The 139,994-nt window shown below is 41.8% G+C and overlaps 15 protein-coding genes, 3 long non-coding RNA genes and 1 pseudogene across 24 annotated transcripts in view; 13 read left to right on the plus strand and 6 right to left on the minus strand.

Annotated features, from left to right (window-relative positions):
• Positions 1-841: 841 nt before the first annotated feature.
• LOC102701311 (chaperone protein dnaJ C76, chloroplastic) lies at positions 842-3,705 on the plus strand. Its single transcript, XM_006644596.3, has 9 exons — positions 842-1,215; positions 1,445-1,573; positions 1,826-1,955; positions 2,042-2,162; positions 2,314-2,395; positions 2,675-2,725; positions 2,974-3,012; positions 3,123-3,216; positions 3,300-3,705. The coding sequence occupies exons 1-9, from the start codon at positions 961-963 to the stop codon at positions 3,425-3,427; spliced, it is 1,029 nt and encodes a 342-aa protein (XP_006644659.1). The 5' UTR covers positions 842-960; the 3' UTR covers positions 3,428-3,705.
• A 73-nt stretch (positions 3,706-3,778) lies between these two features.
• LOC107304159 lies at positions 3,779-4,444 on the minus strand (annotated as a pseudogene).
• A 2,060-nt stretch (positions 4,445-6,504) lies between these two features.
• On the minus strand, positions 6,505-7,993 carry LOC102701591 (probable WRKY transcription factor 65). Its single transcript, XM_040530007.1, has 2 exons — positions 7,580-7,993; positions 6,505-7,444 (listed from the first exon to the last, which is right to left on the minus strand). The coding sequence occupies exons 1-2, from the start codon at positions 7,912-7,914 to the stop codon at positions 6,838-6,840; spliced, it is 942 nt and encodes a 313-aa protein (XP_040385941.1). The 5' UTR covers positions 7,915-7,993; the 3' UTR covers positions 6,505-6,837.
• Positions 7,994-10,279: 2,286 nt separating this feature from the next.
• Positions 10,280-12,233, plus strand: LOC102701323 (protein Mpv17). The gene is made up of 6 exons (XM_040526504.1): positions 10,280-10,685; positions 10,931-11,086; positions 11,182-11,314; positions 11,406-11,445; positions 11,595-11,702; positions 11,875-12,233. The coding sequence occupies exons 1-5, from the start codon at positions 10,386-10,388 to the stop codon at positions 11,680-11,682; spliced, it is 717 nt and encodes a 238-aa protein (XP_040382438.1). The 5' UTR covers positions 10,280-10,385; the 3' UTR covers positions 11,683-11,702; positions 11,875-12,233.
• A 257-nt stretch (positions 12,234-12,490) lies between these two features.
• On the minus strand, positions 12,491-18,844 carry LOC102701870 (protein STICHEL-like 4). Its single transcript, XM_006644597.3, has 6 exons — positions 16,906-18,844; positions 15,814-16,033; positions 15,192-15,653; positions 13,949-14,585; positions 13,653-13,713; positions 12,491-12,863 (listed from the first exon to the last, which is right to left on the minus strand). Exons 1-6 carry the CDS (start codon positions 18,619-18,621, stop codon positions 12,771-12,773), a joined length of 3,189 nt encoding a protein of 1,062 aa, XP_006644660.2. The 5' UTR covers positions 18,622-18,844; the 3' UTR covers positions 12,491-12,770.
• Positions 18,845-33,901: 15,057 nt separating this feature from the next.
• On the minus strand, positions 33,902-35,221 carry LOC102701604 (pathogen-related protein). The gene is made up of 3 exons (XM_040519859.1): positions 35,009-35,221; positions 34,464-34,895; positions 33,902-34,367 (listed from the first exon to the last, which is right to left on the minus strand). Exons 1-3 carry the CDS (start codon positions 35,147-35,149, stop codon positions 34,140-34,142), a joined length of 801 nt encoding a protein of 266 aa, XP_040375793.1. The 5' UTR covers positions 35,150-35,221; the 3' UTR covers positions 33,902-34,139.
• A 4,571-nt stretch (positions 35,222-39,792) lies between these two features.
• Positions 39,793-43,574, minus strand: LOC102701883. 3 transcript variants are annotated; one of them, XM_015841110.2, is made up of 3 exons: positions 43,256-43,574; positions 41,130-41,275; positions 39,793-40,186 (listed from the first exon to the last, which is right to left on the minus strand). In XM_015841110.2, the coding sequence occupies exons 1-3, from the start codon at positions 43,522-43,524 to the stop codon at positions 40,140-40,142; spliced, it is 462 nt and encodes a 153-aa protein (XP_015696596.2). In that variant the 5' UTR covers positions 43,525-43,574; the 3' UTR covers positions 39,793-40,139. The 3 variants fall into 3 exon arrangements, with proteins under 3 accessions (XP_015696596.2, XP_015696598.2, XP_006646292.2); XM_015841112.2 differs by lacking the exon at positions 41,130-41,275 and having other exon boundaries at positions 40,101-40,186; XM_006646229.3 differs by lacking the exon at positions 39,793-40,186 and having other exon boundaries at positions 40,868-41,275.
• A 3,656-nt stretch (positions 43,575-47,230) lies between these two features.
• Positions 47,231-55,389, plus strand: LOC102702331 (GTP-binding protein At2g22870). The gene is made up of 6 exons (XM_006644599.3): positions 47,231-47,578; positions 47,688-47,874; positions 49,675-50,490; positions 50,636-50,705; positions 51,305-51,467; positions 54,810-55,389. The coding sequence occupies exons 3-6, from the start codon at positions 50,013-50,015 to the stop codon at positions 55,026-55,028; spliced, it is 930 nt and encodes a 309-aa protein (XP_006644662.1). The 5' UTR covers positions 47,231-47,578; positions 47,688-47,874; positions 49,675-50,012; the 3' UTR covers positions 55,029-55,389.
• A 1,482-nt stretch (positions 55,390-56,871) lies between these two features.
• Positions 56,872-58,112, plus strand: LOC102702611 (transcription repressor OFP2-like). Its single transcript, XM_015839985.2, has one exon. It carries the CDS (start codon positions 57,009-57,011, stop codon positions 57,969-57,971), a length of 963 nt encoding a protein of 320 aa, XP_015695471.2. The 5' UTR covers positions 56,872-57,008; the 3' UTR covers positions 57,972-58,112.
• A 10,650-nt stretch (positions 58,113-68,762) lies between these two features.
• On the plus strand, positions 68,763-70,829 carry LOC107303472. The gene is made up of 3 exons (XR_001549447.2): positions 68,763-68,961; positions 69,096-69,203; positions 70,031-70,829. It is a non-coding gene; the product is annotated as an uncharacterized LOC107303472 (long non-coding RNA).
• Positions 70,830-70,839: 10 nt separating this feature from the next.
• On the plus strand, positions 70,840-74,365 carry LOC107303471. Its single transcript, XR_001549446.1, has 3 exons — positions 70,840-71,152; positions 72,650-72,711; positions 72,990-74,365. It is a non-coding gene; the product is annotated as an uncharacterized LOC107303471 (long non-coding RNA).
• A 986-nt stretch (positions 74,366-75,351) lies between these two features.
• On the plus strand, positions 75,352-78,629 carry LOC102702155 (indole-3-pyruvate monooxygenase YUCCA6-like). The gene is made up of 4 exons (XM_015832748.2): positions 75,352-76,422; positions 77,433-77,681; positions 77,814-77,936; positions 78,107-78,629. The coding sequence occupies exons 1-4, from the start codon at positions 75,664-75,666 to the stop codon at positions 78,302-78,304; spliced, it is 1,329 nt and encodes a 442-aa protein (XP_015688234.1). The 5' UTR covers positions 75,352-75,663; the 3' UTR covers positions 78,305-78,629.
• Positions 78,630-93,820: 15,191 nt separating this feature from the next.
• LOC102702893 (heat stress transcription factor C-1b) lies at positions 93,821-95,031 on the plus strand. Its single transcript, XM_015834331.2, has 2 exons — positions 93,821-94,230; positions 94,332-95,031. The coding sequence occupies exons 1-2, from the start codon at positions 93,976-93,978 to the stop codon at positions 94,821-94,823; spliced, it is 747 nt and encodes a 248-aa protein (XP_015689817.2). The 5' UTR covers positions 93,821-93,975; the 3' UTR covers positions 94,824-95,031.
• A 1,165-nt stretch (positions 95,032-96,196) lies between these two features.
• Positions 96,197-97,852, plus strand: LOC121056737 (disease resistance protein Pik-2-like). The gene is made up of 2 exons (XM_040530017.1): positions 96,197-96,543; positions 96,660-97,852. The coding sequence occupies exon 2, from the start codon at positions 96,812-96,814 to the stop codon at positions 97,187-97,189; it is 378 nt and encodes a 125-aa protein (XP_040385951.1). The 5' UTR covers positions 96,197-96,543; positions 96,660-96,811; the 3' UTR covers positions 97,190-97,852.
• Positions 97,853-100,193: 2,341 nt separating this feature from the next.
• LOC107303461 lies at positions 100,194-105,576 on the minus strand. 3 transcript variants are annotated; one of them, XR_001549434.2, is made up of 5 exons: positions 105,281-105,576; positions 104,951-105,053; positions 104,351-104,424; positions 100,627-100,795; positions 100,194-100,393 (listed from the first exon to the last, which is right to left on the minus strand). It is a non-coding gene; the product is annotated as an uncharacterized LOC107303461 (long non-coding RNA). The 3 variants fall into 3 exon arrangements; XR_001549433.2 differs by lacking the exon at positions 100,627-100,795 and having other exon boundaries at positions 100,195-100,393; XR_001549432.2 differs by lacking the exons at positions 100,194-100,393; positions 100,627-100,795 and having other exon boundaries at positions 104,248-104,424.
• LOC102703166 (BURP domain-containing protein 3) lies at positions 101,586-104,159 on the plus strand. 2 transcript variants are annotated; one of them, XM_015832614.2, is made up of 3 exons: positions 101,586-101,694; positions 102,399-102,510; positions 102,590-104,159. In XM_015832614.2, the coding sequence occupies exons 1-3, from the start codon at positions 101,656-101,658 to the stop codon at positions 103,861-103,863; spliced, it is 1,425 nt and encodes a 474-aa protein (XP_015688100.1). In that variant the 5' UTR covers positions 101,586-101,655; the 3' UTR covers positions 103,864-104,159. The 2 variants fall into 2 exon arrangements, with proteins under 2 accessions (XP_015688100.1, XP_040383853.1); XM_040527919.1 differs by lacking the exon at positions 101,586-101,694 and adding an exon at positions 101,715-101,818.
• A 4,064-nt stretch (positions 105,577-109,640) lies between the features above and the next one.
• On the plus strand, positions 109,641-113,868 carry LOC102702435 (probable WRKY transcription factor 56). The gene is made up of 2 exons (XM_006646231.2): positions 109,641-110,302; positions 113,468-113,868. The coding sequence occupies exons 1-2, from the start codon at positions 109,695-109,697 to the stop codon at positions 113,643-113,645; spliced, it is 786 nt and encodes a 261-aa protein (XP_006646294.2). The 5' UTR covers positions 109,641-109,694; the 3' UTR covers positions 113,646-113,868.
• A 712-nt stretch (positions 113,869-114,580) lies between these two features.
• Positions 114,581-116,232, plus strand: LOC102703439 (50S ribosomal protein L20-like). 2 transcript variants are annotated; one of them, XR_001550960.1, is made up of 2 exons: positions 114,581-114,663; positions 115,866-115,949. XR_001550960.1 is itself a non-coding variant. In XM_006644602.2 (2 exons), the coding sequence occupies exons 1-2, from the start codon at positions 115,524-115,526 to the stop codon at positions 116,046-116,048; spliced, it is 369 nt and encodes a 122-aa protein (XP_006644665.1). In that variant the 5' UTR covers positions 115,461-115,523; the 3' UTR covers positions 116,049-116,232. The 2 variants fall into 2 exon arrangements, 1 of the variants encoding a protein (XP_006644665.1); XM_006644602.2 differs by lacking the exon at positions 114,581-114,663 and adding an exon at positions 115,461-115,709 and having other exon boundaries at positions 115,866-116,232.
• A 12,852-nt stretch (positions 116,233-129,084) lies between these two features.
• Positions 129,085-139,994, plus strand: part of LOC102702715 (respiratory burst oxidase homolog protein A-like) — an 11,542-nt gene continuing 632 nt past the window's right edge. Inside the window, exons 1-14 of the mRNA XM_006646232.3 lie at positions 129,085-129,885; positions 129,971-130,130; positions 130,251-130,299; positions 131,175-131,288; positions 136,659-137,081; positions 137,507-137,890; positions 137,975-138,070; positions 138,146-138,261; positions 138,418-138,585; positions 138,668-138,827; positions 138,965-139,159; positions 139,273-139,401; positions 139,586-139,664; positions 139,983-139,994. The exon at positions 139,983-139,994 is cut by the window's right edge and continues 632 nt beyond it. Coding sequence (XP_006646295.3) covers positions 129,237-129,885; positions 129,971-130,130; positions 130,251-130,299; positions 131,175-131,288; positions 136,659-137,081; positions 137,507-137,890; positions 137,975-138,070; positions 138,146-138,261; positions 138,418-138,585; positions 138,668-138,827; positions 138,965-139,159; positions 139,273-139,401; positions 139,586-139,664; positions 139,983-139,994 — 2,734 coding nt within the window. The 5' untranslated portion in view covers positions 129,085-129,236. The remainder of the gene's footprint in view (positions 129,886-129,970; positions 130,131-130,250; positions 130,300-131,174; positions 131,289-136,658; positions 137,082-137,506; positions 137,891-137,974; positions 138,071-138,145; positions 138,262-138,417; positions 138,586-138,667; positions 138,828-138,964; positions 139,160-139,272; positions 139,402-139,585; positions 139,665-139,982) is intronic.

Genomic DNA, 139,994 nt, shown 5'->3' on the forward strand with positions numbered 1-139,994 from the left:
GACCATGTCTTGTCAATGCAGAATGATAGGGCATATAGGAGCATGTCTCCTCTACCCTAAAGGATGTGACCTACCTAGCCTCTAAGTCCTCTTGGACACCCCTTGATAAGGGCATACCACGTGTCTCCGGGGCACATCTAAAGAGTATTTCAAAGCTAGATGCACTATCACGCATCGACTACCAATCAACCCATATGGGTAGTCTCAGGCTGAGCGTGTTGTTGCTCGTCGTCTTCTTAGAACACCCCCATCAGCTTATCTAAATTTGGTCATCCATATTTTCACTTAAATGATCATCTAAAACAGTTTCATCCTTTATATCTTTTTTACTTTAGCAGATCATCCATATATGACATCCTCCATATCATTTTAGAGGATGGAGAGGGAACATCCAAATATAGAGTTTCTCTCCCCTAATATGGATAACATACAAAAATAGAGGATGAGATAGATGTTTTGCTGGAACTCAGTTTTTACCCTTTAATTTTAAGGATGAAGCATGGGATGAATGTATTGCTAGGGAAGTACCTCGAGTTAAGCACACTTTTAGTAGGTTTTTATGGTGGTATCGGGAAAGCATTGTACCCGTGATGCTAACACCCTTTAAATTGACTCAAACCGGCCTGAAACCCTTAAATTCCACAATTTTACCGAAATTGTAAAGCCTGATTGTTATGTGATGCCAAACTGAAGTTCAAGGCACGAGGAGAAAACACTCAAGGGCCTACATGTAAATACGAAATATTATAAAGTTCAAGTTGCAAAGAGGAACAAACGAGAAAAATCGGGGAAGAGGAGTGGCCCAGAAAAACCAAAATAATCAGAGTCCGCCAAGAAAACGCACCAAAAAAGCAGAGCAACCCGCATTACCCCACGGGATCCAACTGGATTCACCTCGTCCTGCTCCCCCTCTCTCCCTCGCCGGAGCCCGATCGAAGAAGGTACGCCGCTTCCCATCCGATGGCTCCTCTCCTTTCGCCACCGCTGCTCGCCGACTCGGTGGCGAAGTTCCATTGCCCCTCCACGCCCACCCCCTGCGCTGGCAGTGCCCGGCGATGGGCTATCACAAGGTTCTCCGGGGCCGGGAGGAGGAGAGACTGCCACTGGAGACGGCGGACGTCCGGGAGGAGAGTTCTGACTGTTTCTGCGGTGGCGGCGGAGTCCCCGAGCTCCGGAGGCGGCGTCGCCGAAGATTACTACGCCGTTCTTGGCGTTGTAAGTGTGAATTTCCATTATTATCTGAGAAAGAAAGTGTGGGTTTCCATTTTCTGTGCATTAAACCAATACTAACTAGGAGTATATGAAACTGTTCTCTATTTTATTTTCTATCCTATGGAATGGTTAAAAAAAAAGAAAAGGTAGATGGTACTCCATATCTTGCATTATTCAATATTCACAGAGCTGTAGAATACCGAGATTTGAATTTATCGTTTCATGCTTTCAGATGCCGGATGCAACACCCCAGCAGATCAAGAAAGCGTACTACAATTGCATGAAAGCATGCCATCCTGATCTCAGTGGGAATGACCCCGATGTGACGAATTTCTGCATGTTCATCAATGAAGTTTACACGGTAACCTGGGCTCTGGATAATGTTTATTTAGAGCAATTTTGCTATCCTTAAGAAGGTACTAGGAGGTACCATTATTTTTTACGTAAAATTTAATACCTCTTGGTATCTTAGATACTAGAAGGTATCAATTTTTACATAGAAAACAGTGGTATCTCATGGTACCTTCTCAAAAGGCAAAAATGCTCGTTTATTTATCATTCTGTTTGTTTTTCAAATATCTGTGATAAGTTAACATGAGCAAGGGGCGTGCAGGTGCTTACCGATCCCATCCAGCGAGCGGTGTATGATGAGATTCATGGATATGCCGCAACAGCAACCAACCCCTTCTTGGATGACAGTGCACCCAGGGATCATGTGTTTGTCGATGAGTTTAGCTGCATAGGTAGTAACGACTGTAACTGACAGATGCTTATCTTAGACCATATATTCTTAGGTAGTTATTGGCTTCTAATTCTGACATTTATACAGGATGTAAAAACTGTGCTAATGTCTGTTCTAAGGTCTTCGAAATTGAGGAAGATTATGGACGGGCAAGAGTTTACTGCCAATCAGGGAAGGTCGATCTAATTCAAGAAGCTATAGACACATGGTGAGATTGTCAAATTTCCAATTGCAACATCAGTTTACCCAATTTATTAGTTATCTACAAACTGAAAACATGTAAATTTTGAAACAAATTTATGTGCTATCCCAATTTATATACAAACTAATATTTATTGTTCTGGATTTCTGATATGCAGTCCAGTAGACTGCATCCATTGGACATCAGCTGCACAGCTTTCACTCCTCGAGGATGAAATGCGAAGAGTAGAGAGAGTGAACGTAAGGAAAACATCAGAGACACTTCAAATATTCTCGTGTCTATCAGACAGTAGTTCATCGATTTGTTATTTCGAAGGGCAAATTTACCATCCTTAAGGAAATACCTTTATAGATACCAAAATTTATACTTGAAATTTTGGTAACTCCAGATATAAAGTACTTAGGATTACCAAATTTTACAACCCAGTCATTTCTTAAGGATGGTAAATTGCTCTATTTCGAACTACCAAATTGTACTACCTTACAAAAAGTCTATTAAAATTCTTTCCATTTGAGCAGGTTGGTTTGATGCTTGCCGGGATGGGAAGTTCCGTTGATGTGTTTCGGATGGTAATTTCTTACTGGATGAGCCCATTTCTTGCAATATTTTGTTATTCCACATTTTCAGTTCGAAATATGATGCAAGTTCACCCCAAAAGCATGGTTCATAATTTTTAGTTGCACCCGGCACTAAAGTTTACACATGTAAATACAGTAGTAGTAGTAGTAGTAGTTCAATACAGGACGAGTTTTCTGAAGTTTGAGCCACCATTTTTCATAACTCCTTAATTAGGTCTGTTGGTTTTTCTGTTTGTCAGGCAAGTACACGATGGGAGAAAAGACAGGCAAAAGTCTTGGTATAATTTCTCTGTTCGATAGTCGATTCATTTTCTTCTGTCACACTTTCCAGTTTAAAGTTTTAGGACCATAAACTGCTTGGCTTTCTGAACCTGTGTATGTCTCGCAGGAAAAGGTCAGAAGACGTGTGAGCCAAGATGATTCTAGTAAGAAGAGCTCATGGAGTGATGTTTGGGGAGCACCAACAAGATATCGAAAGAATGGTAAATCTATCATACTCGTACCATTTGGATTCACATCCACGTACCCGTCTTAACGCTCCTGCCAACACATTAACAATGAGCAGAAGAGGAAGCAAGGGAGAGAGCAAAGCGAGCAGCGGCGGCAGCAAGGAGGTGGAGAGAATACTCGAGGAAAGGTGCAGACAAGCCTCCTACATTCAAACTTCCAGAGGCAGTGTCCAACAAGGAGTGAGAACACAGTCAAATGAAAATTTTTATCCAGCAGTACTACCTAACCCAAATTGAAATCATGTATAGTCTAATTATTTCCAGGGAGCTGTATAGCATTTGCTCTCTCACCCTCAATTCCACATGATGACCACATGCTATATCTTCAAATATTTTGTTAGAGATAATCGGTGTTGGTCACCCCATAGAATACATAATTGCAGATTACAGATGTAAAAGTAAAACAAGGGTAGATGATACTGTACTATTGCTACTCACACAGTTATGGTATGAAAGTTTAGAAACTTCGCTACACTGGTACTGGAATTGTGCAAACACAGGCTAAAAAGTCAGCAAATTTTTATCCAAACCAGAGATAAATCTTTTACTCATGGATAGAGTAAAAATGAAGAAATTGACTTACAACATTCCAACAAGATTCTTAACTAATCTTCCCTGGCAAAAAGAGATTCTGAACTAATATGGGGTTACGATGAGTCTTTCACTTGACCGAGCAACCAACAGCATGAGCCCATGACCTGACCTGATATGCACCTTCATGGCTGGGCCATCGCTTATTCGCTTGGGTGAGGCATCGGCAACGGCGAGCACCGCACTGATCCTGACACATGTCCATGAGCTCCTCGCAGCCACAGCTGCTCTCCTCCTGCCACTGCCACTGGTGCCGCCGCTCCCTCCTTGACGCGCATCCGGGATCTTTGTGGCCGCATGCAGTCACCGCTTGTCTTATGGATCGCCGTAGAATCCTTCTCCCTGGGCTGCAACTCTTCGGGTCTAGGAGGAGGGCGGTAGTTCATCTGCTTGGTTGGCATACCGTGCTGATTAGAAGGTAATTAACAGGCTAAAAGTCATTGAGGAGGGGCAATTTCTTCTTTAAGGTAGTTACTCGGTCTTCTCGATCTGGTCGTTTCGCACCCAGATGTTCAATCGATCTACGTCCACCGTGCGTCTTGCTCATCCGCACTATGCTGGTCTCTGTCTCGTTCATCCACCCCGCCGTCCCTTCCTCGCACGTCTTTGTTTTTTCTTGGCATGCTTTTAGTCTCAGCACATCTCAGGTAATATTTGATTTGGTAAGCTTGGATGTTACTATTAACAAACAATCTTAGTTGAGGGGCATTGTTACGAGACCTTCGAGAAGAAGAATACTAATATAGTAAAATTTAGATCTAACCATATACTTTTATAAGTATATTAAAAATTTTATTTGAAATTTTGATAAGATATATTTAGTAATTCATCTATTTTAATATAAAATAATATACAATTTGTTGTAATGTTATATATTTTAGTTTAAATTTTACCTCCATAAATTTTGCTACTAGGTAGTATAAAAAAAACAGATCCGATAGATCTAAAATAACGGATGACTCATAATTATGGAAGTGTATCTTAAAAAAAATCCTAGTTAAAACGGCAGCACCCAGCAAAGGAGGCCAATCAAACCATGTGTTATTCTAGAATACATCGTTGCTCTTGCGATCGAGTCCAAGAGGAGCGGCTGGACGCAGCGCGGCGGAGGAATCGCATGGTAGCGGTGCGTCACGGCGTCACGATTGGACGACCGGCCAACTCGCTCAAGGATAAAATTAACCTTTTTCAGTGATATTTAGAATATTGATTACTCCCCTTGTTTCAAAATGTAAGCAATTCAGGGATTTAAATCATATACTAAAATATAAGGATTTCTAACTTTATTTATATTAATACTTATCACCACCTACCTTTTCACCTCATCAATTCATCATTTATTAAGTGATATCACAGTCTTTTTAGCCTTAATCTATCCTAAAGAACAGATGAATCCTTATATTCGGAGACAGAGGTACTAATACATGCACTTCTCAACCGACTTCGGTATAAATAAGTATGATTGTCAAATTGTCTGCCTGGAAAGACTTGTGCGGACACTCAATATGTTGCTAGCATCTGCAGGGCCCAGCTGTTGGGAAAATCACCCCCAACAGAAACGATTTTTGCGTGAAATAGCTTCGTGACCGGGTGGTTTAAAATTTTCAGCATTCCGGAAATTTTAAAACCCTGGTTGCATGTGCATTGTTGTACTAATACACATACTTGCATCTCAATAATTGTTTGTAATAGCATATACTAAATGCTTGCAATTGATGCCTAATGTTTTTCACATTTTATCTGTGCTAAATACTTTTTTAGATAATGAAATCTTTCATGGAACTCAGCCTGCGCTAAATATGTATACCGAATTACCGATCCATGGTGCCAATTCAAAGGTTTGGGAAGACCCTCTTATTTTAGGGGTGATTGTTTGACTTTTTTAACAAAAAATACAAATGACATATTTATAAAAATGATTTATAGTAATATATTCTTAACGATCTAAAGTAAAAGCTGAGAAAAAATATAATAAAAAATTCTAAAACCTATTTTAAATTTAAGATAAAAAATTTAAATTTTAGCTTATAAGTATAACCCACTGGACCTTTAATTTCCGTGTCCTACGGATCGAAATCGGTCAGGAGTACGAATCTCACGGTCACAGTTGAGCGTCCTACGAACTGCAGTACTAGCATCAACCTGCCCTTGGGAAGAAAAATACCATTCGTACCACTTGGTCTGACAGTAGCTTGATTAGCTGTAGAGCGTTTACTTGGGATTGTTAATTCCCTCGTGCAAGTGGATCGTACTTCGCGATTTTCTTTCTGGTGAAGCAAATTAAATTAGCATGTGAGCACATTGGAAGAGGGGGTCAAACGATAAGTATACGCGATATGCTGTCAAGTGTTCGCTGCTGCAACAAGCCAAACCGCAAGAAAAGTTGAGGCAAAGGATATATATGAATGACCATTAGGAGTACAGATCAACAGAAGCATAATAAAACTACAGTATCTTCGATTCATTTGTCGCTGCAATTCATAACATGATATTCTGTCAGACTATGAACAGGACACCCTTTTTATTGCAGATGAAGGCATTGTTCAGAATTTGGGTCTGACACGAAATCGATAGGTGAATTAAACCTTTTTTTTTTCCTGCGGTCATGATTCATGAACAATTCAATGTTATCCATTTTCGCAACATGACAAAGACATCGGCAAAGTTTGTAGAGCAAAAGATGGAGTTCCAATTCTTATGTATTTTTTTCTCTGATATTTATTTATGTATGTATCCATTGATGGTGCCAAAGGAGAAAACAAAAATCTTCAACCAAACCATTGACAAGATGACTTGTCTCTCTCAATTCTTCCTCCAATCAACACTGTCCAATAGTACTCATACTATATCGAATATTTCTGTGTGCTATTGTAAAAAACAAAAACAAAACAAGGAGGGGAAAAAATACTAACCGACAATTGGCAAGTGAACAGGAGGCCAAAAACTACAAGAGCTTGTCTGGTCTTATTGGAGGCCGGACCGGGCCCACCTGTCTGTCAGGCATCATGTCATGGCAGTGCTCTCCGCCGGCTGCTCAACCTTAACCCCTCCTGCCATCGCCAGCCCATCGCCGGCGTGCCGCCGGAACACCATGGCGCACTCCGGCAGCTCGCCGAGCCCCTCGAACATCGCCTCCTCCTCGCCTAGCACCTCCCCGCCTAACCCGCCGACGGCGTCGCCAAACTCGTCGGGGAGGACCGCGGCCGTGTCGACGACAGCGCCGCCGAAGAACATCGGCTGATCGTATAGCTGCATATCGTCGGCCGCGTCGATGTCGGAGGGCGAGGTTGACGAGGTGACGGACACGACGTCGTAGAGCCACCGGAACTCATCGCGCACCTCGATGGCCGCCGGGCCACCGCCGGCAGCAGGTCCGGCGGGGATGCCGTGGTGCGTTTCCTCAGGTTCTAACACTGGCTCCGGCGGACGGCAGGTCGGCGCCTTGGGCTTCTGCGGCGCCGCGGCCTGTCGGTTCTGCGCCCTCGGCGCCATGGCGGAGTGGTTGTGCTCGAAGGAGTAGGTGACGATCACCGTTTCCGGGTCGGCCCGGCTCCTCTCCACCTGCTTCCTCGCCGGGCACCCCTTCGAGCTGCTGCACCGGTAGTAAGCCCTGCTCATCGACCACGAAGCCCAAGCCAAGATCAGCACGAAAACTCCTCCATGTCCATGCATGCCGAAACTCTCATCAATTACGCCGTGCTGGCTGCACAAGAATGGCACGACTCCAGGGGATCACGAGGATTACCTTGGGAAAGGTGAGCCTTTGATGGGCTTCTGCCCGTACTTCCGCCACGCCCACGAGTCGGTCGGCGTGTTGCCCTCCCCGACGCCCTTCGGCCGCGGCCCGCTCACGTCGGCCAGCGGCACGGTCACCACCCGCTTCTGCGCCGACCGCCTCGGCCTCCCACTAGGCGACGCCGCCGCCCCCGCCGCCGACCGTTGAGCGGCTGGTGACGGTGACACCGGCGACCCGGGGCAATCCACCGCAGCAACAACGACGCCCTCCCCGGCCTTCTGCACCCCGCCGCCGGACATCGTCGGCGACGACGTCACAGCCCCGTCGCTCCACTCACCGTCCATGTACACACAAGAACGACGCGACCGATCGACCGGTCGGCCGCCGGCGTGATCTGTCCGCCGTGAAGGGATCGAGCAGGCGGTTCTTGGGATGGATGTCGTCACCAGCGCCAGCTACGACAAACGAGGCGTACGCCACGGGATATAAAGAAACTGGAGATGAGGGGCGCGCGTGTCATGTGTGTCGTCGTGACGCTGTGGTAGCAGCGGTAGCGGGGTTCGGTTCGTGCGCGCGCGCGCGAATGCGAGATCGGACGTGGGTTTGTGGCCGCGCACGCTGCGTTTCGACGGGGAGATTAAAGAAAACGAGGCCGGGTTTGGGAGAGAATATTACGAGCGTGTGACGGCGACGCCTCCCCAACTATCCCATGCATGGCTGTGTGATCAACAGTGCGCAGTCTAATCTATCAAGCATCAGCCGCTTGATTATTGCTTCCTCTCGTAGGCAAGTAGTAGACGAGTAGTAGCACGTTTGTTTAATGTGGAGCAGAGAGTAGTGTTCATATTTGCGTTGGAGTGGTTGGCGAGGATCGACTACTATACTTGCTGTCCCTGCCGTTTCTAACAAGGATAATTGAAGAATCACGGTTCTTGATTCGCAGTTGATTTTTTCGCTAGACAGTCGAGATAGAATCGTACAGAACCAGTAATTAAATTTCTTGGTAATTCTGGGCAGGACTAAATGTTCATGGTTTCTTTTGCTTGGAGGAGAAACAAAGATATTTGATTGGATCTGTTAGGAATGGCAGATGTTATACACCCTATATACGTTTTTTTTTTAAAAAAAATAATGACTAATTCTTCTGACTTTTGATGTTATGGGCCATATCTCTTCATCTTAAACACTCAGGGCATTCCTAACCCATAACATTAGATATAGTTTCCATAAACTCCATATCATCAAAAAACCAGTACTAGACACTATTCTTCCAATGCAAACACCACTATTCCATACTTCAATTTAATGCTACTTATCTCACATGATATCTTAAATGTTGTGTAGAAACCATGTCTTATGCGAGACATGGTTTTATTCTCTTTCCTCATTTATTTACTTGTCACATCATATTTCATCCTAGATGATAACTTAATTAATGTTATGAATACCATCCTAGTCATTGGGTTGAAAATGCTTGAAGGCTGGATGTAACTCAGAGTGTCATGTCAGAGATATTCCAGGGGAGTTTCCTGATTGACAGTCCTAACCGCGTTCGTCCAATTGTGGTGTTCGACAAATAATAATTAAGTACAGAAAGCTGTACTGCTGCAAAAACTCTAAAAGGCTGGACTAGCTAGAGACAGATTGTGCATTTGATCGTCGTGCATATATTAAGCGACTACTATACATTATTATTATTCTATAGTTGATCAGTTCAGGTATCGCGTCACCATCGTTTTCAGTCTTACCTTTCTTTAATCCTCGGATGTTGTCATCATCTCATGGGTCTTGACTTGTTCCCACTGCGGTCTCAATTATGGGGCGCATCATCACGCCATCATGCAGCGCTCTGCCCTCCATATATGCACAAATTAAACTCGGTCGTTTTGACAAACTAAGAGCTCAACCAAACCGATTAAGTTATCTGGGAGATGTTGCTGCTGGCCCATCATGGCCAGCCTCGCTTGGATAACAACGTGGAAACAGCTGTTTAGTTCCATAGAAAACGAGACTGCAAGAGACGATATTGGGAGGTGGACAGGCTGCATGTCTGACAGCAGTTCACGCCGCAATCTGTGTGGCTGGTAGCTTGCTTAGATCCATACGTGATACGCCCTCACCTGATCTTGCCCTTTAGCCTGACACTTCAAAAACAGTGGCAGTATCAGGTGTTAGCCGGTTAATCCATTGTCAGCTGGTTTACATGGAATGAGATTATGGACTTGCTACTTGCTACATACACTGTCACATCTGTCCCCGAAGCTCCTACAGTGAGCTTGCTAGATGCAGCAGTTTAATAGTATTGCTGAATGTACTGCTCACAACAGCATGTACTGCTATGTACTGCTCACTAACAATAAAGAAGTCAGGATCTACTTTCGTAGTCAAGACGAAAGCTTTATGAACCCAGCAAGGCCCAAAAGTTTTTATAAACGGCCCAACGTGTTCAGAGGAGGCAATTCGAACTTCGAGAGCGTACTATTAAGTCTGACATCCGGGGATACTTTTAATAGCGAAAAAAAATAAGACTGAGATTTGGTTTTGAATAATTTGAATATTCGAAGGCGACAGTCGTGGCCATGGACGAACTGTCCAGAAATTCTCTTTTGGTTTGGTTACAATTTACGAAAAGGGTTTTTGGACATGTGGGCCCGAAGTGCAGCGACACGCGGCCCAGAGGATTCGGAGCCGCTCAAACTGTTGGAGCATCCCCTCCGCAAGCCCCGTATCTAACCACACCGTGCTGCTCGCCTCAGGAACTCCGCGCGCTTCCCCCACTCCTCCTCGCCGCCGCCGCGTTCGTCGCGGCGCGGAGATGAAGGCCATCGGGAGCGGCGGCGAGTGGTGGTGGAACCTCCCGTCCCTCCGCCGCAAACCAGACCCCCGCCGCCGCGGCCGCCGGAACCCGGACCCGCGCGGCCGTCGCCGCGGGCCCCCGCCGGAGCCGCTCTCGTCGTCGTCGGAGTCCATCGGACAAAGCCGTGGCTGGCCCATGGACTTCCCGTTCACGCAGGCCGTGACCGCCGCCTCGCTCACGCTTACAGGAGACACACTCGCGCAGGTCCACCGCCGAATCGTGGACCGCCGCCTCCGCGGCCCCGAACCCGACAGCAAGGTCTGTTCTAAACCCTAGCATATTTTTCTTGGAAACATAGATAAAAAATGAAATTATGCTGTTGTTTAAACCTAGGCACAGGCTTGCTAGTGGTGATAGTCTTGTATACATAGAAATCAACTGAAACCAGAAATAGTTGAGTACTTGAGTTGATGAAAGTCGACTTAAATGTTGAGTTCAACCGATTGTTTTGTTTCACATTGTGAAGTCTGTCATTCTGACATCTGTAGAGGTCCTCCTTTCAGGGTTTTCTGCCGGACATATTGATGAACCATGATTGGCTACGCGCCCTTCGTATGGCTTCGTATGGATTTATTCTTTATGGTCCGGGGTCACACGCATGGTACCAGTTCCTTGATCAGTGTATGCCCAAGCCAACGTTTGTTAATCTATCCACTAAGGTGAGCTTTGTTTCCTCCATGTAACATAATAACGCTTTTTAAGTATTTTGTCTCACAATAGACCAGTTCCCATTTTCGTTTTGCTGTTGTCGCAGGTCATATTGAACCAGATTGTGCTTGGTCCTTGTGTTATTGGTATAATTTTTGCCTGGAATAACTTATGGTCTGGGAAACTGTCAGAACTGCCATCTAAATATCAGAACGATGCCCTTCCTACACTTCTTTTCGGTAGGCATTCTGACTGAATACATTATTAAAGGAGCTTGTGCACAAAGATAACTGATATTATGGCATTTCTCACTTTGTTCTGAAATTGCAGGGTTTAGATTTTGGATTCCTGTTTCGATCATTAACTTCTGGTATAGTCCCTTCAAACTTTTTTCTTCATAGTTGGCTCATCGTTATTGTGCATTTCAATGTTTTATTGAATGGACAAATTTAATTGCTAATTTCTTTCCATCTCATCAAAGTAACTGATTCTGATCCTAGTATTTGATTCCTCTACCAGGATGGTTCCTTTGTCTGCTCGTGTTGCCTTCATGTCCTCTTGTTCTATTTTTTGGAACTTCTACCTGTCGTCCACTATGAGCAAATGAAACCTCTAGTATATCTTCAGGTTGGTCTGGGTACATTCTAAAGTTTGCTTTAACTTGTTGCACATAACTGTGAATTAAGTTTTTCTGCAAATTTGGGTGAACTTTTGTGTTGCCAGACTCACAGTATCTGATGCATAATTGCATTTGTTTTTTATAATTCTATGCTGAACAATCTAATATACTATGTCATAGGGCATGCGCAAGCTGTATTCTTCATGTTAGGTGACTCATTGCAAAAGTTTTACTTGGGTTATTGTGGGGATTCAGTCGGCTGCTGTGGAGGAGGGTTTGGAGCTATTTTTTGCTCTGGTGGTAAAGTAGATGGTAGACTCACCTCCTGCACGATTCTGGCGGCTGCCTCGTGATTGACTGAATTCTTGTCGTGGTCTCGAGGACAAGGTTGATGGAGAAATTGTCTGTCTAAACATGTATGAGAGGCGGGAAAGGTGCCTGTAATTTTCTTTTTATTTGTTCAATAAGCTACAGTTGAATGACAAGGACATACTGATACCTAGACTCTGAATAAATGCACGATATTCAGATGGGCGCAATTTTCACGTGTATTGTTTGGATTGTCATACCCTTTTCCCACTCTACTCAGCTGTGTAGAGTGGATACTCCTACACGGCAATTTTGATAACACCGCTGAGAAGTGGGAAACATGCACGTTGGGCGAATGCCACGGGCAAATACAAACGGCTCAGCCGATGGGTTCTCTGTTTCTTTTATTTATCTGGCGCAAGTCACGTCCGAAGCTGAACATTGAAGGCATCGAAATTCAAAATATTAGATTAAATAGAGCCTTGAAAAAAAACGAGACCTAATATACAATGAACTGTATATTGTAGACCAAATAAACTTTATTAACAATGCTTCCAAAATACAGATTTAGCATGCCTTTGAAAAACTACAAAGAATATTTGACAGAAAAGAATTGCTATGCCATTCCTATCATTCTTAAAGATGCCGAACAATATACAGACTAGCGAACAACCTACGAACTGACACAGTTATGGCCTAAAGGTACAGAGTGAATAAATTATGGAGGCTGAAGTAACTGCTTATAACATCTATCACTTCTAATGTTTCTATCTCGGAGATCTTGTGGAGATGCATCTTCCACATAAGATAAGCCTTGATACAGCTCTTGACCTTCCACTCCTGACCCTCAACGAAGATAGCTGCAGAGAAATGATTCCATGAGTAGCTGATAAGACAAACTACCATGCAGAAACATAACTGTAATTTAATCAGGATTCACAAACTCTTCCACCAATCCATCACACGCACACATGGTGAACACCATTTCTGTGCTCAACTATCCTATGTTCTCACCACTATGAAACAAGAGCACAGAATGTTCACTTCAAATCTACGGTCATATCAATCAGATGCCCCAAAAGAAAATCCCGCTTGTTAATTTGATTGTCTGTGGGAAGTCCATCGTGAATGCAAGAGGTCAACCTTTTAAATTCAGGACTCAGCTTGATTCCTTTTACTTTCCATTTTGAGTTCCAGTTAAGAAAGTATGCTCATCTAAAGAAAATAACACTTAAATTTGCCAAGCCGGCCGAAGGAGGCCAGCCAATTTCATTAAGATTGGGGAAGAACAGTTACGAGTTACAAAATCATCGACAATATAGTGCCAAAACAGGGCTCCAAGTGAACCAACATCACTTCCAACATGTGAAATGACATTATTGAACTCCACATGGTCAGTTCAAAAGGGCGTTTAGGGGCTTACTGATAGCTTTTGATGTATTCAGATTCTAGAAACCATCTATTGAAAACACAAACTGCCCATAGTACATCTCTATAATTCCACATGCACAAATGATTTTTACTCAAACCAATATATGCTAATGAATAGTCAGAAGGGAAATGCAATGTTCCATGTCATATTCAAGACCCAGTAGCATAAAATTTTGTGGGGACACAGATTACGACATAGCACAAACAGACATATTTACCTTCCGTCGAGTCCTTGAAGTTCTCCAACAAAGTATACTCCTTGATCTAGGTTCCAATCTCCTGTGCACAAATAAGCAAGCAAATTGGAAATATGTAACATAGTAATTTTGAATGGACAGATGCGTTCTCAAAAAGGCAGTGTCTTAATGGCTTAATGTTTGTGATAAAAATACTAACTGGATGCTGTGCCTAATACACTTGTGAATCAAGGTATAATATTGTAGATAGTTACTTGTGATGTTCTTTTCCTACAATGCATAGGTGTAAAGGTCTGTCATGAGATAACATTACTTACAAATTCTCTTGTTCGAGCTTTTCTGCAATTGACAAAGCTTTTTGTCTAGACCAGCCTCCTCGCTGAGAACAAGCTTCTGCCTTACCAATAACATGAGCAAGAGATACCTTTCCTTTGACTATACTGTTCTGTCGACGCTGTTTATTCCCATTTCTTCTTCCTTGATTAGACATGCTATTTGGTGATGTCAAAGATTCTTCTTCCCATGCATTGTCCTTTCTTCTTTGAGTTACATCACGCACATCATTGTTTGCTTCATCATGCCAATGCATGTGTGAAGGCCCAACCTCAATGATTTCTCCTTCTGTCAATATATGAGGATCAGATTGCATCCATCTGGTCTTACTAGAGTTTGCTCTGTCTTTTTTGAGCCTCCTACGTAGATTCTCACCTCCAGAAGAGATTGGACTATGTTTAGTGGAGGATCCCCTTAATGCCATGTTGGAATACACATTCTCCCCGTGAGATAATATAGGTGAAGCACGACTGGCTCTCACATCATTCTTTGATTCATATCGGATTTCAAGAATTATAGCAGAACGCAGAACAGACTCAAATGCCTGCAGAATTTGTCCTCGAAAGTTTTCAGCTTTGGACTTGTTGACACGTGAGCTGAATATTAGTTGCACTGTTGGTGCTGTAGGAATAAAGAATCTAATGTCAGGAAAAAAAAAGGGCAGTTCAAAAGAAAGCTTAACCCTAAGTATCCTAAGATATGAAGGTGTACACATATCTAGGTGTGGTCACGACTTACTAAATGAAAGTTCCACTGGCAAATGTGTGCTATATAAATAGGACTTCCACACTAAAACAACTAGAAGCTATAAATACTCTATAAATCACTAATTCCATTCATATACTTTGACTTATAAAAAGAGATGTGTGGACTATAAAATAAAATGATTTTATCAACCCAATAACTGAAGTTTTGAACTTTGTTGAGAGGAAATATTGAAGTTAATTACCATAGATGTGTTCTTTCCATGAGTATTGAAACTAACTTCAACAAACCGAAAAACATTACCTAAAAACCAATACTAAAACATAAACAGCTGGCTTACTTCCTGGTTACGAAATTTAACAGCATGCGTGACTCATGTGGCATGATAATTCTCTCTGTGTTTTGTAAGTGCTAAATCAATAGTATATATCTAGAGCAACAAGAGAACCAATCTCAGGTAGCAAACTTACTGCACGACGTACTCTTTAAAAACTTAATTTGAAGCCAGGTGGAGATTCTTACCTGTGCCTAGACTGACGGAGCTTAGCCTTCCCTCTTTAGCCATCATTTTTCTCAGTGTATCTGACTGAATACTCTCAAGTACAGCATGCCAAATCAGTTCATTCTCGATTTTACTATTTCTAGATTCTACATTTGCTCTGGGAGCAATGGTTGATAAGAAATGCCTATTTCCTGTATGTTCAACAGGTCTCCTTTCCCCATAAGAAGTGCTTGCCACATTACCATTATGCTCAAGAGCTGAGTGTTTTGCCATATCCCTATCGGGAAAGGAACCGGCTAACACACCATGGTTTAAACTTGTACTTGTTGATGAACTTGGCAGTACATACTGTTTGTCAGGAGCAAGCTGAAGCAGAGCAGCTGTAAGCCAGGTTGTCTTGTCATTAGAGACCCTCAACTGCTTTTCAGCTTCAGATAGTGTTTTCAAAGCCTGGCGTAGTTTTTCCATATCATCTTTGGACACTGAAATTAGTACACAAATACAATGACTATACGAATACAAAATCTCTATTGTAAGAGAACAAGGGCATAGCTAGATGCAATTTGACAATCATATGCACGATGAAAAAACTCAACAATATAGATGTTGAACTATCCACTGGTTAATGGAAATGTTGCTTACAGGTTGGACGTTTGAAGAACTTTCTTCGTAGTTTTTCCCGTGTAAATGTATAAGAACCAGCAAGGATGTCAGTAATTATTGTGGCAAGTTGAGACATTAGTGCCAAAGGCTCAACCCCAGTTTCTGTAATGTCACGTAGAGTCTTCACTGTATTTACAGTGTCAGCAGAAAGAGCCAAATCAAGCAAATCTACCAGTTTATCATCAGACACCAGACCAACCTGTTACAGTGACCGAGAAATTGACGGTTTATTGTTGTGAAAAATGTAATAGAAAATGAAAGCATGGCTTGATAACGACAGTAATTCTTTAGCTATGTTCCCTTCTTTAGAGGGAAAACTTAGATATATCCCTAGCAAGACTTGAAAACACATGTTCAGTGAAAAAGGAAGGAAAGTACTACGTTTATACTAACAGGATAAGGTTCAACGCATACCGATATTCTAACTACTCCCCTGTGGCTGTCCTTATCTACTATATGTGGCAGCCGAATTTGCATACAACACATCATATGCAACAACTATCAAACAAAAGTAGTTTCAAACTGTTTCAGAAAACTACACATTTAGTTGCATTCTCCTTAAAGTGTCAGTTTGTGAAACGTTTACCAACTGAAAGTGTTTTTCCTGTGAAACTACTTATAATTGCAGCTAATTGCATTTGTAGTTACACAAAGCTGCCAATGCACAGCCCCCGGCCAACATAATTACTCCCTCTGTTCTATATTGTAAGTCATTTTAGTTTTGTTCCAAATCAAACTTCTCAAACTTTGACCAAATTTATTAAAAAATACACCAACATATACAATAACAAAAAAATACACTATCAAGACATATTTCATGATAGATTTAATGAAACTAATTTGACATTATAGATAATGATGCATTTTTCCTATGAACTCAAGACAAAATTAGAGAATTTTAACTTAGGATAAAACTAACATGACTTGCAATATGGAACGGAGGGGGATAGCTGATATTTTCTATTCCTACCCAGATGGTACTGAGATAGACAGTAGATACAAACGTATAATTTGGTTTGCAAAAAAAAAAAAAAGCTATGGGAGCAATATTAAGCTCGAGAAATGTCTTACAAGTTCTTGGACAAGAGATAGGGAAATCCTCTGCCCCAGCAAACTCAGCTGATCAAGAGTCATCTCTGCATCCCTCAATGATCCATCTGAACGGGATGCAATTAACTTCATTGCATCCCTATCAACATCTAAACTTTCGCTGGTTGAAATCCATTGCAAAGTGTTAACAATGTCGCACTCCTTCAATTTGGGAAAGAAGAACTTCTGACATCTCGATAGTATTATATGAGGAAGGTCAAGGTTGGGAGTGACGAGGATGAACACCAGGCGGCGAGGCGCCCGGTCCACTACTTTCGAGATTACGCTCCAAGTGTCGGCTGGCAGTGTATCGCAGTCATCAAATATGAACACCCTGTAGTGCGATGGCGCCGGTGAAAGCATTACATTGTCGAGGACATCAACAATGCCGTCCATGTCGATGTTGCCGACGGGCCCAATCTCCATCACACTCCTGCTCTTGCCGAGATTTTGTGCGATGCACGAAGAGCACGAGTCACAGGGCCTTGGGTGCTCGGGGGAGTGGCAGTTGAGCGCCTTGGCGAAGACGCGCGCGCACGACGTCTTCCCTGTACCGTGCGGGCCGTAGAAGACGTATACCAGCCCAATCTTCCTCCTCAGGACGGCGTTCGACAGCGCCTGCACTACCAAACTCTGCCCGACCACGTCCTTGAAGGTCTTCGGTGCAAACTTCTGCGTCAGGCTCCGGTGCCGTCCGCGGCCGTGCTGCGAGCCACGAGACTTCTGCCCCGACCGCCCCTCCGACAGGAGGTCGGAGTCCATCTCGCTGGTCTGGTTGGAGAAAATTCCAAGCTCGCCGGAGTAGCTCCCACCGATGCCGCCATTACGCGTACCGGAAACGGCCGCCTCGACAAGCAGAGGCAACGCGTCGGAGTCCGAGCTAGTCGAGGAGGCCAGCCTCTCGGACTTAACAGGGAAAAGCGAGTGCGACCCGTTGAAGTGGCTACGCGAGGCGGCGGCGGCGGCTTCGGATTTGCGCCCCGCCGCTGACTTGGGATCGGATAGGCCGCACGCGAGGCTGCGGCCAGCCATGTCAAGAATAGACTTGCCGCGGTGGTGGAGGCGCGACCAGTTCCATGGAATGCCGCAGACGTTGCGCGAGTCCTGCGGCACATGCTGCTGCAGCTCCTCGTGGTCGTCCTCGCCGTCGCGGAAGAGGTATTTGTTGCCGCATACGGCCTCCTGGGAGCTGGAGTTGACGGAGAGCGCCGCGGCGGCGGCTGCCGAGCGATCTGGGACCTTACTCGCGGTGCCAGCGCGGCGGCCAGCACCACGTTTGAAGCGGCGCCGCGGGCGGCGAGCGAGCTTCGGTTGGGGGTTCTCAGCGAGCTGGTCGAGGAGCGTCTTGAGCGCCCCGGTCGTCGAAGCGCTGCGTCGGGACTTCGGGGGGAGATCGGCGTCGTCTTCTTCAGTGTCAGCGTCCGGGTCGGCCGCCACCTTGGAGGACTCGACGGAGCGGCGCGTGGACGGGTCACGGAGCGACCTCGAGCGCTGCAGCGCGAGGAGGTCGCGCATCAGCGCCGCCGACGCGACGGACGTGGGACTCCTCCTCCTCCCCGACGACGACGCCACTCCGCCTCCCCCTCCTCCCCCGTGCGCGTGGTGGTGCCGCAGGTGGATGCAGTTGGTGAGGTGCGCGTGGCCGCGTAGGTGCCCGCCACCCCGCGCCGTGGCACCGGCTCGGTCAGGCGTCGGCATTGCAGCTCGGCACGGAGCGCCACTGAGATGCGGGGAGGAGGAGGAGAAGAGCTCCGGCAAAACGCTACGCCATTCGGGGTCTCCTCCTGTGGCGTCGGTTTGGCCTGGTGCGTGTGCGTGCGAATTATGGCGGTATGGTTCGGAGATTTCGCCTTTTTGGTTGGATCCCTGGAGGATTTCACGGGAAGCGAGCGAGAGCCGCGAGAACCGAAGGGGGCGAGGAGGACTGGAGGAGGGTGGGTGGGCGAGTGGCCTCGCCTCGTGCCGGGTGTAGGAACGGGCGGTGCTTTCGGGGCTCGCGCCCGCGTCGCCGGGGCAGGAGAGGTAGGCGAGACCGCGAGAGTGCGGGGCACGGGGGAAGCGGATCCGGCTCGGCTCGGGGCGGCGGCGTCATCGCCTGACCGAGTCACTGGCCAGTGATCGGGTTTGGCACAAGCGCGCGGCCGCGGGGAGGGCGATTCACTGTGGCGCGCTCGCACAGTGGCCGTGGCGGCGGCTTGTTGGTGAACGCTGGCGCGATTGTCGTGTCATCCGCGTCAGCTGGTGTTAAACAGCAGCTCGAGATGATTGATGATAAGACGCGACGGCAGCCAGTACAGTGTGCTCCAATACAACAGCTCGGTTCTTACCACTGGTCACTTTATTTAAGGCAGCATCAAGGGGGTGTTTAGTCGGTGAAATGAAAATTTTTGTATGATATGTCAGACGTTTGATCGGATATCGGAAGGGATTTTCGGATACGAACAAAAAAACGAATTTACGGCTGGCGTGGAAACCGTGAAACGAATCTTTTGAGCCTAATTAATCCATTACTAGCGCATACGGGTTACTGTAGCACTTATAGCTAATCATGTACTAATTAGGCTCAAAAGATTCGTCTCACAATTTCTCACATAACTGTGTAATTAGTTTTTCGATTTATTTATGTTTAATACTTTATTTAGGTGTCTAAAGATTTGATGTGACGTTTTTGGGTGAAAATTTTTGGGAACTAAAGGGGCCTAAATATAGATGAAAAAAACTAATTGCACGGTTATGGAAGAAATCTTGAGACAAATCTTTTGAGCCTAATTAGTCTATGATTAGCTATAAGTGCTACAGTAACCAACATATGTTAATGACGGATTAATTAGGCTAAAAAGATTCGTCTCGCGGTTTCCAGGCTAATTGTGAAATTCGTTTTTTTATTCGTGTTCGAAAACCCCTTCCGACATCCGGTCAAACATTTGACGTAACAATTCTCCCAAAAAAATTTCAATCTAAGGCCTTATTTAGTTCTCAATTTTTTTCTAAAAACATCACATCGAATTTTTGGACACTTAAATAAAGCATTAAACATAGATGAACTAAAAAACTAATTGCACAGTTATGAAAGAAATCTTGAGACGAATCTTTTGAGCATAATTAGTCCATGATTAGCCATAAATACTACAGTAACCAATATGTACTAATGACAAATTAATTAGGCTTAAAAGATTCGTCTCGTGGTTTTTAGGCTAGCCATGAAATTGTTTTTTATTCGTGTCTAAAAATCTCTTCTGACATCCAGTCAAACATTTAACGTACACTTTTCCTATAAATTTTCTCAATCTAAACACCGCCTAACCCCCCCCCCCCCCCCCCCCCCACCCCCTAACAAAACCATCCCGTGGCCGTGGTAGCCTGTACGTCTTTCTAAAGCTGCCGTTGACGCGCGAGCGCGCGCTACACAGCGGCGGGGAACGTGATGTGGAGCAAATTTCGCGTGCACAAAGCAGCCATCCGCCCTGTAAAAACTGAAAAATCGCGTGATGGTGGTGCGCAGTGAGGGCAGCGCAGCGGCCAGCGGCGTACTCGTACAATCATAAGCTGCATTTCCTCCCTCCCTTACTGCAGGTGGGTGTAACCCTACTACTCTGTACTGTGTACCAGATCGGACGCTATGGGGGTGGGGTGATGGGTGACAAACAGTTTATTTGTAAAAAAATAGTTTGTTAATAAAACTTTTATATATAAATTCTTAGTAATCTAAAAGGTAACACTAAAAATTAGTATAAAAAAACTTTAAAATCAACTTAAAATTTATGATTAAAAATTTAAATTTTAGCTTTCAAACAACAGAGTAAAAACAACACGAGCGTATGTAAAGCTAAGCTGTACACTCTACCGGATCGGACGAGTTAACGTTGGCGTGTACTGACACGGTAGGCCCCAAGGGCGGTCGATCACAATGGCGGGTGGTGACCACCGGGGGTTTTGATTTGCGATTTGCCATCGCGCGCAATGATTTGGGGATCGGATGCCCTCGTCTCATCAATTCTCCCCGGCCGGATAGCGACAGGCACGGCTCGACTGACTAGTCGAGCGGCAGGACGCGTCGCACGTGGTTGGCTGTCTCGCCGGACGCTGGCCCATACGATCAGCCATGAGGCGCCGGAACTAGCGCTCCGCCCATTCTCCGCTCCGATGCACTCGCTCATGATATACACGGTGCACGCACGGCGACTGAAACCCTACCGGAGCACAGTAGGAGTGGCATCCTCACCGCCTCCGCGGCGCTATCACGGGCAACGCTTGTAGCTTAGAGCAAGTTCAACGGTATAGCCAACCACTGGCTTTAATTTATTTATAGTCAATCTAATAGTCAATTCATATAATAGTTATCTATAAAATATTAATACATGGTTCTACATGTCATATACATGCTCTGTCTTAAAATCCGCGTATAGCTCACTACAAATTAACGAATTAGTAATCCATCTTCCTTCTCTATTCTCTCATCTTTTTAAAATATACTTATAGCTGACTTGTTTATAAACAAGTATTGTACCTGCTCAAACAAAGCATCGTCAATCTGGAGAAATCGGACACCAGTAGGAGGAGACGTGCATTTTCGCCTCTTTGCCGGCTCCGCGCGCGGCAAAGGGGGCGCTGAAAGCGAGGAGGTCCCATTCCCCTTGCCTTCTGCGGCCAACCTGCCTGCCTGCGCTGCCGCCGTTCACCAACCAGTGTACCGCTTCCAAAATCGAAGGGAGAGAAGTTTGCAGCCACTACCAGCAGTCTACCACCGTTCTACGTACCGGTTGATAGCCATGAGGACCCAGCGTGGCAACACGAGAAATTAAATGCACACTGTGTGGAACAAATTTAAATTTTAGAAATACACTTAATATAAGACAAAATTAATACAGTACTACAGATCATGCAATGCACTGGATGGCGATGGGTAAATATCTATCGGTATTGGTACCCTAGATTCATACCCACCAGTAAATATTTGTACCATCAAAATACCTATACCCGTTACAGGCAGGAAAATTTCTCCAGACCTATACCCAATTGGGTAAACCTTACCCATCGGGTCACCCATATACCTGCAACAGTTTAAAACAATCTAAATTGTATAATTTACATATAGTATTTTACACTAGATAGTTAAGACATCACATATTCATATAGTGTATTGGAAAATATATAGATTGTTTAAATACTAGGGTTTTGGTTAATTGGACTAGGCTAATTTAATATTGGGTCATGACGTGCATTTAAACTTGCGGGTATTTATTACCCGTGAGTAAACGGATATGGGGATCATAAGAATATTTTTTGTACCCGCATATCCATCGGGTGAAGGCATTTGTCCGATTATATACCCACAAGTAATATATTTAGTTTATACACATGGAGTAAATACTCATTGAGTCTCGGGTTACGGGTCCCCGTTGTCATCTGTATGCACTACTGACTGTATACATGACTTCCGACAGCGCAATAGCTACACTGGTACCTTGAGATTCATCAATTTACTGTCACTGTACACTTAACTCGGCAGAAAATCGTCTGATATTATTATGTTGTCGGCCAAATAAATCGCTTACCACATCGGATGCAGGTACACCAGCAAAAGGTAAAGACGTAAAGAAGCAGTAGCGCATTGCCTAGCACTGGCAACGAGTCGCTTGAAGTCTTTCTGGTTACTCAAATCTATTGAGCGAGACATCTTCCATATGAAATCCTAACCACCACCCTAGCATAATCAAGTATGCAAAGAAGAGCCATTTTTCGCCAGCAAAAGTTGTTGGCAGAAACACACCCAAAGCTTATAGTACTGCTCCCTCCAAATTTTTTTATATGACGCCGTAGACTTTTAGGTCTACGCTTGACCATTCGTCTTATTTAAAAAAATTATATAATTATTAATTATTTTGTTATAATATGATTTATTATTATAGGAACTTTAATTATGCATTATAATTTTGCATATTTGGATATAATTTTGAATAAGACAAATGATCAAACGTGATTCTAAAAGTCAACGGTGTCATACATAAAAAATATAAAGGGAGTATATAGCAATGCTAAATCTTATAGACACTATGATTAGAGGTTAGGAGTTTGATAATATGGTCCAACATACTATGGATGAAGTTGTGGGCTATTGCAGTACTTAAAACTAGTAGTATAGAGCAGTTAGCTCTAGCAGCTGTAGGCAGAATCCTGCCTAATCTTCATCTCTGCATAAAACTACGCCACTTCAGCTGGGACTTGGGAACCAGCGCTCCAATCAGACGAGGCTTGATGCCCAGCTCTTCATCGTGCGTGCCGCAGAAGTAGAAGCTTTTGACATCTCCAATCTCCATGCACATGGCACCTCGATCGACCGAATAAAAGTAGCTTTGGAGCTCGTTTCCTCGCACTTCACTAAAACACTAGTAGTGCACTGAGCTCACTCATCAGCGGCCAGACTTTTTATTCCTCCTGCCTCAGCTTTTGCTTTCCTAGACTTGATTTTGTACTGTTTCCTGCAACTAGCCATAAAACTGACAGTTTGGTATAGGAGAAAGCGTGCACGGGCATCATATTTGAAGTGGTCTTTGTCTGTAGCTGTAGGCCACGCATTTTGGGTTACTGATATCATCATGTGTTTATAATGTGTGTCCTGGAATCTATTAGTACAACTGTTTAGGAAAACAAATAGAGTACTCGTTGGAATTGACGATACTATATCTTCCCTTGATGCAATAAGTCCAAGTTATTTTAAGTAAGATTCTTGCTCTAATGCTAGACTGTTCGGATTGTTCGGTAAGGAAAAAACGAGCTCACGAACACTACGGCCAAACGGGTCGGTTTTATCATGGCAATTGTCAAAGATACTACTGCAAGAAGCATCCTAGGCTCAAAGACTGGAGCGATGGTCCAACGAACTGCTTCTGCATCCTGATCCATTACACTACATGAGCCCAAAAGTTGAGATCATGTGATCCGTCACGATAAAACTCGAGCGCTATTCGGATCTCAGATCCGGCATACGAACACAAGGCATCCTATACAAATCATTCGTGAACAACGGCCCTACCTGCTGCTCTGAATTTCTTTTCTTAAGGATTACTGCGATTGATGTGATTATTCACCCTTCCAAATTAAGTTTCCTGTATGCTTCCTGTGGAAAATATTGAAAAGGAGAAATCATATGATCTGTTGTGATCTATTGTATTCTATTGTATATTATACTAATCCTCATGGGTGTATTTATAGGGTACATAGCAGATAGAAGCTTAGAGTACAAGATAAATATTATATCGTATCTCTCTAGGACTTTATCTTTATCTCTAGAATTTCTATTGGACTCTGTTATCTCTAACCGTATGTATCCATATCTCTAACATTCTCCCTCAGTCGTAACGGGAGCAAAACGAACGATTGCGACTGGATTTGAAATCTTATGTTTCACCATTTTTTCTTCTTTGTTTCTCTATCATCAATTGTATCTCTGATGGATAGTCCTCCACTTTGGTGACGGTGTCTCCTTCTGTGTCGTCTCGGTCCTCCACCTTGGTGACTGTGTCCCCTTCCGTGTCGTCCCTTCTCTCTCCTCTATTCCCTCCCGCAGTCATAGCGGGAGTGTCATGGACGATAGCGATGATGCAGACGCTTTTGGCTGGAGTTGTCGAGAATGATTTGTTGTAATTTCCATCGAGGTAGTCGATCATGTGGTAGCCGTGGTCGTCGTAGACATATAGCCGCATATAGCCGAAGGCCAAAAAAAATGGAGACGGAGCTGAGATCATAGATGAGGCACCTTGCAGATGTCAGAGGATGCCGTTGGAAGCGTCTTTGCATATGTCAGAGGATGCCCTTGGGTTATCTTGCAGATGTCAGAGAACGCTGTTGTCGTCGAGTCACCATTTTTCTTATACTCCGTACGTCGTGTAAGAGGTCACCACCGTGGTGATGCCAGGTTGATGCAGTCTTTGTCCGTCGTAGATGACGCGGTCGATGCCGTCATCGATGAAGCGTCTTACAGAGATTCTTGTCAGAGGACACAAGATGAATGTCCATCATTATGGATGTAGCGACGTCGTGTTCTTCCTATGTTAGCGTAGACCATCGGCGGTGTTACTTCAATTCATGTTGATGGTGGCCGTGGAGACTTGTTGAAGACGTCAGTTATTTGATGCAGTGTTTGCTTGCTGGTTGATTGATGTCGCCGCTACTCTGCTTCTGCCGCTAGAATTTAGAGGGTTTTTATAGTCAAAAGAAACTAATCTAATCTAATCTATAGATGATATATGATGGCTAAAAAGATATTGATCTAATACTAATTATTAGGGAAAATCTAATCTAGGAATAATCTTTAGAGTTGATTGACACTATTTGAAAATCGGCAATGCATGTCTGTCGTCCTCGTCATCTTGCCATTGAAAAATTGATGACGCGCGCTGCTGTCCTCGCCATCTTGCCGTTGAAAATCGACGATGCATGGCTGCGCGCTGTCCTTGCCATCTCGCTGTGGGCGGGAACGATCTTGCGGATGGGCTCGCCGGCGGCAAGGCAAGCTGCCGCCGCCGTGCCGACGTAACTTAAAATCGACGACTAACATTTAGGATCTAGGCTCTAATGCCATATAAAAAATATTGGAGAGGAGAAATCGTATGATCTGTTGTGATCTGTTGTATTCTATTGTATATTACATTAATCTTTATGGGTATATTTTAGATGCATAGCAGATAGAAACTTAGAGTACAAGATAAATATTATATCGTATCTCTCTAAGACTTTATCTTTATCTCTAAAATTTTTATTAAACTCTATCATCTCTAACCGTATGTATTCATATCTCTACCCATCACTTCCAGTAATGGGCGACGTATAACGTTTGGCTGACCATTCCGCATTTCTGCTGCCTGCGTGCCCAACCCACAGCTCACCTGTTTTTCTTTTCCCCAACTATAAAAGAAGAGGAAAATCGATGCCCGTGAGTCCCGCCATCATCATCATGCATTCTGCAGTGTGTACTCACTTTACAGACCTGAAAGAAACTTCTGTCAGAGATGTAGCCTGCGGATACGAGACTGTACTGCCAATAGCATGTACCCCATATATATATACACACACCCACAAAGAGGGGCACGTATTAACGTTGCTCCGCGTTAGGCTATCCTATAAGAGCAAGTTACTTTACTCCATCCGTGCTAAAATAAACTAATTTTTTACTTATTTTTACTCTTCATCTTATTAAAAAAAATTTTGATTGATATTTTTATTTTTATTAGATGATAAATCATGAATAGTATTTTACGTGTGACTAAATTTTTTTAATTTCCTAAAAAATTTTAAATAAGACGGATGGTCAAACGTTGGACACGGAAACCGGAAAATTTGTTTTTTTTGACAGAGAGAGTACTACTTTAATTTATCTATAGTCAATCGAATAGTCAACTCATACAATAGTTACCTACAAAACATCAATACATGGTCTCACATGTCATACATATATTTTGTCTTAGAACCTGTGTACACCTGGTTACAAATTAGTAGCTCACCTCTCTTCTCTCTCCCCTCTTATCTCTTTAAAATATGCTTATAGCTGGCTTATAGCCTGCTATTGTACCTGCTCTAAGTTAACTAAGTCTCCCTCGTTTTTCGTGCGCACGCTTTCCAAACTGTTAAACAGTATTTTTTAAAAAAATTTTCTATAGGAAAGTTGTTTTAAAAATCATATTAATCTATTTTATATTTTTTAACTAATTAATAATTAATTAATCATGTACTAATATATTATTACGTTTTCCGTGCCAGGGCATAAGTTAACTTATGCACATCCCGAATAGGGCCTATATCAAACCATTTAGATATATATATATATATATATATATATATTCTAAAATATAATATTTTTATATATCATCTGTCATCTACCCCACAGTCAAATCTCTTCTATTTTTTGAAAGCAAAATCAACCGAGACATATATATCAAACAATTTTCATTAACTCTATTTTAATAACATGCTAATGATATATTTTAATAAAATTATGTTAGAACGAACGAGTAATATACTATTTTTTTAAATGAATCCGAACTGTTATAAACACCGCAATGCTAAATCCATCGGGTGAAACCAACAGCATCAATTTATAAAAACGCAGGTGGCAGGTGAAAGTGTGCTGGACAAATCCTGCTTGTTGACAAGGAAAATTTACAAACATGTCATTATAATTTTGTAAAGTTAGAGATATACTATTGGTATCTCAATGACATATAGGACCCGTATGAGTCAATGACATATGACTAAGGATGACATATCTTTAATTTTATAAAATTATAATAATATTCGTGTAATTTTCTCCAATGGCAAACGGACCTGCACAACCACCAAAGGAAATAGTAGAGCATTTTAGCGTTCTACTATATCTTGCCACTAGGGCAGCCTTCGGCCTAAAAGTGGCAATAGGTAGATACCCAATGGATACCATGATCTCGTACCCACCTCCATGAAATGAAATTTCACACGCTGGATTATTCATTTATATTTATGGGTACAATTTTTTCTCATACCCATACCCACGTAAGTATTTTTTACCCACGAGTAATCCACACCCAATTATTACCCATAATACAATAAAAATAACAATACAAGATCAATATCAATTGTAGTCTTGTGTTATAATTTAGCAATAAACAATGAGTACTACAAAAGCAGTTGGCTAATAGTTTACCTCATAATTAGAATTTTTTATGTTGGACCGAATTTTTTGGGTAAATGATATAATTTATTTTTATTTATTTTTGGGTACCCATTAGGTGATAGGTATAGATACTACCTGCTCATACCCAAACCCAATTACCTATTGGGTATAAAATTTTCTCAGTAAGATATCCGTGGGTACAAAATCTAACTCATTTAGTCACCCTAATAGAGTAAATACCCGTCGGGTATCGGGTAATGGGTCCACATTGCCTCCTTTAGTTCGGCCGGCACCAATAAGAGCAAGTTCAATAGTATAGCCAATTGTTAGCTACAATTGTCTATAGCCAACTTAATAGCCAAACAATAGTCATATACTATATAATTAATATCTGACCCCACTTGTCATATCCACATGTATCTTAGAGTCCGTGCTGTAGCTGGCTACAAATCTGTACCTGCTCTAAGCCTCTAACCCACCTTCACCCTCCTACCGAAACCGAAACGCAGCCTAGGGAGTACCGATCAATCCTAACCGTTAAATTATTTAATTGTTTTATTTATTTTCACTTTCTAATTAATAACACCCTCATTTTGTTGCTTTTGCTTACCAAACTTTGAATTTTCAACCACTAAAAATTGTTATATCATCTATAGCAATATAATAACCGATATATGCAATTTAGTTAGCTACATATACATATTAAAACATTAATACACTGGCCCATCATATTTCTCACAAAATTTCTAGAAGTTCGTGTTGCAGCCTTCCTACAGATCTAGAGCCTGCTTCTTTTCTCCGCTCTCTCCTCCAACTCACCAGAAATATGAGGTAACAACTCTTATAGTCTGCTGCTCGGTTCTCCAACTCATAAAAAATATGAGATGACAACTCTTATAGTCTACTTACATCATACATGTTTTGAGCTAACTAACAGTAGCACTGAGGCCGCGTTCGGCCCTGGTTACAAGTTAACTTAACCCCATCCGGTTACAAGTTAACTTAACCCTATCGTTTTCCGCATGCATGCTTACCAAACTGCTAAACAGTGTATTTTTTAAAAAAATCTATAGAAAAATCATTTTAAAAAATCATATTAATTGATTTTATTTTTTTAATAATTAATCATGTACTAATCTATTACTACGTTTTTCGCGTAGGGTAAGTTAACTTATCTCCTCTACCGAACACAGCCTGAGTATGTCTTTTTTTCTAGGTTTCCTTGGCCTTCTCGATGCACGGGGGTGGAAAGACTTTCATCTTTTCACTATTGTAACCGGTTATAAACCAAAATTTTAAACTTGATTTTATTTATTTGACATGTTTTTAAGTTAATATTATGGACATATATAAATGTTTTACCTGTAAATTATTTTTTATTTGCAAAAACAGAGTTTTGCTTTTTGCAAAAAAAAAAGAAAGAAAACGATGGGAACCTGGGAGAATGGAGAGGGTTTAATGGAGGTGCGTTCACCGTTCACTGCGATCGTTCGGAGGCCGCAGCACCGATCTAGCGAGGATCACGCTTGAATCCTGTGTGAAGCGTCAATACTCTACGTGGGACAGATCGGATTGAGATCGTCAGCGGCCACCTTAGATGTTTACGTTGGAGAATACTCTTATGAGCAAATCAACGGATCGGGATTGAGGTTTTTAAGTTAGTTAACATGGTCAGTGACATATGATGATCATACTGGTGATGGATCACCATATTACCGGCATCACTGTGTTGGAGAATTAATTTCTAAATCACGTAGCTACAAAAGCAGTAAAAGTAAATCTTCATAAACTACTACTACTCCCCATGTAACGTGTGTTTCTAGATCTAAACAAACAAGCACGTCGATAAGGCTGTTCGTGTTAAGCGACGCAAAGGAGCACTAGAAAATTAGGGGTCTTAAATCGGAGAGGCCAAAACTATTATATTTAGTTAATTCTTTTTAAGTTAGTATATATTTTTATATTACTACTATATGATAAAATAATAAATTTATAAATTATACAGATGATTTAAATGAGATATAACTCATTAACGCTTGTGAGTCGAGTTAGCCAAGCCAGGCCTTTAGTTCATTAACGCCAACGTCTTAACAAGGGGAGTCAAACTAACTTGTTAAAATAATAAGCCTAAACTACCTCTAGTGCCGGCTCTGTACAGAGTACCAACCTTGTATCTCCATCTTTTATTTTTGCTTAATACTTATAAGCTAAAGTTTATATTTTCAGCCATAGCTTTAGATTAAGAATATATATATAAAAATTTTATTTATAAATTATTTTTTTTTTGTAAATATGATGTTGGACCTTTTTACGAAGAAGCCAAACAATCGCCCAAATCACTTATGACCGGTAATTATCCCTAGTGCCGGCTCTGTACAGACTACCAACCTTGTACCTCCATTTTTTATTTTTGCTTAATACTTATAAGCTAAAGTTTATATTTTCAGCCATAGCTTTAGATTAAGAATATGTATATAAAAGTTTTATTAATAAATTATTTTTTGTTTGTAAATATGACGTTGGACCTTTTTCACGAAGAAGCCAAACAATTGCCCAAATCACTTATGACCGGTAATTATCCGGGACCATGAATCTTGCGTATGTTTCGTTCTATAATTCTTTTTAGCTACCTGAACTTCAAAATACTATAAAGTAAATATTTCTCTTGGAATGAATTAATTTTTATCAGACCCGGTGTACTGTCAACGAATATCGACCGAGCCTGAGAACAGTAAAACCTACTTTTAGCTTTGTCTATCGATCCTATTGTACTGTTGCGATAGTAGCCGTAACAGTCTTGACTCCTGAGTTCGTCTCTGCAAGGTCGAAAATCAGGGCGATCATGGCGAGCTGGCGGCTGACGAACTGAGGCAGCGCATACACTGATAGTCTCGTGATACAAGTTGGATCTTGGATAGGCGGGTTCATCCTTCTGGGCTGGAAGCCGAACATAATGGCCAACATATAGGTCTAAAGTATATATGGGCCAAAAAAAATGGGCCTAAAAATTTGAACGGCGTAGGCCTTGAAGTTTTGAGACCAATTTCCTCCAATCCGTATCATAAGAATTTCTGTCATCATCTAAATTTATATATGTGCTAGTGAATATATATACACTAGTAATTGTGCATGCGTAATGCACGTTTTCTCCATAAAAATATTTAAATAGTTGTTAAAACAGAAGGAAACACTGCTTAAAAAAGGAATACATGCTCTAAATAATTCAATGGAAAAAAAAGGAATACATGCTCTAAATAATTGCTTCATAACCCATACAGTGAACAAATGCAGCATGCCAAAGTAACAAATTTAGGATTGAATAAAAACTTACCAGCATTTAGAGTTTCAGACAGACATACAACTGACCAAAGTTACAGATTCGATCAAAAAAGGATTGCCAATTAATTCCATAAATCAATTATAAACCATTTGTCGAGTACTTATAATTCACAGCTCAGACACAACAAAGTTTCAAGAAGAAGAACACAAAAAATAATGCATGCTCTAAATGACTACTTTATAACCCATACAGTGAATCATGTGTTATCTATACTAATTTGGAAGCCGTAGATGTTAAACTCAAAATAGGAGAAAATTGGTGTATATTTTTTACCTATAAATTTGTAATTGTAGACAGTTGAGGTATATAGCATCCTGTATTTCCTATTGAATTGAGTTGATTCGCAACAAAGGGTATCACCAAGGGGCAGAATCAGCAGGGGAAGATCAGTAGCAGCAGCAGATTGACATGGTTAGGCAGCGCCTTGGAGTGGACGTCCGAGGCTTGGAGTTGACTGACAACGCGGCCGCAGCAGACGATAGGCTACGGCATAGATGCGGCCGACACTGGTGTTGGAGCGACGGATCACAACTCTTGGAAGTGTGACTGACTATGGAGAAGAAGTGGCGGGGTGACAGAGGCGACCATCGGCAGAGGGCGGTTGTGGATGAGACCAGTGCTGGTTCTGCAACAATAGGCTGCGGCATGGCTGAGGCCAGTGGTGAGGAAGAAAGAGGGGGGTGATCAAGAAGATGACCGGCAGAGGGCACCAGCATGGATACGATCGGCAGTGAGACAACAACGGCTGGACGTGGTATGGACGGAAGAGCAGAGAGCAATTTTCGCGCATAGATTGCGCTCACTGTGGAGTGGTTTAGGGATGTGGCCTACGTAGGATTGCAAGAGAGGGACTGCTTAGAGTGTTTTAGGCCATTGGATAGACATATCTTATAGTTGACAATTGATGAAGACAATCTTGTGTATATTTTTTGAGGTGGTCATAGAGAAACTATAACTCCTTCTTTATATATAAATATAATATTGATACATGTATGAATCTACGATAATCTAGAAAATCTTATAATATGGAACGAAGAAGTATGGTTTTAGGTTGTCAAGGGGCACTTTTTGCTGGCTGCCCCTTTGCTGCGCTCCGTTAGAGTTCTTTAATCTTTATATAAAATAAATTTGTTGGTGTCGAATTATAATAGAAATGCTAACTATAAATGGTCTTTTTGTAAGTGCCTCCTATCAGTGTAAAAACACTTCAATAAAATTGACAATAAAATTGATTGCAAAATAACCAGTGTACGGTTCTTTCTCCTTCGCCACGACACACTCTTGTCATATGTCATATCTCTATCTTTACTGTTATAAAAATTGATATTGTTTTTGCCAAAATGTTTGATCATTTGTCTAATTTAAAAATAGTATATAACAATAATTTATTTTGCTATAATTTGTTTTATCATTGGAAGTACTTTAAGCAATAAGTATGCTTATACCAATGCATATTTGTACAAAATTTTGAAAAAGACAATGGACAAATGTATATGTCAATAGTGTCAAACCTTAAAATTAAATAATGAAATGTTTCTTTTTTTGCTTGTTGATTTACTTCACTATAAATTTATTTTTTTCGTTCACGATCGCTACATAATAAGAAACTTTGCTGCTCACAAGTAGCTAAATCAAATGTGAGCATATTTTCTTTGTAGCAATTAAGGCTTCGATTTGTTGATAGAAATTCTGATAGATTTATGGCCTTATGCTCTCTATATACGTACCACCGTCGTCGTTGTATTCGGCCGCTTATCAGATGGAGTGTACAAGTGTATTCATGTTCCTGATGCCTTAACCCGTAGCGACGCACGCATATTTTTTAGTTACATGAAACATTCATTTGAGAAGGTATTTTTTAATAGAAACTTCCGCAAAGAACTGGGTGTAAAAATGTAATGTTTTGGGATGAAAATATATACTTTTATAAATCTTAAACATGAATATATATAGAAGTAAAAGGTTTCCATAAAATAGATCCACACATGTCGGCGTGTCGCATATCCTATTAATTTTCCTTATCGGTGGAGACGGAACCAAATAGTGTGATAATGACACCCGAAACGTAAAAAAGCAGAGCAACAAACGCAAGCATATAGTAGTAGACAGCTTCCGTCGCACGGATGTAACCCCAAATGTCAAATCCAATTGTATCACCTTGGTGCGCCTTTTCTTTCCCACATGAGTGGATTAGATAAGTACTCCCTTTATTTTAAAAGATGATGCAACTCACAGATTTAGCCATTCGCTTTATTATAAAAAACAGAATAGGTAAGAATTAAGTTATAACTAAATATATTTGGTAATAATTTTAAAGTTAATAAAATAAATAATAACTATAAAAGTTTTTTAATAAGATAAACAATCAAACGTGTATAAAAAAAATAAATTACTTCATCTATGAGTGAAATACGGAGGAAGTAGTACGCAAGTACTCCCTCCTATATTTTTAATAGACTCCACTGTTGAATATTTAATTAGCGTATTTTTAACAATTTGTTTTATTAAAGAAACTTACATAATTACTATTTGTTGTAATTGTATTTAGTATTAAATGTATTTTGTATAAAATTTCTGAATAAAACAAATGATAGAACATTTGTCCAAAACGTAACAACTTCGTTTATTAAACTACTAGTACATAGTGCGTGCTATCCCACTAGGCAGATAAATTAAGTCCGGCGTTACGACTCCTTTACAATCCAACCAAATCGTACAAACATCGAACGCCACCTATAAGCCTGCGTTTAGTTCCCAAATTCTTTTTTGAAAAAAGTCACATTAACATATACGGTTATATATTTAGAGTATTAAACGTAGTCTAACAACAAAATAAATTTCAGATTTTAACTACGAAACCGCGAGACGAATTTTTTGAGTCTAATTAATCTGTCATTAGGACAGGTTAGTAAATGTAGCACTTATAATTAATCATGTACTAATTAGGCACAAAAGATTCGTCTATTTCTTTCATAACTGTGTAATTAGTTTTAATGTTTATACATATTTAATGTTTTATTTAGGTGTCAAAAGATTCGATACGATGTTTTTAGAAAAAGTTTTTGGACGGCTAGGGTCTAGTACACACGCTACACAGGGGCAAATAAACGTCTTGAGCCGGTGTCACCTCGATCATCAACGATGGCGAAACGCCGGGCGGTACAGTGCGACGAGACCCGGATGACAGGCACGTTTCACTATTCGGCACGACCATGTCGCACTCGCTCGATCTCACTTCTCCTCCCGCTTTCCGGAGGCGAGAAAGGGGCAGGCCTGCGACTTCGGGGCCGTGCCTGACGCCGACTGCACGGTAGCCGCCTCCGCGAGCCTCTCGGCGAGTTGGCGCGTGGCGCCCTCCTCCGCGGACGGCGCCAGCAGGGGCCCCTTGAGAAGGCCGCCAAGTAGCTCGCCTGGGTCGTAGTACACCTCCACGTCCTCCGCCCGCAGCTGCTCGTCCACCTGCGCGTGCAACCGATCCACGGAATCCTTGAGAAAGTTGCAGCTATGATCTATCTGATCATAGTGGTAAAGATTTGGGTAGAGTCGAGCGTGCACCTTGAGGACGGCGACGCCGTAGAACTCGACCTTGTCGCCGGTGGGGGCGTGGCCCTTGTAGGGGCCGTCCATGTGGCCCCAGTGCCGGAACTTGAACGTGATCACCGGCGGGCCGGAGTACACGCGGATCACCTCCCACGCGAACCCGCGCGGGAACGCGGCGCGGAACAGGTCGTGGGAGGACTCGAACGTCTCGGCCGCGGCGTCGTACGCGCCGGCGCCCGGCAGGATCGGGCTCGTGAGCAGCGCGTTGTAGCTGCCCACGGCCAGCGTCTCCTCGCCGGTGAGCGCCCTCCCGCCGTTCACGGACAGCCGGAACAGCCCGGGGCTCACCGACTTGAAGTCCTCGAGCCGGGCCTTGTGCGACAGCTCCATCTCCCACGTCTTGATCGCGTTCTGCACCGTCTCCTCCAGCGACCCCGCCGGCCACTCCTGCGCGCGCGTGCGTACGTACGTCGTCGAACACCACGCATGCATGCAAATCAGTACTGTACGCGCACGCTTGTGCATCGACATGATCTAAAGATACGAGAGTGCGAACGAACCTGCGTCCTCTCGGCCTCGAAGAGGCTGTTCACGGCTTCGAACGTGGGTGGTGCGCCGTGCCGCCACACCGTGTTCTTCTCGCCGTCGCCAGCCAGGTGAGACCTGTACTTGTCGCCGGCAGAGGTATCGGCACCTGCCATCTCCGATCTCTCAGTTCGCCGGTAATTAAGGGTATATATGTGGTAAGGACGATCGATCGACGATGTCAAATACTCCGGTCCTTGCTGTGGTTTGTCCAGTCGCCTATGTGCTATATATATGAGTTGCCAAGTTGAGTGGCCTATGGCGTTTAGAGCAAAGAGCTTTTTATTTACACCAACTTGTATCTCAATTTATGAGGTGATATAATTTAGTCATGCATCTTGTAATTTCGAAAGTGCAACGTAGGATGTAGCACGTGGTAGCTGGTCGCCAGCTACCATCAGTTGCCATTCACCTTCGTATAGCACCCGGCTTAACTGTCTACGAAGATCACCTTCGTTCGCCTCTAACGTAGTAACGTAATAATGTCTTATTCGATAAGATTATGGAAGACCCCAGAGTATAATATGGAATGGAGAAAGTATTTAGGAGTCATATTGTCGCAGAAAACATCGTTTCTTGGGACAAGATGAGCAAGTCCTCCGTTCATTTCACGATACAGATCATAGCACAAAAAATAGAGTGAAGTGCACCAGTGGTCCCTAAACTTATATGTATGTATCATCTAGGTCCCTGAACTCTCAAAATGTATTTTTGGGTCCCCGAACTTATCCGGGGGTGTCATATAGATCCAAACGAGCTCTAACCCGCTCCATCCGCTGACGTGGCATGCCACGGTGGCGCCTTTGTGTTAGTGGTGCCATGTGGGTCCCACATATCGGTTTCTCTCTCTCCTCCTTATTCTTTTCTCTCTCTTCTCGTAGGCGCCACCGTGACATGCCACGTCAACGGATGGAGCGGGTTAGAGCTCGTTTGGACCTATATGACACCCCCGGATAAGTTCGGGGACCCAAAAATACATTTTGAGAGTTCAGGGACCTAGATGACACATGCATACAAGTTTAGGGACCGCTGTTGCACTTCACTCTAAAAAATATATAAAAGATATTTGGTATGGAGAATTTTATGGTCCTTAAAAATATCTAGATGGATCAAATTTTTTGTAAAATATTACTAATATCTAAATATATCAAGTTTTTATACTAGAAAATGTGATATCTAAAGATGATATATGTTTTCTAAGAATAAAAAAAATGCTCATTTGATATTCATTCTGATTGTGTGTGAATCTTATTTGTTGTGTAATTTTGACACTGTTTAGGGGGTTTCAAATAGCTACGGTTATCCTAAAAATATATTACTTTCTGAATAGTCCACATTCTTACTCCAAATTATAATATTCAGTAGCACTATACTATATAGATAAAAACAAACTATAGTAGCCAGAATTTATTTAAATTCCCACAGCTACATACTATCTTCTATACACATGGACAAATCCTTGTGCAGGTGCATCGATCAAAAGAAAAGATAGAATTCTTACATGCATGGAATTCTAGTTACTTATTAAAAATTTAAAATCGCCCTTCCAAAACCAATTTTGCGCTTATTGAAAAGATTCACAGCTTGATTCAACTAGCAGATTCCGAAAAATTGAATACTGCGTTTTTGGGGAATGTGCAACCGTGCAATTGTTTCACGGTGCAAATTGTTCCAGTTTCTCTGTGCAACAGTGCAAATTGCACGCAGATCGTTGGCGACGTTACCGACGGTGTCCACTTGTTCCAACTTCCAAGACGATGACTCCGGGGGTGTCTTTTGCCACAGGCTGGACAGAAAGTTTCCATTTTCTGCACTAGCCAATAGTATAGTTTAGTATTCGGTCAGAAGAAACCCTTAATCCGGAGTTTTATACTTGTTCTTATTTGTGTTAGTTAAGCTGGATAGTTCAACTTGTATGTCCAAAGTCAATCTATCAAAAGTCTTCCTTATAGGCGCACCCAGCTGTAAGAGAGTAGAAGCAATCGGAGTAGATAAATCCCATAGTGAAATGAGCGTTAGATGTCAGAGCATCCCAACGGCTCATATATCTCATCCTCTATCATAAAAATATAGGAAGAAGACTATAGATTAAGCTCTAACAGAATGATTATCCTATCATCTATTTTTGGAATTTGGATGACATCCATATTAGGAGAGAATCTTCATATTTAGATGATCTCTCTATCCTTCAAAAAGATATAGAGGATACCATATATAGATAATCTGGTGGAGTACAAAGAGATATATATAAAGGATAAAACTGTTTTAGATGATTATTCAAATGAAGATATAGATAACTAAATTTAGATGAGCTATTGGGATACTCTTAATTAGACAAAACTAGCTAATACATGTAGCAGGGTAACTTTTCCTTTTTTCTCGGTTATGTGAAGTAGAAAACTCGCTATATTTTAATGCAAGCTGGTTGAGCTGAATGAGTTGTTAGAATGGCTCAACCCTCACTTAAAAAAAAGAGAGAGAGAATGGCTCAACCCAGGCAGCGCTAAACTTTTCTTTTCCAGGCAAATCTCACATCGGATATTTGATATTTATTATAAATATTAAACATAGACTATTTATAAAACAAATTATATAAATAAGAGCTAATTCATGAGACAAATGTTTTAAGCCTAATTATCTATAATTAGCGTATATTTACGGTAGCATCACAATGACTGTTTATGAATTAATTAGGCTTAATAAATTCATCTCGTGAATTTGTTCAAGACTATAGGTGTGTTTTAATAGTCTACGTTTAATATCAATAATAAATATTAAGTATCCGATGTGACGTGGGGCAAACTTTAGCCCCATCCAAATATCACCGGACTACTCCGCCGGGTTGGCCGTTTGCACGGTGCGCGCGAACAAGCCGAATAGTCATGTACAAATACTGACATCACATGCATGGGAGGCTTGGGCAGAGGCTTCAGATAAGATCAGAGATTCACAACTCACAATCATGAGAACCAAACATACATACATGAGAACAAAGCTACGTGTCACTCGCCAGTGAGTGTTTGCACAGAGGTGTTAAGAGTGAGGCCGATCTACGTGTTTGCAGGCCTTCCTTCCATTCCTTGAACAAACTAGAAAGGCAAAGTAAAGTTTAACTTGACATGGTAGTCATTAAACATAGTGACAATTAAAAAATAACTACTTACCATGATTGTAAATGTAGAATTCGTTTTAGCCTTGTCGACTCTTTACTAACGGGCTTTTCTACCATCCATAAGTGAAAAATATATTGGTATACCACAGCTTCTATTATAAAAACTTATAACTCAGGACATCAAAATTTTACATTAAAAAAGTATTTCTATATATTTTTGAAGATCGTAAAATTTCCCAACCTATATGTTATTTTAAAGTCCTTATGAATAGACAAAACCAGAGCTGCGTTCGGCGGGTGAGTTGTTAACTGGCGTGGAAAACACAATAATAGACTAGTAATGATTAATTAATTATTAGTTATAAAAAATTAGAAAAATAAATTAATCTGAAATTTTAATGAACTTTTCTCTAGAATTTTTTATAAAAATACACCGGTTAGCGTTGGGATGCATGCGCACCAAAAGGAGGGAATTTGGATTATTAGTACGGGTGAACGAACGGGCCAGGTGCTCTTAATTACTATTATAGAAGAAGGATAGGATGATTACTCTCCTTATTTGGTCGGCTATGAAAATAAAAGGTTTGCATGTACTCTCCCTGCATTATAACATGTCTCATCTCGCTCCTCCAAACCGAACACGGTAGTTTCTCATCATAAAGCTTTCCATGTAGAGTTTAAGATTATAGCACATAGTCTCTAACGCTATTGTCACTAACTCGAAGTGTCTCATTATGAGAATGACGATTCGCTAATGCTCGACTAAGTTGTCAAACCCTTGCGTTGACCGTTCACTTTCTCACCGTAGCCTACTTTCGGGAGCAAGTCACGTACAATTTTCCGGGGTTTCAGGCCTAGGATATGTGTACTTAGAGTTTACGGTTACATATCTTCTACCGCTACTTTTTTTTCAACTTTTAGATTATTCTATATTACTAGTTGCTGTCATGTTTGTCCACCAGGGTAGTATGTATGAGACCCCCACTAATGTCGTTATAAAGCTACCTTAGGAACAAGACGGCAACAGGAACAGTGGCGCGCACGGTGACGGCGGTGGCAATGGAAACGACAGTGAAGCAAATACCAGTGGAGGGTCTTTCTCGGGATATACCGCGCTCCCTCCTCTTCTGTTTACTGTTTTAGAGTGCATGTTAGCAATGTTTTCATTGCTACATGTATATGAAATGTATGTTTATGCTTATTACAGGTTAAGCATGCTACTAGATGTTCTATTCCTATGTTTTAGATTATTCTCGATAAATGTCATGCATACTATTCTACTATTTTGGATTAAAATATATCGAAATGTGACCATATTTTCAACAATTTGTAATTCCATTCTTCTTTTGAATGGATTTAACAGTACCCCTTTGGAAAAAAATGTGCACCCTGATTAAGGATGATCGGAATTCAGCCATTTTTTTCTTATTACATAAACTGATTCAACATCATAACTAACCCACGACACAAGAGTAATAATCAGGCGGTATTGAGGATAAAAGCATGTACCTGATGTATGCAGAGACGAGAAACGTGGAAACCTGGATCATCGTTTCACTAACCATAATAAGATTAAAAGAGCAACCCAAAAAGGGGTTAAACACAGTCAACAAGCTTACGCAAGACATAAAAGAAGTTACACGTCGTTCTCACAAAATATTTAATTACCAGAGTACCAATTTTTTGGCAAGTGAGTGCTCCTGCCATCAGTAACATCGCATCTCACCTTCACAACACGGATAATCTTCTTTGCTCATCTCAGCAATGGTTCTAGAACAAAGAGACCAGACCAATCCACTGAACTACTGAAGCAAAGCAAAGCATAAATCAAGAACATGTCACCTTCAACGATGATATCTTGTTAATAATAATATCAATACGAAGAACAAAAAGCTGTTTCTTCGGGGACAAGCATTGAATACTGCTTGCGATGATGTAGTATTACGGAAGTATAGGCCATTCCTGATGCCTTGAGCCCTTGACTACTTGTGCAGCTACCTGCAAATTTCTCCAAACTCATACATATATTTCTCGATGCAACCTACATGGTCATGCACCAAGAGAAAACACAATTAATCAATAAAAAAGCTCAAGTGCGAAACAACCCAGTTAAAACTTTCTGAATCTAAAAGATATTTGAAAAAATTAGTAGGTTCCATACTTTAAAATGGTCAAACAAGTCCTGTATTTGCAGAATTATTCATGTATGCTAGCAATCACTTCTGTACTCATTGACTATGCAAGTTCCTGCTCTCAATTGCCTCGTCCTAGTGGTCTCAGCTTCTAATTAATTAGTTGCTTTTAGTGAGCTGTTTCCGCCTTTTGAATTACCTAGATGCAGTTCGAAGCAATATTACATGAAACTCCAATCGTGCATTTGTGTTAACGTAATCACTTAAATGGCTAAGGGTTGGTCTTGCCAAATTGAGGAATGGGGGATCACATGGTTGCCTGATCAAACTTTATGCTAATAAATCTATATACATATATAAAACATGAGCAATTTTACCATCATTAAAAGATATCATGAGTTACCCCGATTTCTAGCATTAATTTTAGTGCATTCGACTACTTTATACCTCAAGTTATTATAATTTTAAGTACAAATTTTGGTATATGTATGTATTTTTTAAGGACATTAAAATACCCACAAAATGTATACATTCATTCATAGATGAATATAGCCCAAATAAATAAGTCTTATAAAATGAAATAGGTGAATATATAAAAGTGATTTAAGATTTCAGGTAAAAAAGGAGCATGAGATAGCCAAACGGGAATTTCGAAGTATATGCTTAAGGAGCTGTGTTGTGGCTTTGCCTATAAATTTGTACATAACTCTTCTCTTTTGATGGTAGCCAAGTAAACAAGTTGCAATTCTACGTGGCCCAACAATGGCATGAAAGTTAGAAATCAAAAGATATTTAGACGGAGAAACCAGGGAAGCATAAAAGCAATCAGTAAGCATGCCAGCAAGAAGTTACAAAAAGGTTGCGTTCTCCAACAAGTATGTTCCCTCTCCGTTGTAGTTCGTGTGTTTGCCACTCTTCGGCCATGCCATTCTTCCATGAATTTTTTCACTTCCAGCCCAATAATATTTTGGGCATCTGAACCACAAATCTCACAGCGCCTGCATATATAGTAACTGATGTATTTATATGTCACAAGTTAAGAGTTCCAGATCGCAAAATTGTTATGAGATAGCCAATGCACAAAAGTTTATAAACTATATAAATACGTAGAGGAAATTTATGGTTATTGAGAAAGTAACTTGACGTATCAAATTTTTAATCAAAAATTTTGATAGCTGTAGTTGCCTATTGCTGAAGGTATTATTTTTTATATAGTAAAAAAGTAACTTCAGAACAAAAGTATGTTGTGCTAATTGAACTAGACGCAATTTGTTGGTCTGTCACAGTATCCAAGTGTCTGTTGTCAAAAGGAAGCCACTCGCATGTCCCGAGTGATCTAGGATAAGACAATCACGGGTCACCAATAGCATAGGCCGAAAAGCATCATCAAAGTATCATCGTAAAGTCTTTAATTTATCCTAATGGTGGATATCTGCATAAATGTTTAACCCATCGATAGACTCTAAGATACGTGTTATATATACCTCATATATAGATCCTCTCTGTCTCAAGGTATTTGTCAACTTAATGAAAATACATTTCATATCTCAAGATAGATCAGATGGCTGGGAGACTATGGACTCGTTCGCGGCTGCTTGGGACAGCAAGTCTAATCGGCACGGGTACGAAGAAAATCATTAGCACATGATTAATTGAGTATTAGTTTTTACAAACTTAAAAAATGGATTAATCTAATTTTTAAATAACTTTCATATATTATTTTAAAAAATACGTCGTTTAACAATTCAGAAAGTGTGTGCGCAAAAAAGGGGAACTTTTGTCTCATGTCTCACTTGAGAGCGCACCCTATTAGCTTCATCTTTGGCTGTTTAGAAACATAAGTAAAACTGTTTATTAATAATTAAAAAAATATTTGTAGATAAAATCTTTATAGATATGTTCCTAGCATAAAAGTATAAGCTAAAAAATAAATGACAATTAGAAAACCATAAAATCAACTTAAAATTTAAATTTTAACATATAATCATAATCATAAGCATAAGCGAAAAGATAGACTTACACAGCCGTTAAGACCGAAGGATAAAAATGTGTCCCTCATCTACGTTTTTTTATTTTTTGATAATGCCTCATCTACGTTTTTACTTAAGAGATCTTGTTTTAATTGAAACCAATCTGTAAGGATGCTTTTGCTTTGCTTCGAAACTCCTGCACTACCAACATATACTTTCTCTGGTTTTTATTTGATGTATTTAACTTTTAAATATATTTGACTGTTCATCTTGCTCAAAATGTTTGTACGAAATATGTAAAATTACAAGTCATTTCCTTTAGTAATAAATCAAATTATAATGACTAATAATTATATAAATATTGTGAATAAGACAAATGATCAAACTTAGATCCAAAGTTAACGACGTGAAATAAAAAAACTAGAGAGATATTAGGCAATAACCCTTTACTATCCTTAAAAAAGCTTATCTATGGCATTGGACGGAACAAGGAATTTACCTAAATAATTTCATAATGTAATTTTCCGGTCAGGTGTGGGGCTCAAGCCTAAGCTGCCCCACGCCTAGCTCCACCTGCCATTAACCATCTCTCAGGAAAACCATTTGGTTCCTTGGTTCAGCTATGCCAATAACCATTTGTCAGAAACAAAGAATTGCCTCAGGTAGTTCGGTAATCACTTTGGTTATTAAAAAATGTGCGCTCAGGTCGACTCTAACGTCTAACCTGAATCGTTTCAAATAACCAAGGTGAAACTGTTGTAGGAATTGTGAATCGAAGAATGCATGCTCACGGCATTGCCAGACTTCAAGCCGTAGATGCAATGGCTGATGGGCAAGCGTTGTTCTCGTGCATACAGCATTCCTAGCAACCGAAAGAGCGCAGTCCTCATATCACTGGCAATATCAACACCATGGCAGTGCCATTCACTGAGTAATTACAACAAATACCTACCACGCAATCCTAAACACAAGGCACAGCGCACGGTTTCAGGATTCGAGCGAACGTACCTGTCGCCTTTGATCCTGAACCAGGCCTCGGCGCAGTGGTGGTGCGCGGCGCCGAGCTCGTCCTTGCAGCCGCAGCCGAGCCGGATCACCTCCGACCCCGGCCCGTCGTCCCTCTCCGGGACGAGGTGGCAGATCCGGCATGCAACACCGGCCGGGGCCGCCGGTGGTGCCTGGGGCTCCCGGCCCTCGACGTCAATGACCACCGCCTCGACCTTCCCCCGCGCCTCGGCTGCTACCGGCGGCGAGGCGGCGGCCGCGTCTCGCCGCATGGCCCAGGTCGAACGATCGGGGCGCCCCGTCGGTCGTGGCCGTATCAGGGCCAAAGTGTTCGGTGCATATTGGTAGAAGACGCGGGAAACGATATAAGAGTGTAGCGAGGGACTGGAATCGACGACGGACGAGGGCGGGCGCGCGGGCGAGGCCGGCAGCTCTACAGCAGGCCGAGCCGAGACGAGACGACGCGCTGCGGTGATTCGTTGGTGCGTAGGTCCATGGACGTGGGTGGGCGATTCGGACGGCTGCCGGCCGGACACAGATACAACGCGGGCACCGCCCGCATCCACCGGCTTGATTTGGACGTACTATGATTTGTGGTGCGTGCCGTGTCGGGGTATCATCAGCTGCCGGTGCAGCAGCTGCGTAGTGACTTGTCCGTTCGTTCTCGTTCGCAGGAGCGTTTTGCTTAAAAATGTAAGGGCAGCCTCAGTAAGGGTTTTAGGAAGGTTTTAATCGTATTAGATAACAGTAATATGGATAAAAATAGTAATGTGACGTAGAATTTACGATCAGATAGAAGTTAAGTTTTACGAGGATGAAACTTAGTCTATACACTTACCTTAAATAAACTATAAAACTGGATTGAAACCTCCATTGACAGTAATTTATTCCATCTTTACTTATTTAATCAACCTCTATTAGTCATCTGAATAAAATATTTAAGTAATATGTTAGCATATAAAACCATGAAATGAAATTTTATATTAAGAGCACTTGTTTCATTGATCCATTTAAATGTATTTAGATAGTGTGACACTAGTGGAAACCACACACTAAAATATTACACTGATAATGGCCTAATAAACTGGAGTAAGTGGCAAAGCCAGTAAAACAGTCGAAGCCGGGCAACTCGATTTCTGGTGATCAACCAATTTTTCCATGCATTAACAGCGGTCTACAGTGGAGGAGGCAGCGACAGAGTCCAGCCGGCCATGGGACCTGCCCGGGAGTTGGATCTGCCACCGACGGTAGGTAATTGTAGTCACTCAGATTCCTCGTATTGTTCTCTGGCAAAGGTGTAGTGCTATGGGTGTTCCATATTACTCTGTTGTTTTATATTATAAGTTACTTTTTAAGTTATATAGAAAACTACAGTAGTATTTTTCAACCCAAATAAATATACTTTAAAAATATATTCAATTGTGGATTAAATAAAACTAATTTGGTGTTGTGGATGTTAGCATATTTTTTTATAAATTTGATCAAACTTAAACATATTTAACATAGGACAAATCAAAAGTAGCTTGTAATATGAAAAGGAATGAGTACACAGCTAGATCCAACAAGAATTGTGCCAGACCTCTCTTTTTCTTTTCTAATACCTACCTCAGAGACATACGTTTTAAGCCAATTTCCACTAAAAATCAAATTCAGATAAACAAATCGCCCTATGAGACAACAGAATCGAGAAACCTGAAAAAACTTAAACTTTGTCCAACGATCGGCAAATTCCTGAAGATGTTGCAGTCATGATTAACAAAACTTTGAAATAGCTGCAAATACAAATAGTTACTACTATATCACGATTTTTTACAGGGAGAAACTTATGAGCGAACTCAAGGCTCACCATGGCATACAATGATCTGCACACAGCACACATCACCCTTCAGATAAAATTGATGAAGATCAATATTTTATAGTCAATGGGTCGATCACTCAATAGGCATGTGCTCGAGCAATAATGCATGCCCAAAAGTATAATTTGCAAGCACAATTTTACCCTTGGAACCAACAAATCCAGTGGTGAACAGTCTTTAGATGATGGCACAGCGTGCCAAGGACTTGAAGGAGGATTGCCACTAATTTCCAGACTTAGAAGCCTGTTGGCTCTCAGGTCATATGTGTAATACAAAAGAACATAGACAAATGTAGTGTAAGACCTGACTATGAAAGAAGAAATGAATGGTAACCATTGTAAGCCTCCTATTATCATAAGCAAGCAAGAATAATGTAGGCAACAAAAATTGTTCATCCAATTGATGAAGAGAACAAAGAAAGAACAGGAACCATCTCCAGAAGAGAAACCAACTGAAGGATTTCACGTGACTTTTGTGGACCTGGGACATACACTATGCAGTTCACATATCTTGAGAAAAATAAACTTGACATAGCTTACCACAAACAGACCATCTGTAAAGTTGCTGGGGGCGATAAGAATATTAAGGGGCTCGCCATGCTTGCTGAAAATATGAAATGGAAAGACTAAAGTCTCAGAGAAGTATCCAGTAGGTGCTGGGGTTGGACAAGCATTTGTGTGTAAAAGCATCCATGTATAAATCATCCAGGAATGGGGATGCTTTAGAGAGCCCATTGCAATGCTATCATGACATGACCCAACCTGATGTTTGCCATTTTAAGCTTTAGAAATTTAACTCAGATATCATAGCACGTAGTGTATTCCCCTTGTTTTCAACATTTCAAATACTACAAGAACTGTGGCGTGTAACTCTATTGATTGAAATTATGACAGTGATTAGATGTGCCATGCAGGTTGTTTTCCTGAGTAGCAACAGAGGATGCATGACCACTCAATACCAAAAAAATATGAAATCATCCCAGTATATTCCATGGTATTCCCAACAGAAGAGCGAGCTTCATGAAGCCTCAAAACTTAAGGCGAATTCAAAATAAACACAAGCAACTGAGATAGAATAAAGTTCTCTTGGGAAAAGAGAAAACTGGAAATGGCAAGCCTTTTCAACCATGCATACTATCAGAATCAAGATCAAGCACAATCCATATGAAAAGTCAATCGGAAATATATACTTGCGTTTTCTAACAACCCAGATGACTACAAATACTGACACTTCATACCTAGAGAAAAAGTTGCAGGTTCACCACACTCAACACATGCACTTCTATGTTTAACTTTCACTACCACATAGGCTCATACAGCTCGTAGCGTAAAAGGATAAAGGGAAATAAGTAGTGCAGTAATAATCTATAAAGCTCCCAATGCTTTCAAAGCAAGACTTTAGAATGTTGTACAACACAACAACAGGTTCAACCAAGTAAACTACGTACATGATGCAGTAACAGTAGCAGTAGCAGAATTTGTAATTAAATTGCAACTCAATGTCTTAAGGCAGATCCATTAGCTAGTACGCTCTCATCAACGGCTATCGGAGAGACCCAACACTCAAAACAGAAAGGAACTAAAATTATGTAGGGAGAAAGGAAGCACAGGTTGCTGCATCCAACACGCGCGCATCCATGCGGGGTCGGACGAGCAATAGCTAGCAGCTGGCGAATTGAGTCAAGATCCCTAGATGGGGGAGAGGAGCTGGGAGAGGCGCGGCTTGGGCTCGGAGTTCATGCCGACGAGGATGACGAGCGGGATGAACCCGTAGTGGGCCACCACCTTCGCGTTCTTCATGGCCCACGTGGTCCACTCCGCCGCGAGCCGCGCGGCTCGCGCCGCCGCCGCCGCCTCCTCTGCGTTGGCCGGAGCCTTCCCTTTCTCCGCCGCCGCGGACGCCATGGCCGAGAAGATTGGGGAGAGATTTGCCGATTTGGTGGTAAGGATTGCGATGGAGGAGCACAGAGCCAGGACCCAGTCAGAGGACCGGGCGGTTTGCGGTTATGCGCGAACCGAGGGGCTTATTGCAAAATAACGCTATGCTATTAATTATTCCCAAGGAGGGTTCGCTTGTAAATGCGCGCAACCTAACCGGTGCGAAACCTGAATAACGTAATAAAGTAAGGGTTTATATGTGAAATAACCAAACTAAGGCCGCAGCCTTCGGCTCTCCACCCACCGGCGACGAGCAGAGCTGCAGAGGGGGATGGTAGGAGAGGAAAGAGGAGAACCGGTGGCTCGAGGAGTGGAAGTGTGGAGGCGCTTCGCTGGGCGCGCCGCAGCCGCGCGTCGTCTCCATCCTCGTCTACAAGGAGGACATCGTCCGTGAATTCGTACGCGACCTACCTTCCTCCTGAGAATTTGATGATGGAGGACCTCCACTGCCCTTCCCGCTGCCATCGTATTCCTGTTCGCTTGTAGGCTATAGCCTCTGCCGTGTTCAGATTATGGTTGCTCGTAAACTGCAAGTATGCACCCATTTGCTCCAGTGAAATAAACTTTTTAACTCAATGAAGTAAAAACGCAATCTGCCTCTTTCAAATTTAACATCATTTTCCGCAAAACGTGTTTATGCAGTGAACTATTCCGGACTTGGAGCTCTGAATTCATCATCATCTAAGAAGGATCAATGAATTACTTGTGTAGCCCTTTTCACATCATTGTGATCTTGAACCCTTGAGTTTAGTATGAAAGAGATATAGAGGACTGCCTTCTGAACAACGAGAGCGTTTAGAATAAGCAAATGCTCTGTCTATTCCACAATGTAAGTCATTTTGAGTTTGTCTTAAGTTAATCTTCCTTATTTAGTTTGATAAAGTTTAGAGAAAAATTCAGTAGCATTTTCAACACAAAATAAATATACTAGAGAAATATATTTAACGGTGGACTTAGTCAAACTTAAAGGATAGTCCCAAAACTTTTTATAATACGAACAGAAGGAGTGGGCATTAGAATCTGTCATGGAAACTATATAGCTGAATTTTGCATCTAGTTCGCTTCTCTTAACTCACTATCAATCCCGATTCCTTTTCTTATAGAAGTCCTACTGTTCTAGCTTTGTTGCGGTTTCCTCCCTGTTTCTTATTCTGGATGCAGACCAATACTGCAAGTATTTGAGACAGATGCTGTCCTACAGGCTATAGAGTCATCAAATTGGGTCCTTCCACATGATTTGATAGCAATCATGTACAAAATTATCCATGGAGCATATAACTAGGACTTTCAATCCAAGAGCTGAATGATTTTTTTATTTTTTAAACCTTTTTAAAAAATAATTTTATTAATAAACCTCCGGAAAAAATATTTTCACCGCATAAATCTTTTGGCCACGCCATCAACATTGGCGTGGCCAAAAGGCTTGCCAGCCACGCCGATTAGGCTGCGTTGTCTTGTGGCCAAAAGGTTCAGTTTTAGAAAAAATTTGCCCAGAGATTTAGTAATAAAATTTTTCTTAAAAATGTTTATTTAATAAAAAAATTTCGAGCTGAATATGATTAGCATCCATGGCAAAGAGGATAAACATGGATCATATATCCCACAGAAACCATCTTCTCATATAATGACACTGATTTTAGGTAGGTCTACTTTAGGAGGGACTGTGCTACGCTGCTGTGTGCTATCTCCATTTATTTGGCACATGCGGAGTTACTGACCAGGATTGAGGGTTTTCTAAAATTGAAGATAAACTACACCATGGTTATTAAGGAGAGAACAGTTATGTATGTTTTGTCAAACTCTCTAGATCTTCATCTGAAACCAGTTGTTTGTTTATTTTATTTTTGTTCTTACACTCTCACTGAAATGATATTCTTTTGGATTTACATTTATGCATGATACATCTTTTTGCTGATGTTAATACATTTGAATGGGTTCATAGTCCCGTCTTTAGTTTTTTATTATCCTATGGTAATATGTAAAAGCTATTTGTAATGTAGTTTTGATTGTAAAAGCTATCCGTAGTATAATTCCTAACAAATTTCTGCAGGTTTTACCTGATAAAATTATCTAAGATAATGAATTAAAACAATATGGGAGTTATACTTGCTTGGTTTTTATTCTTTAAATTTTCTGAAGCGTAGCACATGCAAGATGAGGACGCTGGAAGACATTGAGGATGTTACTTGTAGCCAACCGTAATCATGCTAGTTTTGTTTTAACTTTTAAGAAACAAATGCTATTGCTTAATCTTGGCGTTACCAGTCTGAGAAACATGGTAATAATCGGGTCTGCTTGCAAGCTTTTAATTGCTGTGCTTTGCTTTAAGTTTTTTTTTTCTGAAGAAAGGGCAAATGATATGCCGCATTTTTATTAACTAGCTAAAATATGTGTGTTGCAAAAGTTACCAAAAATAGTAAAATTAAGACTTATTGAAAAAATTAATTGGTTGAAACAAGATCTTATGTGCATCATGCTGTTTTTAATAATACACAAAAAAAACCTTTGATCTGAAAAAACAAAAATACCATATAAAAAAACCGAGTTGCAAAGCTATACAAATACAAAGAGCAACTACTGTCGTTTATGCTATTAATCTAGTGGTAATGAGTTTTCTCATTTCTCGCAGGAGGGCAAAACCGCAAAAATGAACCTGACGAGCTTTGCTCTTGTATTTCCGTGGGATTGGAGAAGCATCGAGTCAAAAGGGCAAACCCATAAAATATCTAGGTAAATCTCTAATTCCATTCTCTTTTTTACCACAGTATTTTCTTTGAAGAAAACTCAGGGCCGTCTGATCATCGATCGGATGGCTCACGCCCAGCCATCTTCCTTGCGGCCCCACCCAATCCTCTCGTCCCGTCTCCCAGCAGAGCCTCCAATACCCCATTCCTGCCTCCCAAAACCCACCCGCAGCTTCGCCCATCCTCCAAACCCCCGACCGCCGCCGCCCGCCCGCCGGCGGCCATGCTCCTCCACCACCGCCTCCTTCCTCGCCTCCTCCTTTCCCCCTCGGCCCCTGTAACCGCCTCCCTCTTTCCGACCCGCCGCATCCTCTCGCCTTGCTGCTGCTCCGCGCTCTCCCAAGTGGCGGCGCCACAAACCATCGACCACTCCGACGACGACGAGCCCCAGGGGGAGGTGCAGGTGCAGCTACCTCTCGACCGGCTCTTCCTGCCGCCCGGGGCAAGCGTGTCCGCCGGGGACGCGGAGGCGGTCACCGCGCGGGTCCTCAAGGGCTCCAACATCGTGCTGGGCCCGTACGCGCGCGGCGACGCAAACGTGATCGCTGCGGACTTCGTGAAGAGCAGCGTGCGCCCTGATGACTGCCCCAGGGACGGGCTACCGGAGTTCGCGCTTGTTGGTCGGTCCAACGTCGGCAAATCGTCGCTGCTTAACTCACTCGTCCGGCGGAAGCGCCTCGCGCTCACTTCCAAAAAGCCTGGTAGGTTCGTACTTTTGGGGGCTATTGACTTATGGGGTGTTATCATATAATGTTCTACGTTATTGGGTTAGCAAGGCGTTTATTATAAGCTAATATTGGTATTTATTGATTGTATTAACTGATGTACTGAGTTTTGTTGGTGCAGGGAAGACTCAATGTATCAACCATTTCAAAGTAAACGACAGTTGGTACCTTGTTGATTTGCCTGGTTATGGGTACACAATTACTTTTATTCCACTTTCAGTTTTGTTAATTTCGTTCTTTTCTTGATTAGATAGATGAGCATATCCTGTATCTTAGAGTTTGACACATTCTGGTTAAGCATGATTTTAGGAATTAAATGGCTGTCATTACTCAATTGTATTGAGATCTAGTTCTTCATATAAAGGAGTTTCACTTTCAAATAATGCTTCACAATATCGATTGAAACACGTGTATAGCCAATATCTTTGTTGATTTGTTTTAGATTCTGACATGTGTGAAAAATCCAGAATTTTCCTTAAACCTTCTTTGTGCAAAATTAACCTTTTAAACGGTTGGCTTGCTCATATGCACACAAAAGTAATTATATTATTTATGATGTTTTGCTAATACATAATTAGGAAAAGGTAGTCATGAAAAGTGTGTAGTAGTGACCATGCTAATGCTCAACGTGACAAGTATAACACAATCATAATGTGGGGAGTATGTGTTCTTTGTTGTCCATGTAGCAACGGGACATGACTTATGACAGATTGTAATATAAATTGCATTGGCCTGTATGCTTGATGAAATATCTCTGTCTTTTTGGACTTAAGTAGAGCTTGTTGAACAGATATGCTGCTGCACCACAAGAAGCTCGTACGAATTGGGATGAATTTACTAGAAATTACTTCCTCAGCAGGGAGAGTTTGGTGTCAGTTTTTCTCCTTATAGATGCAAGTATTCCTGCTAAGAAGATTGATCTTGACTATGCTAGTTGGCTTGGTCAAAACAAGGTAAGACATAACTCTTAAACAACTAAACTGAAACTTTGTTTATCAATTAACTATACTTTCATCCTTCCATATCAGTGTTAGTAGCACTCCATCTATAGGATAAACTTTAATCGGGTAAAAAAGAAGAAAAAAAATCATATCTAAGTATCTGCTCTCAAATGACCCTAGGCAAATGGATCAAAGTTCCCCAAAAAAAACCGTCTAAGCAGTTTGGCACATCTAGACTTGCTGACATAGCTCGTAGCCCACCTGCAGCACCACTTGGTTTGTTGACATGGCAAAGCATGCACAGTTGTGACTAGCGTGCTCAGGACTTGTTTGCACGGGCCCAGCGATTTTCTCTATGTCTCTCGCGTAGCTGTTGCTCTCCTCTCTCGCTCTCTTGTCTCCAGACACAAGGGGCACTAGTACTAGCTTGCTCTTGCTCTTGCTCTTCTCAAATATACGCACTGACAAGTGGAGACAAATGGCCTCAGGCTGACAGGTTGTGCCATGTCATGCGACGTGGTTGACTGGTGAGCAGCTCATGCTATATGGTTGATAAGACAAATTCATTTGCAGTTTTTCTTGGAGATTGTATTCTAGGTTTTTTTTTTTTTTTGGGGGGGGGGGGGGGGATGTGTCTCTGATATGGCTTGAATTAGCAGGAATTTTGCATGATTGAGCTTGTTTCAATTATTGTGTTCTAGGATTTCTTTGATTTTGAAACTTGTGTTTCGGTGATTTACCTTGTAAAACTGATCATATGACCATGAAAACGTGAGTTGATTAGCTCATTTTTTAGATTTATTTTGTTCATTAGGTTACGGTCAATTGAGGAGCTGGTAATTTGTTACCCCGACTGCCATCCACCTTTAGCTGTCTCTTGCTGTGTTATGGTCGTGTCGCTTCGTTCTGTCTCTAGTGAGGAGACCGATAGTGAAGAAGACAAGGCGTGTAATCTGAGTGATTGAGCAATCTCGCCAAAAGTGATGCCCCACATATGAGCTATACCCATGTGGCACCTGCAGGTGGGCCATGAGCCACAGTGACGAGTCTAGATGGATCAAACTGATTAGACATGGGGTTTGTTGAGACCTGGTTTATGTGCCTGTGGTATTTTGTAAGCAGAAACCTAGACACCACAGGAGTTTTTAAAACACAAGACATGCTATGGGGTTCTTTGATATTTACTCATTTGTTAAAGTTGCATAAGTACATGATTGTAGCAATAGAATGAACACTTATTAATATCCTGTGTGGATGAGTACTATTAGTCCATCTTGTTAGTTTAGTTAGTCTAACCTGAACTTTGAAAGATGTATTCCACCCTGCACAATTGACCATCTTCCCTTTTGTTTTCATGAAACAAATTACTACACTATTAGTTTTCTTATGAAGTCTCAGAGAGCATGAGGCATGTTAAAAATTTTCATGTAGTCATTATGGACTTATTACTTATTAGGTCACAAAATTTTATTTCAGCTTTCAATATCCTGGCGTAATATTGGAAATGTTAATGCATTTAAAACAATAAAGTTCTTCATTTATAGCAAAGTACACTTGGCAATCTGAAACTAAGTGTTGCTTGGCATGTTCGACGGAAGTCTCATTGTTTACAGACCAGATACAGTCCTTTAAGTAAACACCGAGAATGCTTCATGAATTGGCCTTTTACATAGTTTGATATATTGGTGGTCTTTACTACAAGAGTTCTATAATTTTCTTAGAACAGATGAACACATGTCCACATCTATTCTGCGATAAACACAGCAGTTCTATGTTCATGCTTCATTTGTGGGGCAATTGTTTGAACCTTTTTGTAACATGTATAGTAAAATGCAACACAGTGTGAAGCCTTCTAAGAAGCCTCAAATGCATATAAATCAATGACAAGTCCTATGCAGACATAATAAATACAATATAGCAACAGTATATAAAGACAATTAGTTCTGAACAGCCAAAGATAGAAACATTTCATTTAACAAACCATCATCTTCAGATGATGTGATAGACCTCACTGTAACAATCAGCGTGAAATATGACGCATAGTTTAGTAAAGTTATCTCTAAGTTGCAGTCATTTACCCTTCTTTTTCTAAAAATTGTACATGGAGGGCAAAGGTATAATAAGATGCTCAAAGATCGTCATTTTACCTTCACTAAAAATGACTGGACAAGAGTATAATTTTCATGACTTGATATAATTATGGAAAGATCACACAAGGATTGGAGAAAGCACCAAGAAACTTAACACAATAGCAATGTGTTTGCTTAAATGGATGTTGTTTTTTTTTAAAAGAGTTCATGAGGGTATTCGTGAATCATGATACATGTTCTCATGATGGGATCGATCTTCCAATAATAGGTTCCATTTATTATACCAAGTGAAACTTGATTTATTATTTATTGTCTCCTGCAATTCATTTGAAACTTTATTTTATATTCAGAAGACCTTATGTGTCTGTCATTAGATTGTCTTACTAGATATGTATCTATGAGTATGACAATGCGAATATTCTTCATTAATTGAACATATAAACGTACAGTACAGTAAGCCAGTGGGCTCACTGTGTTGGTGATGTGGTGCATGCCTTTGAGCTCATGATATAGCATGTTATTTGGATTGTGGTTATTACTTGAAGATCTCTCTCAAAACCAAACCAACAAACATGTTAATACCTGATCAGGATGTCTGTAAAAGTTAGCTTCATGCATTCTTTTGCTGTTCTCGAGCTTGTTATTATTTCATTCCTTGTGTAATACTATGATGTTACCACCCACCCACCTGCTCTATGCAATAAGGGTGGACTCTGAACTTCGGACCGCTTGTCCTACCCAGTCAATATGAAAAAGGTGACCTTTATAAGTCATATATCTCGCCCTTGTATTGCTGCCTGTCCCAGCGAGGCAGCGACCATTATTTAACCTTTTGACTTTTGGCCCTCTTTCCTGTTCTGTAATTCAGTGCAAAATACAGCGATCGTTTTCAGACAAGTAACCATATTGGCAGTAACCTGGTCCAGGAGACATCCATTAAAGACCTTTTCAAACATACAGTGATGAGGTGACCATATGTAATGCTCCATTATGTGCATTATTGTCTTGCCTAATTATTTCTTTGATGCATCTATATGTGTAAATCTAATAAAAGATGCCCCAGTGTATTTATGAGCGTTGTGTAGATATTTTTTTTGAGATAGTTATGTAGATGATATTGATACTGCATCAAACACAAACTATTATTGACATGTGATGTGCATTGATACTGCCTGTTATTAATTGATCTGTGCAATGGTATTGATAAAGTTACAGAAAATCTTGATATTGTTCACTTGTAATGTTCTTATGTCCATTTGTTCAGGTCCCCATGACGCTAGTGTTCACAAAATGTGACAAGCGCAAGAAGAAGAAGAACGGTGGCAAGAGACCGGAAGAAAATGTAGAGAACTTCCAGAGCTTGATCCGTGAATATTTTGAGGCAGCACCCCCTTGGATCATGACAAGCAGTGTCACCAACCAAGGCCGAGACGAGATACTTCTGCACATGTCTCAGCTCAGAAACTATTGGCTCAAGCATTAATTAAGATGAAAGAAATATATAATACTAGAACTCGGGCAACAGCAACGGCATGCAAACCCTGATGCTTATTGATGCCTCGACAGTTCGGCTCCTTTGCAATCAGGCCTTACCAACTGACGTGCCTTTTGAGCTGTTGATTGTAAACTATTGTCCCTATACATGATTACTCAATCAACAGACTGGGGAATTGGGAATGCAAACAAGCTGCTAAATCAACTACCCTAGGTTTTCTATTTGTATATCGTACAATCTCAACATTTTCTCTTTGTTGTTTTCTGATTATAAAAATTTGTATTATATGGGTTTAAAAATACGCTGTTATCATCTGATCATCATTGGGAATCCCACTTTTTGTTTGTTATATGCTCCCTTGGACCCTGCATCACACACATGGCAGGGAAAGCACGCATTTGACCTGTTAAGGAATGATTTCAGTGATTGTACAGTGCATTGAAAATGTCATATTATTGGGATCTATTATACAGTGATTTCTTATATCTTAAAATTAGACTTGTTAAGGAATAGTTTCTGCGATGGCAAGAATGCATTGAACATGCTCAGTCAAGAAACAGCTGGTAGTCTGGTACAAATCTGCCTGGCGAACGGAGACAGAAAAATTGTCAGGTAATTGTAGGCTAGTTCCATAGTTAAATTGTTCTTATTTGTACGATCTCATGCAGATGCATGTTTTATTTGTTAGGCCCCTCTCCTCATAGCCTTACCCTCTCCATCTTTCCTTAAGTTTTGTATTACCACCACCAAAACTACTTAGCACCTGTTTGTTTGTCTTTATAAGGTCAGATCTTAAAAGATGTGCGCCGCGATGGATAGATAGATAGATAGATAGATATAGATACTAGTACTAATTATAAACCCAAGAGAACAGCTCAGCTGGCTCCCACTCGCACAGGCACAGCTGGAGAACGCATTTGTCACTAAACAACGCACTGAGGCAATTTTTTATGCCGCAAAGAAGCTGCGTTTGACAAATTGACAAAATGAAGGTTTTATACACGGTCGTTTGGTTCTGTTCAACGCTTCAATAGTTCAATTGCGTGTTGATTGCTACGGCAAAGTAAAACTACACTTGCATGTACCATTGGTACCGTCCCGTGGTTGTACAGGCTACAGACTGAAGAGTTTGCCGTGGTCAACACTGGCACTTGCCCGGCCGACTGTACAGTAAAACTGGGGGCAGTTGCAGCCTTGCAGTCCTGCAGAGAGCAGCGTTCATGCAGCTCAGAAAGAATGTATGCCAAATCGCCAACCGGCCCACTTCCTTTTCTACCTTTCCCTTTCCATTTCACCTCCAAATTGTGTCCCAATACAACACTGCGACACACACTGTGTTCAGCACCAGTTCACACAAGCTGCCCGTAAATGGTCGGTCCTCTTGGCCTTTGCTACTGTATCTACTACTGCTCGGCTTAGCCCTTCCACGTGCACAGCAGCACGCGATATTCAGTAGTCACCCTGCCCGTGCGCACGGCACACACAGACGCAGGCAGCAGAAGCGAACGTTTGGGGAGGAGGCCGGCGCGGGGCGCGCAGCCAGTTGGGCAGCAGCGACAGCGGCGTCGCGACTCGCGCGTAACCGCCTCGGGCCATTTCTTCCCCACAAGGGCACCACTCCCACTACTACTACGTTACATGCGTCCTGCCACGGTCAGCCACGTCGCGGAGGGCCGCGCGACTGGGCGAGGCGAGAGGAGAGGAGAGCACCCACGACTAGTCCGCGAGCTCTTTGGCTCCGGTCTGGCGGTTTTTGTTCTGTAGCTAGCGCCCAAGCAGTTAAAAGGCTCGCGCGACGCCGCATTGGCTTGGATTGGAAGACCCCCCTGCACGAAAGCGATAGGCCAACCTCCACTTCCGCGCGCCCGCGCCAACGGTGCATACATACACGCAGCGCGCGCGCGCACGCACGAAGAGGAGAGTACAAAGAAGACAGAGGCGGGCGCCGTGTCGTGGTGCACGGAAGTCATGGACGGCTCCGGCGGCGGGTGCAAGAAGCTGAAGCACAGGCTCGCTGCCATCCTCTCGGTCTTCACCAGGCGCGCGGGCGGCAGGAAGCGCCGCGACGAGGAAGGGGCTCCGCCGACGCCGCCGCCTCCGCTGGCATTCCCATCTTACTCCCGCGTCGGAGGTGTAGGCGGCGGCAAGAAGGTGGCTGCGGGGAAGCACGAGCGCCGGCTGTCCTTGTCGATGCCGCGCCCGCCACCGCTGGTCCACATCACCATCGACTGCGCCGGCCGCCGCTCCGTCGACGCGGCGGACCCGTCCCTCCTCGCGCCGCTTGACGTGGACGCCAGGAAGGTGGAGAGGCGGCTCACGGAGACGGGGCTCCCGTACGAGACCGGCGAGTGGGAAGGTCGCAAGTGCCCGCCCTCCACGCCTTTCTTCGCGCCGCCGCTGCCGCCGCTGACGAGATGGAAGGAGCGGGCGAGCGTCTCGTCGCGCAGGCTCTCGACGCATTCGTCGCGGAGGCTGATGAGCAGCTCGTCCTCCGACGACGAGTACGACGAGGACTCGAGGAACCTCTTCTCCTCGAGGAGCTTCTCCTCCGACTCGTCGGACTTCTACAACTGCCCGCGCAAGAACACCAGGGCACGCGCCTCCGTGTCCGGCCCGTGCCGCGCGCCGCCACCGCCATCGCGTCGCGGCACGTCGCAGAGCTGCCGGTACAGCTTCGAGCTGCCGCGCGGCTCGACGGCTTCTGCCGCCACGGACGGCGGGTTCGCGGTGGTGAAGCGGTCGTCCGACCCCTACGAGGATTTCCGCAAATCAATGGAGGAGATGATCGCCGAGGGGGCGGCGTGCGGCGACGGCGACGGGGAGCTCAGCGCGGAGCGGCTGCTGGAGACTTACCTCGTGCTGAACTCGCCGCGGCATTACCCCGCGATCCTCACGGCGTTCGCCGACGTGCGGGAGACGCTCTTCCCCTGAACCCGGCAACCGATCGGCCGGCACCGGCGTTATGTTAATAGGACTAACCAACCATGTCAGTAGCACAAGAGTCGTGCCGTTGAGCCTGTGACTTCCTGTGTGTGTACTAGCATGAATGCATCGTTTGTGTCATTTCACCGCTAATTCTCTTCTGGCCGGCTAACTCTGCTTTAATTCGGACTCTGTAGTCCCTGTGACTGTGTGATGGCACTCTTCCTTGGTTTTTGATGTTCCCTTATGACTTGAGCTTGGACTGTGAATAGCAGAGCTTTGTTTCATTCAACTATACCGTTACAACAATCCTCTGTTTTCTCTTGATGAAAATAAATATATTGCTTGATTCAACCCTTTCAGATTGGGTTGGATGAAGAGAATTTCGTATCCACTCAAAAATTTTGATAGATAAAAGATTTCCACGCTGGAATTGGGGGAATTTTTGCCACCTAACAAAATTTCTTGCGCTTCACATTTTAAAATCATCCAACCAACTGGTTTGTTAAACTCTTCATATAGTCAAGCTCCCCTAATTCACAAATCAATCCATGACCTTCGGCGCATGTGGGTTGGTTGGTTTGCGAAAACTATATCTTCTTTGACGAACATGAGTATATTCTATGATTTCATTCTGACCCTGCTTCTATACAATGAGAGACAAAATCATGGAGGAGTAGCCGGCAAACAAAGAAAAAGTGCCAAATCGGCAACGTCCTTCCCTTTCCAAGTAAACGCGACGCATATGATAAGGCCTGTGGAGGTCTTGTCCTCCCCGTATGCATATCAGCATATGTGTAGTATAGGAGTATTAGCTTGTAGATTGGGGATACTGCAGGGGCATGTGCTTGGTTGGTGACCACATCAGACGGACCGGTAGATAGACAGGGGCGAAGGCGATGGTTGGCGCGCCAACCCGGGGACGCGCGAACCGCTTTCTACTTCTACCGCGCCCGTCTCCATCGGCGGCGCGTCGATCGATCGATCGCCCGAACCGTCCTCGCGCCACAGGCCACACAGGGGCCGGACGACCGAGCGAGCGCCGGATTCCGCGCCTCTCTACGCATCTACTAGTAGTAGTACTAGAAAAGCTCTCTCGTAGCTTCGCTTGGCTGGTACTGTGCGTGCGCGCAGGGGGAGAACACGGGCTTCTCCCTCCACACCCCCCCCCCCCCCCCGCGCGACGTGACCGCACCGCGAGTCGAGAGGCCCCGTCGGTCCGCGCGTGACCGACGTGACGCGCGCTTCGTCACGGCGCTGGCGCAGGCTGCTGTTGCCATGCATGCGCCGTCGCGTGTCGTCCCGTCGGCGCGCCGCGCCGAAGCGCGCGCGGCCTGGCCCCCGACGGCTAGGGCCTCTGCGCGTACAGTTCGGCGAGCGTTTCCTGTACGTTTTAGAGAGATCGGCCGGTCGGGGTCGATCGTTGCGCTGGGTTGCGTTTGCGGCGGCTTTCGGGGTCGCGTACTCGCGTTGGTCGTGGGGCGCCCCGGCCGGGCGGGGGAGCCCGGGGACCTGAAAAATATGTCGTGGCTGAAAGCACGTATCGAAGCGAAGCGTGGTAGATGGCCCCCTGGCGAGGACTTTTTTCCGTGACAGACGTGATGTGTTTTGGCGCCGGCTCCGGATACCACGAGGTCACGTTGCGGTCGCGTCTTGTCGATGCTCAGGTCAGATGAAACAGAGACGTGACATGTACCGGTTATGACCTTTGCGGGTTCTAAACTGCTAAGCCCACGTTTTATGTTGGATTCGGATTTTGGAAATCAGTATATATATATACACACACTGTAATTTCCAAGCTGTGTATACATACCACATACGCACTCTCCGTCAATTTTTAGCCGTGTGAAACGACAGCATCGCTCGCTTCTCTAGCTTGCTATGATAAGCTGATTACCTCCAATGTCCACATCCGTGGGAACACAGCTAATGAACACACGGCCTAACTTTGTACCGCTACAAACATTGGGAATATTTCATCGGAAAACTGGTAGGCACACGGATCAGCTGGCGCACGCATACGTCTCGCGTCCAGGCGCCAGCTAGAACACCCAACAAAAGATTCCGCCGCTCGCAGCCGTGCAGCTGGCCGCCGGACGAAATTTCTTTTACGTCGCTCGTCCGTGTCAAAGGAACCGGGGACGAAGCTCACTGCCCTCAATAGTCAATTACACCCAAACGAAACATGCAGATCACTAGGAGTATGTATCAGCTGATCTGCATGCTTTGCGTTGCATGGCACATCTCTTGTCTCGACGTGGCACCAAGAGAAAAAAAACGCATGCTGCTGGATCGATCGAGCAGAGCGCGTAGTACGACTAGCTGTGTACTAGCTAGGAGTAGAGCTAAGTTACGAGAATCTAGGATGATTAAGTAATGAAGGAGAGTAGATGTCCCCTAATTATTGCTGTGGCTAGCTAGCCAAGTTAGCACGCGCTAAATTATCGTGGCTGGATGTAGTTTCGATTTGTCCTCTTCGTGTGTTTTTCTGATTTTTTTTCCTCCCTTCCCGTTCGTGAGCATGAGTTGTATGCACGTACGTCGCGACAGCCATTACACATTTACACCGACCTTGTCCTTTTCTCTCCTGTAGCACCGAGCGTAGAAGCCGTAGATGTCGCTTCTTAAATATTGCTCCGTGCTCTGTACTCGCAGTCGATCGACGCAGATTTAGTAGCTCGGGATGATTACCGGTGGCGGTACCGTAGTAGTACAGTAGCGCTGTACATGACTTGAAGTTGTAGTACACTGTACCATAGGTAAGCTGTACCCTGCTGTAAAAAGAACAGAAAGCCAGAGAGCACAGAAGTCTGAACTTTTCACTAGTACGTTCTTGCACTTGAACATTTCTATTACTGCAGATTGATTAACGCAGTAAAAGATCGTGCCCAAACTGTCTCATCAAAGTCACCAGTCCTAATCCTGAAGTCTGAAAGTCGTTCTTGTGATTCGGAAGAAATTAAACAAGTGAAAATATTATTACAACCTTATGAACGGGAACGATGTTACTATGTTAGTTACGCGAAACCGTGCAAGTTTTGTAAGAGCATCAGTTAAATTGCAGCACGCTTTGAGAGGAATCGCCGTTCGAATGAAGACTTGTCAACCGTGATCTATGTAAGATGGAATATCTTTACTGCCCTATCTCTGGTTTGGTGCTGTGCCGCTCCTAGCATACATCACAACAACCGGGTTTTAAGGGCCACGAGCATGACATAGATTTATCCTCTAGACACACACTAGTATAGTAGTATCAGTACAGTACTTCCACCTTGTGTGCTACGAGATGAATGAATGCACGGTCCAGCTTTGTGCAATGCATTGCTCCATCCGGGAGCCTTCGAAATTTACGCAGCTTCTATCCTACTCCCCGTGGTATTTCGACCATACATTAGTACATTACTCTGCTTGTACATTGTACTGTGCGTCAAGTCATGGATCCATCGAAATAACTCCCAAGTTCGTACGTGTTCATCCCATGATTATCTTCAACGGTATGTTAGCCGGCCTGCATTTTGTACTACATTAGCCCATCAAAGTATTTTGAAATATGTGCATTACTCTCTTTCATTTGAAGCATTACAAGGTTATACAGCTTGTTCACCATCCGGGAAATACGATGGCATTCTCGCAATGGGCAGGTTACTGTAACTCTTGATTACTCCTACCAACTGGTGAATACTGACAAGATTACGACTAGATTCCACGCTGAGCCGCTGCAGCTGGAATCCTGGATCCCCATTCTCTGGTGCTAAATCCTCTCGGCGGGTCTGCGGGATGGGATGTCTCGCCGCCGCAGTCGCGGGGCCGATTTCGTTTAGTTTTGCATTGGCCACTTCTGCGTGCCGTCTAGTGTGGCCGTGTGCGCATTGGTACCTCGGTGTCACCACTCGCCCCGCGAAACAGTGAGGCTGTGAAAACACCTCCGCTTCGTAACGTAAAATATTTGATTTTTTAACTTATAATTTTAATCATTTGTTTTATTTAAAAAATTATAAAAACATTATTTATTTTGCTTATGAGTTACTTTATTATTAAAAGAGTTTTAAGCACGACTTGTCATTTTTTATATTTGTACTAAATTTTTGGATAAGGTTAAACATTGTAATTAAAAAAGTCAAACATCTTATATTATGAAACAAATGTAGGGGCAGTTTAGATCCAGGGACTTTTTTTAGTCCATTGTCACATCGGATGTTTGGACGTTAAATAGGAGTATTAAATATAGATCGATAACAAAACAAATTGCATAAACAAAGGCTATTTCATTAGACAAATTTTTTAAGCCTAATTAAGTCACGGTTAGCAAATATTTACTGTAGCATCACATTCGCTAATCATGGACTAATTAGGCTCAATAGATTCGTCTCGCGAAATAGTACAGAGTATGATGTGAGTTTTATTAATAGTCTATATTTAATACTTCTAATTAGTATCCAAACATTCGCTATGACAGGTAATAAAAAAAGTCTCTGGGTGTCGTAGTAATATCGATGTCTTTTTAGGGCTAATGGAGGATTCCAAGAACAAATAATTTAGGGCACCATGTCAATTTAATCCTATGGAATATCAAAATATAGAAATTAATCAATGTTGTTTAGTTGTTTCACCGGAAAATCTTACACGAATTTAGAGAGAGAGAGACATACACAATGGAAACTTTTCAATAGATTGGAGCTCACGGTAGATTTTCTCCAAAATTCATATGTTTTAGGTCATTCCATATGAATTCTAAAGGATCATTTCTTTGATCCAAAGAAGCATATAGGATTTTTTTCCCTAAAAGATTCATATCCTACAAAATTCCTCTAAAATTCATTTGTTCGGAAGGAACCCCTAACTGTAACTCTGGAATGATACTAGATTTTTCTCTAGAAGGAGAGTACTGTATTCTACTAGTACGGCTGTATTATTTTTAGTTGAGACTAAAAGATAAAATATTGTCTGGGTTTTCTACTATTTAATGACGTTACCGGTGGAATTAGCTACTAAAGCATTAAAAAATCAAAGTGTGAGATAATAAACTTATATATCAAGTCTTTAAAAAAACATGCAGTGTTAGTAATTTGAGAAACATGTGCAAAAAATCCGAGGGAACAACTAAAAATAAATAGTCAGGAGACAATAACATAGCCTATATACAATTTCACGGTATTATAGCTTTGCTAGTTTTTCTAAATAAAATTGTGATCAAACTGTGCAACTTACAATACTATCATTTTTCTCCTTCTGCTTCTTTTGTGAAGATACAATTTTACGTGATCTCAAATGTTTTGCATGACACTCCTACATCTTTTGTCCACAGTTTTTCTCACAAAAAGGTGATTACTCAAACTACTCTTTGATGGAAAAGTTAGTTTTAGCTATTATGATGCCTACGTAGCACTACAATCAACGAAGGATGATTGATTTATCTTGTGTGATGGTTCAATCAGCAAAAATAATGAGACCTACGTACTAGTTTAGGTAACAACTGAAAAGATGGCCCCCACATCTCTGTCCCTCCCCTCTCTCCACGTCGTATTGTTGTCTGATGGTGATGGCAATCACCTCCCCCTTCTCATCACAGTAGCAGAGCAAAGAGGGATGGGGATAAGGGAGCTAAACTATAACATTATAACAACGGTGCATCGGAGGGGGATGAGGGACTATGGAATTCGACCTTGACGGATCATGGTAGCTGAGTAGAGGAGGATAAGAACATATGAGCTCGACATTGATAGAAGTTCGTAGACGGCAATGGTGACGGCGGAGGAGGACCACGACCATGAGGAAGAGAAGAGAGGAGATGGAAAGGAGTTGGAAGTGTCATCGACATGGGTATTGAGCTCATGTGCATGCCAACGTCCCTGCCTCCTTCTTCGCCTATTGCCTAGAGAATTGGGTCATCCTCCTAGCCATAGTTGCCTCCGTCAATGACCATGTACTTAGCCACCGCTGAGTTTCATGTCACATCGATCCAAGTGCTCAGCCACCGCAAAGTTTCATTGATAGAAGAGGCCATGGGTGATCAAACAACAGGTAGCTCATGGCAGTAGTTCACCCGTAGCTCCTAGACGACAACTCTAGAATCGAGATAGGGATATGGATTCTAGTCGACAAGGACGGCTAGGGATTGAGGCGGTTGGAGTAGTAGCAGATCTAGGCAACCGAGCGGTGGCTGAAGTCAGTGTCAAGGCTAAGCCACACTAGAGGACAAAGAGATCTACTAATGGCCGAGGTGTGAAGGAGTGTGGGAAGAGAGGAGAGAGAGGGAGGATGGGGCATGCGGGTCCTGCTTTTAATTTTTTTCCTATCATACATGTGGGTCCTAGTAGTTTTTAATTATTTTTGCTGACTGGATAACCACCCTACTTCCATGTAGTTATAGGTGACACGGACAACAAAATTGCCATCCATTTCAGACCATAATGTCAGTAGGATAAAATCATTGTCCAAACCACTTAGGAAGATAAATTGATCCAATTTTAAGAGTCAAGGAGCCTTCATACCCGGTTTGTGATTGGAGTTACAAATAAAACTTGGCTGATAGTTGAGAGAGACAAAGTGGACTAGTTCCTTATTTTGTCTAACTGAATAGTGGTGCAATGGTAGCCCATGGAACAACACCAAACACCAACTGTTACTACTAAGGAATAAGTTCATTTGAGATCCTTTAACTTAACAGCGAATTTGATTTTCGTTCCTAAACCACGATACCATAAACAATAGGTCTCTCAACTATCAAAATTAACGTAAAATAAGTCTCAAGGCAGTTTGAACAACGATTCGACTGATGTGGCACCTACATGACTGGTTTGAGTCAATCCTTGTCCTAAGTGGTAGTGACGTGAAACTGAGAGAAAAATACAAAAATTAAAACAATGCGTCTTCTACGGCGATACCCTCCACCAGATCGACTTTCCTAGACTTCGGCAAATTCGCGTGGACAAAGAAGAGAGGGGATGAGGTGGAGTAAGTGGGTCTCACTAACATGTGAGTCTCACTGCCACGTGGGCCCACATGTTTTCTTTTATTTTTTAATTGTTAAATTTTTCTTCATGTGCCACATCAATGTCACACTAGGACGAGTATCGATTCAAACTAGCCACGTAGGCGCCACATCAGCCAAAAGCACTGTTTAAACCATCTTAGGACTTATTTTGCACTGGTTTTAACAGTTGAGAGACCCGTTATATCTGGTTTTCTAGTTGGAGGATGAAAATCAGAGTCGTTGATAAAACAAGGGACCTTAGATGAACTTATTTCTACTTCAGATTTCCAGCCTATATATAACAAATCAAGAGGCCCACTAGATAGCTCTCGGGCTCTCGGCACTACTTTGGGCAATTGGGCGGGACTCGGGACGCTCGTCGCCACCCAATTCCATCTCTCGAACAAGCGGGGGGAAACAGTACCCTCCAGAAGCGTAGCACGGAAGCTTCCGATCGCAATGGCGCCTGAATCCATTCAAGGTTTCGCCCTCGCCGCCGATCGGAGGCCCCTACGCGATCCCAGCGCTCTCTGCGCCTGCGCCGCGGCGCGGCCTCGATCGGGTTCGCGAGGCTAGGGTTCCGAGATTGCCCCGATCCTAGCGAGTAGGTGAGTCCCCGTTTCTATTCTTAACTTGTGGTTACGTGCTTAGTTTGGTTGGGATTTCGAGTATTGCGCGCTTCGGTTGCTGCGGTTGTGAAGAGAATTAGCATGCGGAGTGGTTCGGGCCGGCCGGATTGGGCAGGGTTAGTGCGGATAACCCTCCTGTCCCAGTTGCGTCTAAAGTTCGAGTGACATTGGCTCTCGGTGGATTAGTTTCTAGAAGGTGGAATTTGGTACATGGATGCACGATCTCTGTGCCAATTGGAATTAGATTCAAAAGGCGCCCCCTTATTGTTTTTGTGGTTTTGGAGGAAGTTGTTACTACTGTGATACGTGAAGGATGTGTCATGCCAGAATTTAGAATTGAGAATGTTGGATGAGACCACCGGCCACCGGGGACATATTGCAAGCCGTTGCTAGTTGTCCGTAGTAACACTATGCTTTTGCCAATTTCTGGGACAAAGCATGGGCAAATTAGTTATTAAATTTGTGTTACTGTGATGTAGCATTCCTTCTTCTAGTAATCAATGGGGTTTATTTTGTTTTCGTGGTGACTGTAAGCTTGAAGTCTAGTGTGAAATGTTAGATAATACATGATAAAGTAAATATCACAAAACAATTCCGTTCAAACTATCATAAAACAATAGATTTAAGGGGGCGTATCACAGAACTATAGTTTTAATACCAATTACTCACGAAACTACAAATTTAAAGTGTAGTATAACAAAACTACAGATTTAGTGATGATGTTATCACAAAACTACATAATTTAGAGTTAGATCCATAGCACTTTCAGTTACAAGAGTTGCAGTTTTTTCATACAATGCCCTAAATCTGTAGTTTCATGATAAATTTGGCACTACTGTATTTATGTGAGACATCTCCTTGAATCTGTAGTTTTCCGATGGCCAAAATATCTATATTTTGGTGAAATTTACACAGATAATGAGATAAAACATATTGAGTTCTCTGGTAATGCCTTATAGTCATAATGCAATTTCTGTCGACTGCTTGCAACCTATTCTAATCCAGTCAGGGTTTAACAAAACTTCTATACAATCAATCTTGTGAAGTGATATTTCTGACTTAATGCTTTGCATTGTTGTTAAATGTGCTTTTGAAATTATGAAACTAATGTTCTTGTCATACACAGCTTAATTTTTTATATTCGACACTCTCTCCTGGAATTTGGTCCATGAAAGCTTTATCCTGCTTATATTTTGTGGAATTATTATATTCTATCAAATGCGTTCAATAATGCTAGGCTTTTCTCTTTTCTTTCCACAAATTGGACTTGTTCTTGGTTAATATTTTTAATTATACTATCATACAGCATGGGCAGTCATTTCTGATCACTATCCTCAGGGGAATAACACTACCTAATAAATATTATTATATTATGACCCATATTTTGCTATCTCAATGGGGATTTGGACTGTTTATGTGCCATCTCCTCCCCTTGATGCACTCTAAATTTCTATGCCTGTAAAGTGTAACTGACTACTGTCCATCAGGTATAATTTATTTATTTATTTAATTGCATATGCCTTTTTTGTAGTAAATCTGCTTACATTTTATTTCTGTAGACGTTTGTGATGAAGCATGTAATCATCATTGAACATGTTTTGGAATAGAAGCACTGGATTTTGGGCATATTACAGTGATATCGTAGTTTTCAGAATTTTAAATTTGGATTAGGTTGGTGAAATTCGAAATGCAAACTGTAGTCGTATATGAGAGAGAGAGAGAGAGAGAGAGAGAGAGAGAGAGAGAGAGAGAGAGAGAGATTACACATTATGGAATGTGGTTCTTCACTTTCCTTACCATATTGTTTCCAGTACGCCAAAAATGGAGATGCCCACGCATGAGCTTACGCATGTTGCGTGCACAATAATATTTCTTACATTACAATTTGATTGAGAAATGTGGAACTCTATAGCCTTCAAAATTGTTCGATATAGACCTGGCCTGCTTTCCCTGAAATACCTATCCTTTTGCAGATCCAGTTAGTTTGTATTGTCTCCTCAACACGACTTAAACTAATGATGGAAGTACTTAACTTTTAATAGCTTTGGTAAGAGTTTGGCTTTGTAGGAATAAAATTCTTGGGAACCAGGATTATTTTTTTTATCTTTGTCGTCACTAGAACGTTTACTTGCACTACATTAGACTATTATTTGTTCTGAGGTGCTTTTCTGTTTATGTTTGTATTCTATATGTGATGAGGTTTTGCACCCAGGAGATGGATTTGCTTTTCCATATGCACTTCAATAATGAATTACACAAAAAATGTACCCCAACTCAAAATCAAGCTTCATACAATTGTTCCGTTCCTGTATTATTGTTATTTGCACCCTTATAAAAATATAGAATTTCAGTTCTGAGATATATGTTCTTTTCTGTGATCTTGTGAATTACTTGAACCTTTGTCACCTTTAATAGGGTCAACAGAAAATTCGTCAACGTATTCAATTTTTTCACATTTTATTGCTTTATTTGTTGAAAAGCAGCTTGCCATGTTCTATTCTGTGATCTATTTGCTGCCGTGGTCCTCACCGAGTCACTGTTCCTCCTTGCTTGCCACTGTTCATCATTCCAGTCATCGCCTCCCACCTTGAGCAGCGCTGCATGGTTCCGTGGCAATCCACTTTAATTGCAATGCCATCCATCAACTCCTGCTTAATTCACTGGGTATTTTCTCATAACAATGAGTTACGTTGCATTATCTGTTGGTTTTGTTATGCTAGAAGGATCATGTAGAATGCCAATAGTTTATAAAATAACTTGAAAGTGTTCAAGAATGCTGTTCTAAAGTTTGATGATACTATAATATGGTATCAGGTTTATTTTTTTAAAAGAATCCCATTCTAAGTGTGTTCAATATACTGGCTAAATGTGCTTTGCATCTGCATGATTACACTACAAGGTAATAGTTGAGCTGTTCATTTTGTAAAGAAACTATGTTTTCCAGTGAAGCAAATATTTCTAATTTTGTGTATAAAATTGTTAAACACAAATTATTAAACCCCCTTGGAAGCTAAAATTAAATTGTTATAGGTCCGGGTTTAAGGAGCATGTGCTGGCTGGCAAGCTTATTTGCTTGAGAAAGTTGCTCATATTCCTTTCTTCCTGCCTATTACATCACCTAGTAGTTACTACTGGGTATTTTCTTCCTCATGGGCTTTCCTCTCTCTTGTTCTTTTTGTTTCTTGGACCTCAGCAAAATGCACTGTGCCATGGGACATTTGGCCATATTGAAAAGTCAAATGGAAGTTCACGGTCAGGAGGTGATGGAATTGACATTGAGACCTAGATACGGAGGTTCGGGCACCAAACATTTCTTAGTAACATGGAAGGGAATTGAGTAAAACTCGAGGGCTTGGTTTATTTAATGAGTTCAGGATGGAAGGAATAATACATGAAGGTAAGAAATTAGGTCTTGGAAATGTATGTGTAGTTTAGTGCATTCGATGAAGGTCTTGTGCACAACAAAACCTCAGTTCTTTAGCGTAATTAATTATGCTATTGTCCTATAACACTCTTTGTTCATATTTTCAGCCAACTCATTGTTAGCATGATCGGACATCTCAAGTTTACCTCTTCCTTATGTGACATTCTATATTCAGGGTTCACTTTTGGGTTAAAAGTCAACAGTGACGAAAAAAGGTAGAAAGTTTCTCATGTGCTCTTTTCTAGATTATTTAAAGTTAACAGACTGCTTCTTCACAGGATAGATTCTCTATCTTTTAAAATGTTTATTTTTATATTTCAAGCTACATGAACATGCACCTTGCCATTTAGTGTAATCAGTCATCAAAACCCAACAAGCAAAAGCAGTGAAAAGGAAATTCTTTCTGCATTGTTGGTGGCTCTGGCTCCTTAGTTTACAGTTTAGATACCCCAAAACTTTCACTTTTCCTAGTGGTTTAGTTCCACATCATTGTGATGGATCATAAAATATGATTGTGTGCTCATTGCTTCATTAACACAAGTTACGATGATGAGTGCTTTGCTTTCATGTACCTGTTTTCTCGAAGAAACATATAGCTTTGTACTGAGCTTTTCTGTTACTGACTGATTAGTGACCAGACCACTGGTTCTCCAGTAGTTTCTTTTACCTGTCTTGAACAACCGACAGAATTTTACAGCTTTTAATACATTTGGGCCACAATAAACTACAGAATAAAAGTTCAGTGATGGGGCTATAACTTTGTACTCTTTTTTGCTCCGAGATACTCCCTCCTATTTTATTTGTATGACGTTGGTTAGTTCAAAATTGAACTAACCAACGTCCTACATTGATGCATGGAGGGAGTAGTATTTTGTGGGAAGTTGTATAAATACAGGTTGTATATCCAATGATTTTGTTGTCTCACCTTCCATCAGTGTTGCTGGACAGCACAACACTTGCATTTTGGGAATTTTATGTACAAATTACAATTTATATATCCAATGATTTCAGTTGATCACCTTCCATTCTTGCTGCTGGACAGTGAATCTTGCGAGAAGAGGCTGCCTAATCAAGGAAACTATGTCTTCTGTGACCAGACCTCAGAAACCATTGGCCATATCTTAGTATTGCCCAGAATCTGTCCCCAGGACACCCCCTCTACATTGTGCATTCCTGACTTAATGAAATTTGGATGGCTTCCTTGGCCATCCTGGCCAAAACAAAAAAAAAAATTGCCCAGAATCCCTGCAGGTGCAGTGGTTAATTCGAAGTGCCATCAACCTGAGTACTGACAGGCTGCTTTTCAAGCAGTCAGAACAATTTTGAGGGTGGTGGCTCTCTGTGAGAGCGGTAGATTCTGGAGCTTCTGCAGCTCGTCTTTGATACTGGGTTCCTGGTGGCTGGGATGATTTGGAAGGAAAGAAATAACATGATCTTCGACCAAGTCAACAAGCCCTGGTGCCAACTACCTAAGAATATGTAGAGGAATTGGCATTGTGGTGGTCGGCAGGAGCAACAATCCAGGGGTTTATCTAGTGTTGCTTCTTTTCCCTGGTTGCAAAAGATTGTGAGATTTTCAGTTTGGATTATCTTGCTCTTTTTTCTTGGTCAATCTTCATCAGTTGGTTCTTGTCGCTGAACTCGAGTTCCTTAATGCACATATTTTGCATGTTCCATGAAAAAAAAAAAATTAATCTGCAGTTCGAAGATTCATCATCTCTGATTCTCAGCCTACATAGTAGTGATATGCCAACTTTGATATGTTACTTAAAATTATGTCAATTATATCTGATTTTTTTCCATAAACCTCAAGCAACAATACTCATATATCGTTAATTAATTCTCCCCATTTTTGCAACATTCCTTTTGATCCATTATTTGTATCAATTGATTATTTTTCCCTGGTTTTTTCTGCATTCCAAAGTTCCAGTTAATCCATTATATGTACCTATTGTCAATATGCCCTCATACTTGTTAAGCATTACTACAGAAACATTTCGTCACAGTTTCTTGGGGATGCCTTTGTGTGATGTTACGAAGAGTTGCAGCCCCTGGCCATTGAAGTGATTTTTTCACCTATGCCGGACTTATGTTGGAAGCTCACGCATTGAGGGAGTGGTACAGTCAATTCATATTCAAATGACTGAAGGTATCAATCTACGAGGTATGGTTTCTAATTTTATATTAATTTTATTTTGTTAAATAAGTAACATCTGTAACTGGTGGTTTCGTACATCCTCCTTCCGGTTTATATTTTAAATCACTTTCTGTTTGTTCTAAGTTAAACCCCTTTAAGTTTTACCAAATTTGTATAAAAATGTACTAACATCTACAACACCAAATTAGTTTCACAAATCGGACATTGAATATATTTCTATAGCATATTTATTTTGTATTAGAACAGAGTTCTTCTAAGGTGCCCCATATGGAGGTAAGAGCTTCAACAAATCTGGACCATTGATTATTAATGATATTTGTAATAAAAATGTTCCTTAATTAATAATTTGGAAAGACCAACACACAAGAAATGTCCTTTCCGAAAATAATCTCGCATGGCTTAAATTAAGGGCAACTAGTTTAGTCATATCTAGTCTATCATTAAGTTCTGCATTCCAATTTGAATTATCAAACTCGTAGCATGCAATATTCGAATAGATATGATTCAAATATATGAGAGTTTTTCAACATTTCAAGTGTAGTTTTTAAATTAGAAAGCATTGGTTTTAGCATTTTGTAAATTTTTTTTGGATGTCAATTTTGAAATTTTATCAGACATATAAGATTTTTACGCGGGTTTTAAATATGTTACGCTGGTCTGTAAATATATTTTTGAAAAATGATATATAAGATTTTTTTTTGCGCAAATATGTTTATTGCATGTGAAAGTTTAAATTATAAAGAGTATGCATATACCATGTTCCCATGCAAATTCAAAATAATGTTTTAATGGCATGCAAAATGTATTTGTATTTCCTTATAATGAAGTCTTACCTCTCATGGGGTGATACACATATCAACTGTTAGATCCAAGCCAAACCAACGGTCCAAAGAAACTTAGAGTACACTAAAAAATCCCATTAGAATATTCTTATATTATTGGACTTTTTTACGGTACACCAGGATTGTTTACATCGTTGATTGCAAACCAATCTAAGGTTGGACACTCTTATTACCTCCTATAAGGTAATGCATCATAAATAGGGAAATACAAGATAGTATGTACCTATTTATAAGCATGCTCACCCATAAGGCAAGTGATTAGTGCAATAGTTTTGTATTCATATTCTGAAATTCAGTTTCCATACAACTTCATTTATTTTGTTTCAAAATTCATATTATCTGCATGAATATATATATTTCAAATTATGGTCAAATTACATAAAGAATTCAATTTTGGTATTTAATTATCATTGTTTAGAAACAATACATTTTCTACTGCTATCAATATATGAAAGTACAAGTTATTTATACACATACAAATAACTTTGTAATATTTGTTTCAGATTTTTGAATTTGAAATTTCAAATCAAATTTGCTTATTTGATGCACTTAGTTAATATATTTTTATGCATATATGGTTTTTGTGGATTTATAATACCATTCACATATTTGTTTAATATGCAAAGCATTTATTGACCACTAGTGTTGCTAATTTTGTTAGATGCAAGCATCACTAAGCATGGAAGGTGTCATAAACTGCATTGACGAGTCTCATTGACGAAGGTAATATATTTTTAGAACAAAATATAAATCAAAATATCCACTGGTCAAGATTTATCCATGACTCCATAGAACTTCGGTGGAGTACCTTAAAATGGCTCTATATTATTTTTATATAAACTTGGTCAAATTTGAAGAGTTTTGACTTAGGACAAAATCAAAGTTATGTATAATATAAAATGGAGTATATCACATAATCAGTTGGCAGTATTTGTTTAATATAGTCATATTCTATATTGATGGTACACTTGTACATTTAGTCGCCATCAACTCTTGTCCAGACAAAGAACTGAAGACACTGCAAATATTTGTGCATCATTCGTTGGACACCCAGTAACATGCACACACTACAACTATGTGCCTCATTTCTTCAGCGGGAAGGATAGCTCTGTCAGATTGACAAGGCTATCGCACTAGTGGATTCCAAAAACTCTTTGGGGCTCTTAGAAAAGAAGTAATGTATGCCGGTCCATATGCCACCAATCTGCACCAAAGTTTCTTGTCTCACCTTGACCTCTTATTGGGAAGTATATACTTACTCCAAGTCATGTCCTGTAGTACTAACTGCAAGAATGGTGGGTCTGAGACTTGGGTCCATGACATGTGAAAGGACTATATACTGTTAGAGAAAGGGTAGATTGGAGCTGTTCCTTCACTGAAATAAAGGCACTAGCATTCTTGGAGTGCTGTGACTGCAAGAATCCTGAAAAGCGATGGTTCAAGAGATCGCAATGTACGGTAGTGGTGTGGCTAAAGAGGAATCCAGTGGGAATCCAGGAGGAAGTATACTGGGAGAAATGGCAGGCACGAGCTGCATCTCAGATCCTCCATCATTTGAAGATGGATCCTTGTAACATGTGCTGAGTGTGCAGCAGCAGTGATTTGGGTCTGATTGGCACAATGGCAGGCAGTTGCTGTTCTCTAGGGCACAATGGCCACAATTTGCATGCACCCACTGAGGAAGCTAGTTGTTGGATTTCCCTTTTTCTGGTGCCCCACAGCAGGTGGATGTTTGGTTTTCTAGGGTTTCGTTAGAGCTGTAGATGTGTGTTTAGGCATCATCTCTTCTTACATAGCATAGAGCAATGTGTGTGGTCTGTATATTGATGAGATGACAAATTGACAATTTTAGAAATCAGGTGAAAATGATCTGTTTGTGTTGCTACTTGCTACATTGCTGCACAGATCACACCACACCAGTGCTACCACCATAAGAATTGCTGCAGCATTTGTCCTAGTCCTGCTGCACACCTGGACCTTTTTGTAGGTTCTCGTCTTACCTTTATAGCTGTGATCAACCTCTGTGGCCTGCTACAGAAAATACTTTTATTGACCCCTGTAACTTCCATTCTGGTGTTTCCCGCCGCCCATATTGCCCGTGCTCCAATTACAGAGCTGGGTAGTGGGTGTGCTACACAAAGTGAGGTAAGGTGTAAAAGAAAAATTAGCAGAAGGCTAAGGCGGTGAGAGGTTGAGGACACCTTTTTTTAATGGAATTCTGGATTTCCTGGAAGTAGTCTTATCTGCATCATTGCAATTAGATTCTTCCCTGTTCTTGGCAAATTTATGTTCATTTCCAGTAGAACTTGGAATCATTTTTAAGTGCAGTGCCAATTCCGTGCATGCTTATTTGGTTGCTCGTAGTTGACTCTCAAATTGTTAGGCCCTACCATGGAGAGATGTTGGGGACAGCACTATTTTTATGTAAGGATCTTCCCTACAAGGAAAAATGGAGATTAGGTACAAGTGTACAACGCTTGGTCGGTTTATAGAGATCATTTGTCTACTGCAGTGCCACAATGATGGTTTCAGCGTGAAAGTGCTGACGGCTGGCATCTGTTTATGTCTAATGATTACTCTGAATGGGCATTGTGATAGAGGCAAGATGCTCCATGAACAATCATTGGAAAGTTCGAAGTCCAAAATTTCTGATCTGCCGAGGCCCCAGTAAGCGGCCTGATTCAAAGAATCTTCTTAAATCCTAGTTCATCCTATTCTGGAGATTTTATGGCTCTAGACAACGATGGGAGTTATCATATTTGTCTCCAGAAAACTGATCGGCGATTATGCTTCCTGGATACTTCAAGGAGAGATTTTGCAGGTGAGCTGTCTCTCTTAAAGAATACTAGTGGCACGTAATAAGCTAAGTTGCATACTAACCTGTAGGCTTCTGAGCATTACTCCTTTTTAAATTGCGTTTGTTCATTGCTAAGACAATATGTAGGTAGAGAATAAATAATGGCACGCGAAGTAACCTATCGCAGTTGCTTTTGCTAATCTATGCACTTCACTTCTTTTTAGAAATCTTGCTTTAGTTAACTTAGCTTTTACAATTCAAGAAACGATGACTACGTACTTAATTCCTCGTCTAAAAAAAGTGTCATCTCATGATGATCAATCTTGCTGAGGATTACGGCACAGTTCAATGATTAAACTATGCCACTACTCACTGCTAATAGGCTCTGATGTCCTGCATGTTCCCGTTTGTTCAGGACTTGCCACACGTCCGTCCAGTATCTACGTAACCCTTAATTGGTACGCACTTGTTTATATTATTTTTAAATGAACGTACTTGATCTCAGTTAAACTATAAGACTACTTACATGGGGTATATAGTGGAAAGGAGCCAGCTAAGCCGTAGGCATGCATTCAAAAGCTGGAGGTATAACCATAGAGGCAACCCTCAGAACTTCTCTTCTTCCCTTCATCCTTCTCCATCTAGCTATTCTGTACTTAAACAACAAAGAGCAGTCCCGCTAGATTGCTCCACCAACCTCCTCAGAACATCGAGGATTCTTATATATCATTCACTTCTTCACCAAGTCTTCTTGAGATACAACAATCTTTTCTCTGTCGTGCGTGTGTTCATGTACAACAACGTCAAGATTGAAGCCAACACATCTATGCACCAATAGCTAGATCGAGCAAACACCATTAGAAAGCCTACCTACCTGCATGGACCCTTGGAGTGAAATTGAGGGCAAGAGAGCTCATGATCCTATCTTCCAAAACCACGTCCGCCCAAACTGCCGCCAACCTGCTGATGGTTTCTGCAAGGAGAAGGGCGCAGATGCTGCCATCGCTCGCGCCGAGCGATGCATCTGGGTTCCGGGGCCAATCATAGTGGGCGCTGGACCATCAGGGCTCGCTGTTGCTGCATGTCTCAAGGAGAAGGGGATTGACAGCCTTGTTCTCGAGCGCTCCAACTGCATAGCTTCGCTTTGGCAGCTCAAGACATACGACCGTCTCAGCCTTCATCTCCCTCGCCAGTTCTGTGAGCTTCCCCTCATGCCTTTCCCTGCCGACTACCCTATTTATCCCTCAAAGCAGCAGTTTGTAGCCTACCTGGAGAGCTACGCCGCAAGGTTCGGGATCCGCCCCACGTACAACCGGACGGTGGTCTGTGCAGAATATGACGAGCATCTTCAGTTATGGCGGGCGAGAACACGAGCCACAGGCGTAATGGGGGAGGAGGTCGAGTATGTGTCTCAGTGGTTGGTTGTGGCCACTGGTGAGAACGCCGAGATCGTGCTGCCGGAGATTGATGGCCTGGAGGAGTTCAAGGGAGTTGTCATGCACACCAGTTCATATAAAAGCGGCGGCGCATTCGCTGGGAAGCGTGTTCTCGTTGTTGGGAGTGGCAATTCAGGCATGGAGGTGTGCCTAGACCTCTGCAACCACAATGCAAGGCCCCATATTGTAGTAAGAGACGCTGTACGTGAGACTTCTCCCCTTTATCAGTTCTTTTGTGCATGTTATTGAGTAGTATTACTTAACCGTGAGCTATGTTAATTTTATAACTTTAATTAGTTTCCTACTCTGAAGTCTAAACCCTATAAGAATTGATAGTCCTAAACTGTAATGATGGAGGGTGGTGCCCCTGAGTTCCTGTTTTAGGTTATAGTTCTCGGACTCGGAGTGCTTGTTTTGTTTATGTCGGATGTTAGCGGCTCGAGTGTGCTGCTCTTGAACATGGTGTCTGATATCATTAGCGTGAACCAAACCAATATTTTTCAAGGCCCATTGGTTCTTTGCACCTGTAGCACACTTGCCATTAGTTTATGTAAGTTCAGGGTTATGAGCAAGCTGTCACTTGAGGAAAGGAGAGATTCTTGAAACGGAAGGCTTCTCTGGCCGCGTTCGGTCGTTCTTTCTCGGGATTCATTCCCACGCGTGTGTACTTGCAGCTTTTCTGGCCATCTCTATGTGACTGCGTCCTTCATGTCCATTTTCTTTTGGTTCTTTGATTGGTGTTCTGCTTGTAGTTTTCTTGCCCCAAGGATAGTGCAAAGAGCTTTCTCATCTATACCTCATGGAAAAATAATTATCTGTGCACATTAGCCATGCATGGGTCCCCATCACCACTACGAGAGCATAGCATAAGTCTGTCACTTAAAAAGAAACATTAACAAAATGGCTTGAGAACCTACCTTTCATAACTAGGTGCATTCCTTTCTCACAGCTCTTTCATCTTTCAAAGAGCTTGGTGAGGTTATAAAAAATGCTAGCTGGGTTTTGCATACTATATCATGTTGTAGATAAGGGAATAAGTTTGGTCCAGGGTGTGTGTTTCAAATGGGTCGTGTTGCTTCTTGTAGCATACGGAAAGCAGACCTTGGAAAACAGAGATTTATTCTGAATAATTTTTATGTTCCAATCATTAGTGCAAGTGTTGCATTGCCTTTTTGTTGAGCGCTAACTAAGATTTTGTCCATCATTGGCAGGTACACATCTTGCCCAGGGAGATGCTGGGTCAGTCCACCTTTGGGCTGTCAATGTGGCTGCTCAAGTGGCTCCCAGTCCACGTGGTGGACCGGATTCTACTGCTCATAGCTCGGACCATGCTTGGGGATACTGCTCCGCTTGGGCTAAAACGTCCTACCATCGGTCCTCTCGAGCTCAAGTCACTCTCAGGGAAGACCCCAGTTCTTGACGTTGGCACATTTGCAAAGATTAAGTCTGGTGACATCAAGGTCTGTTTCAATATAAGAAGTACAAATCAGCATGAAAATGATTGTTCAATAGAGAGAATGCATTGATCTATCATCATTAGTCAAAGTACTGTTCTGAAACTTTTTTTCTGTCAAAATGATTGAACTGTACAGGTACGCTCGGCCATAAAACAAATATCAGGGAGAAAGGTAGAGTTCATGGACACACGGTTGGAGGAGTTTGATGTCATTGTGCTTGCCACCGGATACAAGAGCAACGTTCCCTCCTGGTTAAAGGTACGATTTACTCTTTTATATGCATGTCTGTAAAAAATATCAACGGCACGCCATGCAAACGCTGCCAAGCATTCTCCCTTCATTTATGCAAGTACTCAATAACTTTGCAAACTGATAAACTCCGTGCATCATCTACGTCCTGATATCTGGGTTTGCTTTGAAATTGGCAGGACCGGGAATTGTTTTCCGAAAAGGATGGGTTGCCAAGAAAGTCATTTCCAAACGGTTGGAAGGGGGAGAACGGGCTCTACTCGGTCGGGTTCACCCGGCGCGGGCTGATGGGAACATCGGTGGATGCTCGGAGAATTGCTCACGACATCGAGCAGCAATGGAAGGCCAGAGGGAAGCACCCGGACGTGTTGCTCTAGCTTCCGTCTCTCTGTCTCTCGCCATGGTTACCGGAGGCATGCCATCGATCGGTCATGCATAAGCTTGTGAATACTAGCTAGTAGGTTTGGTGAGAAAACGATGATACGATGTTACTCTGCCGACTTCAACAACGGTGCGTTTGGAGTGGCCCAAGGGTGTAATGCGTGCGATGCTGCATGCTGCGTTTGTTGCATTTTGGTGCTTGTATAGGGTATTGTATTGTCAATTTTTCTGTGCCGTGGTTTGCGTTTGATGACTAACCATCCTATAAGCTGCTCTGTATCATCCTCGGTGGAGTAATACTGAAATGCCCATGTTGGACAATCGGGCTCTGTTTGGCCTCGACTGGTCGTCAATGAATCTAGCTTGGTTTTCATATAGACGGCGTTTACATCTTCTCGATTAATTGTCACAGCTATTTGTTTGTCCCCGAGTGATCATCAATGAATCTAGCTTGGCTTCCATATCCATTGCGTTTAAATCTTCTCAATTAAATGTCACGGCTATTTTCATCTTGTTTGCCAGTTGCCAAGCAGCTGAAAGCTTCATTTAAAGCATTTCGGTACAAGATTCCATCCAGCAGTATGGTTAGTGTCGTGGCTGCTACCTAAGCATATACTTACACCCTTTCGTGGTAGTTTGCTCAATCAAAGTGACTTTCGGCTTGGAACTTTTAGGTGCACGAGAGAGGCCCGTCCTATGCCCTAGGAGCTCTAGGCCTCAATAAAGTACGAGATCGGCTACCTACTGGGAATCCGTTTTCCTTTTGGCAGCCATGCACCAAAGTTGGGCAGCAGTTTTGAGTGTCATGGATGGGCAAAATGACAAGTTCGCCCCTGCCAATGGAACGGACTGGGCACAGACCATGATATCCGACAGAAGTCACTTGGGGGATGATGCAGATAATTTTCTTGGTATTGGACTTGGAGAGACAACGGGAATTTTCCTTGGATTTCCTTTCGCTGTGGACAAGACAGCATGCAACATAAGGGGTACATCTCTCGCCTGTGGAAATCTTACTGTGGCAGTGTGGCCATACTTTTCCATCTGGTCTTGATTGCGCCGATTCCCAAATCAGAACACCTGCCCGTGTTTTTTGAAGATTATATCATAAAACATAAAAAAAATTATCTGATTTTGTTATAGCTATTTAAAAATATAAATAATGGAGTTAACTACTATAGATTCAAAAATATACTTTAGAAATATGATACAGTGAAGTTCAATTCTCTATATAAACTTTTTTTAAAAAATATATATTGTTTAGCAGTTCAGGAACCGTACGCATAAAAGCTTTAAAAACCTGAGAAAAATCTATCCTAAAGAATGCAGCCTAGGTTAGTGAGAAAAATCTATTACTTATATTTCGTATTGTGAGTATTGGTCGAGCTCATGATTTTATACCCTACATAAGTGGTGGAGCAAAGTGTTATGTGGAGCTAGGGCAACTAAGGAGCTCTGTGACTTTTCTGGTGATATTTCGTAATGAACAATTGTGCTTATAGTTTTTTAACCCAAGTATGGGAAAAACTTAGGTCGATCCGTGGGTTTAGTTAAACTAGAGTTCATCATGTAGTACTCGTGGAGTGATCCACACATCCCTACCCTACCCACGCAACCGCCATCCCAGCCTGTGACGTGGCTCAGTCATTGTTCTATGTAAAAGCCTTCACATACTTGATAATTTGCAAAAAATATATATATATATACAGATTTTCTATTTCAGACCAGTAATTGAGCGATAATCACAAAGAATGTATTGGAAAATTTTTTCCCAAATATATAAATCCAAATAGTGGTTTACTAGTCGATAACCAATATACACGTGATGTTCTTGTAAATTCACACATAAAAATGTTTTTATTAAAGATAATGGATAAGCTGGCCGCTATGTCAAAGAAACATATATAAAACCCAACGTTATAAGATTATGGTGGAACCATATATACCATGTGGAAAATAGGCCAGATGAAGGTAATATCTGTTTTTTTATTTGACGTCGTTGATTTTGGATGTACGTTTGACTGTTCGTCTTATTCAAAATTTCTACACAAATATACAGAATTATAAGTCATTCTCAGAGTTTCTTTAATAATAATCAAATCATAACAAAATAATTAATCATTATATAATTTTTTTGAATAAAACTAATGTTCCGTAGACTCAAAAGTTAATGACGTTAAATAAACAAAACAAAAGGAGTACGTAGCAACATGTTATCCACAAAATTACAGACACTAAATTTCAATTTCTGTGGATTCTGCTGGTAACCCTCCACCCATGTGAGCCAAAAACCTTCCAAATTTGCTAAAAGATTAGAAAGAGTGTTATAGTAATTTTGTATTTCACTTTAATCCAGTAACAATCTAACTTTTGTGTGGCTAGCAGTGTGGGACTGTGACCCATGGTGAACGATGACATAATGTGGAATGGATTTCGATGAGTAGTATATGAAGTGAAATTACAAAATGTTCTTTCAAATTTTATACTACAGAGAAGATCAAAATGTACACCCTTCTTTTGTTTATACTCACAATAGACATGAGATGCCATGTGATTTACTTCGGTATATATGGATAAATATATGTTAAATATTGTCAAAATGATAGATAAATATATGTTGAATAATGTGGAAATGATTTGGAGTATAATGATTTAACGTGCTTATATATATTAAGCTCCAAAATCTAATAAAGTATAAACTGATATATTTAAATTAGCTTTAAGATACATTATAGAAATACTCAAATCCATCAAGAAATCAATGTCAGTTCCTCAAACCCAACACTAATAGCCCCTTCCCAGCCAATCTCTGCGTACTTAAAAAATAGAACCGACACAAATGACGAATCATCTGTGCAAGTTATAAGCAAGACTGAACATAGATCGGTAGGTTGCATATCTGTCTCGGTTATAGGCAAGACTTGCATATGACCTCTTCCATCTGTGTCGGGCACGACTTGCATCCCAAAAAAGGTGGAAAATATTGTGTGTCGGTTTTAACATCTATTTAAAATAGATGACCCCTCGACCACCCAATACAAATAACTAACGCATTCTAGCTCTGAGCCAAGCCGTGCATGCAGCCACTCAATTCTCCCATAAAAATTCCATCAAAATTAAAAATTAATATCAAGATAAGACTCCAGGTAGAATACAATTTAGGAAAAAAAATCTAAAATCTGGATTCAAAACTAAAAATAATCACAATTAAGAGATGTATTTCTACATGGACTCTTATCTCAATATTAATCAAGAGAAAAATAAATGTGATAAAATTGTATTTTAGAATAAAAAATGAGAAAATTAAAAGACAAGTCTGTGTAGAAATACATTTTTCACGTTATTTTTTTCACATGTTAATTGAAGAAAACCAATATAGCTTTATCATTGCGTCCATAGAAAAAATGCAACTAACAAATGGGATTTAATCCTCAAGCCTATACCAACATACTAGAGGAGTCCATATGGTCCAAATCATGAGCAACAACAATGAAGTAAAATATAAGAAAACCAGTAATAAATAGTTGTTGATAATGATGCACATTTTTCTTATTTGAAACAATTTATAAACTATTACGAGTATATGCTATAATGTGTTTTCTTTCGTAGATGGAAGAATATCATTAGAGATACTAAGAAGACATCACTAATATATGAAGATAAAGATGAAAAAATGAAGAGAAACAAGTATACCATAGTGGTTAGATATCATTAATTTATTTTTATAAATAAGACAATAGTAAATGATCCACCACTTTTGCTTTATATACATATGAATTACTATGTTAATCAAAATTTCAAACATATAAGTTTGGTCAAGTAGTTTAAAAATTATATTACCATTTTTAATATTTTTAAAATAAAATGGGAAAGCATATATGTTAGTATGCGAGAAAATTTTATAATAATGCTAGCTGCACAATATGTATGGTCCACTATGCTAGTTATATATAATTAGGTAGCCAAAAGGTTTACCCTATCTTTTCTCTTCTAATTATGCTTATAAGCCAAAATTTAAATTTTTGATCTTAAATTTAAAGTTGATTTTAGGGTTTTTGATCGAAGTTTACTTTCTAGCATTGACTTTCAGACTGTTAAGAATACATATATAAAAGTTTTATTTATAAATTATTTTTTGTTAGCAAATATGTCTTGTTTTTTCTTGAATCAATCACTCCTATTTTTACGATCGAGTAAATAATTAATCCCATGATTTGCCAAAAATGGATGAGTGGCTAACCACGCGGCAACCAATGAGCAGCTGGAGAATGAAAGGCACGTGTATGCTTAATAAGATAACATAGATGAGATCTAAGATGGAATAAAGATGAGCAGTACGTACAGTCGATCGGTACTCGGTACAGATCGATGATGAGGGCGTGAAGACGACGAAACACTAAAATTTCTTAATGCAAAGTACAGTACAGGAACATGCAGCTGGCGCGACTTCCTTCGAGGCACGTATAGCTAGCTAGCTGCTGGATTTGACTCCACCTCCATGTTACGCGACACGATGAGTGGATATAACAACACTAAGATTATGTGTGCTGCGAATATAACGATCATGTTCGAAAGACACCGGTCAGCCTCCCCCCTCGAATGTCTGGGCGACCTCTCTCTATCTGTCTACAGCCAAAGTGAACTCCACGGTCTGTAGCTGACGCAAACCGTATCGGTTATGGGAGATTACACTCCCAGCCATGCTCACTGCACAGCATGTACGTCCATGCTTCCCCGGCCAAAGGGAACACAACGAATGAGAGAGTGCAGGCAATGTAGCATCCCATGTAGTAGCAATAATGGCGGCGCCCTTTGCGATCAAGTTGCAGTAGCCTAATTAGGTTCGAGAATCTTTGGTCGATCGACGTTACAAGTAAGCTAGCCATCGATCAATCCGTCATGATCGATCGGGTCCTGGCCCTGCCCCATCGAAAGATCGATGTATCATGGTGGCCAACAAGAATGAATTGTACGTATTATACCGATTGCATCGGTTTCTCCTGGCAAAACATATATTCGCTCTCTTGTCATGCATCGGAATTATTTCCCGGAGGCATCGATCATCAGCTGACAGCGACTCACCCATGTTAGTTTCACAGTGGCCGAACTCGATCAAGCCGTATCCATCTGCAGATAGCATGCATGCATGCATGCATGCATGGTGCAGCCGATCGATCTGATCAGCATGTGTACGCTGGATCCAGTAGGATCAAACAAAGCTAGATATAGCTCTAGCTAGTAGCTACAAAAGGGCGAATAGATGGCGCCTATAGCTCGCGCCAAAAAGGAGTGGACATGGTATAGCCGGGTCGCCGGCCGCCGTCCGCGCACATGCCCAGCAAAAGCGGGTCGGCGTGCGTACGTACGTGTGCCTAGGCCTGCTAATGGGTTGGATGGAAATGGGTTAAATGGGTTGGTTTTAATTTGGATTGTGTTTGGTTGGGTGTAAATGGATTATAACTTCAAATGGTCTGGATTGGATTAGGTTATAGAGACAAATGGATTGGTATGGACTGGATTTGGTTATGTTATTTTAGGTTTTAAATGGATTTAACCCGTGGAGGGTAAATGGATCCTTTAATTGGATAGCTAATGGATAAGATAATAGACATACGTGGGGCCCACATGTAGAAATCGATCAAAATTTGCACAAAGTTGTTTTTATACATAACAGATCATCCCACTAAATTTCAGCCAAATTTGATAAACTTTTATAGTGTGAACACGAGTTTTAAAATTTTAGGTCCGAGTTTATACATACCAAATGGTGCATCCATTTTGCAAGGGTGGGTTGAATCCATTTTAACCAAATAGGTTGGTGCGAGTTAGGCTAAAATCAAAGTTGGATTGGTTTGGATTGAATCCCAATAAAGAATAATTGGTGCGGATTGGTTTGATAGACTAATTAGCAAAAAAAATAGATTAGAGCGGATTTAGACTGGATTACAATTCACTGGCAGGCTTACGTGTGCCGATCGGTCGAGCGAGAGCAAGCCGGCCACATGCGCGCACGCATGCATGACGCATACGCTGATACGCAGCTGGGGGGCCGGATGGGTGCGGGCAAGTGCGCACCGTCCGCGCTAGCTAGCACATCGACCTTATCATCGCCGTCGCCTTCTCTTCTCTCTCAATTCTCAATCGATCGATCAACAGTGTGCGCGCGCCCGGGCGGGCGCAGCTAGCCTGCAGGTGGCTTATGCACCGCCGTTGGCACGAAATCTCCCAGGTCCCTGGAGGGGCAGGCAATGCAAAAGTGGGCAGCTTTTCCGCTTTTCGGTGCATGCATGCACGGCCTGATCGATCGTCCTCCCGGCCTGCCTGCTCGGCTGCTTGCTTTCGCGGCACGGGCGGTGCATTCTCGGCGAGTGATTCTGCTCTACTCTGCATAGCCGTATAGAGGCATGCAATATATGCAGGCAAGGACACGGTGAACGGCCGGCTGACAGGAACAAGTGCATGCCCATTTTGCAAAGTGGGATGGATGCATGCGCGCCTCGGGGCTTTTTTACTGAAAGGCGACGCCTCCGACCGAGTGATTCCATGCGGGAACGATGGGTGCAACTGCAACTTGCCCTTTCGCCTAGGGAATATGCACAAGAGATTCTTCTTGGGGTGGTGTTTAGATGGGGCTAAAGCTTTTTTCAAACCAATGTCACATTAGATGTTTAGACACTTATTATAAATATTAAATATAGACTAATTATAAAACTAATTATAGAAATGAGGGCTAATTCACATGTCATTTTTTTAAGCCTAATTAATCTATAATTAGCGCAGGTTTACTGTAGCATCACATAGGCTAATTATGGATTAATTAGACTTATTAGATTCGTCTCGCGAATTAGTCCAAGACTATGAATGAGTTTTATTAATAGTCTGTATTTATTATAAGTGTCTAAATATTCGATGGGATAAGGGACTAAAGTTTAGTCCGTGAAAACAAACACCACCATAGGATTTAGTCACGTCATTTGAGGAGTACACTAGTACTACTGACTACTGAGTGCGCACTGGTGGTTTCGATGGCTAGCAGCGCTAGCCACCATTTGCCCCGCGTCTTTTCTGTTGCCAAAAGGCGAGGATAGAGTGTTACCATAAATGATCAAAGGCATGGAAAGGTCAATGCTAACTAAGCCGGCCTGTCTGTGTTAATCTAGCTAGGTTTAGCTTTTGGCATCTCAGCCCAATCACATCCCAGGAGTTGTGCCCTAGTGTGGGCTTACATCTAATTAGTAGTATGTAGGGCTAGTAGAGTACTCACAATCTCACATATAGATTAATTGCTATGAGATTAATTGCTTATTCATTGAACTACCAATCCTATTAAATGATCATGATTGCTATGAGATTTATACCTCCCTCTAACCCTAAGCACACTTCGTCCCACACTTGGTATGGGTCTTCATCTCCTCATTTGACACCTTGCTCAAGCCACTCCTATGTCCACGAAGCCTACTTTCCCTCTTTTCACATACCAACTCCAGTTAATCATTAATGTATTGTCTTCTTGTAGCCTCCTCACAACCTCCATCACAATTCTCTTCTCGTATCTTCACCATCATGCTCTCTCACTCCACAAGTATCAGTCATGATCATATTTGAGCTTGGCTCTTTTTTTCCTCAACTCTAATATTAAGATGCTTCTGCTCCATGCCTCATCATTGCCATCACTAGTGGCTTGCACCATTGAATTAGGCAAGTTGAAACCTCATGTTGCCTAGCCTCTTGTTCCACCGGTCCACCTTTGTGATTCCAACAGTGATACTACCATTTCTTCCACTTGACATCTTCGTTCTAATACCTAGCTCCACTATTATAACCTTGCCACCATAAAAACTCAATCTGAGAATTTTGATCTCTTCCGTTCCTTGTCCTGTCCACCTTCCTATACTCTTTCTATATGGTAACCTTATTTAGATGTGTATTGTCGATTGTCGATAGGGTGAAGTAATTGGACATTATTGATAATGCTATAGCTTTAACTCGACTGCATCGAAGAGAGCAAGAGGTAGAATTAAGAGGACTCATGAAGCATTATTAGTTGGCTGATGGTACGTACAGAATATATTAGTCGACTATTTTTTCTCCAAAAATTACTCTATAGTACTACCTCCAGCCCGAGAAATACTTGTCTGGTCTCACACATATCAATAAAAAAAAATAAAAGGTTAGTGTGCTATTTATTTTAGTAATTAAATTCAAATGCATTTGTTTTCTAATTTTTTAAATTCCAATGTATATGTATCCCAATTTAGCAAACTTCAATGCATTTGTCACTTACCTTATCAAAGTTTAAGATATTTATTACTCTAAATATGAAGTTTTTGTAGGATAAATAAATAGAGCAAACGACAAATATTTCTAGAATGGAGGTAGTATTATCTTCGTTCTAAAATACAAGTATTTCTAGATTGTTTAGCAAATACGTCTTCTGTTTAAAATAAGAGCTTTTTTACCATTCTTGAAAAAGTATCTTAAGATACCATACTTTTTAGTGTAAAAAGTGTGGTACCATGAGGTATATTGTACCTTGAGGTACCAAAAATTTGTACTAAAATTTTTGGTACCTTTAGATACTTTTCAAGAACGATAAAAGAGCACTTGAAATAAAGTTATCTTGGACGGAGGAAGCACTAATGTTAGGTCAAAAGATTATCTTTTAATCACTTTATTGGTCATTTTTAAAAAATTTTGAATTGGTTAGATCCTCTTTCCAAATACCTACTTGGCTATGGTATTTGAATGGTTGGAGTCATGGGAATCAGTGCACAAATATCTATACAACCGTTCAAACCGTAGAAATGTTTATATTTTGTAACGGGGGAGTATTTACTAAGGTTGGGGAGTTGGGGCAGTATATCATGTCCCTTCAGACTCCCTGTAAGGTTAACCTTTTGTTTGCTTGTTCCTGGGGCACACATCCACCATCGTGATAGTATGCCGGTATCTATTAATGCATTGTAGAATCTATGCCTTAAATAAGATGTGCACGCTTGCATCCACTATCACTAGTCTATCTAATATATGTAAACTATATATATAAACTACGTCCACTCATCCAATTATTAGTACTCCATCAGGTGTGCATAGTGTTGACAAGTCGGCGCGGTCGTGCCTTTATTCCCAATTGAGGCAAAGGAGGAATATGGTAGATTCATCAAACTGAAGCAAGTTGATCCACGCAATTTCATTGTCAGTGTTGGTCCTGACTTTTTATTGGACCGGTGCGAAACTTAACATGGAAGCCCTTAATATAATAATAATAATAATAATAATAATAATAATAATAATAATAATAATAATAATAATAATAAAAAATAGATATGTATACTTATATATATATATATATATGTATGTATGACCGTATGAATTTTTGCCGTAACGATTTAAATTGCATGCAGAAATAATATTTATTTAGAAAACATGGCACATGTTACCTTAAAAATTTCTTGTGACGTTTCTAGATGCGAAGTTATGGATAATTGTACCAATACTAATTTCATCCAATAGTTTTTTCTCAAGCATAAAGATGCCAAACCATTTAACCTTTCTGGGAACATTGCCTGGCAATTGCAATATCAGAATATATCATATATGATTATATGAAACATTGAAACTATCAGTCTATCAAACATTCAAACTAGTTACTAGTTAGTAGACAGTAGTCAGTAGTTAGTTAGTACTAGTAGTACTTACCTAGCCGCCTTTGCTCAGATCAGATGCCATCTGCCGCTGCCAGTCTTATGTGCGATGCGGATCACTGGAATCTGGATCAGCAGGCAGCAGGCCAGCAGCAGCTCAGCGGCAGGCCGGCAGCGGGTGCGCGTGCGCGTCAAGCCGTCAACGCCTCAGGCCCTCAGCGAGACAGCGAGTCAGCGGGTGAGGGATCGCCGTCGCCGCCGCCGGGAAGTTGTCTGTCGTTGGGCGTTGGCTCGTCGGCGCCGGCGCGGTTCCACGTTCGCGAAAATTGAAAATCCGTCGGAAGACCGAAAGACAAGACGACGCCGTCACGCGAAGACAAACACGATGCGGAATTGCGGATTAGCGGATAGAAACGAGGAGTCGCTGACTCGAAGCCGTGGCCCATGTTTAATTGTTCATATGAGGCCGGACGAGATGGGAGGCGACCCAGGTAGGGGTAAGGGCCGGCCCTGTTCATCGTGGCAGCTTCAGCTTGCGTCATGGCAATGCGGGCAGCATCCATCTAACAATAGTGGTACCTAATTTAAGTAGCTAGATACGCTCGTTAATAAGTTAGGCAAACCAGTAACTAAGTCTTACTCACTAATAGGGTACAAATCAATAATTAATTAGTCTTTCCAGGAAATGCAGAGAAAAGGGATCGAGAGAACGCAGCAGTGAAGCCAGTGCGTGTGCGTAGTATACACAGAAGAGCAAAACAGGTGACAACGTTCATTAAGAATTACTATAAGATTGTGTATTACGATCGCGCATATCTTTTCTGGCGTACTTAGAGTTACAGTGCTGCCGAGTGCACAGGAGATTGCGAGATTGGAGATCGGTGATCGCCGGAGGCCAGGGAAGGGAGACACGAAAATCGTGCACTCTATACTTGGCCCAACAAGCTCTTCTCCCGGCCTGTAATCTGCTGGTCGAATGGGCCGTGGCTTGCCTATCTTGACAAGCGAAATTCTAGCCCAACACACCTGCACGGCACAGCACGCAGGTCCGTCTCTGCCTCGCGGCTTCTGCGTCAGCGAGGTGGCTACATCTAGGAGCGGAACTGCGTAAGTGGGCCGGTGATCCGTTTATGTACTAATTAAGTTGAAAACACCATAGATTATCCACTTAATTGGTCTTATTCACGAGATAACCCACCTACACGGCTACACCCCTCGTTACCGGTGATTCTATACCTTTTTTACATCTTTCTTTTTATTTTTTTAATCTTTTGGTACACTAATCTAAGCTGGCCTAATTAAATAACACTATTTCGTTATTCCAGTGAAACCAATATGACAACGTTATTTGGCCATAAGCTGATCTGACAGAAGAATAATATCACACCAAATACTAGGTCATGTTATTTGGCCACTCCATGTTAGATGCCCGAGGTAAAAAATTCAAATTTTGAAATAAGTTTTACTATGAATTAATTTTAAAACTAAAAACAAAATTGTTCACAAAATAATAGAAGTCCGGTGCTGGCGCACCCACTTTCCCCTCCATCCGTATGAAGGCAACAAGGCGCCTCCGCATAGGCCCAGCGCATTGCATCTACCATGCCCACATGCGTGATCGGTGGATCCGCGATCCGGCAGGAGTGCCATGTGATCTGCGGTGGATGTACCCCCCAAATAACGTACTGCTTCGAATCAGCCGGCGAGCTCACCAAACCGAGTGTCAGTTAAAATTAGTGATGCCCTGCACACATCCAAATGCAGCTGCGCGTGCCAAGTGGAGCACTGGGCCTTGCTGTGGCATACCGGCACTGTACACGTGTACCTACGTAGCCGTGTGAAGGCCCTTTCGTAAAGGTGGGCCTTGAACTCGAGCACATGCCCGGACGACCGGGCGGTACACGAAATAATAGCAGCTGATACACGTGGGTTCAGCTCTCTGCTCCACGATCGCGTGGTACGACGATGTGTCCAACCACGCTCCCTGCGCGACCTGGGCGCAGATTCGCCATGAAACCGAGGGCTCCATGCGCTGGGAGGACGTGTCTCCCAAAGGGAAGCGCGCGTCATACTCCTTTGTCTTTTTCCTCTTAAGAAAACCGTGCATGCCCGCAGTGCCACGTATTGTATATTAGTATGGAGATGACGTTTTAAGAGCGGTCAGGTACAAGCTCCCTCTAAATCTCCAACCGGCTTTGCTTATGCAAGATTGCAAGATATCCTTGGTTAACTCTTTCTAGGAATATTATGAGAAGATTATTAGATACTATACTACAAAATACAGTATATACTAATCGACATGGCGTAAGATCGATGGCAGCAACACTATACTGTACTACCGAAGGATGGAAGTGGCCCGTGCTGTCATCTCCTTACACGTGAGCCGCGCAGGCCGATGAGATAGATGATCGCGAGATGTCGGATGAGCATGTATGGCTGTCGACGAGCGCGCGCACCCGGTGCGCCCGGAATCAATTGCGCAGGAGTGCGGTGCGGCGCGGGTGTTCCGGTGACACCACCGGCGTGGCGATTGGTTGAGTACTGCCGATCGATCGCGCCGCGCGAGGCCGCCTATGCGCTCCGCGCACCAAGAAAAACGCAGGGACCAGCACGCGGGGCGCGATATTGATGACATCGCGCCACGCGACGGGGTCGCCCTGTCCGGCTCCTGTGGGGGCGTGACACGTACGCCGACGCTAGCGAAGGGTTCCACTCCGGGCCGCGTCGCGCTCGGCGGCCTGTGACCTTGACGTGAGAGCCCGGGACCCAGCTGGTTGATAGCGTCGCCACCAACTCAGTGAGAGTTGCTTCCCGTGGAGCTGGACAGGAGAGCAAAACTGTTTAATTTGATCTGCTCCAGAACTTTAAAAAAGAGGATGTGGAGTATATTAACAATAATAGTCATGATTAAGCCATAATTTAATTATGTTTCTTTTTCATATAATTAAATACTGACTATTTTTTTAATTTAAACAACATAACTATATGGCTACAAAATCATATATGACAGTTAACATATAATATAAATGTTTAGTGATAATATATAGTCCTATATGAGTGACAAATTCGAGTAATTATAATAAAATAATAAAGACTAGTGGGTCTTTTGGCGTTGAGTGGAGTTGTGGAGCAGCAAAAACAGCAAAAACACAGCTCCACCCTTATAATTTTTTTTAGGAGCAGCTTCGCTCAAAAAAGTAGAATTTGTACCGTTTGACATAACTCCGGCTCTAATTAAATTAGAGTTGGGAACTGAAGCGGTGCCACCGGCACATGATAGGCTCTGCTTGGATTAAGGGGCTCAGTGCTCCTTGTGGCTTGTATGCCTCACCAGAACGGGTGGGAATAGTTCGCATCTACTGTAGTTAGCTGCCAGATCGACTGTCTTTTTCTTCAGGGTTGCATCGTTGTCGAAGAAACGTGTTGGCCTAATACTCACTTCGTTTTTTACGCAGTTAACTTTTTATTTAAGTTTGATCTTTTGTCTTATTTAAAAAAGTTAAGTTATGTAATTATTGACTATTTTATTATAATTGGTTTATTACGGGAATAACTTTAAGTATGATTTATAATTTTGTATATTTAGATAAATTTTTTAAATAAAATAAATGGTGAAAATATAAATCAAAAGTCAACGACGTCAAAAAAAAATGGAGGAAGCAGTACGGAACTGTTGTTTTTTATAAAACCGGTAAGGAATTGGTTTACATGGAAATAAAAGGCGAGCGTGTGTAATACCCTTTCGATCAGTTTAGGCAAACAATTATTTTTAAGTACATATGGCACTGTTCAATTTCTTATATGATTTGTAACTATATCTTACAGCTAAACACAGGTATGGATGGATGCGGCATGGATGTGGTGGTGGTGGAGGCAACGACGACGAGGGGTAGAAAAATGCCCATTTTAGCAAAATAAACAGGTAAATCAATTTCTAGTTGATTTTCTCAAACTTGACTTTTTCTAGTCCAAGAACATAGCTGATGTAGATCAAGGTAAAAGAATTCCCATTTTAGTAATCATCTTTATAGAAATTTGGTAAAGTTTTCAGTTATTCAAGTCAAGGATAATTCTTGTTCTTTCATGTTGTTTATGACAAGTTTACCTGGATGTATTATTGCTCAGATACATAACAGTTGTTGTTAACATGAATCACTTCATGGATGCCACCACCTTGGACATCACCTCCGATGTGATGATCCTCATGAATATCATGGTTTCCATCTTCTTCGACCATAGGTTCATTGAGATCAGGTATATCCTCTTCATTACTTTCCTTTGATGATAAATTTAGATTTATGGCCATGGTTAAATCAATGGGTGATGGTTTATTGCAGGCTCATCAAGAAGGCATAGAAGGAGAGCAAATAGAGAACAGTAGATGAAGGGTAGAAAAAGAGAGTGGGCATGGGCTCACTGGCAAGTGTTGAGATTTTAAAACCTTAATTTAGAGTTAATTTTAGGGGTTTCATCATAGTTTATTTTACGATATTCGTTTTTTTATCGCTATGCATATGTATACGAAAGTTTTATATAGAAATTATTTTTTAATTGCTAATAAGTTGTTTCATTTATAACAAATATAAATCATTGTTTGGCTTTTGAGGAAAAAAAATCAAACATCATAGTTGGAAACAAAAGTAATTTAGAAATAAAATATTTATATACGTGTTCTTAGCAATCTCAAAATAAAGACTATAAAAAAAACTACAATAAAAAAACTAAAATCATCTCTATATTTAAGGTTGAAAATTCAAATGTTAACTTATAAGCATAAACAACCGTGAAAAGATGGGGTGGAAATGTTGAGCTTAGTTGATCCGTAAAGCCATTCACAGTATTAGATTAGATAGTACTCTCTCTGTTTCATAATGTAAGTGTTTGACTATTTTGCTTGTAATGTTTAACCATTTGTCTTATTCAAAATTTTTTGGAAATATCATTTATTTTGCTTGTGACTTACTTTATTAGCAAAAGAACTTTAAGCATGAGTTATTATTTTTTATATTTGTACTAAATTTTTAAATAAGACAAATGGTCAAACGTTGTAACCAAAAAGTTAAACATCTTACATTAAGAAACGGAGGTAGTACCACCTCCGTTGCATGTTAAGTTTATTTTTTAGTTTTTAGATATAATGTTTTGAATCTTCGTCTTATTTAAAAAATTTTTACGATTAATATTTTTATTGTTACCATATGGTAAACATGAATAATACTTTATGCGTGACTAATTTTTTTGTTTTTTTATAAATTTTTTAAATAAGATGAATGGTCAAATGATTAGATACAGAAATCAAAAAATAAATATATTATATAAATCAACCGATCAAATGTATCTAATGTCAATCAGAAGTCCAATTTACTATTGCGTACAAGAGAAAAGGTCGGATGCGATCCAAACACGGGCCTTTATATGACCAATCTGCTGTCCTCTCCAATAACAACCGTATCAAGTTGCACACCCAAATAGGAAAAGCACAAAAAGAAGAAAAAAAAAAGCACAAACGGAGATGCCATGCCGCAGGAGACAGCGCGACGCCTTATTACACCCGTGTGCCGCCACACGTGGCCCGTATGCGACATGCCCAAATCCTCGCGGAATCAGGCACCACGTCACGGGGCAAATCGGATGGCTCCATTTGTTGCCGCCGTTTGCCCGAGCGAAGAAGTCCGATTTGCCCGAGCGAAGAAGCGGCCACTCCCTCGCATCCCACCTGCCCTGCGTGCCCGCGCGCGCGGCCCAAGCCCGTGCCGCCACCACTGCCACTGCGACGCGACGCCGATAAGGTCGGCACGCTCGAGCGTGACACCGACCGAAACCCCTATATAGGAGGCCTCGCCGCCCCGGCCGGAAATATCTTGCGCGCGTGTGGGAGTAGCTCACTACGACACTACCCCCACACCCCCACCGACGAACGGGACACTTTGCGAGGAAAAAGCGAGCGCCTTTTTCCTATTCTGTTCCGCGCTCGCTGCCACGACCGCGCCCTGGAGTAAGAGAGATTGGCTGTGGTGTCAGTGATGGGAAGCGAGTGCAAGGTCCACCAGCTCCATGCCGCCGGCGACAGCGACGGCGGCGGGCCGGGGGCCGTCGCGCCGTTCGTGGCGAAGACGTTCCACATGGTGAGCGACCCGTCGACGAACGCCGTCGTGCGCTGGGGAGACGCCGGCAACACGTTCCTCGTGCTCGATCCCGCTGCCTTCTCCGACTTCCTCCTCCCCTCCTACTTCAAGCACCGCAACTTCGCCAGCTTCGTCCGGCAGCTCAACACCTACGTACGTATACACCTCCCTCCTCTCCTCTGCTTCTGCTAGAGCAGCTCTGCCGTGGGTGTAACTCTTGCGTCGCTGCTGTGCTCTCTCTCTCTCTCTCTCAGGGGTTCCGCAAGGTGGATCCGGACAGGTGGGAGTTCGCGCACGAGTCGTTCCTGCGGGGGCAGGCGCAGCTGCTGCCGCGGATCGTGCGCAAGAAGAAGAAGGCGTCGGGCAGGGAGCTGTGCGAGGAGGGGGAGGAGGTGCGTGGCACCATCGAGGCGGTGCAGCGGCTGCGGGACGAGCAGAGGGGCATGGAGGAGGAGCTCCAGGCCATGGACCAGAGGCTGCGCACCGCCGAGAGCCGTCCGGGCCAGATGATGGCGTTCCTCTCCAAGCTCGCCGACGACCCCGGCGTCGTGCTGCGCGCCATGCTCGCCAAGAAGGAGGAGCTGTCCGCGGCCGGCAACGACGGGCCCGATCCCTGCAAGAGGCGGCGGATCGGGGCCGACGTGGGTCGCGGTGCCGTGGCGGCCGGCGGTGACGCGGCCGAGCTAGCACAGAGCAGAGGCGCCGTGCCGTTCCCGTTCTCTGCTCTCGGCCAAGTGTTTTACTAGACCCTCTTAAAAATCGAAGTGTTCTGTACTAGGCAACAAGGCCCAGATAGCTGTACACGTATGCGGTTTCCGTTGTATATACAACAGTGTACTTACGCATATAATAGAGTTTGGCTAGTCTCTATCTTTGGACGCGTGTATATATATCAACTATCAGTGGCTAATAATGCATGTTTGTTCAATGTATCGTACTTACGACTTCTCAGCGGGAAATGCTAGCTAGGTTGATTCTGAGTTTCTGACCAGAGAGATGATTCTACGGTATCGCTTGGGCCCTTTCGTTACGCTCGCCATGATCAGTTGAAGGATCTCACACGATGTGGCAGAAGTATGTTACTACTAGCAATCACAGAAGACGTTGGGTGCAAACATCACACGTACGTACTAATCCTTTTTTGTCGCCAAAAGAAGATGAAGAATACTCTTTTCCTGCAAGAGAAATCGCAATTTGTCGATTTATCTGGAAGTCAATGTCACGAAAGAAAACAAGCATAAAACATTGGTTTCAAACTAAGCTTGAAGTTTGTTAATTACATCTTCGAAACAACTAGTATGAAACACTCAAACGATCACTCCGTGGTATTCTCGGTTTTGCTACTACGCTGCTGATACAAATACTGATCTTGGTGCCATCCAATCCACTTTCGGCATGGTAAGGTAAACACGTGTTTCGTGACATTCAACCTCTTATATCCTTTTTGGTAGATATTTTCACGGAACTGGATTTGGACCCATGGAGAGTGTTTGAGAGAAAATAGGGAATTGGATTCGTTCAAAAAATAAAAACTGGATCACATTCAGCGGACAGTGACAGAAATGAGCATTCTCTCTGTGATGTAGTAGCAAACTGGGAATGGCCCCGCGAAAAGAGCGAAATTCGGGAATCTCTCAATACGAAAGCGACTATATTGGGCCTAATCCAAAGTAGTCCTGGGCCAGATTGAGAGGTACTGGTAGGAATAAGTTCACTTTGAGTCCCTCAAGTTGTCACGAAGTATCAAAATCATCCCTCAGCTACAATCTCAGAAATGTTAGCCCTCAAAGTTACGAAAACCGTTCAAATCCGGTTTTTTTGATAGTAATGAAGGGTGATTTTACTGAGGTGGCATCCCAATCAGCAAAAAAATATATTAAAAATTTATGAGAACTACCTATCAATTGCCAAGCTAGAAAAAAATATTCAATAATAAAATATAGGACACACCTGTCAGCTTAATTAGAAAAAAAAATCCTCTCTCTCCCTTCCCCATCGAGGCCGGTGGCTAGAGCGCAGGCGGCGGCGGCAAGCGCGGGGTGGCTCGGCCGCGGGAGCAGCGGCGAGCTCGGGCGTGGGCGCGGGGCAGCGAGGACAGTGGGCGCGAACTTGGGGCGGCTCGGGTGCGGAACGGCGGCGGCGGCGGGCACAGGCTTGGGGTGGCGTCGGCGGCAAACTTTTGTTGCCATGGCGAGTGGTTTGCTGGGGTGGCTGTGCGTCCGGCCGAGGCTGCGGCGGCTAAGGAGGAGGCAGAGAGGGGTGCGGCTGGTGCTGCGGAGAGGTGAGAGGCGGGCGGCGGAGGCGGGGAGGATGGCCGGGGAGGTGATGGTGGAGCACGTCGGGCGCCTCGTCGTGTGCCGCGGCGACGGGTTCTAGCTCGGCCGCCCGGCGCCGGTGCTCGCCATCGATGACCGGCTTGAGGCCGGTGCCACCTACCTCGTCCTCCCCGTCGACCGTCTCCCTCAGGTCCGGACATCGTCGCCGCGGTGTCAACTCACTTTTCTTCTTGCATTGCATAGTGATTCCAGTGAACACTTGTTGCGTGTCAATTTGTGGTACGTGCTAACTTTTTGATGAAACAGATTTTGGCGAGAAGATTTTGTGAACTAGCTGGGCTCTGCTGCCTATGGCGGACCTCACGTTGAGCATTGTGCATTAGCTTCTAGCGGTCATCGGCAAGGAGGCGGAGCTCCTGGCCGGCGTCCGCGGCGATGTGCAGTTCATCAGGGACGAGATGGAGAGCATCAACGGCCTGCTCCGCCACCTCGCCGGCACCAAGGAGCGTGCCAGCGACCACCAGGTCCGAGCTTGGATCAAGCAGGTCATGGAGCTCGCCTACGACTCCAACAACTGCGTCGAGAGGTACGCGCAGACGCGCTCAGGTGGCCCCCGCCGCCGCAAGGGCTTCCTCGGCCGCCTTCATCGGGCCACCGTCCTGCCATGGGCGATGGTGGTCCGCCGCCGCGTGGCCACCCAGATCCAGCAGCTCAAGGTTCGGGCGCACGAGGTCGGAGAGCGGCAGCAGCGGTACGGCGTCGTTGTCCTGCCCAAGACCTACAGCGGCGTTGTCATCCCAAGCATGCGCCCGCCGCCGCCGCCATCCCGCGCATGAGCCGCCCCAAGTTTGCGCCCACTGCCGTCGCCGCCCCGCGCCCACGCCCGAGCTCGCCATTGCTCTCGCGGCCGAGCCACCCCGCGCTTGCCGCCGCTGCTCACGCCCTTGACTGCTGCCTTCGCCTGCTCCAGCCACCGGCCTCAGTGGGGATGGGAGAGAGGGTTATTTTTTCTATTTTCTTATTAGGCTGACACGTGGGCCCCATATTTTTTAAAGTATTTTTCTGACTTGGCAACTGATAGGCATGTCCCATGAATTTTTTAATATATTTTTTGCTGACTAGGATGCCACGTTAACAAAACCATCCTCCAATACTACCGAGAGACCTGATTTAAACGGTTTTCGTAACTTCGAGGGCTAATATTTCTGTATTGCGGTTGAGGGATGATTTTGATACTTCGTGATAACTTGAGGGATCCAAAGTAAACTTATTCCGTACTAGTACGACTTCTTCAGCCTGTCTGAGAAACATGGGCTGCCGACAGAAGGGCCGATGCAATGTTCTTTTTTGCAGCTGTTACTTCAACGGGTAAAGTATCATCTGCGATCAATCTGTCCGGTGCTCAATCCTTCCTAGGTGTTGCAGATATCTTCCCCTCCATTTTTGGTCACTGCAAGAAGGTCTGTACGCAAGTAACCCAACCGCAAAAATGATCTCGTATTCCCCATGGACAACAGATTGTTTGGTACAACGGCCAAATTACTCCTTCCAGTATTGTGAATAGTGTTCATGCTGGTGCTTTATGGGGCCATGGTTGCGATTCCGGAATCTTGTGATGAGCATGCAATGGATGGCCATGTGTGCCAGCTTTAGAGCACAATCAACTTTGCGGTTTCCACACGCGCGTCATAGTTAATTGACACTTATTTCGCAAAAGAGTAATTAATTGGCCCTCCTAGATACGAAATAACTATTGGACTACGATCGATTTAGTTAACCATCGCGTCTAGGAAAAGGTGTTTTCCGTGGCGAATTAAGGATAAAGCTTTGCACGTAAACGTTGTACTACCACCCAACGGCCAACCTCTCGAGGTATTTAAGGAGAGCCGTTTTCGCTTACCACTGATTTAACCACCCTATTTTTTACCTTTTGCTTATACTTCTTATAAGCTAAAATTTAAATTTTTATCCTTAAATTCGAAGTTGATTTTATGATTTTTTTAATGCATTTTATTTTTCAATTTTGTATTTTAGATCGTTATGAATATATATATATATATATAAATAATATGTATAAGTTTTATTTCTAGATTATTTTCTGTTTGTAAATATGTTATTACTTTTTTCCATCAGCAAGCCAAAAGATGATCCCGAACATCTCTCCATGGAAGTATAGCCAAATCGGTGGCAATATACTGCATCAGTATTTCCAAAAACTGGTGCAAAAACATACAAGTAAGATTTATCTCATTGGTGCGTAAGTGTCTAGTACGTACATCTTGTTTCTTCCTACTGTCATGGTGTTGCGGCAGCCATGTACATTGAAGAGTATTTATGATCGACAGTAAGCGTTCGGATGTAATCAGGGCATTAGGCAATCTTTGAAGGTTTGTATTTTGTCGGTCGCGTTACATTCCTCTTTGGAACGACCAGTGCGCCAATGAACGAACCAATCGTAGCTGACGAAGAATCGATATCACGCACGCATTAGCAACTCTGAGCTTGTTTTGGTTACCAGCACAATATATCCTTCTATATCTCTTTGGGAGAAATCCTCCGTCGTCACCATCAATCATGACAAGTTATTTGCAATAAGCTTAAGTACTATGGATCAAGGGGTGATACAGTGAATAAGACAGACGATATATTTACAACGAAAGATAATTTGTGAATTATATATATGTGTGTATTTTCTTAGCGATCTAAAAGCCAAAGTTAGAAAATAAACTATAACCAAAATCTAATTTAAATTTAAGGTTTAAAATTTAAATTTTAACTTATAAGTATAAGCAAAAGTGAAAAGATGTTGATGCAAATCCCTGCGCTAGTTAACCGTATATACTGTTGGTGCAGCTCGATTAGTTACTGCTTTTAATGGATCAGTACAGTGCATAGTGCATAGCATCAAGAGATTTGTTTCAGTCTAACAAAAAATATCTCAAGGTACCGGTATCTCGTGGTACCAAATCGTCTCTGATCGTTGGATTTAACAGTGCACATCCTACTCAGCTAGATCCAATGATGAGAAACAATTTGGTATCTCGAGGTACTTTTTATTGGACCGGAGCAAATATCTAGCATCAAATAGAAAGCATACGCAAAGTTGCAAAAAGGACTGTATACAAGCAGCTAATTTGGCCAGCATCTATGGAGTATGGTTGGTTGGAATTAAAATTTGTCCTCCTAAAGTATTGACATTTCAATAGGGGCGGATTTTAAAAAAATAACAGTGGAATCTGAAAATTTAGTCCCTCTCTATGTAGACATATGACAAAATTTTAGCAGGGACTAGAGGGCTTGATGGGCCTAAAGTTGATAGTGGGAGCTAACCCCATAAAAAAATTGCCACTGATTTCAAATACTACTAGTAATTTGGCGGTTTGCAATAAAAAATTGGTAATAAGACATTTTGTTTTATTATTGTATCTTTTAATTATTTATTTTGAAATTTTTCTCTACCTAATTTTATTTTTAGATATACACCTTTTGGATATGCTAGTTAGACCGATATGGCAAAACAATGCTATCATGCCAACTTTTCTCTTGACATGAGAGGCGTGGTAAGGATTCTATCACACCAATCTAAAAGTGTGGTTAAACCAACTTTTTAATATTAGGTGGTGTAGTCGGAGGTAGAGCTATAACAAAATACATGTAGGGCTACTAATTGCTTTTTAATGTTTTGAACTGGATTTAGATGACTACGAAAGGCTAAATGAGAGATATGTATATATGGTGAAAAATAGATAGATTCTAGCTACAAAATTTTCGAAAACAAGTTCCTCGGAACCCCTTTCCCTAAAGTAACTCCCCTCCCCCACTGGGTGTGATCAAAAATCCAGACGGTAATAAAATTTGGTGGGGTTTATTTTAAATTAAAGGATAAAAATCCATGAAAAAAAAACATACCATATGTTGACAACATATTATTTTTTCATTGCCAATATTATTTTATGGTAACGAAGTAAATCAGCCCATAGATACATTAAGCACACTAAGAAAACAGCTCATCTCAGAGGATGCTTCTGGAAACAGAGTACCTGCAGGGAGAGTATGAATGAAAAGTCTCAATCACAGTTATTTCAGGCTTGGTGCGGTGGGATGCGGTACACCAGGAGAGATGGGAGGAAGTAGTTAAGAACATGGGTATGCATAACAAGCAATTGACCCTAACTAATGACAGTTGAGCAGTATTTAGTGTTAATTTTAACTAGCAGTCTAACAGTATTCTTAAGGAATGATCCATTTACTCAACACTGAAGTTAGGAGGAACCTGCGAATTTATCTGAAAAGAAATTCTTTGCCAACCACGAGTCAATTCATGGACCGGAGGCGGAAAGGTGGCGGGTGCCCGCACGTAGCAGTGGGGGAACTTCAGCTGTTGTTCTTCAAGTTTCCCTGCGCTTGTCTCCAGCCAACTCCCAACCGAAAGTGAAGACGACCTGGCCAGAGTTCCCACGCTCCATTAGTGCCCATTCCGGCTTGGTTAGCACGCACGCAAAAAGTCCCGAACCGCAGCGTTCTCTCGTGCTCCGCCATCCCGACGAGGATTGGTGTAGCTTGCGCCATTCGGTACACGCATTCCGCTTGATCTAGCGAGCTAGCCCGTACAGGCAGAGTAGACAGGTGCATGCCGGCCAGCATGGCCAGTTTTCAATAACTGGCTTGCACATATATCCCCCAACCACCCCCAGATGGACAGTTTATGGAGTTCGTCTCCGATATGGTCCATGGATTGGTTGGGCTGTTGCTTGCGTTCGACACCGGAGTACTCCGGTACTAGAAGGATCGGGGTGACAACAGGAGAAATGATTTCACCGCGTGTACATGCAGCAGCGAGCCGGCCGCGGGGAAGTGGCAATGTTGCATCGGATCGGCGACGGCGACGGCCGACGGGCATGCATTCAATAGCGCGAGTTGAGGCAGGGACGGTTGAGACAAGTTTCTGTAGCACCGGTCCCTGTTCTTCTAGTTGTCAGCATTCAGCAACACCGCTCTAGCTAGGAGCAGAGTGTCACCCTGGGTAGTACAGTAGTATTCTTGTAACGTTGTACGAGAGTTGTGTACCAGGCGGTGCAGGGCTACGGGTGACCGGTTACGGACGTAGCAGTGGTGCATGTAGTGCTACCGTATGGCTCAGCGCGATTATTAACTCATCGGGTTGTGCCAAATTTAATTCCCCCAACTACCTAGCTACTCTCTTGCTCGGTTCTATAAATAAACTGGATCTGTGTTGGGTGCAGGGCCATCACCTGCATCGTTCCAAGCGCAGCTCAATCTTGCTCACTGGTCCGGCGTCTCCATGGATAGGCTCATCGCCTGCCTCCTTGGCGTCCTGTTGGTCAGTTCCTGATTACCATATACACATGCATAGGCGGTGTTCTTTTTGTAAGGAAATACTCTGTTCTGCCCCCTGTTTTGATGTTGTCAAGATCATCCCGAGTAGTAAAAAAAAATAGTGATAGGTATGTGGTGCATGCTACTCTTTTCATCCTTTAATTTAAGGTATCCTAGAGATGAATCTGGATCAGCGTTAGTCCGAATTGATCGTTAAAATCTCTTATAGTTATTTTCATCCTTTAATGTAAGGTATCCTAGAGATGAATCTGGATCAGCGTTAGTCCGAATTGATCGTTAAAATCTCTTATAGTTATGGACGGAGTCACGGACGGAGTAGTTTACGAGATTCAGCTCACAGTCACATCATTTTACTTTTGAAACTCACAGCATGTACTGTGCTCATACCTAAAAGGAACTTGGAAAGCCAGTTGAACACCAATAAAGTAGCGTTATGGATATTATAGGCTCGTTACATGGAAAGGTCTGCACGTATATAGCATATTGACAGGTCGTGTTCAACCGCAAGGTGCGAACTACCCTGATTTTTGTGGAACTAGTAACATAGGCGGTCACTTTCTGAACGCATAGAGCGACTGAGCAAGGGAGATTGAGCTCCATGATTACCGGAATCTTAACATCAGTATTAGTGCTACTGATCCGGGAATGTTGAAACTGTTGTAACATTAAGCGATAATTTGCGTGCAGATCGCTTCAGTTGGAAGCCATGCAGCTCGGGCTCCAGAGCAATACTGGAAATCAGCTCTTCCCGACACTCCCATGCCAAGCTCGCTCTCTCAGCTCCTCAGTAGCACTCCAGGTAATTAAGCAAACATCTTGGATACAATTAAACTACCTGATCGACCAATTAATTAACCCTTCTCCTTGGTTGCATACAGGCGGAGACACGTCGGTGAACGTCGGCTGGGGAGGCATCCATGTCGACGCGGGCCACGGCAAGCCCGGCGGGACAACCGTTGATGTCGGCAAGGGTGGCGTCGGTGTAAACGTGAAGCCTGGCTACGGTAAGCCCGGCGGCACCACGGTCGACGTCGGCAAAGGCGGTGTGGGTGTCAACGTGAAGCCTGGCTACGGCAAGCCCGGCGGCACCACGGTCGACGTCGGGAAGGGCGGCGTGGGTGTCAACGTGAAGCCTGGCTATGGCAAGCCTGGCGGCACCAGCGTCGGCGTCGGGAAAGGAGGGGTGGGCGTGAACGTGCAGCCTGGCTATGGCAAGCCCGGCGGCACCAGTGTTGGCGTCGGGAAAGGAGGAGTGGGCGTGAACGTGCAGCCTGGGTATGGTAAGCCCGGCGGCACAACGGTCGGCGTCGGGAAGGGCGGTGTGGGCGTGAACGTGAAGCCAGGCTACGGCAAACCCGGCGGCACCACCGTCGGCGTCGGGAAGGGCGGTGTCGGCGTCAACGTGAAGCCCCGCGGCAAGCCTGTGCACGTCAGCGTCGCGCCTTTCATCTACAACTACGCCGCAACGGAGACGCAGCCGCACGACGACCCCAACGTGGCGCTCTTCTTCTTGGAGAAGGACCTCCACCCCGGGAAGACGATGACCGTCCATTTCACGCCCACCACGGCCGGAGCGAAGTTCCTTCCCCAGAGCGAGGCCGACACCATGCCGTTCTCCTCCGAGAAGGTCTCGGAGATCCTTAGCCGGTTCTCCGTGAACCCGGGCTCCGTCGAGGCGGCGGAGATGGCGCGGACGCTGCGCGACTGCGAGGCTCCGGCGGCTAAGGGGGAGAAGAAGGCGTGCGCCACGTCGCTCGAGTCCATGGTCGACTTCGCCACGTCGAGCCTCGGGACTAGCCACGTGAGGGCCGTGTCGACCGTGGTCGGGAAGGAGGGATCGCCGGAGCAGGAGTACACCATGACGGCGGTGAAGCGCGCGGCTGCCGGCGGCGACACTCTCGTCGCCTGCCACGCGGAGCCGTACGCGTACGCCGTGTTCGCGTGCCACCGGACGCAGGCGACGAGGGCGTACACGGTGTCGATGGCCGGCAGGGACGGCACGACCGTAGAGACCGTCGCGGTGTGCCACGCCGACACGGCCGGGTGGAACCCGAAGCACATCGCGTTCCAGGTGCTCAAGGTGAAGCCTGGCACGGTGCCGGTTTGCCACTTCTTGCCGCAGGACCACGTTGTCTGGACCCGCAGCGACTAGCTGAGTAGATCAGCTGCCATGCCCAATCGACCATACATGCATACATGATGATCCTGGTGCCTGGGTTGATCATGTTTTAATTTAGTCTACATGCAGATGCTACTGTATGGTCTCTTACTATATATATTGCATATTTGCACGCATGCAATTCAGTACTTGTTATTTGGATCTGGATGGTGCTGCCAGCATCGCCCACCTGCTAGATGATACTGGTGGGCTAGATGTTTAATGTATGGCTAGATGTTTAATGTATAGTTTAGTGTGGGATGCAATAAACAGACTGGTATTTACTTCTCTTTGTCAGTGCTCCTTGCATAAACTGTTAGAAATGCTTGGTAAACTTGAGGAGTTGTTTGAAACAAGAAGGGAAAAGGAGAATGCTCAAATTTTGGCACCAGAAAAAACATGTAGCATCCAATTTTTCCAGGATTTGCAGTGCAGTATCGAAACAATAGAAAATGAAGAGGTAACAGAATTTAAAACATACCCTGAAGGGTGCTGGTCATCTCTGATTGGTGCACCAAGATGTAAAAGCCTTCAATCGAGCCTTTTTGCAGCAAACTGCAGCAGATGAACATCAGTAAAGACTGGAGAATACATAAGCAGGAATACTTGACAAGTTTTAAAGACATAATAACAACTAGCCTAAATTTTCTTATAAAATTTTAATCGAGATAAAAGATGGCACTACATCAGCACGGTGGAACATGCAACAAATGTTTGGAGTACACAGAAATGATATGCAACTAAATATGTCATAGCCCTCAGCAAGCTTTCAAATGCTTGCTCAATAGAGCATCTTTTTTTTTTTTAATTTTGGAGAAAAGGAATTAAGCCCGGGCTTACTTGGAAGGTTGTGAATCACCGATAGTACATTACAAGCAGTTAAAATAGCAACAAACATGCTGCTATTACATTTATCCTGTGAAATAACTATTTTCACAAGCATATAGTTCAATCCCCACAGCCACATGAACTAGGGATATTTCATACAATCCAAACTAGTAGGTATTGACTACCTAACTTACCTAAAAAATAGTCAAGGACTGTGCAGTAACAAGCTAATAATCCAAGCTAGAAGACTCACATTGTATTTCTGATAGCTTGAATCTCCGAGCCCAAACACAGTATGACGGAAACCTTCAAGCCACCTAGCACCCAGTTCTTTTGACGAAAGTACCTCCAAAACCCTGCCACGCCCAAAAATGAAAGAACCAAAACCCAGTTAGCGACTCGAACTTATAGATCCTACCAAATCAAACTGATCCTATCTCCAAGACCTTCATGGAATCTGGGGGATCCCCCTGCCCAAGCAACTCTGAAAAATAAAAAAGCATACGCATCGATTCGAGCGGCGATCACGACGATATCGGCCGAGAGAACCGTGAGCCTGGGGTTTCAAGGGTTCGAAACTTACGGGAGATTGAAGCTGTCCCCTGGGAGGCGTCGACGGCCCGGGCAGCCCCCACGCTAGACCTCTCGGCGGACACGTTTGCCGGCGTATATAGCGTCCCCCGTCTGCGAGGCGTATACAATGAGGAGGCGGCTGTCCGCTGGCGGAGGCGCCGCCATGGGCGTGAACTGTGGAACCAGGCGCAACGGCGCGGCGCTGGAGGTTGCAACTTGGGAGGAAGAAGAGGAACGAATGGAGGCGGCCCCACCTGTCTGTGTGCGGGATCGTGCGCTTATGTTGGTTTTGGTCGTTTGGTTATTAGGTCGGTCCATCTGGAAGGAGTTCGGAAGTTGGGCTTCCGTCATGTGTAATAGCCTACGGCTCAACTGTCAATCACCATCGAGGATAGGAATATAGTAGTATATTTTACTATTGCTTTTTTCCTTTAAATCATAATAGATGAAAAAAATGGCTAAGTAGGATTGTTTAATTCATATTTTGGTCTCCAAACGTTCTTTATGTTTTTATATTGGTTGGTGTTATGATGAAAGATCCGCAAAACAAGTTGTCGTTGTTACAAAGAATCACCTAGGGTGTGTTTAGTTGATGGTCAAGATGGGATGAGATATGGTGATCCATAATTTTAGGGATATGAAGATTCAGTTTTATATTTGGTTAGATGGATCGGATGATCCAATTTTTTGCTTGGTTGAATGGATGAGGATAGATGGGATGGACATATTGAATTACTAATAAATAATAATATAAATTAATCATCATAGATCTTATCGTAATTAATATAAATTATTAATAAAATATATCTATCATCATTAATTAACATCAATTTAAACTTACTAATTGCTAATTAATGACAAAATAAGCTAATTATCACTAATCAATCACTAATAATCACGGTTAGTGAGGGTGGATGAGCTCATCCGGCCAATTTGGCCGGATAAACCCATCCAGCATCCTTATAAAATATTGTCTATCTGGACCATCATATCCAGTTTCGTCCATGAACCAAACACATCAAAAACTTGGATAGTCATCTCCCATCCAGACATATCCTGCTAACCAAACACACCCCTAATATTTGACCATATGTAATCGATCGACTTCAGGGTTAGAAAATTTTCCATCGGTGTCAGGATCCACCTGGAACGAACCTCAGAGTTCCAAGTAGGGCTCGGAATGTTTGAGTCCACTAACATTTCGGTTTTTGAAACACAATACGCTCAATAGTTGAGTTGTCAGCGCATCATATACATAAACCCTTAAACCCTAATTTCTTCCCTCCTCCTCAACTGACTATTGTCGTTGCCCCCGAGCTCCGCGTGCCCTCTTTGGCCACCGCTTCCGCGCTGTCGTGCGCCCACCCCTCGCTCACCTTCATGTGTCCGTCGCTTGCCCTCACTCAACTATTACCTCCGTGCCCTCGTTAGCTACTGCCGCGCACTGTCCGCCTCTACACCGGGGACCATCCTCCTGTGGAGCCCTGGTTGGGGACGGGGGGCAGTCAGAGGCGGTGTGTTCTTAACCAGCTCGGCTCTGATCCGTCCCGTTACCAACATAATCAACGGTTAGCTTTCACCAATTTTGTACTCGTATATTGCAACTTTGCAAGCTGACCATAAATGCAAAATAAAATAAGATACTTACAAACAAACTGCACAGCGAGTCCATAGATGTAGACCTTCATTGGGAAAATATATAAGCGTATATAATTGCATGAGAATATCAGCACGAGGTTTTTCTGTATGTACGGTTTTCATATGTCTGACCGAGTAGCCGTCGCGTAACTAGGAAGCGCCCATTTAATTATTGGGTATCGAATTGCGACACGTAATCTGGCTTATTTATATGCCCTTAACTACGAAGTGTCCGAGAAGCTATGTGCTTATATATGGATCGATCGCTGTCACGCTGATGAATTGATGATAGTCGATCCTAAATTAAAGATGATGAATCCACGTCTTACATCATGGAGATTGAGGTTTCTGCGTTAAGCTTCTTCTTGTAAGTAGGGGGGTATTTACCTATATATTTCTATACTTCAAAATCACGATTATTTTAATGCCGCAGTGACAGGATTAATTTGTAGTACTCCTTTACTTCCATAGATACTTCATCGGTGGCTTATCTTACACAAATCAATAAAAACTAAAAAGAATATAATGTCATATACTTTAGAAACTTCAATATATTCGTCTCGTATTTCTTTTCCAAACTCTAATATTTACTCTCCTCTTTAACAAATTTCAATATATTTATTGCTTATCTTATTAAATACTAATATTAAAATTAAATTATTTAATGAGCAATAAATAAAAAAGGAAAAAAATGAAGTATCTGTGAGGCGAAGTAAGTACTGAATGACTTTCCGTACAGTAGTGAATTACCCATACTTTTCAACATGATAGTGAGTTATTATATACTATTAATTATTATGGGTTTATTGAGAATGGGCTCAATAAATACAACAAGCAAAAAAAAATAAAGGTTGTTTATTTGTTCTGATTTTCTTGTAGAGCATAGGAGAGCAGTTCATTTTTTTTTTTACATTTTTTGGGGTGTGATTGTGCAATGGCAGAGGGAAGCCTTTTTTATTTCTCAGGTTGGGAGTAGGGATGGCCGTGGGTCGATCCGTGGATATTTTAGGATCGACTCTAATTCAACTAAATAAAATAAATTATATTTTATAGTGAAACTTAGTTTATTTTGTTGAACTAGAACGGACTCTAAACTATCCGCGGGTTGACCCATGCCCATAGGAGCGTGCGATGAGAGAGGAAAGGGAAGTTGTTGGCTTTACGGTTTTCATTGGATGGGAGTCTGCAAGGGGAGAGAGGACAAACTGCCGTTTTCTAAGTAGCAGAGATATAGCCTCTGTAAATAACTTGTGTGAGCAATCGGAAAGGAAAACTCTTTTAATCACTCAAGGTAATATCCTCATTTCTTGTATGTAATTTAAATAGTCATTAAAAAAATAAAAAAAATAATAAGATAGATCAATATTTAAATTTGTGATATATCAATACACAAATATACAAGATCACATTTGACTTCTATAAGTTAAAAAAATATGATGGAATTATACATACTAGTCATAGTTTAATTTGATCATTTTTTACAATTTATGGAGTTTGAATTTGGATATGTATATTTGTGGAGTGATATATGACATATTAATTTATCTTATTATTTTCAAAAAGTATAATTTTAAATAACATGCAAAAAATAATATGATATATCTCTCTAGGATTAGAATTCATTTCCCAATTAATATGGTTAGCATTATATATTAGTGCATTGCAACATGCCTATATAAATTGATTATGGACTCTATAGGTGCATATGCCTATGGATAAAATAAATGGTTTTTTTTCTGGGTTTATCTAGAAGCGGTGGTTTTTACGTGACCGGTTTATATATAATATATGTAACATAAGATGAGAAAAAGACCGAGGATTTTTAAGTAGTAAAGATATATTAACAATTTAACATGCTGTTGTTTTATCGTGGACATGTGCATGCACCTGACCCCACCAAACGCAAACCGCCATTGCATTGGCTGCCACCGTGGGCCATTGCATTTTGCAGCTCTCGACCGGTTATCGGCGAAACTGTAAAAGACCAAAGAGAAGAAACGATCTAGAACGAGCGATTCATTCGTGCAAGAGTAACCAGCAGGAGTACGTACCTACGTAACTTTTACAGACAGGAAGACTTCTGACTGAATCTCCAAGCTCTGTGAAACGGTCGAGGCGATAGCTCTCTCAATCAACCAGAGTACTCCCTCTGTCTTAACATAAATTAATTTTTTAGTTATTAGATACAATGTTTAACTCTTTATTTTATTTTAAAAATTTTTACGATTAATAATTTTATTTTTGTTAGATAATAAAACATGAATAGTATTTTATATGTGGCTAATTTTTTAAAATTTTTAAATTTTTTAAATAAAACAGACGATCAAATGCTTGACATCAAAACTGAAAAATTGGTTTTTTTAGCCGGAGGGACTATATCAGACAGACTGGGACAGCACGTATTCCACAAGCTTCCATCCATGCATATTTGCAGTTGTGCACTGGTCGACGAAGGTAAAAATTCAAAGACTCGTTCAGGGACGAGGCGACGGGCAGTTGAGCGACCCTAGATACAGGTGGTTGTGATCTGGTTGCGCGCTATCTCTCGACCTCTCTCCATCTCCTGTCTGATTTAGCGATTTGTAATCTTATCCCTGGCTTTGAGCGTGCACGTTTGCCCAACTTCCTCTTGGTTTCTAGCGTCTTATTCCACACGCGCACTCCAAGAGCCCATGCAAACCCCAGCAGCGTGCGCACGTCTCACCAGCTCAATCCATCGCCGGCTATAAATCGATCGCCGGTGCGCTCTCTCTGCGAGGGATCGCATGCGTGCGCAGCACTGAGCCATGGAGCATCTGCACGGAGATGATGCTCACCACGAAGCAGGCCACGCTGCTGCTACGATCCCTCACTTCCCCTACTTCCCGGTGCCGCTGACACCGCCGCCACTCGCCGAGCCGGCGGCTTCGACGACGTCAGGCGACCGGCACGGCGCCCCACTAGAGGCGCTCCAGCCCCCGCCGCCGTGTAGCCATCCCGGCGGCCTGGACGGCGGCACCCCTGATGATCACCAACTAATGACGACGACTGCGCTGCCGATGATGCTGCCGGCGATGACGGCGTTGGACTGGCAGTCCCTCCTGCAGACGTGCCTGCAGGTAGTGCCTCCGGAGGCGGCGCCGGAGCTGCAGCAGGCGGGGGCGGCGGCGCAGGCGGATCAGTGCAGCGGTGAGAACGATCACGGCGATCAGCAGCTGGCGGCCGAGAGCGGCGGAGGTGCCTGCAGCAACAAGGAGAAGCAGCTGGCGAAGGGCGGCGCGGGGAGGTCGGGGAAGAAGAAGGCGAGCCGGCCGCGGTTCGCGTTCCAGACGAGGAGCGACAACGACATCCTGGACGACGGCTACCGGTGGAGGAAGTACGGGCAGAAGGCCGTCAAGAACAGCAAGCACCCCAGGTTCGATATATCTGCTAGTTAAATTAAGTTCCTCTATATTATCGATTTCGATCATGGCTGCCATATACGAGGATTGCATGTACGTTTATAGCATATCAACACTTCTAACCTATTCCTGAATTAATGCATGTGTTGAGAGCTTTGAGATTTACAAGTTCAAATTTGAACTAAGTACAATAATTCAAAAGAAGAAACATCTATATATACACAAACCCATTAACCCAACAATCAAACTCAAATTATAAACCTACTACGTACGTACGTACGTTAGCCATGTGTCTTTTGACCCTGGAATTATAAGAAATTAAGAATAGCTAGGAGGTTGAACGCTCACTAACTAATGCATGAGCATGCTGCATGACGTGCCTATACGTGTTTGGATATCTCGGGCTATTTACACATAGGATGTGTTAGGAGAGCTACGCTCCCTTCTTGTTCGCCAAATATCTCTAGCTGCCGCCGCCATGGTGACAACACGTAACTTATATATCGTTAATTTATATAGGACTAAATCCAAGTTTAATTCTAACGTAACTCTGGGTGCTAACATATATACCAAGCTTTTAAACAAAAATATTTTTCATATTCAACTCAAATCACCATTTAGCAAATAATGAATCTCAAATCCCAGATAATGATCCGATCACTCACATCAGCTAAAAGCTGAACCAATTCAGCCAATGTTAACGACTTTTAAATGAACCAAACAAATCTATCGATTTTAATTTTTAGAAATATTTGATGAACAACCATGCTTCTTCAGTTAGAATTTTATATTTTCATACTTTCAAATTAGTATCAGGGCGAACACAAGAAGGGACAATGGCCTCTAAAATGACTTTGTATTGCCCTTCAGAGTTTTTTAGTTTCATCTAATTTTATAAATGACCTCCATCCACAAAAATAAGTCTTGATTACGCCAACTTAGCATATGTAGTAAGATGAAATTACAACTGAGGTGATGTATGTTATACTTTTTAACATATTTACCTTGAATAAAGTAGAAAAATATCATGTTGACGAATTGAATTGAAACTAAGAAGATGTTCGATGTACTTTATTGTCATCGGGATCATAAGCTTCCTTTATTTGTAGACAAATAAAAGTGCCAAAATCCCTCATATATGTGGATGGAGGGAGTAGAAATAATAGAAACATATGTAGTTATGACCTTATAAATTTAAGTAAATTTCAAAACTACAAATGTTTTAACCAAACCATATTAAAAATTCATATTTGATGTTCACCTAATTTATCATAAATTGCAAATTTAATAAAAAAAATTATATAACTACAAATTTTATAATTTAAATACCTACAACTATATTAAAGTTATAAGTGTTGTAGTTTTGAGATTAAATTAATGCTAAACCTACAATTTTGTGATAAATTTACAAAATTGCAGTTTTTCTTTACTCCATCTTACTATTTAGTTTTGCGATACACCATCTCAAGAGTTTTGTGATTGTTTGATCAGGTATATGTAGTTTTATGAACTTTGGTCTACAGATTTTGTTCCTAAGAACTTACAAATTGTATAATCGAACTTGTAAAATATAAAAGATACTAGCCTCAAAGTTAAAGTTTCAGGGTTGCAATTTAATGCTAAATAAAACAATATAATTGAAGTGTAAGGGAATTGACATTATTAAATTTATAGTTAAAATTTTAGATGTTTTGGATAAAAAATGTTTCAAAAAGGATAAAAATGTGTATACTCAAATGAAATATTTCATATTTGGGTTCAAACAGTTTTTGAAATCTTGAATATTCAAATCCTGCTTCTATAATGATCTATTGATCTCAGTGAGATTCAAAATCTAAGAAAGGCATCACCTGGGACAAATAACATTTCAAAAATTTTCACATATTTCTCTACTGTTCAACCAGAAATTAGAAAAAACCCTTTAATTAATTTGGAAATAAAGGAAATGGCCAAAATACACACGTGATAATATATATACTACATACGACATTCATGTAGAAGCAATTTTTTAGCACATGGGTGTAGGTACACACGTTGCTTCCATGTCATTTAAATAGTCATAAAAAATTATAAAAAAATTTAACAAGATAGTTTAATATGAGTTATATCACTCCACCAACATGCAAGTTTAAATTCAACTTTTACAAGTTGTAGCAAAAATAACAAAAACAATTATGAATATGCGTATACTTAGTTTCAGTTTTGTTTGTTCCTTTTGCTACAACTTGTAGAAGTTGAATTTAAACTTGCATGTTTGTGGAGTGATATAAATCATATTAATCTATCTTGTTAAATTTTTTCATATTTTTTATGACTATTTAGATGACATGCAAGCACACGAGTGTACCTATACCTGTGTGCTAAAAACTGTTTCCCACATTCATGTATATTGTGTCTAAGTACTTGAGTCCGCAAATATATTTCGCCATGATTGTATGACATAAAAAGATTTTCATTAACTTTATGTCTCATTTTGCATGTATACATATACTCATCTAGGATTTCGAAAAAACATACATGTGCCATGGGACGGGTTCACACCGCTGCCCAATACCGCGCCCCGCTACGCAACATCGTGCGGTAATCTCCCCACCACACGGTATTGGTGCCCACACTGCTGACCAGATTCTCCTCGTTGGTTATATTCTAGGATATCCACTAAAATACTGTGCTAGGGTATCCTCTTAATTCTCTTAATACTGTGTTAGGTTCATCGGTTGCAAAAGTTTAGATGTTTTTACAACTAAATTAGTAGTATTGTGGGTTTTTTTTTTTTGCTTTCTATGTTAGGCCCAAAGAGGCTAGCTTATATGCATTTTACAATTAATTAGTAGTATTATAGTTTCTTAATTACAAAATCAATCAAGAGAATTAAGGGGATATCGTAGCCCAATTACCAATAAGAAGAATCATAGTCAATGTTGTACATGCACCGGTGCGGCCGGTGCCGCCTGGTAGGGTGCGGAGTGCAGCTTGGTGGTGAGGGTGTGGTATGACAAGTTGGCCCGGTGTGGTGGCGCGACCATCGTCCGGCCTCTTCTCGTGGGCTAATTAAGCAAATCCATCCCACGGCACACGTACAATTTTACGATTTTCTATCAGATATATACCGATATATGTATTTTTTTTCGTCTATGACATACATGGTGATGAAAAAGTTCATGTATATGCGCATGCAGGAGCTACTACCGGTGCACCCACCACACGTGCAACGTGAAGAAGCAAGTGCAGCGGCTCGCCAAGGACACGAGCATCGTGGTGACCACGTACGAGGGCGTGCACAACCACCCCTGCGAGAAGCTCATGGAGGCGCTCACCCCAATCCTCAAGCAGCTCCAGTTCCTCTCGCAGTTCTAACGATCGATCCGTCCCCAGCTCTCAAGCAAGCAAGCGAGCGAGCGATCGATCTTGCAAGCTATACACAAATCTAATAACAGACACATGCATGTGTATATTATCATTATTATTATTGTAGCAAATTAAACTCAACCCAAACTCCCAACGGGGAAGAAAAGGAGAACAATGTGCCTACCTCCCCTGTCACTGCAGTATTTATGTATACAACTGATGCTGGTTTGGTTTAAAGCCAAAACTGTCTTACGACTTTTCTTTTACTCTCGTCTCCATGGAATTACCATTTTCTTATTTGGCATAGGTAGGCTGGCATATGTTTGGATTCAAACCAAACTTTCTCTTTCTACTGTTTCTATTAATGCGATCTTAAAATTGGTAAAACAAATTTAGACCATACAAACCAAACCGGCCTTTAATTACTGTATAAACACTAAGGACATGCTTAAAGGTAGAGTCCACTGTGAACGCTTGTCTAATCCATGTAAGCAACAAGTACTTTTTTTTAATAATGATATGTATAAAGATAAAGTCAATTTCTTCATTAATACGATAAAATATTTTTTATTACACTACTTTTCTTTTTATCCACCTCCATATAATAAAATTTCCCGGCTCTTAGCCGTTGTCATGTATGGCAATGGTTTTTCTCTCTCCTTTTCTCTTTTTATTCCATGTTAGCAAATTTGCATATATAAAGTTTAAGAGAGTTAGCTAATAAACACATTTTACGTGTTCTAAGGGCAACAGAATTAAAAAAGAACCAAATGTAAGTTGGGTGGGTCAATTATCAATATAGCCCATGTATGGGCGGAGGTAGTGGAAAGATCCAGCCCACATATGAGCCCACTAAGTACGCCGAGAGGAAAAAGGCTACCCACACATAGTGACAAACTGAAAATAGACCACCCTCCGCCAGTCCGCCGCCGCCGCCACCGTCTCGCCTTTGCCTTGCCTCCTCGTCCCGGCGAGCAGCAGCCGCTCAGCGACCACTGCGCAGACGTAAGCGACGCTTCATTGGCAGGTAATCTGGCAAGAACTTCTCCATCTCTCTCGTTTTCTTTTATTTCACCAATTGCCGGAGGCAGCTCCACCCACCACCGCTCCGCCTTTCCTCTCTCTCTTCGCACAACTCTGGCGGCGGTGGGGGCACGCCTTAAGGTAAGGCCCCATACGTTGGATCCTACTTCATCGTCTCCGGTGAACTGCCGCCGTGTGAAATACCGGGACTTGCATGGTCGCACCTCGGCAATCCCTTCATCTTCCTCTTCTTCTTAATGGATTCCTATTGAGTATTCTTCTCACTCCCCAATCTCTCTGCGACTACTCAATTTCTAAAAAGAAGTATGTGATCAAGGTCAACCGATTGTTATATGCTATCCCTGTTATTCCATTATGCTCTTCTTAATTCTTAGGTTGTTCGTACTCATTATAGTGTTTAGCAGGGTTCTAAATGTGTCACCGACCATAATTTTGTGAATGTTTCTCCATTTTACTATCTTAGTTTATGTGCCCGTCGGTTTGACAGTGCATGAACGCAGTTCATAGAATAATTTCTTTATCCATTCATTCGATGTTTCTTCTCAGCTTTTCTAATGTAGGATAAGGGGACGTAAGCTTGCTTCTAGAGTTCTAGATAACTTTTATGAGAACAAGACGCCCTACTTGAATAGTTTGCTTCTAGCTAAGCATTATATATTATATCCAATTTATGTTACACATATCAGGAAGCGGGTAAAGCTTTGGGGTGAAACTTTATAGAAAATGAACAAGGGAAAGATTTTTAAGTTGGCAAAGGGATTTAGAGGCATGGCGAAAAATTGCATAAGGATAGCAAGGGAGAGGGTTGAGAAAGCTAAGCTTTGGGGTGAAACTTTATAGAAAATGAACAAGGGAAAGATTTTTAAGTTGGCAAAGGGATTTAGAGGCATGGCGAAAAATTGCATAAGGATAGCAAGGGAGAGGGTTGAGAAAGCCTTGCAGTATTCCTACAGGGACATACGTAACAAGAAGAGGGACATGCGGTCCCTTTGGATCGAGCGCATCAATGCTGATACACGATTGCATGGGGTATGTATCCATTGCACTCAAGTTGTCAAAAAGGAAGATTTTAATCCTCAGTAGTTCCATCCTGTGCATGATAATTTCGATACAACCAATTGAAGATAACACTACCAGATTCATCATGGTTGTTTAAGTAGCTCTTTTCTTGCATTTGACCACCAGGTGAACTATGGCAATTTCATGCGTGGATTGATGAAGGAGAACATCCAGCTCAACCGGAAGGTGCTTTCAGAGCTTTCTATGCATGAGCCATACAGCTTCAAGGCACTTGTTGATGTGTCTAGCAGTGCGTTTCCAGGGAATAGGCCGCCTGTTAAAAAAGAGGGTCTAGCAGCCATCCTGTGAAATAATTTTTGTTCAGTGGCACACGACACTCATGATGGCCGTTGCAACTGAAAGTTACTACTATTATTGTCTTTTAGCTCAAAGATGACTCATGTAATTTTCCCTTACCTATATTAAATATTTATGTTATTTGTGTACTCTCTGTAGCAGGAAATGTCTAATTGGATATTGTTCCTTTGGTCCCTTTCTGTTGGCTTTATGGAGAATGTTCTTCCCTTACAGTTGACAATTTCAGCAACAGTACTATGGATTCTGTCATAACATATGCAAAGAGTTATGAATAGTTAACTGTGCTTCGAAATGCATATACTTCTACAGTGCTTTGATTTGTAGAAGAAAGGAAAATAATAGTGCACAGAAAATTCCTTTAGGGTTGACAGCCAAGTTCCCCGCTTAAAGGAGCATGATACCTTCCAGCTCGATTACAGTAAGTTCATTGCCTAATACATCACCCCTCATAAATTTTATGTCTTCTGATTTATGTTTCTTGCCATTCATGCAAATTGGTGTAGCAAACTGCTCCCTCTGGTTTTTAATAAATACCGTCGTTGACTTTTAAACATGTGTTTTACCATTTATCTTATTAAAAAGTTATGTAATTATTATATATTTTATTGTGATTTGGTTTATTATTAAAGGTACTTTAACCATGACTAGTATTTTTACATATTTCCACAAATTTTTTGAATAAGGCATGATCAAATGTGTATCTAAAAAATCAATGACGTCATCTATTAAAAAGGAAAAATTCCTTACATGCCTCTGAAACTTTCCTCAATCCCTTGTGTACCCCTGAATTTTACCTCATCCCTTGTATACCCTTGAGATTTTATTTTAATTCTCTCTATACCATTTCCGTTAGTTGACCATTAAATATTTTTAAAATGACTATATTATCCCTCCTATACAAATGTGCTACCTACTCGATACATTTTCATGCGCAAAGAATAACTTATACTAAAATAAAAGGACATAATCAGTTAATGCTAAACTTAAAAATAGAACTTATTTTTTTAGAAAAATATTTTTTAAAAATATGATTAAATCCACACATTAATTTTAAATATGTTTTTTAGTTTGTGATGAAATAATTTTGTCCCCTTTGTTTTTTAAATGAATCTTTTTTCACTGCATATTCGTTGAAAAGTAATTTTCAAATTTGATGAGAAGCTTGATTTGTTTCAAATAGATATTTTTAAATTGTTAATGAAATTATGTTTATTTTTTAAAAAATATTTAGTAATTTATCTCTTATTGTTATTCACAACCCAAATAATTTACACATCAAACATTTCTAGCTTTTAGCAATATACCGAGGACACTAAAGTCATTTCTATAATAATTAACGGTCAAACTAACGGTCAACTAATAGAATGGGCATGTAAGAGATTTAAATAATAACTCAAGGGTATATAAGAGATCAAGCAAATCTCAGGGACGCAGAAGGGATTGGAGGAAATTACAGGGGCATACAGGGAATTAACCCTATTAAAAACTAGAGGGAGTACATTTTTATCGATTCAAATGGGTAGTTTTAATGCTTCAATCCTCTAAATCTCAAGTTAATTATTCATATTGTCCATTTTGGCTTTTACCTTTCATCATGTCTTCTGGAGATATATCTTTTTCATTGAGGGCCATCTTTTTTATCCTTATGAAGTGTTTATAGTTGTATTACAGAGTTCAGATATATTTTGTGCTGAACTTCAAATTCTGCTAAGGAAGACTCCAATATACTAAAAGAACGATATAGAAAGAGAAAGCTTATCCAGAAAACAGGCAATATGTTTCTAATGCATGTTATATGGGCTTACCAGTGCACTGGCTAGCTTTCATGACTAACTAATAAAATGTTTTTATCCGATTCCTGTTTGCTTCAAATCAAAATTGCACTCAAGACATTTCTGAAGGTATGTGCTCTGGCCAATGATTTGTAATCTGTAAGGATAGAAGTCACAATGCAATAGTGTGTAGAGAAATTGTAGGCAAACTTTTTGGTGTTGGTCACTTGGCCTAGATAGAGATTTTTTTTTTCTGAACAGAATAAGAAGAAAGCAAAGACATATATTCTTGTTCAAGGAATTTACTTCTGCGCAAAGATTGTGTTGGTTCCCTTTTCAAGTTTATAACGAAATGCACAGCAAATCCTCACATCACTTTGGCCTCCATGCAAGTGTGAACAAAATATGTTGATTGGAGCAACCAAAGCCATGCACCTGGTGCGCTTTGTATCTCTAGTTTCTCTTCGCTGGATTGCACTAGTATAGCAGTATTTATCAACTGAGAGAATAAAGTAGCAGCGCATCGTTGCATTATCGACAATGCATTTCTGAAAACTCAACCTTTTCATCTTCTTTACAGGTTACAGAAAAGGGACCCTATTAATGTCTGAACCGGACCGAAGATAGTGTGAACTTTGGATGAAATTCTCTGCTCGCTTTATTCGTGTCGTGCCCCTCTAGCCCTATCATGCACCCTGGTAAGATATGGTGTTATTTCCTTTGTTTTTGATCAAGACATATTACACGATGCTACATTCTTGTAGTATATCTTGCCGTCTGTAAAAACATAATTGCCCCCCTTTGACACTTGTCTTTTTGACACGGTGTGGACGTGGAACCAGTTCGCTGTTAGATACTGCGAAGTGCTGCTTCTGAAAGCTCCGTTGTTCACACCGCACTGCTTAGATACAAGTTCTCACATAGTGCTGGGATGTTTTCAGTTGGGACTTCTATGAACTTGCAGTTTTATGACGGAGACATCAGTAGGTGAACGACACAAAGTTCACGCTTCGCAGTAGGGGAAATCTTGCAGAGAACATTCGTGAAGGATCTAGTAGCTGATGACATCGAGAAGTTCGGCAAAGCATTTGAATGTTGTAGATATTCCTTGGGTCAGTTTTGCAAAGTTGTCCCCTCCCCCAAAAAAACGTTGGCTGCTTTTAGGGGTCATTTTTTGCTTTTTCAAAGAAAAGACCAAATGGCATATTTGTAAAAAAAATAATTGACGAATAAAACTTTCATATACGTATTCATAGTAATCTAAAATCCAATGCTAAAAAATAAACTACGATAAAAAACCCCTCAAAATCAACTCTAAATTTAAGGTTGAAAATTCAAATTTTAAATTACAAACATGAGCAAAATCCAAAAAATGTGAGTTTCCCAAAGCGGAATTTTATTTTTTTGGAGGTAAGTTTTTCAAACATCAAAACCGTGTGTTTCGTAAAAAAATTATATACAAGTTTCTCATATGGTTTTATTAGAGCAAAATTTTAATTTTAAAGTAGTTAAATCATTTGTTTATACCCTCAAATATCTATCACGAAAATTAAATAATCCCTTCGATCATTTAATCTTAGGTATTTTAAGCACCGTCTTAGTATATCTATAGTAGCATCATAACAGGGATAGGTACCTTTTGAGAAAATCAAACAAATGCCACTGATAAACATTTAATTCTAAGAACTGTTATCGACAAGTATAAGTTCTATAAAATGTCATCGTATAAACGAATTTGTCTAAGAAATATCATGGGTTCCATCAGCATTTCTCCGTTAAGTTCTATAGTGTGCACAATGTATTTAACGGTAGAAATGGACGGAACCCTAACGGCGATGTTATTTCTCAAACAATTCGTTTGTACGGTGTCATTTTCTAGAACTCGCACTCATTAATGGCATTTCTTAGACTTAGATGTTTGTCAATAGCAATTTTTAGATTTTCTCTTACCTTTTGGATATTGTATGCTTGTAACATTTAAAAATCTCAAAATCAACTCTAAATTTAAGATTTAAATTTTAAATTTTGCTAGCATAAGCAAAAGCGAAAAAATGAGTATGCAAAACTTTTTTTCTATTGAAAGATACATTTTGAAACTTTCAATCACCTGCAGGGAATGGTATCTGTTTCAATCTGCAGAAAGTGTCACCACCGAATCATTTTTCATTTAACATACCAACCCAAGCTTACAATCACTCGTGGAAGCTTAATATGATCTCTTGGTGCAAAAGCAGCCTGCTTGTCATAGGAGTCCTTTAAGATTGGTGGCCATCTCTGGATAAATAATGGTCATGCTCATCCGAGCACGTCTACTCGAGAGGCTTGAGAAAGAGAGATTTGACCTTTTTGCTCCTGACTCTGCAATTTGCGACCTAATAGTTGGTGCCCTCGTTGCATCACCTTCCCTCTAGAAGCACAGCTCAAACGTTCGAGCATTGCAGCGATATGTTCCACACATTTTTTTGCAGTTCTTGCTTCGAATGTTGCTGTTAATTCGATATTTTGATGGTACAGTTTCTCCATGCCTTTTTCATGGTGCAGTTTCTCTCCGTGCCTTTCAGCTCTTTTTTCATGGTGCTCTCTTCATCAAGTTGATACCTCTTTCTTCATGCTTCTACATGGCCCTTGTGTTGTGGCCTTGTTAAATGCATTGCAAATCAACCATGTGATTTATTCATTTATTGTACATTTTCAATCCTTCATGCATGGTCCACTCCGGCCTTATCCTTGGCCATCTCCATCACCAGAGAGAAACATTGACACAAATGAGTTCACTGAACATCTGGGGTTAGTCCAGTGTTAGGTGGTAGCTAGGTCGATGACATCTCAGGGAGAACCAGAACCAGGTATCATCTCCTTTAGACATTCGCTGTAACGTTTCATTTTCTTACTCGAGGGTGGTTGATCTTCTTCTCCCTTCTACCTTACGTTGTTGGATTGCGATCGCTTAATATTGGACTTGGCCTTTGAAGTCATGCATGCTTTGTCAAATTCTGATCTTTGCAAAGCTCCAACTAGATGTATTTTTTTTAATTGTTTCTTTAGGGCAGGTCGTTCCTGAAAAGGCTGGATGAGAAGAGGGGCAGGTAGCCTATTCGTTTTATTGACTAATAAGGGTCCCTGAAACTAAGGGGAAATCGTGAGATCATGTAGAAAGTGACATGCAAAACTCGTCAAAGTAATCCACAGGGAATGCATTTATAATTTGAAAATGTACCCTTTCATTATTAGAAAAATAATGCAGGTTGTATTTCTATGAAACATTTATGTTGTTAGATTGGCTGTCAAGGAGATCTTTTCATGGGGGGGAAATGCTCCTTCATGTGCAAGTAAGCCATAGCTCCCTTCCAAAGCAATTATACTCTATTGACAACAGGTATCACCTTTTTTATTTTTTCCTCACCTTTCAACCATGTTTGCCTTTTGTTTTTCCTTCTTAGACTTCATTCAAATCGTACAAAAGAAATTGGAACAAGTATTCATCTCTTTGAAAGAAGTTTGCCGTGCTCCAGAGACTTATTACAATGTCAAATAGTATGACAGAATCCACTCTCTCAGATCATTACCTGCCCTCAGAAAAAGTCAACTTTTCAGGAATGTACGTAGGATCGTAACGTATGAGGACCTAACATATTGCGTTGCAATCGAGTTTACAATGAATATTTAGCTTTATTCATGGTCTCCTACTTCCGTTGCAAGTCGGACTAAAAACATGTACGCCAGCTTAGTCAATTGCAGATTTTGCTTTGTTCATCACTCCCTTTGGCTTTTCTGATCGTCTGATAGCCAACTTGATCATTCTTTCCCCGTACTTTTACTCAAAAACATCCATTTTGATTGTTGTTATACATGGAGAGGAAAACTAGTATTCATAGTACGCAGTATCGATATAACCTCTATCCTAGAATTTTTTTTTTCAGTTTTTGGTTTTTGTGTCCAGCGTTTGACCATTTGTTTTATTAAAAAATTATTAAAAAGCTCAAAAAAATTAGTTACGCGTAAAATACTATTTATATTTTATCATCTAATAATAATAAAAAATATTAATCATAAAAAATTTTAAATAAAACGAAGAGTCAAATATTATATATCTAAGAATAAAAAATAAATTTATTTTGGAGTGTAAGAAGTAGTACTGAGCCACGTGACGGAGAGATGAGCAGGTTTTCAGTTTTTCCAGTGCCGACCCAACCTACAAATTACACTGCGTTCCTTCTCCATCAATTCTATATTATAAGACTTTTTAGATTTGATATTTTGTATCTGTGTCTAAATTTATTAGCATATATATATAAATCTAGACGAGACTAGAAATCATATTATTATAATATGAAACGGGGGAATAGTATAATCTGCTCAGCATAGTTATAATTCTGCCTGTGCCTGGTAACATGCATGTATTCCTTCCGAAGCAGCTCTGGGAGAGGACACCATCTTTTTCTTATATTTAGACTTATAACCTAAAATATAAATTTTAAAATTTAAGTTTAGAGTTGATTTTGAAAATTTTTTCATAGTTTATTTTTAGCTTTTGCTTATCTGATTGTTAAGAACACATATATAAATTTTTAACCAAAAATTATTAATTAGCAGTTTCACTTATGCTACTAAATAACCCAAAGATAGGGCTGTATGAGAGTAATTACCATCTGCCTGGTGCAGTTCTATTCTTGAGCTGACTCCAGGCTTAGAAGATACTAGTACTGTGCTATTGTTTCTAGTACTAGTGTACTACTGCCCTGCAACTGCAAGTCAAACGCGCATGCATTGCCATTCCTGTTCTTGTGCAGTACTCTAATGATGAAATTGCTACCTCTACCAGTCAACTAGCTGCAGACCAATCACTCATTTTAAAGGCCCCGTAATGCTGTGGCCACTAATACCAAATAATGTCCCTTTTATATCGAGCTGATATCAGGTCGACGATGGGTAGTAGTACTGGTACTATACGAGCTCATGGCAGGCACACCCTTTGCGTACAAAGACGATCATGTGATGCCGAGCTTTTAGTCACGTAAAATCCCTGGGTTGTCAAGCAGGCGGAGGGCCGCCTGAATGAGCACCAGGTGTCGCCGGTTTCCGAGCCGCAGATGCAAAAGAGAAAAAAAACGCTTGCTTTGCTACCCCCTCGCGCGCTCGCCATGCCTCCCTCCCGGTGTCACTCTTGGCCATCACACAAGGTGCGCCCCAGCCATTGCATTGCAGCTGGAGTGACCAGATTAGCTCGCGTCGGCTGCTACTGCTTTCTCCGCTGTTTTTAGCTTTATCCAATGAATCACTATTATGAATTATTATTTGTTTGGGCCATTGTTCTGAGCTTCGTAACCCGTCCTAAAATATAACTATATTTAGCTATGTGTCTTAGCATGCAGATAGTTAGATAAGTTAGTGTATTTTGGATGGAGAAAGTATTTGTTATCTTTATTATTAATTTATGTAATTTAATTTAATAATATCAACCACAAATGAATCAATGAGTAATTTATTTCAAATACTGTCTTGTTAGGGAAGAAAAAGAACTCGTATTGCTCCCTCCATTTTAAAATATAAGTCTTTCTATAATTTAAATCTTATACCATAATATAAACATTTATAGCCGTATCCATAATACTGTGTATTCCATCAACCACTTCTTATTTAAAATTTTCCCTATTTTTATTCCCACATATCATTCCACACCCACCCATTTTTCATTTATCATGGGGCACTAGAATTAGTTGTTTGCAACCTTAATCTCTGCTAAATAATCTAAAAAAATACTTACTATATCTATCCTAACATGTTTTTAATTTTTTTTATAGAGATTAAGGTTGAGCAACAAAGATTATTATGCCTATTAATAAATGAGGAATGAATACGAGTGAGATGGCAGAAATGGATAAAATGAGAAGAGTTTGAATGCAGGGTGATTGATGGGATAAATGTTATTGCGAATAGCATCAGAAATGTTTTTTGATAATATTTTAATCGTAAAATGGTTATATTTAAAAAAGAAGAGTACATTTTGGAACACAAGAAATGTTTATATTTTAAAAGAGAAGAGTATATTTCGAAACAGATGTATTAATTTTTAATAAATAAATAGCAATACATAATTTTGCTCTTTAGGATTACTCCGATCTGTTCTTGCACGACAACAATTCGGTGAAGTACGCTCCTGCACAAGGCTGTGATTGCTAACCTGAAGAACACAGGGACAAATGACACCACAGTACCACACCATCACACCTGAGGAGATTCCAAGGTCCAGATCAATCAATCATTCACCCTGCTTGGATTTCTTGCTGTTGCACTGTCGCATAGCAACGGGGGCATGGTCCAGCTGCTTCGTCTCCCTTTCGGCCGGAGACAAGACTGTCGTTTGCATTTGGATTTTTCTCTCGATTTAGAGATGGCTTTAAGGTTTGGAGTAGGTTACGGTTCCAATTTATTTTTTTTCCCCCCGGGAATCGGTTGGGATTTTATTCTTCCATTCTTTTTGGGTTTCCACTAGATGTGAAGCTGAGCAGTTAACCTAATTGAACTCATAAATCCGGAGGAAACTAGCGGTTTACCATATGCTAGCCCGTGCCCGCTGATTTTCAGCGAGAATTAGTTATTGTTGCGCCCGTTGTTTGATACCAACTCTGCAACTGATTGGATTGGTTCAATGTGATGCCGGAACAAATTGGCTAAAAATCTGCTGGTACTTGTTAGCAAATGCCAGAATTAAAATGAGAAAATCCCTTATAAAGTCAGCTTATCATACTTTAAGTGGCCAATGCCCCCCGTGCTTTGAACAGTTTAGTTGAGGCGTTGAGCAGAGTACTGACGACAATGTGACATGCATTTCTTCAATAGAAAACCGTTTCAGTTTTGGACGAGTTCGTCGCACGGAGAAAAAGATAAAAATTTCTCGGCACGTACGTGAAACGGTGAAAGCAACTTCACCTAACATATGTATGCGCATTTGACAATTTTTTGGTTCTACAATCCATCTCAATTTTAATAGGCACATGGATGTAGTCAAATATGATTATATGAACCAGCATTTTTCTTTTTGTCACGTACGCATGCAAGCACAATTTGGAAATTCGCACCGTACGTGCTGTTCTCCAGCTACGTACGGCTTGGGAAAGGGATACTTATACACGATCGGTGCACTGCACGCATGAGCGCCGATGTAACACTGTTTGCATCATTGTCAGCTTAATTAGCAATCAACTCATTAATTTAATCACTCCGCATATTGCAAAACTGGTTGTTGATCGATCATCGAACTAAACGTGTCGAACCACGTACGTCTGCGAGCTAACTCTCGCTTTACTAACCGTGCCGTATTCGTTTTTTTAAAATATCATCGTATTTTTATTTATACTTAAATGTTAAAATTTTAATTTTAAATTTAAAGTTAGTTATTAGATTTTTAACCATAATTTATTTTTAGTTTTTGTTTTTACATAGCTAAGAACACATATATAAAATTTTTATTACATATTATTTTTCGTTTGCAATATGCCGTAAACAATCCACGCCTAATTTGCCCATCCACCGAGATCTATCAATCCCATGAAAAGATGCATATATACATATATATATGGCTTAGCAATTGACACGATCGAAGACGTACTACTGGTCGATCCATCTAGAAGCCAAAAAGCTAATTAACTCCATCAGCTAAGCTTTAGCATACGTACGAACACTGATGATCGAGGAGGTAGCTAGGATCGATATGCACGTGTGTGCATGAGACAAACCGATCGAGCTAGCTAGCTGCCCTAAACAGGGTGTGGTGCCATGTCTTTTCGCTCTCATGCATGCGTCTCAAACGCAGATCGACGACACTGCAAGCTAGCTAGCTTAAACACGCACGCACGTACATTAAATCGTTCGTTCCTTGCCTTTCGAGCCAAATAACTCTCCTCCTAGTGACGACGGCTTCCTTGCTCTTTGCGACAGGATATGTATGATGCTGCATTGATAATAATGTATCGTCCAGTACACGAGCACACACGTAATGCTCCCCAAGATCATACGTACACTACTCATCTACCAATGTATTCGATTCGATCGATCGTTCGTCTGGTTGTTGGTAGGTGAAGTGGCACACATCACACACAGTGGAGTTCTCTTGAGGAAAAAGGATTCCCACTGGAGGAGCGAGCCAATGGGTTTTATGCTAATTGCTAAGAATGTCTGTGAACTTTCCATGCAGCTAGAGATCACAGAAGTACGTACACAACCGGCTCCCCCAACGACGCAGCGCCAACGAGCAGCAGTTGACGCGGTTACATCGACACAAGTGTTTGTTTAATGTTTATATATGTGCCCCCAATGACCAAGCTAGCTAGCCGAAGCTGCACCACAAAATATACGCACTTATTGCCTTCTACGCTTGCACTACCCACATTGTATTATTGTTTTTATACGAAAATTATAGTAGTACTTTGTATAGTTGAAAAAGACAGGGCGTGTATTAACTAAATTGTATTGGTTTATACAAGGAGAGGGGTGGATAGACAGAACTTATGCCAATGGTTGTTTATTAATTAGGAGCTAGAGCCGGAGATTCTCTTCAAAACGAAAATCTATAATCTGAAGAATTGGCTCCTGTATTAATATGAAAAATATCTAGTTGTGTTGAGCGTTGTTTAGTACTATATATTATAATTGCTAATTAGATACTCTGAGTGAGCTTCCACTTAACGTTAACCATAGAAGGTCTAGCTGTTGATTTGATGGACTGTATTATTGTGACCTTAGATTGTATCGAAAGTCTGTTTTAAATAAATCATGCAATAGGAAATTACAGGGATTTAATTTAATACAAATAAGAAAGTCATAACAAATAAATATAATATTGTACACGTATTGGACTCTTAGTTTGGTATTTATGATTTAGTTTTTTAATTCAAAAATAATAATTACTCCTAGCAAGTTATAATTGATATGAGCTCTTCTTTTAAGTTTTAACTAAACAACTAGCTAGGCAACGAACATATTTACCATAATGTTACAATTTTGATATTTACATTATCGACCGGTAATAATGGCATGTGCAACACACTGTTGACGACTAGTCTAACCAATTAATTGATTTGGAAAATAAGTGTAGTTTCAAATAATTCAATAGGTTTTTGTATATGGGAAGTTGGTGGCCTAAGTTGTAGCTAGCTTTAGAAAAACAATCCGTTTTTTCTCACAAAAATGTACTAATTGTGTTTTAAGCATTGTCTGGTACTATAATTTTATTTTTTATTATCTATGTTTCGCAACGTAGTGAGAGTATTTTAATTTCACATGCTTTATAACTTACATTGACTAGCTATAATACTTTCGAAAGAAAATCTCACGGAAATAAATGTATAGTTAGAATATAATATAACTTAGACATAAGTTGCAATAATCACATAACTCGTGTTGTTGTAGCCAATGTTTCATTTACCGCGGAGTGGACCGAAACCGGTCCTGAACTGAGTGACGATAATCAACAATAATCGCTAAAAAATTGTGCGAATACAAAACTTAAAATTCAAAAAAAATCATCATGGTTTTAGACGTTAAACCGCACGGTTTGTCAAGATAATCACGTTTTTGTGAATTCTGGTGGTAGCTCATTGAAAGAAACAAGCGCGCACTGTTGTTGGGTCACGGATCGAGCCTCCACACACACATGTGATTTTTGTTACCCCTGCAGCGCACGAATCTCGACTCATATCTAGTGCCTAGCATGAACCTCAGCACACATTCAATCGCAATTCGCAAAAACAATCGAAAGAGAACTTTTATGGTATAATATAGTCCACTATATTCTGTTAGTCAAAATAATCCAATTGTATAGGTTGATTCGATCTCCTGAATAAATTAGATTACATCATAAATTTGAATGGATAAATTTTTCTTTGTATATATGTTGTGAGTTAAATGTCTATGTGAAATTTAAAATGTGAACCTATCAAATGCTCTAAGTCCAAAAACAAACCAAAATTATGCCCATTGTCTAATCAGGAGATCATTGTTAGCCACTAATTTACATAGTTGATTTTGGTAAATGATGAAGAAAATTATTAGAAAATATCTATATTATTCAATATTCATGACACATTCTTTATCTAAACAATATTATTCAACAATAATATTTTCTCAATATATGTTTTCCTCGTTTGGTTTATACAATTTTGCTACCACCTAGCTTTTGTTTTCTATTTTAGTTCAAAAAATATGGCCTTTACTAGTTTATGGTAATATGGTTTAGTTTACAAATAATTAGGTGGTTATCTTGGTGGCGATGGCAGATTCATACCCTTTTATTGTTGTTTATTTTTAAGGAGTATAGTTTTCATGAGGATTTTTTTAAACTCGACATAAGGCTAGGCTCAAGATACCAAGCAAACATGAGCAGCTGAGAAGTAGAGCACAGGAGAGGAGCTCCCATATTCATGCACAATAAAGTTAAGTTACTATTGAATTGAAATGAATACAAGATTATATACTATAATACTTGTAATCTTTTAACATGCTTCTATTGTGCCATTACATATATGTTGTTTGTATGTTATACCGTAAAAGCTCACCTGAAGGACTTGAGTTTAACTCGCTGTGTAATTAACACGAAAACATCTATTGTGACTATAATACATCTATAAAATATAAAAATACCATTAGATAGAAGATGAATACACGCTGGTCAGTGAGTAATTTATAGCTAGCTTTAATGTAACTAAATATTCTTTTTTGCATTAGTTATAGATTAACCTTGGATCGATCAAGAGATGTCTTTACGCAAATGACATGGGCTCCCATCGTTTCGTACATGTAACTGTTTATAAACTAAAATTTAAATTTTAAAACTTAACTTTGGACATTATTTTATATGTTTTCATTGTGTTTTTTTATAACTTTCGCTTTTAAATCGCTCTGTAAATATATATAAAAATTTTATCTGTAAATTATTTTTTGTTTCTAAAAACGTGTTCGAAACGATGAAAGCCATGGTTATACGAACAAAACGAAACAGAAAATGAGAAAAGCGAAAAAAAAAAGGGCGATTGTCATTTTCTCCGGCACACGACTTCCCTCTTCTTTTCTTCCTCCCCACTAGTTTATTGTGCGAGGCTAATCCCAGTACTTAAGCTAATCGTACTCAACTTAACTCGACTCACTTTTGTTAATTATTGTATTTGTTTGTGCTTTTGGTCGACCTATCCTTCCTTCACCCTCCCCGCATATATTTGCTCTCCCGCTGCTCTTCCTCTTTCCTCGGCTCCGCTCCCGCTCGGACGCGTCGCGGGCGCCTTTCCCCAGAGATTCCACATCCATCCAGCGTTTCCAGCCCAGCGGGCGGCGCGGCGAGCGTTGGGGCCATCTCGCGAGCTGGAGAGGGGAGGCGGCGCGGCGGGCCGTGGGTAGCTGGGTTGGTGGTGCGGCGATGATGGGCGGCGCCTCCGCGGGCCACCAGCGATGGGGCTCGGCGGGGACGACGCCGCGGTCGCTCAGCACGGGCTCCTCGCCGCGCGGGTCGGACGACGGGGAGGAGCTGGTCGAGGTCACGCTCGACCTGCAGGACGACGACACCATTGTGCTGCGGAGCGTCGAGCCCGCGGCGGCGGCGGCGGCGGCGGCGTCGGGGTCCGCGGCGCCGAGGCTGGCATCGGCGCGCGGGGAGCTCGCGGGCGGCGCGTCGTCGTCGTCGTCGCGGTCGCGGTCGCCGTCGATCCGGAGGAGCTCGTCGCACCGGCTGCTGCAGTTCTCGCAGGAGCTCAAGGCGGAGGCCATGGCCCGCGCGCGGCAGTTCTCGCAGGACCTGACCAAGCGGTTCGGCCGCAGCCACAGCCGCAGCGAGGCGCCGCCCGGGCAGCAGCACCCGTCGGGCCTCGAGTCCGCGCTCGCCGCCCGCGCCGCGCGCCGGCAGCGCGCGCAGCTCGACCGCACCCGCTCCGGCGCGCACAAGGCGCTCCGCGGCCTCCGCTTCATCAGCAGCAACAAGGCCAACAACGCCTGGATGGAGGTGCAGGCCAACTTCGACCGCCTCGCCCGCGACGGCTACCTCTCCCGCTCCGACTTCGCCGAATGCATTGGTATTCCTACCCACGATTGCCCCCCACCATCTTCACCCCCACCCAATTGTTTTTCTCATGCAGCATTTGCGACATGGTCGTGCAGGGATGACGGAGTCGAAGGAGTTCGCGCTCGAGCTGTTCGACACGCTGAGCCGGCGACGACGGATGAAGGTGGACACGATTAACAAGGAGGAGCTCCGGGAGATCTGGCAGCAGATCACCGATAACAGCTTCGACTCCCGTCTCCAAATCTTCTTCGAAATGTAACTAGATACCCAAATACCCAATCCACTGTCTCCGCAATTCGCCGTTATTACTGTTAAATAAACAACATCAACTCTACTAAATTTTGTGGCGATTTTCGCCGGCATTTTTTTTATCAGGGTGGATAAGAATGCGGACGGCCGGATTACGGAGGCGGAGGTGAAAGAGGTGAGGAAACAAAATGCACCCGCCCATGTCTATGCTGTTCATTTGCTTGGTGGTCCAGCAGTAGGAGTTATTCCTTGGCCTTTTTCTCTTTCTTTTTTTAAATTTGCTACTTCAGTATACCAAAACGAATAATTTAGGCCTCGTTTTGACAACCGGAATTATATATTTGGTCCATTGAGCTGTCGATTTTCTTACCCCGGCCACACCAACATTTGTTTTTTCTCCAAAATATGCACACACCTAAGTCGCAGGTCGCAACCGTACCGGATAGGATCACTTGTTAATTATGTTTAGAGAGATGGACAGTTCTTAATCAACCAGTAACAATCCGATAAGAGAGGACATTTTAGATTAGAAGCGTACTACTCGGGGGAAAGGGGAGAGGCATGCGGTACAAAGGTACGGGAAAGAAAAATGCTTGGCTTCCAATCGGAGTCGGTGAGCGAAACCGGCGGGGAAAGCATTGTGGCGACACCAACTTCTACCTGCCAGTTTTGAGACACTCGTTTATTTGGCTTTTAGGAAAAGCCGAAAAGGGCACCCTTTCTAGAACGTGAGAGGGCAGTTTGGGTAATCCTCTGGGCTGTCTTGCAGAAGCGTTACGAAGCAGCAGTAGGTGAGGGGCATTTCTGTCAAGCCACTTATGCTCTCTGATCAGCTCAAACGGTGCGTTGACAAGATGAGGTATAAAGTAGCTTTTCTAAAATGATTCGCTAAAATTTTGCCTGTCACTGATGTCACTAGCAGCGTTGAGGAGCAAGTTGAGTGGGAAAGGTGACAGGGTTCTGGCTGTTCTGGGTTGCTTTCTTGAGGTTTGGAAAATGTTGGATCATGTTGACTCAGCTCGTGTTTCATCTTTCTACTCCTACACCCAGATTATTATGTTGAGCGCGTCTGCCAATAAGCTGTCGAGGCTTAAGGAGCAAGCAGAAGAGTACGCCGCTTTGATCATGGAGGAGCTTGATCCTGAAGGACTCGGCTACATCGAGGTAAGCTCGATGTTCTTAAGTTGGTGTACATTATACTTATGCCGTGAACTGCAATAAGTTCTTGCAGTAAAAATGAGTTAGTTCACTGACGACCTGCTGTAACTGCAATGCCACCCATTTTGAGCATAAAAAACGAGTTCATTCTGCCGAAAAACACCACAGTTTCTATGCGGTCACCGGTCACCACTCACCAACACAATGCGCTTATATCTGTAGTACTCATGCACTGTACTAGTAAACCACTCACTATTTACTTCCACCAAACCTTTATTAGGAATAGTTGACTGAAGCTGTCTGTTTTGGCAAGGTAGTGCCGTAGTGGGGTAGTACCAGCAGAGCCGAATTGCTGACTTGGTGCAGTTTTATTTTATCTGTCACATTGCTCTGGTGATGGGTGCCCCCCAACCGGCAAAGCGACCTTGTTATTATAACTAAACACAAATTTGCCCGTCACAGCGTCAAGGCCAACTACTTGCAAAGGGACGCATCATTCACAGCAAAAAGATGATGCTGGTACCCCCACAAACTTCTTGCCCATCATCATTCATATCGAAGTTGTTGAGCAGATGTAGACCAATTGTGAGATCAGATTAGGCTATAGAGGAGGAGGGGGGGGGGGGGTGAATATAGCTAAAGTGTAACTATCCCCGAAAAAAACAAAATTCCAATTCGATCGCAAAACTCCGAAAAAGATATCTCCGTGAAAAATAGGAGGACAGGAATGGAGATATCAAAAATAAAACAGAGCAGGAAATATCGATAGGAATTTAAATGCGGAAAGCGTAAAATTGAAATGCGGTAAATAAAATTTCATTTCACAAGTAAACTTCAAATTTCATTTTTGAAGTTTACAAAGCTTGGTTCACAAGCTTAACAAAAACAATTCATAAGATTTATTGTCACATCTAGCTAACACAAGCTAGAGTAACAAATCACTCTCGAAAACATTTTTCATTCCATCACAAAGTTGATTCTCAAGCAACCATCCCTATCCTATTTATAGGGCTAATCCTCCATTGCAAAATGACTACAATACCCTTGAAACTTGGCGGCTACTCCAAGTCCTCACCGCCGTTGGATACAAGATCAAGGCCTCAGAATGAGCCACATCTCTTTTTCTGATCTGCCGCAGGGGATCCGGATGCCACAGAAAATCCGACCTCCCAGCCATCTCCGGCCCACGCGCACGAGAGAGGGATTCCGCCACGCGTCACTCGCTGATTCGGTTCATGCAGTCGCGCGAGTGCGTGCGCTCCCGCGGTGCCCCCCTGGGCCCATTCACCAGCGACTGCCGCTCCCGCCCGCGAGTACGCGCGCTTGCACCTAGCCCACTTGCTAGCGACGTGCTTCCTCCTCACGCCGAGCCGCAAACCGCGTGCGCCATGTTGCCGTTGCTCGCCATCCGCCCGCAAGCTAGCTAGCATCAGTTCGTGCATGCATGTTGACGTGCATGTTGACCAGCCAATCAAGCCGCTCTCTTGCACCAACTAACTAGCTAATCTTGCAAATCCATGCATTAACGTAGCAATGCAAGTACATGGCCGTGCATGTGTATGCAGCCATGCATTACACAACTCTTCCATTTTTTTTCTTCGCAAATATCCAACGCCTCCGCACGATGTCTGTTTTTGCGTACGTGCCCGTGTCCCACCTTGTCACCCAACGTCCTCGACCGTGCTAGACCACAACTCCCCCTAAATTTGATCTCGGTTTGTCGTTGACCAAGATTGACCCCAAGCACATGCATACAAACAATCTGAACCATCGTTTTGCGGGCACAGATTTTTACGACCTGACCCTCGTTAGTCCAATACACTCACACGAGTCAGCCAATTTTTCCATCACAACACGATTCAAAACACCCTTAGTTTCACACCAATGTATGATCCATTTCAGTTTGGAAACAGCCTTGCTTCGTTCCCCTGCCTAATTCAATGCCATCCTTGCTGCCCACAGCTTGTTGCCACACCATTTACAAGGGGATCATTTACAATGCTAGAAACGTTCCATCATGGGTTCCATTGCTCTTGGTCGTGCATCTCTGCCTTACCCAGGTGCAAGGGTAGGCAAGCTGACTAGTAACTTGTAAGCAGAATAGAAAAATACAAATTAGTCTAGGAAACTTGATATTTTTTTTGAAGCCCCAGCAGGGTGTATATTATATTAAGGAGTGGAAAAGCAATATGCACAAGGATTTAGAGGTATAGGGGGTGAGGTGGGGTGGGGGGGGGGGGGGCGAGTAAGGACAAGTGGCTCCTAGATGGCACCTTCAGAAGTACGGAGTCACGTTACATGGTCGCCGTCTTTCCTTCTTGGGCGTTAGGCAGGGCCGTCTCTAGAAATTAGGGGCTCTGGTTCGAAATGCTAATTAGAGCCCTTTAATGAATGACCAGTAAAACTAATTTACTCATCAAATAGATAACTTAAATATATATTCTTCAATACAATTTGTTAGAGATATGGTAGTTAGAGTCATATTAGGATATGATTGATTTATGTGGACTCCTCCTATATCTGTAATCCTTTCTTATCTCTTCCCCATGTACTCATATATATATATATCGGCCCCCTAACGCTCAATACAATAGATCCAATATTTGCATCATTCTCTCCCTCCTCTACTATCCAACATAGTATCAGAGCGGTCGACCTAGGCCGCCGCTCATCGCTTCCGCTGCCGTCGCCCCCGGGAGGCAATCTCGCTCCCGGCGGCGGCCACCCGACTTGCTTTTTTTTCCTTTGGTTGTTCTTGCCACGAGAAAGATTGCTCTCGGTCTCCTTCGGCAAGTTGTTCCTCGTCGTCGTCATGAGATGATCGATCTTGTTGGACGGCATGTCTTCGTCAAGTCGCACCGCTGAGTAGATCGATCTCCTCGGCGGGGCTCGTTTTTCGTCGAGTCAACGCTGATCTGGTGATCTTGGAAGCCACAACGTCCGTCTCTGCTCCAGCCCGCCGCCCGAGTTCTGTCAGCGCGGCCCCGTCACCCTCCACCGGCCTCGACGGCCGGATCCCGAGTCGCTCGGTGCATGCTGTTGTTGCAAAAATATAACAAACATTAGCTGTTGTTGCCGCGACGAAGCTATCACCTGGACGATTCGTTCGTGTTGTTGGCCTGCTGTTGTTGGCGACGACACAAGACGGATACGAGAGGGCGCAATGATGCAAGATGAATATGAGAGGTCGCAATGATGTGACATGGGACTCGCCGCTTGCGACGATACTGTCATTTCCACTTCTAACTATCGCTTAGTACTAGATTGAGGGATGCAAGGGATGCAAGGTAGGGGCCCATGAATTTTGGGGCCCTATTCGGTCGCCCACCTCGCACTTGCTTGTCAATGGCCCTGGCGTCAGGGAGGAAAGGCCTCACGCCAGAGACCAATTTCTTCTATGATGCAGTTGAATATTCTGTTGATTGGCGTGTCATCCTTCTTAAAAGTCCTATTATTACGTTCTTTCTAGATTTCCCATGAGACTAGGGTGATTAGTGACTTGACGCCACTCTTGAGAACTTTGGGCGTTGTTCTGACCGCATCAGTCTACCAGTCTTCCAATGTTTGCTCAGTTCGTTGGTCATCCAGATTTAGGTTTGGTCTTCTTATTCTACTTAGCACATTGTGCTAGATACGTCGTGTCAGCAAGCAGTCTTTGAATATGTTCTGTGTAGTTTTGAGGTTCTGGAAGCATAATTGGAAGAAGTATTCGTTTGGCTATTGTCGCTGCTGCAACCAGTCTACAGTCCATACACGGTTTTGTAGTAGGAACCAGGTGAAGAATTTGCATTTTGCTGGCACCCAAGTCTTCCACACACACGTCACTGAGTTTGATGGCATGGATCCAACGAACTGGAATTGATCAGCTAATCTTGTAGTGTATTCCCCTGATGTGGTCCATTGCCATCTTATTGTGTTCTCGATGTGTGCCGTGAGGCTTATGTTGGCCTCATCGAGCAACTGAAAAATCACAAAGAAATCCTCCATGAGCAGCAGTGTAAGGTTATGGTTGATGTCTTATATCCAGTTGTTGTTGTGCAAAGTGTCATGGACTCGTGAACTACTAGGGATGTCGGTCGTGGGTGTTTATTTGAACCATGTGGCCAGTAGTTTTGGTGATGGCATCCATGCTAGGCCTCATCTGTTATGGTTTTAAGTTCTCAGGTTATTCAACTTCCAGTCTCCCACCTTTTCTACCAGTGAGAAAGCCACAACTTCAGTTTGGTGGGAATTCATATTTTTGCGCAATTGTGCCCATTAGATTAGCGTGTAATGTTAACTCGTCTCGTTTTTCCCCTCATAGTATTTAAAGTAAATTAACTTTGCACAAAAGGGCCTGTAGCCTAGCGGTTACAAGTGCTTGAGCAGCACCTCTAGGTCCTGGGTTGGACTCCCCCGTTGGCCTCTAACATGTATTAAGAATCAATCTATGGAGGGTGGAGCCTCGTGTACGGGGCAGGGGTCTATGCATGGGTTAAGGGCCTATCCATAGGGGGCGAGTCCACGTGTGATGGGCTAGGGCTCGTGATCTTTCTTGATCGGTTTAGTTGAGGCATTCCCCCACCAGTCAAGTAAATTAACTTTGCATGTTCATAAGGTGATGTTTTTTCAACAGATAGCAATAATAATTAATTGATAAAACTGTTTCTTACGCCTTGTCATTGAGTCAATACTGATTTAATACTTGTATGATCGAAATGGTCAACCTTGAGAAAGTTTGTATGCATATTTACTAGGGGACTTTTAAGACACATTTTCCATTAATATTAAAACATGGATTGTAAATTCGGGTTTCTCAAATAAATCATTGAACTATGAATTATATACATCTGAAAAAAGTTTGGTAACTTGGTATCTTCTTAATAAGAAGCGTTGGCATCTATTCACAAGTAGAATCTGCTGCATCTGGCATGACTGAACAACTTTTTCACATCAAAGTTCTTTGAAAATAATATAGCGTTTTATTTTTCGCCATTGCCACATAATCCTGTAGTTATATAATCTTGATTTTTCTATGTATTGGATGGAGAAAATTGATGTGCTGTAGTTGACATGGTTATGTGTTTCTGGAGGACAAATTGTTGAGCTAATGGAAGGGACCAATTTTCCTTTTTAAAAACAGAATTGATTTAGGCGGTCTTAATCTATGTACACTTTATTCTCCATGTGTAGTACTACAGATGCATAATGGCCCAGTGGCTGAGCTTATGGACCTTCGTATAATTGTATACACCTTTAGGAGCAGTTTTGAGAGAGCAGTCTATCTTTTGTTCATAGAATATTATCCTAAAATCAACTCAATGTGCTTACAGTTTTGCATCAATGAAATGTAAATGACATGACTTCTGAAAAATACATTGCTTGTTTGTGTTACAGCTATGGCAATTGGAGACACTTCTGTTACAGAAAGATACCTACATGAACTATAGTCAGGCCCTTAGTTACACAAGCCAAGCACTGAGCCAGAACCTGACAGGGCTAAGGAAGAAGAGTCCAATCTGGAAAATAAGCACCACTTTAAGCTACTATTTCGAGGACAACTGGAAACGTTTGTGGGTGCTTGCCTTGTGGATTGGGATAATGGCTGGACTGTTCACCTGGAAATTCATGCAGTATCGTAACCGATATGTCTTTGATGTGATGGGATACTGTGTCACAACTGCAAAAGGAGCTGCTGAAACCCTGAAGCTAAATATGGCAATTATCCTCCTGCCAGTGTGCCGTAACACCATTACTTGGTTGCGAAGTACAAGGGCTGCACGGGTATTACCTTTTGATGACAACATTAACTTCCACAAGGTTAGCACGTAGTCTATCATTGCCTCAATTATCTGCTTAAATACAATCTAGTACAGTGATCTGAAATCAATGAATTTATACCTTGAAATACGTGACTGTACATTTGCATCAACTGTTCATGTACAGGAGCATGTGCTTGTGAAGCCTGAAAATTCTTAGTTGTTATTGTGCGTTACACGGTTGCTACATGTGACATTGATCTGCCACATGTCTACAACAGAATAAAGGAACTAAAAGGGGTAATCCAGTACTCTAGAATATATAGATGATGCATTTGAGATACAAGCACAAGTAATAGGTCATAACACAAGTCGAAATCTTATAATAGAAGTATATATATATATGCAACACATCTAACAATCTTGCCAATTTGGCCAACTTGAAGAAGAAACTAACATCAACTTGTGTTTTTGTTGTAATGGCAGACTATTGCAGCAGCAATTGTGGTTGGTATAATACTCCATGCAGGGAACCACCTTGTATGTGATTTTCCACGACTAATAAGGTCATCAGATGAGAAGTATGCTCCTTTGGGCCAGTATTTTGGGGAAATAAAACCAACATATTTTACATTGGTCAAAGGAGTGGAGGGCATCACTGGGGTAATCATGGTTGTATGCATGATAATTGCTTTTACTTTAGCAACCAGGTGGTTTCGCCGTAGTTTGGTGAAGCTTCCAAGGCCATTTGACAAACTGACTGGCTTCAATGCTTTTTGGTACTCTCATCATCTGTTCATCATCGTTTATATTGCTCTCATTGTTCATGGGGAGTGTCTATACCTTATTCATGTTTGGTACAGAAGAACGGTGAGATATTTATGAATTTATCTTCAATCATTGGTCTGAGATAAGTCAAATATCTAATGTTCTTATGTTTTTATTTTAATGCAGACATGGATGTATCTTTCAGTGCCAGTGTGCTTGTATGTAGGGGAGAGGATTCTAAGGTTCTTCAGGTCTGGCAGCTATTCTGTCCGGCTACTGAAGGTCAATCCAAAGACATTAGAAACTTGAGCATTGATAGTTTGTGCCTTGTACTAATTCAGTAGACTTTCTTAGCAGGTGGCTATATATCCAGGTAATGTTTTGACGCTGCAAATGTCCAAGCCTCCCACGTTCCGTTACAAGAGTGGACAATATATGTTTGTTCAATGTCCAGCAGTGTCGCCCTTTGAATGGTATTTGGTACTTTTCGAGCTAAAGTTTAATTGAATTATGTACGCTGGATAGTATTTCTAAGATAGGTTACATCTAATTTTCATGTATACTGCATATCTACCAAAGGTAAACTCAGGGAAAGTAATATATCATCAACACTTAATTGTCTCTTGTAGGCATCCCTTCTCAATTACCTCAGCACCTGGGGACAACTACCTCAGCATTCATGTTCGACAACTTGGTGACTGGACACGAGAACTCAAGAGAGTATTTGCCGCAGCTTGTGAGCCTCCAGTGGGTGGTAAAAGCGGCCTTCTTAGAGCTGATGAGACAACTAAGAAAACGTATGAACACTGCGTATGTTTACCACAGCTAATTTTGTTCTTTGTGGGCACTACCATTTATAATTGTCTTCTGGCTATGCAGCTTACCCAAGCTTCTGATTGATGGACCGTATGGTTCTCCTGCTCAGGATTACAGCAAGTATGATGTTTTATTACTTGTTGGATTAGGAATTGGTGCAACACCGTTTATTAGCATATTAAAAGATCTACTGAACAACATCATCAAAATGGAGGAAGAAGAGGTATGTTGTCTGTCATTGTCTTATTGCAAGTAAATAAAATATTGCTTTTTGTACTATGTGTATCTTCTTTGTATAGTATAGTAACCATTAACATTTTTTTTACCTTTTCACTGTCCTCTATTTCTCTGTATTTGCAGGATGCGTCTACTGATCTTTATCCACCAATCGGTCGGAATAAGCCACACATTGATCTGGGCACACTTATGACAATTACCTCAAAACCAAAGATCTTAAAGACCACAAATGCTTACTTTTACTGGGTGACGCGGGAGCAAGGCTCTTTTGATTGGTTCAAAGGGGTCATGAATGAGATTGCTGACTTGGATCAAAGGGTAAATAGATCAATTTATCCTTTTTTTCCCCCAGTGCAGTTTATTTGTCTTTAGAAATTTGCCATGCATTTCCTTGTGAACATGTGGTTACGGTTGCCTTTGATCCATTCTAGAATATTATTGAGATGCACAACTACCTAACAAGCGTCTATGAAGAGGGGGATGCTAGGTCAGCACTCATCACCATGCTCCAAGCCCTGAACCATGCCAAGAATGGAGTTGATATTGTCTCTGGGACAAGAGTAAGTACTCACAGGACGTTTAACAGCTCCATGGATGCTGTAAAGCCATTCTGTCAGAATATTAAAATTTTTACCTCATTGTTTATTACCATAAAGAATTCGAAGTTAAAAGAAACCACATTTACCTTGTCCAAGGTGCATCTAATTCTACTTCCATTTAATTGTTAGTGCACTTGCTTTGCAGGTCCGAACACATTTTGCAAGACCAAATTGGAAAAAGGTCCTTTCTAAAATTGCCTCCAAGCATCCATATGCTAAGATAGGTTAGTTTACATGCTTCATCTTGATTTCCTTTGGTCATTGACATTCAGGCCTAGCTAACTCTGCATATATCTATACTAAACTTATTATTTGCAATGAGTAATGCATTAACAAAATGCAAAACTTCCAGTGATATATAATCAAAAATGAGAAAGGAGAAAACTTGAAGTTCCATGCCTTACACACACTTTCAACTATGTAGTAAATGAACAGAACTGTAAACAAGTTACCAGCTCGGGCCAAGTACCTATTCGTCAATAATTAAGCTATATGGTTAGACACATTATATATGATTGAGTAATTATTTGTGTTGCATACAGGTGTATTCTACT

This window comes from Oryza brachyantha, chromosome 1 (genome assembly GCF_000231095.2).
Source record: "Oryza brachyantha chromosome 1, ObraRS2, whole genome shotgun sequence".
Classification (NCBI taxonomy): domain Eukaryota; kingdom Viridiplantae; phylum Streptophyta; class Magnoliopsida; order Poales; family Poaceae; genus Oryza; species Oryza brachyantha.

Coding starts and splice junctions, on each gene's coding strand:
- LOC102702155 (XM_015832748.2), top strand. CDS start 75,664: ATGGACCCTTGGAGTGAAATTGAGGGCAAGAGAGCTCATGATCCTATC. Junction 77,682..77,813: donor TTAAGTCTGGTGACATCAAG/GTCTGTTTCAAT, acceptor TGAACTGTACAG/GTACGCTCGGCCATAAAACA. Junction 77,937..78,106: donor ACGTTCCCTCCTGGTTAAAG/GTACGATTTACT, acceptor TGAAATTGGCAG/GACCGGGAATTGTTTTCCGA.
- LOC102701870 (XM_006644597.3), bottom strand. CDS start 18,621: ATGCCGACGCCTGACCGAGCCGGTGCCACGGCGCGGGGTGGCGGGCAC. Junction 15,654..15,813: donor GTTCTTCAAACGTCCAACCT/GTAAGCAACATT, acceptor TACTAATTTCAG/TGTCCAAAGATGATATGGAA. Junction 13,714..13,948: donor AAGCTCGAACAAGAGAATTT/GTAAGTAATGTT, acceptor ATTTGTGCACAG/GAGATTGGAACCTAGATCAA.
- LOC102701323 (XM_040526504.1), top strand. CDS start 10,386: ATGAAGGCCATCGGGAGCGGCGGCGAGTGGTGGTGGAACCTCCCGTCC. Junction 10,686..10,930: donor GCCCCGAACCCGACAGCAAG/GTCTGTTCTAAA, acceptor TCCTCCTTTCAG/GGTTTTCTGCCGGACATATT. Junction 11,315..11,405: donor CCTTCCTACACTTCTTTTCG/GTAGGCATTCTG, acceptor CTGAAATTGCAG/GGTTTAGATTTTGGATTCCT.
- LOC102702611 (XM_015839985.2), top strand. CDS start 57,009: ATGGACGGCTCCGGCGGCGGGTGCAAGAAGCTGAAGCACAGGCTCGCT.
- LOC102701311 (XM_006644596.3), top strand. CDS start 961: ATGGCTCCTCTCCTTTCGCCACCGCTGCTCGCCGACTCGGTGGCGAAG. Junction 1,216..1,444: donor ACTACGCCGTTCTTGGCGTT/GTAAGTGTGAAT, acceptor TCATGCTTTCAG/ATGCCGGATGCAACACCCCA. Junction 2,163..2,313: donor CAAGAAGCTATAGACACATG/GTGAGATTGTCA, acceptor TCTGATATGCAG/TCCAGTAGACTGCATCCATT.
- LOC102701604 (XM_040519859.1), bottom strand. CDS start 35,149: ATGGCAGGTGCCGATACCTCTGCCGGCGACAAGTACAGGTCTCACCTG. Junction 34,896..35,008: donor TCGAGGCCGAGAGGACGCAG/GTTCGTTCGCAC, acceptor ACGCGCGCGCAG/GAGTGGCCGGCGGGGTCGCT. Junction 34,368..34,463: donor ACGGCGTCGCCGTCCTCAAG/GTGCACGCTCGA, acceptor TTGCACGCGCAG/GTGGACGAGCAGCTGCGGGC.
- LOC102702435 (XM_006646231.2), top strand. CDS start 109,695: ATGGAGCATCTGCACGGAGATGATGCTCACCACGAAGCAGGCCACGCT. Junction 110,303..113,467: donor AAGAACAGCAAGCACCCCAG/GTTCGATATATC, acceptor ATGCGCATGCAG/GAGCTACTACCGGTGCACCC.
- LOC102702331 (XM_006644599.3), top strand. CDS start 50,013: ATGCTCCTCCACCACCGCCTCCTTCCTCGCCTCCTCCTTTCCCCCTCG. Junction 50,706..51,304: donor GTTGATTTGCCTGGTTATGG/GTACACAATTAC, acceptor CTTGTTGAACAG/ATATGCTGCTGCACCACAAG. Junction 51,468..54,809: donor GTTGGCTTGGTCAAAACAAG/GTAAGACATAAC, acceptor CCATTTGTTCAG/GTCCCCATGACGCTAGTGTT.
- LOC102703439 (XM_006644602.2), top strand. CDS start 115,524: ATGAACAAGGGAAAGATTTTTAAGTTGGCAAAGGGATTTAGAGGCATG. Junction 115,710..115,865: donor CTGATACACGATTGCATGGG/GTATGTATCCAT, acceptor TTTGACCACCAG/GTGAACTATGGCAATTTCAT.
- LOC102701883 (XM_006646229.3), bottom strand. CDS start 43,524: ATGCGGCGAGACGCGGCCGCCGCCTCGCCGCCGGTAGCAGCCGAGGCG. Junction 41,276..43,255: donor TTCAGGATCAAAGGCGACAG/GTACGTTCGCTC, acceptor CTATATATGCAG/GCGCTGTGAGATTTGTGGTT.
- LOC121056737 (XM_040530017.1), top strand. CDS start 96,812: ATGGAGAGCATCAACGGCCTGCTCCGCCACCTCGCCGGCACCAAGGAG.
- LOC102702893 (XM_015834331.2), top strand. CDS start 93,976: ATGGGAAGCGAGTGCAAGGTCCACCAGCTCCATGCCGCCGGCGACAGC. Junction 94,231..94,331: donor TCCGGCAGCTCAACACCTAC/GTACGTATACAC, acceptor TCTCTCTCTCAG/GGGTTCCGCAAGGTGGATCC.
- LOC102703166 (XM_015832614.2), top strand. CDS start 101,656: ATGGATAGGCTCATCGCCTGCCTCCTTGGCGTCCTGTTG. Junction 101,695..102,398: donor GCCTCCTTGGCGTCCTGTTG/GTCAGTTCCTGA, acceptor ATTTGCGTGCAG/ATCGCTTCAGTTGGAAGCCA. Junction 102,511..102,589: donor GCTCCTCAGTAGCACTCCAG/GTAATTAAGCAA, acceptor GGTTGCATACAG/GCGGAGACACGTCGGTGAAC.
- LOC102701591 (XM_040530007.1), bottom strand. CDS start 7,914: ATGGACGGTGAGTGGAGCGACGGGGCTGTGACGTCGTCGCCGACGATG. Junction 7,445..7,579: donor AAAGGCTCACCTTTCCCAAG/GTAATCCTCGTG, acceptor GTCGATGAGCAG/GGCTTACTACCGGTGCAGCA.